The following is a 134,546-nucleotide window of genomic DNA, read 5'->3' on the forward strand; positions in this document are numbered from 1 at the left end:
AATGCTAAATATGTCTCTGTTCCTTGAATGTTGACTTGTGATGGTGTCATTTAAGTCTCTTCTTTTTCCCCTTGAGTCAGCAAAATATTCCATGTTACTTTGAGCAAAACTTGCTCACTAGTGTTATGGAGGGTATAAAAGCAAATGGAATAAGTTTCCTGCCTTCAGGAGGATTGAAATCTCAAAGTCGGTATGACAGCATGGATGGGAGTCAGCTCAGTTTGCAGCTTTTAAAATATGTTGGAATCTTTCCTCTGCCACTTTTGATGGTGAGACCCTGAGCAAATCATTTCCACAAGCATCAGGATCTCCATCTATGACATGGAAGTAAAAATAGCAATCTTGACAAAATTGTGATGACCACAGTCGTGTACCTAACCTCTTATTTACCACCTCCGGATAGAAGATATTATAACTCATCCCATTTGAGAGCTGATGGTGATCACCCCATCCTGTGAGATTCAAGTATCTGGAATCCCCCATCTTCAGGTGAAGAAGACCCAGCAGCCCTCACAATGTCTTCTGGAAACTGGATTTTGTTTGAAGGGTGAACTGACTCCAAGTTTCTTCTGTTTTCACGTATTGTCCTTCCTACGTGTCTCCTGGGGTTTTTCCCTTCCTCCCAATCTACATTAACCTGATGATAACAGCCAGCTATGTTTTCTAGAATTCCCCTAAATTGACTCATGCCAAATACTGAATACAGTAGATTGGGAGGGTTCATTAAATCACGATAGAGCATCCTAAAGAAGGAAAGTAGACACCTTTGTTCTTAAGGGGTCTTCAGCCATCCCACCCTGGAGAAGGTTGCTGATTGCCTCTTCTCCTCGGGCAGTCTTGTTACTATGCATCTCTTTTTTTTTTTTTTTCTGAGATGAAGTCTCGCTGTGTCACTCAGACTGGAGTGCAGTGTCATGATCTTGGCTCACTGCAACCTCCATCTCCTGGGTTCAAGTGATTCTCCTGCCTCAGCCTCCCGAGTAGCTGGACTACAGGTATGTGCCACCACACCCAGCTAATTTTTGTATTTTTGGTAGAGACAGGGTTTCACAATATTGGTCAGACTGGTCTTGAACTCTTGACCTCGTGATCCATCCATGTTGGCTTCCCAAAGTGCTGGGATTACAGGCATGAGTCACCGCACCCGACCTGCATCACTTTTTATGCCTCGTCTTCATCCTTACAGCTTCTCCTTCCTAGTGGCCTCAACTCCCAACCCCGGAGTAAGGGTCACAACTGTCCATTTTCATGCAACACAGCTTAGTTCCCCTTCTTCTCCTCCCCACCATGCCCTATGGGCTGCTTTTCTACAACTCGAATGGAGACCTAGGGAGATCTGCTAAACTAAGACAGTGCTCACCCCTGGGAGAAAAATCTACGTCCCAGTTCTCAGTCCTGCTAAACTATTGTTAAGATCAAGAAGGACCATGATAAGTCCTATTGGCTAAGAGAAGAAGATTCTCCAGGTTGCCATAGGACAAGAGAGGAGGTGACAGAATCTGCAGCCATTTGGTCAAGTATGTGAGTCATTTTGAGGAATACGTTAAAATTCTGTAGTCAGATCTTGGAAAATGATATTTCCAGCAGAGGGAATAATGTTACAAAAAACCCAGGCAGAAAACAAATGTGTGTGTGTGGAGAACAATAATGTGATGTGAATGATGGGTTCGGTGTCATGAGTGAGAAATGGCTGACCGAAAGTAGGGAGATGAGGGGAGGAAAATACCACAGGAAGACTGAACATCACATTAAGTGATTTAGGTGATTCTGCCTGCAGTGCAAATATTTTGGGCTCTGAAGTGAAGTCATCAAAAGGTTGACGTCTGTAATGGAGGATTGGTCTAGATAGCCTCTCAGATCCCACTCGGCTTTGAGATCCTTGATTCCAGGTCACACCTGCGGGTCTGGAGGGCAGTTCTGCAGGGTCATGAAGGAAGGATTCCTGGAGGCTGGAACACGAAGGACATTCAGGTGACCACATCAAGACATCAAGTGGGGTAACAAAAGCCTGAACTAAAAGGAATGCAGTAAATATGAAGGAGAAAGAGGAAATGGGAAACTTATTAGAAACGCTAAGTAGAGAAAAAGGGGAACGTGTGATTCCAAGGTTTAGAATAGTATTTGTAAGTTATAGTCCCACAACTTCTTGCATAAACAGTATCTAAGAGAGTCATTTTAAGAAGAATAGCAAACTTCCAAGTTCCACTGAAAGACATCAGCATCTCTGTGGAGTGAATTGGGGAAAGAGGATGAAGAGGTCTGTTCAACTTTAGACACACAAAATGTGAATTGAATTGCATGAGTGACAACAACAATGTGAAGATATTTAACAGGAGCTCTTTTTTCTCTTTTTGGCCTACGGTATTTAATCCTTCTATCATCATTATCGTCCTTTCTCTAATTTGATGTCTTTGAACCTTTATTCAAAAATCCACTACGTATATGTAACATGTTTGTCAGATTATTACTAGACCCTGTAGGAGGTTTCATTAACCCAGTTTTCTCTTATTATACCAATACCACACTATCTTGATAGTTCAGGTAAGTCCTCCACCGTTTTATTCCAAGTTGTCTTAGCTCTGTTGGGTTCTTTAAATTTCCGGACACATTTTGGAATCCACTAGTTCATTTCTACTGAAAAACAAAAATAAAATCATGCTGTGATTTTGATTGGAATTGCATTAAACCTCTGATCCACAAGCGCAGAACTGACATCTTAACAATATTGAGCCTGCTGATCCATGAACACATTATATCACTTCATTTATTTCTTTAATTTATCTCAACATCACTGCCTGCTTTTCAGTATATAGATCTTACACATCTTTTGCCAGATTTAGTCTGAAGTATTTCATGTTTTGATGTGCTATAAATATTGCTTTGTAAATTTCCATTTCCAATTATTTCTTTGCCAGTGTATAAAGAGATAAATATTGTTTATGTGTTTAGCTTGTATCTTGCAAACTTTCCAAACTCACTTATTAGTAATTTATTATTATTAGTTTTAGTGGCTTTTTGTGATTTCAGGAGATTTTCCACACAGGTGATCACGTCACCTGCAGATACAGATAGTTTTAAATCTTATTTTCTAATAAGGGTGCATTTTATGTATTTTAACTTGCCTTATTGTACTGACTAAATTCCAAAACAATGCTGAAAAGCAGTGAGAAAAAAGTCATCAGGTGGGATGGTAAATACAGCCCTTGTTCTTCCATTTTGACCTGAAGCACCCAGTGTGATCATTTTCTCATTTGATTTTTGTGAGGACTTTTTGTTTCCATTTTTTTCCCTTTATTTTTTAAAAATACACTATCTTTTGGGCAGTTTCACCTTCACAGAAAAATTGAGGGAAAGGTGCAGAGTCCTTCTACATGCCTTCCTTTTCCCCATGTGTACAGCCTCCCCCACTAACAACACTCCTGCCCAGAGGGAGCATTTGTAACAATTGAAGAACCTACGTTGACATATTGTCACCCAGAGTCCACAGTTTACATGAGGGCTCCGTCTTGGTGCTGGTTCTATGGGTTTGAACAAATGTGTCATGACATGTATCTACCATGATAGCATCGTACAGAGCAGGTGCACTAAAATCCTAAAAATCTCCGTGTTCCACCTCATCATCTCTCCCTCTTCCCAACACCTGGGAACCACAGATATTTTCACTCCATAGTCTGGCCTTTTTCGGAATGTCCTTTAGTTGGAAGCTTAGAGTATTTCAGAATGTCCTTTAGTTGGAAGCTTACAGTATTTAGTCTTTTCTGATGGGCCTCTTTTGTGTAACCGTGCATGTTTAAAGTTCTTACATGTCTTTTCATGGCTTGACAGCTCACTTCTTTTCAGTGCTAAAGAATATTCCATTGTTTGGATATATCACAGGTTATTTATCCACTCACCTAGTGAAGAACATTTTGGTTTCTTCGTTGCCTCCAAGTTTGAGCAATTATGATTAAAGCTGCAATAAAATTAGCAATTATGATTAAAGCTTCTATAAATGTCCATGTGCAGGTTTTTCTGTGAACACAAGTTTTCAACTCTTTGGATAAATACCGAAGAGTGCAATTGCTGGATCACATGTTAAGAGGTTATCTCGTGCCCATCAATGATACACTGGATACACAAAATGTGGCACATATATACCACGGAATACTATGCAGCCATAAAAAAGAACGGGTTCCTGTCCTTCTCAGGGACATGGAAGAAGCTGGAAGCCATCATTCTCAGCAAACTAAAAGAGGAACAGAAAACCAAACCCCACATGTTCTCACTCATAAGTGGGAGTTGAACAATGAGATCACATGGACTACGGGGAGGGGAACGACACACACGGGGGCCTGTTGGGGGGTGGGGGCAAGAGGAGGGAGAGCATTAGGACAAATACTTCATGCATGCAGGGCTTAAAACCTAGATGATGGGTTGACAGGTGCAACAAACCACCATGGCACATGTGTTACCTATGTAACAGACCTGCACATGTATCCAAGAACTTAAAAATTTAAAAATGAACAATAGGGAGTATAGTTTGGTAAGACAATGTGATAATTTTACAAACACAAAACATGTCATACCCACTTCCCCACCTCCCTCAAGTGCTTTCAACAGCATCCTATTGCTGTTAAGAGAATAAAGCATCTACCATCATTTCCTAGCTCGCCCGCCTTCATTCTTGTCTTGTGCCACTTTCTCCCATGCTTACTTCCTTGCACGTGCCTGTTTCCTGCTGCAAGAGGCATTCTGCACGCACCCCCATCTCTGTTTAGACCGTGGTGTCCCTACACTCCACCCCCCCTCAACAATCAACCTCTACTTCTCTCCAGACTGCAAGGGGATCATACCTTCCAGAATGCATCGGTTTTCTACCTCTCATCCCAAGATACGCCAGATTCTTTTACAGCATAAATTTAGAGAACCCCACTTCCCTTTCTTTGGTGCGCTTTCCTCAGTTCTTCATCACAAACCCATTAGAATGAATGTCATATTAGTGCCCATTCTCCCCATCAGGCCGCAGGTTCGTGAGAGCAGGGGCCACGGTCATGTTGGTGAACCATGGTATTCTCAGTGACTATCCATGTGCTTAGAAAGTATTTGCTGAATGAGTAAATGGGTCTGCAGTTCCAACCAAAGCTAGAAGCTTGACTTTGGAAGAATGAAAGTGGATAACATCTCCAAAGCAGACCCCATAGCATGAGAAAAGAAGGGAAGAACGGAGGCAGAGCTGAAGGATGAATATCGGCACAGGAGTAGGTGAGAGTTCCAGAAATGCTGGGTTTTCACGTGTTTTTATTTACCTCATATCTGTGTTTCCATCTCTGTATAGCGTAACTCTCATATCCCTCTCTATTTCTACATTTCTTTACTGACCAGGACAGAGGTGGTGCATTGGACACACTACTAACCAGCATACTCTCTCGGACGTGCAAGAAAATGTAGAGAAAACAATCTAGAAATGGTATCTCAGAAGAAAAAAAAAATAAAAAATATGAGAATAAATGTGGGAAAAAAAAAATCAATGTTTAAAGACAACTTCTCAACATATTTAGGTATCTCTGGGACCTAAAATTTCATCAGGACTCCCCACACTTCTTTCTTTTTACATTGCTGTGTGTATATCTGTGTGTGTGTATTCAAAAGAAATCTACAAAAAAAAAATGGTATTGCTAGAATTTTACATTGCTGTGTGTATATGTGTGTGTGTGTGTGTATTCAAAAGAAATCAAAAAATAAAAGAATGCTATTGCTAGAATAATGCTACTACAGGGGAGAAAAATGTAATCTTTTCTTCCACCCATCTTAGCTTCATTGGCTGGGGTTCCTATAACAAAAGACAGATGAACTCCCAAAAAAGCAAACGGAGGCTTATTAGCATGTATATTTCATATATACATGGGAGATACACAGGGCATGAGGGAATCTCAAAGAGACAGCTCAGACCTTTCTTTTATATAACATTTTCAACAAGGATAATAAATGTTTATAGAAGTGCCAAGACAAAGTAAAAGGACTTTGGGTCATTGGGGGCAACAAATTGTGGGAAGGCCAATAAATGAGAGATGTGTAAATTCCTCTGGTGCTGTTTCCTGAATGATAAGGGTCTGAAGTTGTCTGCAGAGATTGACCTGCGTCCTTTCTGGCAGAGAGGGGAGAAAGGGCACTTTTGTTTTTGTATAATATGATTATGTTGTGTGCTTTTCAGAAACTAGAGGGAAGGCCAGAGTGCTTCTTAATTGCCTTCAGCTCAAAATATGTTAGCATGGTGTGTTTTATTCTCTGCACTGTTCCTGCTGCAGATATCTCTAAAGGCATCAGTCGCATCCACAGCACTACTTGTGGGGAAATATTGAGTAGAACTGAATCAAATGTATAATTCAGCCCCACAGAATCTCTGAGCCACAGGACAGAGAGAACTGCCCGGGAGTCAAAGCAGACACTGAGCAGCTGACATTCTAAGAGTCTTCTTCCAGTAGATCAGCACATAAACTCAAGTTCTTTTCACAGATTTGTCTGTGTTTCTTTTGTGGAAGAAAACATAACCCTGTAGCTAAAATGTCTACTTCACAGTGCACAAAAACATCTGGAGCCTTAGCCAGAAGCAGCACAGACCCAGGCAGCCTGGTGATGTCCGACGGGGAGAGCCCACAAGATCCATCAGCATGTGGCCCTGCGAGCCACCACCAGTAACATATGTTTACATGCTAATGAATGTCAGGCTCATTTAGAACAAATTTGCATCCATCAAAGTCAAACAGCGAGCAGAGCAGCACATTTTCCTGTGTGTCAGTGGCCCCTGAGATACTGGGGAGAACTTGAATTGCCTGACCCCTTCAACTTCCAAGCATCCCAGAGGGAAAATGCAGACCCCAGGAAAGGACTGTGCTGGAAACCATTTGTTCTTACAGATATCCGGAGTAGTCTTTTGACTGACCCAAAGACTCCCCTCTGAGGGTGGGGGAGACCTAGGTTAGGGGAAGGTGAACCGTGCTGCCTTCAAAGACCTTCCTTCTAAGGGAGGGTGGGGGAAACCCAGAGTAGGTGGAGGTGAGCCATGCTGGCAGGAGCTTCCCTCTAAGGGAGGGTGGGGGAGACCTAGGGTAGGTGGAGGTGAACCGTGCGGGCAGGATCTTCTAAGGGAGGACGAAGTGTGCTTTGCTAGACTCCGCGCTTGAGTCTCAGCGTGGCCGACCCAGATGGGAACAAGTCACTTCTATGATTCTGGGTGTCCTCATCTGTCATGGAAGGTTTGGTTAGATGAGCTTAAAGTCACTCCAGTTGCAAAGCTGTGTGACTTGTAGATACATGCCAGTGTGAATGACTCACTTCACTTCTATGAGTTGCACAGATAGCCAGGCTTCTCCTTGTATCAGTCAGGAGGTCCCAGAAGACTTTGTCACAGGCAAAGAGGTGATTAAAAGGAGTCACTGATGGGATTCTTTGGAGATCGGTGGGCGGGGCCCAAGGGAAGTGAGAATAGCACTCCCCAGATCATGGGCAAGGGATGCCTGGGGAGAGGCTGCTAACGTGGACAGGCATGAGTAAGAGAGGACTGAGGACAGCTCCTCTCCCTCCTCCACCTTCTACCTGCTGCCAGCAATGAATCCAACCAGCAGCCCTAGGCCAGGCCAGGCTCCCAGAGTCAGAGGCAGGAAGAAGCCAGGCACATGGAGAAGCCACAGGTCCCCACCAACACCAAGGGTGCAGTAAGAATTTTGATGGAAATATTTAAAAACTCATTCGACAACTTCCTATCTCTCCAACCAGCCTCTACATATGATTCCACCTTTTCCAACTCCTGAGCCATCCTCAGGGGTATCACAGGGGTGGGGCTGCCTGCTCTGCCGAGGTCCCGAGACCCTCCAACCTTCGGAGGTCTGGGGTCCCCTCTCCCCTCCCTGGCAGCAATTGTCTTCTCTGCTGTCAAATGATCACTTCCATCCTCCCACAACACATGAGAATTTAAGACAGGATTTTGGTGGGGACACAGCTAAACCATATCAAAGGGGGGACCTGGGGCTACCTCATGGGGCTCTGGCATGAGCTTGGGTGACACAAGTTATAAGATCCCATCTGCTTCAGGTTTAATTGCATATCCCAAGATTCCCAGGTTGTAGTCCTAACCAAGGACCTCAGAATGTGTCTGTATGTGGAGACAGACCTTTTAAAGAGGTGATTAAGGTAACGAAGTCATTAGAACTGATGCCCTTGTAAGAAGAAGATATCAGCACAGACATCTATAGAGGGACACCGCATGAGAACACAAGAGAAGATGCCATCTGACAGTCAAGGAGAGATGCCTTAGGAGGAGCCAGTCCTGAACTCACCTTGACCTTGGAGCTCCAGACTCCAGGACTATGAGAAATACATCTCTGTCTTTTCACAAAACTGCCTGTGGCAGCCCAACCAGAGCCATGCGCCATCTTTGGTTCTCAGAAATTCCACTTGTTTGTATGCTCCTGGATTTTAGGAGGCCCCTGGATGACCAGCATGTGGCTAAAGTTAGAGAAGGAGTTACTTGTGAAAGAGAGCCCCACACATCTCTGAGCGGACACCGTACAGCCCATGAGATATTGGGTGTAGTATCATCCTCTCTTCCTTAGGATATTAAGAACAATATCACAGGAGGGGTGTACAGCCACAGCCCCTGCGTTACTGGGAGTAATAGCATCTTCTCCCCCTCTCAATATAAGGAACAATATCCCAGGGTGAGTGTACATCCCCTGTGATATTGGGCATAATGTCATCGTCTCCCAATGCGGATATTGGGCATAGTGTCACAGGGGGGTGTATACCTTCTTCCTTATCGGGAATAATATCCTGTCCCCTCAGGATTGTAGGCAAAATATCGAAAGGGTTTTACAACTCGTGCGATATGGGCAGTAATATCATCCTCTCCCCACCTAGATGTTAGGAACTCTATCACAGGCGGCCGTACATTTCTTGCGATATTGGGAGTCATATCATCCTCTCCCATCATGGATATTAAGAACAATATTACAAAGGAGGTGTACACCCCCTGCCATATTGAGAGTAATATGCTCTCCCCTTCGGGATATTAGGAACAATATCGCAGGAGGTGTGTACAACCCCTGCGATATTGGGAGTAATATCATCCTCTCCCCCTGAATGTAAGAAACAATATCACAGGAGGATGTACACACCCTGTGATATTGGGAGTCACATCATTTTCTCTCCCTCTGGATATTCAGAACAATATCACAGTGGATATGTACACCCTCTGCGATATTGCCACTAGTATCATCGTCTCCCTCCCAGGATAGAGGGAACCATATCACAAGGAGGTGTACACCCCCTGCGATATTGGGAGTGATATCGTCCTCTGCCTCCCAGGATATTAGGAACAATATCACTAGGGAGTGTACACCTCCTGCAATATGGAGACTAAAATCATCCTCTCGCCCCCTGGATATTAGGAACCATATCATAGGGGTGGTGTACACCCCCTGTGAAATCAGAAGAAATATCATTCTCTCCACCTTTGGATGTTAGGGACAATATCACGGGGGAGGTCTATGCCCCCTGCGATACTGGGAGTCGTATCATCCTCTCCCACCCAGGATATAAGGAACAAGACGACTGAAGGGATGTATACCCACTGCCATGGTTTCAATAATGTCATCCTCTACCCCCTGGCTGTCAGGAATCACATCATAGAGGGGTGTACACTTTCTTCTATATTGGGAGTGATATCATCCTCTCCCCGCCGGATATCAGTTACAAGTCTATTATTAATATTAATAAATATAAGAAAAATTAAGAGTAATCAATATTAATAATCACAGTAAAGATAGTAAAATACTTTTTGAAAATGTTAACGATAAGCATTAATAATCAATAGTAATATCACTATTAATAAAATAATGATATCAGCAATTAATGTTACTTAAATCAATACTAAGTGATGCTGGTAATATAACAATATTAACAATTATTTTAAGCATGCATAATCATATATTTAAAATAATTATCCATAATAACGGTATCCTATTAATAGTATCATTGATAATTGTTAATATCGATCATGGATGTTTAATAATTAATTATATTACTCCTAATACCGCAGGGGGTGTACAGCTACCTGTGATGTTGGTCCTAATATCCACGGAAGGAGAGCATGGGATGTTGTTCCTAATTATCAAGGAACGGAGAGTGTAATATTACTCCCAATATGGCAGGGTGTGTACATCCCCCCCCAAGGCATTGTTCTTGCCATTCAAAACAAGAGAGGATGACATGACTCCAGATATCGAAGAAAGTGCAAATCCATGTGTGATCTTCTTTCTAATATCCAGAAAGAAAGAGGAGGATAGTAATCCTCATGTGGCAGGAGGGGTACACTCACTCTGACGTTTCTCCAAATATGCCGGGGGGAAAGAGGATAATTGCATTCTCAATATCGCACCAAGGGTTGTACACCCCGTGTGAGATGGTCCTTCATAATGTTTCAAGGCGGGAGGGATGATATTATGACATATATGGCAGAAAGTGTACACTCCCCAGGGATATTGTTCCCATGAGCCTGGAGGGAAGGGGTTATTACTTTAAATATTACAGAAGGTGTACACACCCCCAGTGATATTGTTTCTAATTTCCACGTGGGAGAGGAAGATATGACACCCAATAATGCAGGGAGTAGAAACAATCCTGGGATATTCTTAACATTCAGGGAGGAAGAGGATGATATTACTCCCAGTACAGACTGGTGTACACCCTCTGACGGTGTACACACTGAGGGTATACACCCATCTGTGACAGAGTTCATAATTTCCAGAGGGGGAGATGATATTACTCACAATATCATAAACAGGCTGTGAGTCCACCATGGCCCCTAATAGCCAGCGGGAGGAGAAGGGGTGGCTATTAGTCCCCACCTTGTGGGGGGTGCCTCACCCCCCTGCGAGGTGACTCCTGGGACTCTTAATAGCCAGAGGGGGAGAGGGGGTGGCGATTAGTCCCCACCTCACGGGGGGTGCCTCACTGCCCTGCGATGTGGCTCTTAATATCCGGGGGGGAGAGGGGGTGGCTATTAGTCCTCACATCGTGGGGGCGGTCCTAAAATAAAATATATGTTAACTATTTAAAGGTGTGAATTTTATTACATATAGAAAAATGTGTGTTTAGCGTACAAATGTGTGCATTTATGTCAAATACACGAAAACACATAATCCAGGTGTTTCGGTTCATACCACTGTAGAGACTTTTCGGTTTCTTTTCATGCAACTGCCCAACTGGGGCCCAGAACCAACACCCACCAGCCGTGTCACTGTATCTGTTGTTTTACTGTCACGCACCGGCCCTACCCCACAAAAAAAAAAAAAAAAAGAAAAAAAAAGCCATGGCACTTAATAAAAAATTAATTTTACAACATTATTAGAGATGACTTGTAGTCCTCTTTGAAGAGATTGCAGCATGTGAAGGATTTCAAATACAACTATGTTCTGGCTCTCCTGATCTAAGGACCTGTCCACACTGGTGGCTTTAGCAGTGCTTCATGCAAACTTCCAGAAGGCATGTGTGTCATGTCTAAGAGCAAACTAGAGTTCACGCCTCAGCACTGTGTGCCTCTTCTTTCTTCCATCCCACGGGCACCGTCTTCTCCCAGGGAGCTGGTGCTGTGCTCTGAGGCTGTCCCACCAGTCCCTGCCAAGTCCCTGGTGCCATTGTGGAGAACCAGCTTCTGTCTGTAAAAGAGTGTTGTGCAGAAAACAACTCATCCAAATCTGTCTAAAAACCACACATTTGCAACGCCTATAGGCCTCAGAAGGTGGAGGCAGACAGGTAAAGGCAGCTGTCGTAGGGGCTGAAGATCAAACCCGTCTGTCTGGCAACTGATGGGCACTGTCGGCAGTGAGCCACTGCACATTTAGCGAGGCTGTCTGGCCCCTCACTTCTGCTAAGCCTCCACCCATCGAGTCTGGCCTGGATTCTCACACGCCTGCACAGCCTTCATCTGGTCCATAACTCAGCTCACAAAGGCCCCCATACAAAGGCCTCCGTGCCGCGGCAAGGACGGTGGTGGTCACACCTGTGGCCATTTATCCTCTCTGCATCTAGCTCCTGTTCCTGAGGCAACAGCACCTCTGAACTCACTGCCTGGCCTCCCAACTCTCCCCCGTCCTGGGCTTCTTGGCATGTTGCTCTGCTGCACACACCTCAGCAAATACTGTTGATTAGCCAGAATCACCCAAAAATCTCTTAACCTTGATTCTGACTGCTTTTATAATTTGTAATATTTGTACTTCTGGTGTGATTTGAGGAACAACAAATTTTAAAATTAGAGAAGATGTGGTTTTTATTCTCTCTTTTCTACTTGCAACCTTGAAAATTCAAGTAGCAGCAAGGTTTGTTGAAAGTAACTTCCACCAAATAGAACCTATTACAAAGGTACTACAGAGTGTCAAATAACCACATAGATGTAAAATAGAGATGCAGACACAGATATGAAATCCAATGGTTAAATCAAATTGAGAAATGCTTGCCAGTTTTATAGGACTTCTAAAACTTGACAAAAATGTTGGCTAAGGGATACAAGATGTTATGAGATGAGTGAGATGCTTGGCCTAGAACCACAGGCTCTCTCCTCTTTACAGCAGAAAATCCATGAGGAAGTCAAATCTGAAAGAACCAGGTACCATTGAACAGCATACTCAGCCATCCTTCCCCATTCCTGGGCCAGCTGCGGTGAGTGCAGCCAGTCGTTCACCAACATCCATCATCCATCCTCCAGGCCATGGCTACACTTTACCCCCAGGCTCCCTGCCATTATGTAGATTAGGTAAATCATGGCCACTCTCGCCTTAAGCCTACTGCCACCAGCGTGGCAATAACCCAGTCCCAACCACAGCAAGGACAGCCTTGTCCGTGGGAACACAGAACAGGAGTCTGAAAGGAACCTGGATCTCTGAATACCTCATGGAGCAGTCACCAGCCTGGAACATCCTCCCTGATGGGTTTGCAAGAGAGAAAAACTCCTTGGTTCCTCAAGCTACAGTACTGCAGAGTCTCAGGTCACAGCATCCTTACCTACCCTCATCAGGAACCGTTCATGCTCATCAAGACATGAGAACAAAACTGCAGTGGCACAGTCACACACACCCAGAACGCAGACCACTTGCTGCTCACATTCATCGTATTAACACCAAAAAGCCACCTTGGTGGATATCCTGGATGTGGACACTCGGCTTTTTGCTGGAGATGCGCTTTGTGCATTTATCACACGACCATCTTGGCATCAGGAGCTGCTGCGCAGATGGCAGCTGTGCACGTCACAGGGAGTCTTACTCGCTGGAATCTCAGCCTGCTCACAGTATCCTGTGGATCCACACAACTGCGCTGTCCTCCCTGGCCACTGTGTCTGCCTGTCCACTGTGTCCACACAGGCCTCCCTGTCCACTGTGCTTGTCGCGGCTCCGATAGTCCTCCCTGTCTACCTGTTGGGGCTCGGATAGGCCTCCTTGTCCGCCTGCAAGTCCCGTGCACTGCAAGATTACACCATTCCAAGGCTGCTCAATGAGGCTTCACACGGGGGCATTGTATTTCATTCACTGCTAGGTTCTACACTGACTTTTATGACCCCGGGGAAGGACTAAGACTTAAATAGAACAGGGGCTAGGTGATACAAACCGCCGCTGTAATCAGAACATACCAAGACCAGGCCACAGGAAGAAGAAGCCCTCGGCCGTAGCCTGTTACCAAGTCGCTGACATCTCTGTCCAACATGGATAAAAAGACCCTCTTTCCTCTGAAGTCTAAAGCAACAGATCAGCCCATCTGACAGTAATTCTGTTGTACATTTAACTTCATCTTGCTCTTCTAAGTGACTGTTCACGGTCTTAACACCTGAACAAGAATTTCTCAGTTGCTGAACCACTGTTACTCACTCAGCAGATAAAATGGCAGCAGATTGTATCCCAGGAAGAAACACACCCAGTCACAGTCACAGAACAGGACATCAGCACAAACCGTTTCCCAGAAAAAAACGCATCTCTGCTTTGGGACTTACCATCCCCGGTCTCCATGAGCTCGGCGTTTCAGTACTTGGGCGCTGTCCGGGACCCCGTGGAACCCTGTGGTCGCTCCATCTGTATGGAGTGCTCTGAGGTGTACATAGTTACGTCAGGAGGTGCAGAATGATTTTCTGTAAAGAAGCACATCATGAGTGTTTCTGGTGGTTTGTTCTGCAGGTTGAGCAAGCCATAGCTCAGGAAGAGACCGGAGCGCGGGCGTTCACCTTGAGGGTGCCAAGAGAAGCCAAAGCCGATCTCAGCCATGTCTGCCACACACATCCGGCACAAAGGGGGACCCCAGCATAACTCATGTTGCCGAAAATGGAGCAGAGTTCGGTGAAACCTCAATTTCCTAATAGGAGCCACGTCAGCGGCATTTTAACTAGAATAACGTTAGAACGGCAATGGCAGGGCGCCAGGAAGCCTGTGTGTGTTCATGGAAGGGTCCCATTTCCTGTCGGCCACCTTCCACACAGCCCAGGGCTTTACTCGCGCTTTGGAGCCCAGGGCCTGGAATTGGAAACCCAGCTCTGGAAACTTCTGGGGATTTGGGGATGTCCCTTAAGCTCTCTGTGCCTCAGTTTCTTCATCAAATGGGAATAGTAATGGCTATGACTATGTAGGGTCTGGGGGGGGGGTTGGCTAGTGTGACTATGTTGTGACTGGACTCCTTAGAACACTCACACACACACGCACACACGATCACAGATGCTAAGTTCTCGTTCACAGGCTTCTGATGATCTCAGAAGGTCAAATGCACATCTGACTTTTTACTTCTCTTGTTTTGCCACACGAAATATTTCTCCTCTTCAAGTTTCATTATTTTGTCACGGCTTTTCCAAAAAATTTCCAAATTTATAGAAAATTTCCAGATAGTCTAGGAGGATTATCTTTGTGCCCAATTAGAAATTACCGGAACGCGATCACCCGAGAGTTACATTTGGGTCATTCTGAGCCGTGATGTACATGAGTTAGGAGCCCCTCATAGTTTGGATAAATTAATTCTTTGTACGAAAACTTCCTCCAGTATTGAAAGGGTAAACCCACAAAGGGAGGTCCAAGTGCAGTGATTCATTTATTCAAAAATATGTGTTTTCCTTGGTAAGATTCTGTGCATTTTCTTAAAATTGAATAAAATCCGAGGATGCAAATGCTTCCACCAAGTGACAGAGGTGGTGTCTGGCCTCCCCGTTCACGTCTGGCAGAGCCTCGGCCACTATCCTGCGATCCAATATACACATGGAATTTTATTATGGAAAAATATGTAACAGTCACACATTTCTGTTCAATGTTTAGCCTACTGTGATTTCAAGTAGGGTTATTAATTCACATAAACGAGTGTACATGTTCCTGAAACTGTGTCAAACTGAAGTTTAATACTGCTTTGCATTTGAGTACTACTTTGCAAACTTTAGAGAGTATTTCTGTTTTCTCCTTTATACTCACAACAGTTGAGAGAGAAAAATTATTTTTTTCAATTTTTTTTCCCTCACTCAAAGCCTGAAGCAGGAGAAGGGACTTCAAGATCTCAGCAGCAGTTATTGGGAAAAGTGAGACAGACCCAGCTCTCCTGACAGCAAACTCCTGTTCCAGACAGAAAACAGCTGACGCTTTCAGTGTCAGTGAGCACCGAAGGGGCTGGGACCCAAGTCAATCTGAAATGCCTCTGGGTGTCAAGGAGTCAGTGATCTAGAAGTGAACATTCTGGGGTTCTGGGGTGTCTGTGAGCTATCTGATCACACATGACGTCCACCTGCTTCCCACTGAGGGTTTTGCAGAGATCAGGCTTTCCTGTGGTAGCTGGTGCCGGGAGGGTCTGAGCCTGTGGCTCGTGCTCCGTTATCGGCGACGTGGAACACAGTCGTCTCCGGTTACTGCTTTAATAGAGACACACACCAAATCCTATTCAACCCAAGTCCCATACTTGATGGAAAACATTTACTCCTGAACCATTCAGAGGCAGAGCAACGCGAGACTCATCACCGCTCCCCCACGCGCAGGCTCTCCCTCTAGTAATTCTCACTTCACTCCTTTTCCACGGCATCTTCAAACGTTGTGGGGCAGTGATCCTAACTTCGTTCTTTTTCTAACACAGAGGATCTCCCTTGTCATAGAACCTACACAAAACAGTGCGCCACGCCCAAGAAATCTGAACACCTGTGGCAGACAGCAGCGTAAAGCGGCCGTGCTTAAAGCCCTCGTTTCCTTAAATGACTCCCGTGGTCAGGAGGAGCACACTTTAAAACCCTATCCTGTTGACTGGGACTGTTAAGGTTTCACGCAGGAGCATAAGTGAGAAGAAAAGATGGAAGCGGATATGGCTGCAGGATTCCCCAGGAACATGAAAGTACTTATAAACAGAAGGCCCCTGGAATTCGGATATGGCTGCGGGATTCCCCAGGAACACGAAAGGACTTATAAACAGAAGGCCCCTGGAATTCGGATATGGCTGCGGGATTCCCCAGTAACAAGGCCCCTGGAATTCCAGCTGTGGGAGGAACCTGGGCATGAGAAGCAGTAAAGCAGCTTCCAGAAACAATCCAACCAAAGCACCCCAGGGGCCAGAGGGGCTCTGCACTCTTTCCACTAAGGGATTCCACAACCACGATGCAAACAGAGGAAAACGTGCACACACAAAGGGGTTTAGACAACAGGCACAGAAAGACACTGTGAAGCGTGCTCACCCATGTGGGTCTGGGCCATGACATCCGCCAGCCTGTGGGCAGCTCTGCTGCCCCCGCTCTGCGTGGAGGACGAGGAAGTGGTGGACGTGGTGGAGCCGTGGAAGGCCTGACTGATCCAGTACTCCACGTTGATGCTGCCCTGGCTGGAGGTCGGGGTGCCCTGGGAGTCCCCCTGCACTGAGCCTTCATCTTCTGAGCCAGAAGAGGTATCTGTGTAAGAAGCAAGGCGATTTGCTACATATTGCAGCAAAAACAGTCACCACAATCTCAGTCCCTCAAACACAGATTTACTTCACGCAAGTCTGAACAGTTGTTTAATGACTTTTTGCCGTAGACACTCTTGAGAACTTAAACCACTTTTCAGATAATGAACCATTTATTTTAGCATAATGAATTTTGCTTCCAAAGCACCTTATACAAACATGCTATAAGATGTTTGATTCAGGAAACAACAGGTGCTGGAGAGGATGTGGAGATATAGGAACACTTTTACACTGTTGGTGGGATTGTAAACTAGTTCAACCATTATGGAAAACATAATGTATGGCGATTCCTCAAGGACCTAGAACTAGATGTACCATATGACCCAGCCATCCCATTACTGGGTATATACCCAAAGGATTATAAATTATGCTGCTATAAAGACATATGCACACGTATGTTTATCGCAGCACTATTCACAATAGCAAAGACTTGGAATCAATCCAAATGTCCATCAGTGACAGATTGGATTAAGAAAATGTGGCACATATACACCATGGAATACTATGCAGCCATAAAAAATGATGAGTTTCTGTCCTTTGTAGGGACATGGATGCAGCTGGAAACCATCATTCTTAGCAAACTATCACAAGAACAGAAAACCAAACACCGCATGTTCTCACTCATAGGTGGGAACTGAACAATGAGATCACTTGGACTCGGGAAGGGGAACATCACACACCGGGGCCTATCATGGGGAGGGGGGAGGGGGGAGGGATTGCATGGGGAGTTATACCTGATGTAAATGACGAGTTGATGGGTGCAGCACACCAACATGGCACAAATATACATATGTAACAAACCTGCACGTTATGCACATGTACCATACAACTTAAAGTATAATAATAATAAACAAATTAAAAAAAAAATGTTTGATACTGTCATCTCAAAGATGCACTGACACATTTCCTCTACACAGCAGTTTGGGAAGAAACCAAGTGTTTTCTTGTGTCAGTCAGAAAGTGAGAGGGCAAGGGGAGGCGGAGGGCCTGTGCGGCTCTCAGGAGTCTCAGTGTGACTATGTTTAACCCTGGTTAGTCCTGAGATGCTCTTCTGGGCTCTGATTTATTTCTACGTTGGTTTGTGTGTTAGATACCCATGCAGGTGATTTTTGCATCTGTGTGTTAGATACCCATGCAGCTGATTTATTTCTACATCAGTGTGTTAGATACCCATGCAGGTGATTTCTGCGTCGGTGTGTTTGATACCCATGAGGGTGATGGATTTCTACGTCGGTGTGTTCGATACCCATGCAGCTCTCTAAGGATCAAGACGCTGATGATGGTAACAGGAGAGAAAGCAGAATGTGCCTCACATGGAGCGGCCTCTCCACCTCCCCGTTTTTCTCCGGGGCACACGACAAACCCTCATGTTACATTTTGCACTCAAATCTATTCACCTTTACAGCATTCGTTTCTTATATATTGACATTATTGATTTTTCTATCTGTACAAATTGGATATCTTGGATTATGATAAAATACATCCCTTTTTTCACTATAATTCGCGAGAACATTTTTCATTTAATAACTTTTCATGCAGTACCAAGGTTTTTGTGAATAAATTGCTGGTATATTTGTTAAACTTCAATGTAAGGATGACACTCAGAATTCTACCTACAAGTGAGTGATGGGAGGCACTGGCTCAGGTGAGCAGCTACAGATCATTGGGTGAGAGGAGGAGTCACAGCAAATAATCTTAAGACACAGGTTTGCTTCTTAAAAGACAGTAAGAGCAAACAATATTCACACTTATTACCACTGTCACATGACTTACGCTATCTGGGAATTTTTTTAAAAGTTTACTTGTTAGACAAGCAATAATATTAGGAGCCTGAAAATTCTCTATCATCTTGCTTTTTTTTCTTTTGAGACAGAGTCTTGCTCTGTTGCCCAGGGTGGGGTGCAGTGGCGTGATCTCTGCTCACAGTAACCTGGCGCAAGCGATTCTCTTGCCTCAGCCTCCCAAGTACCTGAGATTATAGGCACGTGCCACCATGCCTGGCTCATTTTTGTATTTTTAGCAGAAACGGGGTTTCACACCATATTGGCCAGGCTGGTCTCGATCTCCTGACCTCGTGACCTCATGATCCGCCTGCCTTGGTCTCCCAAAGTGCTGGGATTACAGGCGTGGGCCACTGTGCCTGGCCGACCCTGCCTTTTAAGAAAACTTACACAATTTACATAAAAGTAAAAGTAAAACTGACAAAGCCTTGAGACTTTTGAGAAAGGTACACAAGCAGGTGTCCATATGGAGCACAACCATCTCCCCAGAACGTCTTCTCACAACCCTTTCCAATCTTTCATTCCTCACTCCCACCTACCTTTTCCAAGAAACCTGCAGAATAATGTGATATAGACACTCGACAGAATAGCAGCAAACCAAGCAAGCAGCATATGAAATGGATGATACAGCATGACCAGTGGTGACTAGAATTACACACCATGGGGACAGGAAGTCAGGTTGATTTAACATTCAAAACTGAATTAATGTCATACACGGTATAGAATTACGGAGTGGAACCGCATGTTAACCTTAGGAGACATAGAAAAATACTGACAAATTCAAGAGAACGAAACTCAAGAAACCAGGAATAAAAGGCAATTTCCTCAACCTGTTAAAGTACATTCGTGAAAAGCCACAGCTAACATTGTATTTAATGGTAAACAATAGAATGCGTTTTCCCTAAGATGGAGAACAAGACAAAGATGTCCCCTCTTGCCACTTTTATTCAACGTTACCTGGCAGGTTCTAGCTGGTAAAATAAATTAACAAGTTTAGTAATAAAGACATCCAGATTAGAAAGGAATAAAAGTGTCTTTATTCACAGATGACCTCACCTTGACATGTAGAAAATGGCAAGAAGTACACCAAAAATTACTAAAACAAAGTTTGATGGGATCACAGGACACAAGACAAAGATATACATATACTAGCAATAAACAACCTGAAAATAAAATTAAGAAAATCGTTCCATTCACAGTAGCATCAAAAGCAGAAGACACTCAGCTGAACTTCTAACAAAAAGGTGCAAAATGTGTACAATGGCAACTATAAAACATTACTGAGAGACATTAAGGATCCCAATAAATGGAAACTAAATAAATGGAGATAGATTCATGATCGTGAATTGGAAAACTCAGCATTATCAAGACAATTCTTCCAAAACCGTTCCATTAATTCAAGGCACTGCCTAATAAAATCCCAGAAGGCTGTGTGTGAAATGGAAAGCTTATTCTCAATTTTATCTGGAAATACAAAGGACGTACAATAGCCAAAATAAATTTGAAAAAGGGAAACAATGTTGGAAGACTTCACTATCTGATTTCAAAACTTTACATAAAGTCATAGTTTTTCAGGCAGTGGTATTAGCACAAAAATAGACACATACATCAAAGGAACAGAATTAAATTGAGAAATAAAGCCTTGTATTTATGGTTAATTTATTTTTGACAAAGGTCTCAAGACAATTCAGTAAGAGAAAGGTAGTTTGTTTTTTCAACAAATGTTGCTGCGGCAACTGGGTACCCACACACCAAAAAGAAAAACTGTGGGGGGAAAAGTCCCCCAAACCAAACCCAAACAAACAAAAATCCCACTTAGATCCCTACTGCACACACAAAAATTCACTCCAAATGAATCACAGACATAAATGAAAGAACAGTAAGACCATGAGACTTCTAAAACTCCCAAAAACACAACCCATAAAAATTAGTGAAGTGGACTTCATTAAAATAGTAAACTAGTAAGTTTTAAAAGATGATTATCTCCCTATAGCTAATGTAGCAAATTACTTTGATCTTAGTGGCTTATAACAAGACACGAATCTATTATCCTATTGATGGAGAAGTCAGAAGTGTAAAATCTAAGTGTCGGCAGAACTACGTTCCTTCTGGAGGCTTCAAAGGAGAATCCATTTCTTTACCTTTCCCAACTTCTAGAGGCCACCTGTGTCCCTGACTCATGGCCCCTCTTCATCTTTAAAGGGCATCACTGCAGTCTCTAGTTCTTTTCTCTTGTAAGGACCTTCTTGATTACAGTGGGTCTACCCACTTAAACCAGGGTAAAGGTCCCATCTCAAGATCTTAAATTAATCGAATTAATCAGCTGCAAAATCCCTTTTAACCACTTCAGACAACAGGTTCATAAGTTCTGAAGAATAGGACCTGAGTATCTTGGAGGAAGGGCTTTGTTCTGTCTGCTACATAATAGATTGTTCTTTCACTGAGAAACGTTACATCTGTAAAACTCTTATATTCAGATTGCATAAGGCACCTGTAACCCATAAGACGACAACCAACCCATTTAAAACATGAGCAAGAAATCTGAACATTTTGCCAAAATATACAAATGGCTATGAATAGGAATTAGCACATTAAAAGCTAATAAGCACGTTAAAAATGCTTAGCATCATTCATTGTTGCAAAGTAAATACACAATGATATACCATTTCACATCAATTAGAATGGCACAAATAAAAATAACAGTAACTATTGCTGGTGATGATGTGGAGAAACTGGGATGCGCATATGCTGCTGGTGGAAGTGTGAAATGGTGCAGTTATTTTGTAAATAATTTGGCAGTTTTTAAAAAGCTAAACCTAAACTTACAATAAGACTCAATCATGCTACTTGGCATCCACTTAAGATAAAGGAAATTATATGCATACACAAAGATATATACATAAATGTCGATGGCAGCTTAATACTGGAAACAACCAACTGGTAAATGAATAAACAGAATGTGTCATATCTATCAAATAGAATATAAATAAATAATAAGGAATAAACTACTGGTACATGGTACAGCAAGGACTTCAAAACAGATAAAGGAGGCATAGAGAATTGTGTACATTGTATGATTTTATATCATAAAATTATAAGATCATAAAAAAACCAAAAACCATAAAATCATAGAGTAAAATATTCTATGATTTTATATTCTAGAAAATTTAGAGCGCACTGTTATGATTTCTAGGGTTCTTTTTCGTAGAGCTAACCTTTCATCTGATATCCTTTGCAATCAGCCAAGTACATTCTTTAGCACGTTTATAGTGTGGTTCTGCTGATAACACATTCTCTCAGCTTTCATATTTGGGAATGTGTTGTTTCACCCCTGTTTATAAAGGAGATTTTCCCTGGATATGAGTTGACAGGTCTTTCTCCTGCTTTTAGTGCTTTAAAAATTGTCTTTCCATGGTCTTCTGGTCTCCACTGTATCTTCAAAGAAGTCACGCATTGTTCAAATGCTTCTCTGGTGTGTAACGTGTCTTTTTCTTCTGAGTCCTTTCAGGATCTCCTCTTAATCTTGGGATTTCAGTACTTTGGCTATCATGAACTTGGATGTGATTCTTGTTATACTTGTTCTGCTTAGAGTTCACTGAACTTCTCAGGGCCGGACACAGGTGTTTGACATCAAACTGAGAAAACTTTGACTCCTTTTTTCAAAGGTTCCTGCTCTTCTCTCTCTTTTCCTTCTTGTATTACAAGTATATTGACATATCACAGGATCTTGAGGTTCTGTTGGCTTTCCTTTCATTTTGTTTCTCTGGGCTTCACTTTGGTTCATTCCTTTTCATCTCCCTTCGAGCCCACAGACTTCATCTTCCTTCTCCAACCTGTTAAGCCTATCAGCGCAATTTCATCTCAGTGTTATATTTTCCAGCTTTACAGTGATGTCTCATGTATACCCTATATATGCACAGCGTCTCCTATCATCGACATTGCCTACCAGACTTGTACATTTGTCAAAACTGATACTTCTACAGCGAAACATCATTACCACTCCAACTCCATCATTCACATCAGGGTTCAATCTTGGTGTTGTACAATATATGGCTCTGGACAAATGCATAACATGTATCCACCATTACAGTATCATACAGAGATCACATGATACTAAAAATTCTCCTGCTCTGCCTATTCATCCCTGCCTCCCCCTGGCCCCTGGAAACCACTGATCTTCTTACAGTCTCCATAGTCTTGCCTTTTCTAGGATGTTGTAAAGCTGGAATCATACAACAACCTTTTCAGATTGCTTCTTTCACTTAGCGATATGCCCTTTAAGTTTCCTCCGTGTCTTTTTATGGATAGCTCATTTATTTTCAGCCTCAAATAATATCCCATTGTCTGAATGTACCACAACTCACTTATACATTCACCTACTGAGGAGCATTTTGGTTGCTTCCAAGTTTTGGCAACTATGAATAAGGCTGCTCTAAATATCTACTTGCAGGCTTTGTGTGTAGACATAAGGTTTCAACTCCTTCGCGCAAATGCCAAGGAGTGTAATTGCTTTATCATATGGTAAGAGTATATTTAGTTTTGTGAGAAACCACCAATCTGTCTTCCTAAAGGCTGTTCTATTTTGCATTAAGACCCACAATGAATGAGAGAGAATTCCCACAGCTCCACATCTTCACAGGCTTTGGTGTTGATAGTGTTCTGGATTCTGGTGTAGTGATATCTTAGTGTTGCTTTAATCTGCATTTCTCTATGACACATAATGTGAAGCATCATTTCATACGTCGATTTGCCATCTCTATATCTTCTTAGATGAGGCATCTGTTAGTCTTTGACCCATTAATGTGGTGAATTACGTTAATTGGCTTTTCAATGTTAAACCAGCTTGGATATGTGAAATTCCATGTGGTTTTGGTGCACAATTTTGTTAGATTTAATTTGCTAATATTTTATTGAAGATTACTGCATCTATGTTCATGAGAGATGTTTTGTAGTTTTCTTGTAATATTTTGTTATTAAAATGGTATTTGGTATTAAAATGATGCTGGCGCTATAGAATGAGTTAAGAAGTATTCCTCAGCCTCTATGTTCTGAAAGAGATTGTAGATAATTGGTAGAATTTCTTCTTAGATATTTGGTAGAATTCAACAGTGAACCCATCTGGGCCTGGCACTTCCTGTTTTGAAAGGTTATTAACCACTGATTCAATTTAACAGATATAGGCCTATACAGATCGTTTCTTCCTGTTCAAATTTTGGCAGATTCTGTCTTTAAAGAAATTGATTCATTTCATCCACGTTATCAAATTTGTGGCCATAGAGTTGTTCATAATTTTTATTATCCTTTTAATGTCCATGGGATCTGTAGTTTTGTCTCTTATTTCATTTCTGATATTGATAATTTATCTGCTGTATTTCTTTTTCTTGTTAGAGGCTTACAGATTTTCTCTCAAAGAACCAGCTTTTGGTTTCATTGAATTTTCTCTACTGATATTCTGTTTTCAACGTATTGATTTCTGCTCTTTCATTATTTGTCTCCTGCTTAGAATTTAATTTGATGTTCTTTTTCTAGTTTTCGAAGGTGGAAGCTGATTGATTTTAGATCTTGTTTTTTTTTTTTTTTTTTTTTTTTTTTACGTATGCATTTAAATCTATAAATTTCCCTATAAACATTACTGTCATTGCAGCTCACAAATTTTAACAAGTTTTCATTTTCATTTACTTGAAAAATTCGAAGAAATCTTCAGATTTCTTCCTTAAACAATGTATTATGTAGAAGTGTACTGTTTAATATCCTAATATATTTTCCAGTCGTCCATTATTGATTTCTACTTTACTGTGGTTGAGAACATACTTGTTTGATTCCTACTCTTTTAAATTTGTTAAGGTGTGTTTTATGGACCACAACATGGTATGTCTTGGTGAATGTTCTGTATTCTGTTGTTGTTGGAGGAAATAGTCTATAAACGTCAGTTATATACAGTTGACTGAGGATGCTGATTTCAATTTTGTCCTTACTGATTTTCTGGCTACTGAATTGGTCCATTTCTGATAAAGGGGTGTTAACGTCTCCAACTATAATAGTGGGTTAATTATTTCTCCTTGAAGTTTATCAGTTTTTGCTTTGGAATTCTGATGCTTTGTTAGCAAAAGTACATTTCAGGATTGTTACATCTTCTTGGAGAATTGACCCCTTTATTACGTAATAGTCATCTCTGGTAACTTTCCTTTATGTAAAGCCAACTCTGTCTGAAATTAATATCACCACTTCCACTTTTCAAAATGAGTGTTGGCCGGGTACGGTGGCTCATGCTTGTAATCCCAGCACTTTAGAAGGCCAAGGCAGAATGATCACCTGAGGTCAGGAGTTCAAGACCAGCCTGGCCAACATGGTGAAATCCCATCTGTACAAAAATAGAAAAAAAAAAATAAGTTACCCGGGCATGACCACAAATGCCTGTAATCCCAGCTACTCAGGAGGCTGAGGGAGAATCACTTGAACCTGGAAGGCAGAGGTTGCAGTGAGATGAGATGAGGCCATTGCACACCAAAAAATTAGTGTTAACATTTATATCTTTTTCCATCCCTTTACCGTTGATCTATATGTATGTCTTTAAATCTAAAGTGGATTTCTTATAGACAATATATAGTTCGGTGCATTTGGATTGACATTGAAAGTAATGATATACAGTTGAATTAACATCTACCATATTTGTTACTATTTTCTATTTATTGCCCTTGTTCTTTGTTTATGTCTTTCACTCTTTTTTCCTTGTGGTCTTAATTGAGCATTTTCTATGATTTATTTTCTTTCTTTTTAGCATATCAGTTACTCCTTTTTTTTAATAGTGGCTGCCTTAGAATTTGCAATATAAATTTACAAGTAACCCAAGTCCACTTTCAAACGACACTACACTGGTTTCTTGATAATGCAAGCACACTATAATAACAAAATAATCCTAATTCCTAATTGCTCTCTCTCATCCCTTGGTTATCACTGCTCTAATTCATTTCACTTATATTTAAGTGTGTGTATATGACATATACATAAGCATATAATATACTGTCGCTATTATGAATGAACTGTTATGTTAGATCTATTAAGAAAAATGAAAGATTTTCTTCTACCTTCACTATTTCTTCTTTGATGCTTTTTGGTTTTCTATTTATTTTTTTAAACAGACAAGGTCTTTCTCTGTTGCCCAGGCTGGAGTGGAGTAGCATCATTATAGCTCACCACAGCCTTGAACGGGATCCTGGGCTCAAGAAGTGACCCATCTCAGCCTCTCAAAGTAGCTGGCACTATAGGTGTCGGCCACCACGTTTGGCTTTTTAACGAGACAGAGTCTCACTATGATGCCCAGGCTGGTCTCAACTAAGCGGCCTCCAGCTGTTCTCCCATCTTTGCCTCCCAGAGTGTTAGGATGACAGGTGTGAGCCCCTGTAAACCGACTGTGCTCTTCCTTTCTTTATGCACAGCTGAGTTACTGACCTCTACTCTTTTCTCTAAAGAACTTTGAACATTTTTTGCAAGGCAGGTCTACCGGCAACAAATTTTGCAATTTTTGCCGGAGAAGGTCTTTACTTTTTCTTCACTTTTGAAAGATAATTTCACAGAGTATAGGCTTCTAGGTTAATGGAATCTTTTTTCTCTCAATAGTTTAAATACTTCACTCCACTTCTTGTTTTCATGGTTTTTGAGGGGAAGTTGAATATAATTCTTATCTTTGATCCTCCATAGGGAAGGAGATTACTCTGGTTTCTTTGCTTTTTAATCTTTGATTCACCATAGTTTGAATATTTTATGCCCAAGTAGAGTTTATTTTTGTTTTGTTTTTGTCGTCGTCGTTTTTACATTTATCCTTCTTGGTGTTTCTTGAGCCTCCCGGATCTATGGTTTGGTGTATGGCATTAATCTGAGGAAATTCAGCTATTACTCTTACAAATATTTCTTCTGTTCCTCTTTCTTCCCCCTTGTATTACCGTTATGCATATTTTATGCCTCTGTGGACGTCCCATAGTGCTTGGATACTCTGTTCTTTTTTGCTTTTCAGTTCTGGAGGTTGGAGTTGGGTATTTCCCTTTCCCCCAGGTCAGAAGGCTCTGATAAAATCCCACCAGGTTAGTCCCTAGTTAACTAGCTTCTCTGGAAAGTAGACCTAGTAAAGAGTGCACCTACATATTGAAAAATGATTCCTATTCTCTTTCCCCTGTAGTAAGTATGAGGGGATTTTTCTGTGATATGTACTTCGAGAACCTGGTTGAGCTTCTGATGATACAACTCACAAAAGCATGAGACCCATATGCACAGGCCTCCTGGAGGTTTTAACTCTCAGACGTGGCCACACCTCACTGCAGGAATTTGTCAATTCCAGTTCAGGGTTTCCAATCCCAGCGTGGGTTCCTTGGAGCATTGTGCTCCAGTGTATGGTGATTCTCCGCTTTACCTGTCCAGCCAATCTGGGGACAGTGGCTTGCCTGTGACCTCAGGTTTCTTGCAGGTTTAAGAAGAGCTGCTGATTTTTCAGTTTGCTCAGCTTTTTACCTGTGAGGAGGGAGTGACAATTCTCAAGATTATCGTGTACGGAACCTGAAATTCCCCAACTCCATTATAGTAAAAAGTGTCTTCCCTTCCTCTGGCTCAAGAATTAAAATATTTTCACTCTTTGACACGTTGTACTTTGATTCTCTAAATATTTATAATTGTAGATTTTAAAACTCGGTCTTCTGCTGTATCAGACATCTAGACTGGCACTTTCCAACAGAATTATGAGAATCCTGGTAGAACTTGAAACCTTCCTTGTAGCCTCATATAAATAACAGGTACAATTAATTTTACTAATTTTAGTAATTAATAGTTTTAGTAATTTTAGTAATTAATAGTTTTAGTAATTTTACTAAAATTTAGTAATTTTAGTAATTAATAGTTTTAACTCAAAATGCTCATAGTATACTTTCAATAAGAAATACAAATAGGCCGGGTGAGGTGGTTCACATCTGTAATTCCAGCACTTTGGGAGGCCGAGGCAAGTGGATTGCGAGATCAGGAGATCGAGACCATCCTGGCTAACGCTGTGAAACCCCGACTCTACTAAAAATACAAAAAATTAGCCAGGCGTGGTGGCGGTTGCCTGTAATCCCACTTACTTGGGAGGCTGAGGCAGGAGAATGGCATCAACCCGGGAGGCAGAGCTTGCAGTGAGCCAAGATTGCGCCACTGCACTCCAACATGGGTGACAGAGCGAGACTCCATCTCCAAAAAAAAAAAAAAAAAAAAAATACAAATACAATATTTTCTATTTTTTATATTAACTGGTATGTCTTTCACGCAGCAAATCCACTTCAGACCGGATGCACTTCATGTGCTCAGCTGCCGCATGTGGTGAGTGACAGAGACCATCCTGCATGTGTGTGCACTTTTTACTGCCTTTTTCTTGACCACAGATTCTACTTCCTGTTTCTTTGTGTATGCAGTGATTATTTGCTGAGTATTACACATTGTAGGTAACATGTTGAGCACACTCAGGATCCCTAACCTTCCTCTGAAGCTTTCCAGCTCTTGTTTTAGCAGGTAGCACAGGCACTGCTGGGTCATCGTGACATGGGCAGGCTTGGATTGATTCGCTGCTGGTGTGGATCTGTGGAGAGCTCCAATCCTGCACCCACTCCGATCTCCCCCTCCTGGACGTGGTAGGGTGATCTGCTCCGCCCACACCTGAGCTCTCTCTGATCTCCCCCTCCCGGACATGGTAGGGTGATATGCTCTGCCCACACCTGATCTCTCTCTGATCTCACCCTCCTGGACGTGGTAGGGTGGCCATACTCCGCTCACACCTGAGCTCCTTCCGAGCTCTGCATTCTGGACGTGATAGGATGGCCCTGCTCCACCCACACCTGAGCTCTCGGCGCCACGGTCTGCAGGTGTTCTCCAGAGGGCAAGCATACTGTGGGCGTGTCTCATTCATTCTCCTGCCCTCGCCCTCAGGTTCTAGCTGGCACAGCTGTGGTCACAGACTAAAAACAGCCACCTCATTCATTTTGTGTAGTTTTACAGTTGTATACGGCAGATGTGTGATTTGCGTCACTGTTCTCTCATCATGGCTAGAAGTTTTGGCAAATTATTCTTATATCTTTACATTTGAAAACTAAAGGAAAGTTTCACCCAAAGAATATTAGCGTTGTGACAATCCTAATGAGTGTTTCTCCAGAAACTATGATCCAGGTCAGCAGCCAGTCATTTCATAGAAGATAAACTTCAAGAACATTCTCTGAAGGGCAATGAAACTCAGTAAGATCTAACCACTGTTACCAACAACCAAGAAAAATAGGTAGGAAATGCAGCTAAGATTTTGATCAAGTAAGTATGGTAATAAACATGCAAACTATCGCTAAGCACAAAATAGTGTGGGACTAAAAAATTTTTATGATATTGACATTTATGATTTTACAAAACTGCCCCATGTGATATCAAGAGACTCCTGATGAAAATTTACAAAGTATGCTTTACGGTTCATATAAAAATGTTAGTCAAATAAATCCAAATATTTCACAAAAATAACATTTCAAATAATATTCTTTTATATTTTGCAGACATCTGTACAGTGAGGTTATTCATCACACATGACCCAGTAACATTTCTCAGCAGTTGGATTCAATACGAGAAATAAGCAAATAACTGCACTGCTTCTTCCATTTCAAAGTAATTTCTCTTATAAAAAGTGCTCAAGAAAAATGCCCGTTGCCTTACATACTGGTTAGCGCCAAAAATTTGGTTTAAAATATTTCAAGTGGGTTATCCTTTTACGTCCATGTTGTTAGTTACACAAAGAACACATACAAATGCAATTTTTTTACCATAAGTTTTTGCAAATCATAACCATAAACTAAAGAAACAGGATTAAGCATATTATTTTTTGAGATAGGGTCTAGCTCTGTTGCCCAGGCTGGAGTGCAGTGGCATGATCATGGCTCACTGCAGCCTCAACTTCCCCTGGCCCAGGTGATTCTCCCACCCCAGCCTCCCGAGTAGCTGGGACCACAGGCACACACCACCATGCCCGGCTGATTTCTGTATTTTTTGTAGAGATAGGCTTTGGAATGTTGTTCAGGCTAGTCTCAAAGCCGGGACTCAAGCAATCTGCCTGCCTTGGCTTCCCAAAGTGCTGAGGTTAGAGGCGTGAGCCACCACGTCTGGCTTAATCCTTTCTAAAGAGTCTCTATTTCTTTTTCTTTTTTTTTTTTTTTTTGAGACGGAGTCTTGCTCTGTCGCCCAGGTTGGAGTGCAGTGGCCGGATCTCAGCTCACTGCAAGCTCCGCCTCCCGGGTTTACGCCATTCTCCTGCCTCAGCCTCCCATGTAGCTGAGACTACAGGCACCCACCACCTCGCCCAGCTAGTTTTTTGTATTTTTTAGTAGAGACAGGGTTTCACCGTGTTAGCCAGGATGGTCTCGATCTCCTGACCTCGTGATACACCCGTCTCGGCCTCCCAAAGTGCTAGGATTACAGGCTTGAGCCACCGCGCCCAGCCTTATCGTTATATTGTTCTAATTGAGATGGGAGTCTTGCTCTGTTGCCCCGGCTGGAGTGCAGTGGTGCCATCTCAGCTGACAGCAACCTCTGCTTCCCGGGCTCAAGTGATTCTCCCACCTCAGCCTCCCAAGTAGCTGGGAGTACAGGTGTACACCACCAGGCTCAGCTAATTTTTTGTACTTTTGGTGGAGGCAAGATGTACAAAAGGCATTTCTGTACATTTTGCCATGTTTTCCAGGCTGGTCTTGAACCCTTGGGCTCAAGCCATACACCTGCCCTGGACTCCCAAAGCGCTGGAGTTATAGGCATGAGCTACCGTGCCGAGCCCTTAATCATGTGCTGTGACTTAATATTAAAATAAAGAAAGGGAGGAGTCCAAGGGAGCACGTTGGCAAAAAGGGCTCCTTTGCCAACAACCTTGCTAGCACGGCATTCACTCCCTTGTCTGCTGGCATTGCGCTCTTTAGATGAAGAACACTTTATGTGTAAATGAAAAACAAAAACAACATAGGAAAACCCTGTCTCTACAAAAACTTAAAACTTAGCTGGGTGTGGTGGCGAGCACCTGTGGTCCCAGCTGCTTGAGGCTGAAGTGGGAGGACTGTGTGAGCCCAGGTGGTCACAGCTGCAGTGAGCCAAGAGCTGCCATCATGATGCTGAATTCCAACCTTGGTGACAGAGCAAGACCTTGTCTCAAAACAAAAAGCAACGAAAACCCAAAATGATGCACTCTAAGTTCTGTCCTATAAATTCCACTACCTTCATTTGTAAAGGTACATAAAGGTGAAACTCAGGAGCTGCTTGCAGTAATGTGGACATATGCTTGACCTCAGCTCTGATCTGAAGCACATCCTTCTGTCTCACTGCTTGCCAAGACTAAGCTAAACTTCAAAAGTAAAAATACTCCCCAAAGTGCTGTAAATTTTCGACTATTCATATTGTACCTTAAGTTTCTCTTGTATTGGAGGAAAAACACGGTGTCATTTAAAGTGATATGTAGCTTCAACGTGGGATGTAAGGTGATTCAGGTCCTTTGAGAAGACAAGCGTGCAACAACGGCATGAATAATGTTGGAATCAAAATCACAGAAACTAAGCACCAAATAGCATAGGTTCAATCCATGTCTCTAACAAGTATCTGGATAACTACACTTTCTGCTTTACTTGGGTGTGAAGATCATGAAATGTAGTTTATAATTATTTGGGTAGAGAAAATAGAGAATTTGGGTAGTTATGTAAAATTCAAGATTAAATAAAACCAGTATTATATAGCAGAAATATAAATTGGCTATTACTTTCAGTAATTTAGATCAGGGGTTGGCAGGTCTGTGCACCAAATCTGGTTCACTGTTCTTGTAAATAAAGTTTTATTGGTACACAGCCATACGTATTTGCTATCACCCATGGCTGAGGGCAGAGTCGAGTCGTTGTGAGAGACCTTATGGCCTTCAGGAACTAAAATACCAGCTGGCACCTTGCAGGCAAATTTTATGACCTGATTTGGGTAGCTGCCTAAACTGTCCAATTCGCTTGTTCTAAAACAATCCAACAATATAGCACACTTATCTGAAGATTTGAGAACACACATGCACCAGCCCAATCAGAAGAAAAGTCCAATTCCACCCAGAGGGCTACAACAAACTCTTCCCTTTTCCCTACAAGGAATTAAATGAATAAAACTGTGAGATTTTACTGGTATGTATCATATGTATGAGTCTTGATGAAAAGTTAAAAACGAGTATTTATACAGATACATGTTACTTTTCCTTCCACGTTTAACTCATACACTGTTTTTGGAATTCTGGTTCACATGATCTGCATTTCTGCACCATGATTTTGAAGGCAAAAACCCGAATGCTGAGCCAGTGGTCAATTCTGAGGGGCCCAGCATGTTCAGGAGGCAGCGTCGGGGAGCCTGTCCCTTACCTGGAGGGGTGTAGGCGTCCATGGAGGTCTGCACGACCAGGAACCTGCGTTTGGAAGGCATAGGCACCGCCATCTTCCACTCTTTGTGTTTGGCCAGAGCTGCCTGGACAGCTTCCGTGTGGATGTGTGAAACAGAGAGAGCTCTGTCACTCAGTGCTCAGCTGAGGTCCCAGAGGCCAAGCTGTACCCTTCTCTCTGTCCCCGCAGCACGGTTCATCCACCTTCTCAAACTCACCAACAGATGGGTAGGTGAGGAAAGAAAATCAGTGTTTACAATTCCAGTAAAGACATTAAAATTTATTCACAGACTTTTAATTATTCATTTTATTACTGCAGAATCCATATCCACAAGCAAACACTGACTGTAAACTGCGCTGAGATTTTTCTTTTTAGGGTGACTAGACCTTGATCTTTGGAGATTCTTTGTAGGTCACACTTTTTTTTTTTTTTTTTTTTTTTGAGACGGAGTTTTGCTCTGTCGCCCAGGCTGGAGTGCAGTGGCCGGATCTCAGCTCACTGCAAGCTCCGTCTCCCGGGTTTTCGCCATTCTCCTGCCTCAGCCTCCCGAGTAGCTGGGACTACAGGCGCCTGCCACCTCACCTGGCTAGTTTTTTATATTTTTAGTAGAGACGGGGTTTCACCGTGTTAGCTAGGATGGTCTCGATCTCCTGTGTAGGTCACACGTTTGAGCCTCCAAATCCTTTCGCTGTACCACTGAGAGGCGTGCACACACCTTGCACCCCAACTCACACAGCCACGATCGCAGCTCAGCTCCACACCAGCCATGGGCCAGGACTGTGTTGGCTATGGATAAGGTTTGGCTGTGTCCCCACCCAAATATCAACTTGAATTTTACGTCCCAGAATTCCCATGTGTTGTGGGAGGGACCTAGGGAGAGGTAATTGAATCACTGGGGCCCATCTTTCCTGTGCTATTCTTGTGATAGTGAATAAGTCTCATGAGATCTCATGGTTTATCAGGGGTTTCCGCTTTTGCTTCTACCTCATTTTCTCTTGCTGCTGACATGTAAGAAGTGCCTTTCACTTCTCACCATGATTCTGAGGCCTCCCCAGCCATGTGGAACTGCAAGGCCAACTAAATCTTTTTCTTCTCAGTCTCGGGTATGTCTTTATCAGCAGCGTGAAAAGGGACTAAAACAACCATTAACACATTTTGTGGCTATTAACCCATTACATTAATTCCACACATTCACTGAATGCCTTCTCTGTAAGTCTTTGCAGGCTGGGGTCGCAGTGGTGATAAGGCAGACAGTCTCATGGCATCTCACGCAGGCCACTTCTTAAGGGATGAGACAAGTGATAGATGGGCTAGAGAATTAAAGCAGAGACAGATGCTGCGGCAACTCCAAACTGTGAAGCCAGGGAAGAACCTTCTTAACACAAAATCAGAACAACAGGAATGAACCATACTGGCTGTCAAGAAGAGAATCTTTGAGACACAGGGGAAAACCCGTTCAAAGTCCCTAAACTGTGAGTGAGAACGGTGTTAGCAGAATAAAACCACCACCACCACCAAAAATGGCCAGCGTGAGAAAAGGCGGGTTGGGGCAGTTTTCTCTGAAGCTGCGAGAATAATCCCACTGAAAGGGAATCGGACGTGGCTTTCTGGCTTAAACCCCCCACACGCTGCCACCTGAGGCAGGACCCAGACCCTCAGCATCACACCCACAAGCAGCTCATCACACTGCTTGGTCTTGGTCAGCCTTTGTGCACACTTCTCTCCCTAACAACATAAAGACCCTGGTCATCTGGCCACTATTTCTAATTCCCAGGTCATAAGCCACTATGTGACTGACCTGGCTCATGGCCAAAAACTGAAGGGATCAATGAGGTGACAGTCCACTCACTTCCACAAATCGCTTTTTGTTTTGCATATTCTCCGTTTTAAACTTTTTGGATGTAATTTCAAATACACAGAAAATCTGCAAGACCAGCGTAGCGAATTCCCACATAACTTACCAGGCTCAACTTAGGCCCAACTTCTCCTACCTTACATCACTACTTTTCCCCCTCCCCCATGAATTTTCTAAATCAAATGAAAATAAATTTCAGATACTATGTCCCTCCATACCTAAATGTTTCAATGTATTTCCTAAACACAAGGATATGCTCTCACATTCATTTTCCTCAAGATCGGGAAATTTAACTGTCATATACAAAGTTCACTTTCAAATGGTGTCAAATGTCTCCATAATTTTCTTACTTTGTCTTCCTCTTTTACGATCCAATCTAGGATCATGAATTGATTTGTCATGTGATTTTTACCCATCCAGAATCCAAGTTTCTCAGCTTTTGTGTTTCTTGAAATTGGAAATGTTAAAGAATATAGGTCAGTTATTTTACAGCTTGTCCTTGATTTTGGTATCTTCCGGACTAGACTCAAGAGTATGCATTTTAGCAGGGACACCGCAGAAGTCTGTCCTGTGTGACAATGTTAACATCGGCAACTCAGTGAAGGTGGTGCTTACGTGCCTCCAAAGCAAAGATGCTACTTCTCGCGTTGAAATTAAGATTTGGGAGGAGACACCCTGACACTATGTGCATATTCTGTTTTCCATCAATTCTTCACTACCAGTTTTAGCATCCACTGATTTCCTGTCATTCCTTCTAAATCATTAGATCTTCCATATTCTCTGAAAAATAATTATTCTATCTTTCAGCGTTCATTTACCTATGTCCATATGTACTCATGGAGTCTGGCTTGGTGGGTTATGATTCATAGTTACAATGGTTTGTTCTGTTGCTCAACTGGTCCCAGATTTGACACCGGATTCCCCAGCCCTTAGACCAGGGCTCCTTCCAGTGAAGAACCGTGTTTGGAAGCTAAGAGTGGGCACTGGGTGCTGCTGGGCATTGCCGGCAAGTAGAACACACAACACGCATGTACATGCATATGCACCCACACCCATCCACAGGCACTTCTATCCCTGTCTACCTCTGTCGGGAGCCACCAGCTTATACTGGTACCTCCTGCTGCAACCGAATCCCACGTGATCCATTCCAGGCTTTGGCCTTTTCTTATTTCTACCTCTCTTACCAAGAAAGAAACCTGGCTCCTGTAACACTCAATATATTCACTAATTTATTAAGCTTATTTGCTTAAGTCTGGAGATACAGAAATGCTTTCAGAATTGCTATCTAATACCACTGTGAAAAATCTATTGAGTTCAGTGCTCATTTGTAATTATTTTTTCATTGTTTTTTTTGGAAGGGAGAGAGTACAAAGTATACACAGTGAAATGTTCAGATCTTGAGTACACTTGGCACATTTCGATAAATGGAAATTTATTACCCTAATCAAATCTTTTGCCTCAAAGTTCCCACAAGTTCCCTCCCAGTCAATCCCAGCCCTCAAGGGACAGCCACTGTTCATTCTCGAGGAGTGTTCTTGGTGCTCTTCTGTCACCCGAGACTCGCATAGATTCTCCATCATCACATGGACTCTACGGCATGGTGTTCATTCTCTGCTCAATTCAAGGCTCCTGGAACTCATCCCCGTTGTCTGTTTTGGTTTCAGTATTTTGTACGTTTTTCCTGATGGGAACTAGGACATTGTATGAATATATCAGAATTTGCTCATGTTTCTCCAGATGAGAGAGATTTATGTTGTTTCCAGTTCTTGGCTATGACAATTTACTCTGGAGATAATGTGCATTATTTTACAAGGACACACATTTTCAGCTCTCCTTGGTGAACGTCTACAGCATACCTGCTGGGCCATATGGTAAGTATACACATTTTAAAGAAACTGCCACAGTTTGCTGAAGTGGCTGTGCCATTTTAAGTCTCCATCAGTCTGAGATCCAGTCTGTCATATCTTCACCAGCACCTGCTACTGTCCTCCCTTCTCCAGTCTTGTGAAGGGGAACCTTGTGGGTTTAAGTTGTACTTACCCAATGACTCCCTGGTGAGCACCTTTCACCGGCCACTGGGCATCTGTATACATCTGTTGCGAAGTGTCCATCTTGCATGCTTGCAAAATTCACACCATTTCTGGTTGTTTGTACATTTCCTAAAATGTTCTAAATAAGGCCCTGTGTCTTCTGTACATCAAGCATCTCCCTGCTTCCAAGTCTTTATGCCTTTTAGTTCTCCTGACTCACTTCACGGACGAGGGCCCCAGTGCGCACCATGCGAACCTGAACCACGGAGAATGGCCATGCTCCCGACACCTCTGACTGTGGGCAGAGCTCCCCGGCTGCCACCACCGAGGAGGGGGGTCAGCTCTTGTTTTTCAGGAGTGGCCTTTATCAAATGGAGAAAGTTCCCTTCTGTTCCTGATGTGGTAGGAAATTCTCATAAGGACTATTAAATTTCAACAGATGTTTTTCAGTGTCTACCGAGAGGATAAAATGGGTTTTCTGCTTTATTTTTTGTTAATGTGGTGAATTACATTGATTTTTGAATGATGAGCCAAATGTGCAATGCAAAACTACAGATCATGAGAACAAACTCTAAGTGTTCGTGGTATTCTTATCCCTTTTACATATTTCTGGGTTTGATTTAGTAAGAATTTGTTCAAAGCTTTGGCATCTGTATGTCAACAAGAGTGAAAGGCGTGAGATTTTGCCTCGCATGCAAACTAACAAAGGGAAACAGCACCAGCCCAATGCACTGACGGAGCCGGGACATTTCCGGGCCAGAAACAAAGGGCTTGTCACACACAGTGGGGCAGCAGGACCCACTCACCCCTGTCGATATTCAGGATCACACAGTGGGGCAGCGGCACCCACTCGCCCCCGTCAATACTCAGCAACGTCCTGTATCCCTGTACAAAGACAAGATGTTATTTAGGCAAAACAAAACTAACGATCATGTAAAGAACCGCTTACATTTTTCTCTTCTGAGAAAATTTGTTTTTAGCAACCATGGCTCTCAAGGCACTCACTTGCACATTATACATAATACTGCTTGTGGCCAAAGTCATGGTACCTTCCTATTCTTAAATAATTTACCAAGAGTTCTGAAAGGCGAGTATTTTAAAGAGAAAAGTGGTATGTGGGTTACCCAGGCTAAGGAGTGAGTTAGCCGGACAATTCTTGTGAAATATGTGCTTTTTCTAATTAGAAAATCTGAGAACAAGGTATCAGTGTGAGTCTGTTATCTCCAGGAAGGAGTGAAATGGGTGCTGGGAAATTGAAGGAGCTTCAGAACGGGAATCTCACAACCTCAAATGGGGAGACCGGCAATAGGGAAAGCAGTCGCTCTGATTCATGGAGTTTTCGGAGATTCACGTCCGCTCCGTGCTGCGTTTGAGCGACTTTTCTTCTTGTGATGTGGACCTGACAGGAGAGAGGTCCCACGTAGACATTCGGCATTTGTGAGGGTCTGGCACCATGACTCACTTCCATAGATTTAACATGTTTATCTATAAATTACAGTGGCTCAACTGTATAAAAACTGATAGCAGTTATGGATCAATTCCCTCATTTCTCACTTGGGCCACACTTCCTGTTTCTGCAAGAACATATCGCTTGGTTAGAAGACAAGATGTTGACATTGAAAGGAAAAAGGACCTTGTATAAAAATGATGCAGAGAATTCTTCTCAAAGGTCACTGGGACACACATTTTGTTGGTGACCAGCTGTCTACCGGCATGGCAGCGAGACAGACAGAGCTCCACGCGTGAGAAGTCACAGCTCCCGTGACCCACACCAAGACCCCCAGGGTGACGACAGCCCACCAGCAGCCTTGGAAGGTACACTTCCTTCCCGAAATAGCTTCCCGAGAGACAACAAACAGTGATAATTGCAGGCATTTCTATGACTGGGAAGCAAGAAACCCTCCCAGTCCTGTTCCTTCTACACCACATCCAGAACAGGCGTACACCCGGTGTAGAAAGCTCCTAAGGCCTGAACAGATCATTTGAATCTACTTCAGACTGACCTAATCTCTGCAGTGCAGTCCTACAAACAGACTTTCAAAAAGTTACCAAACCACTACCTCAAACCTCATGCTTTCTCTTCTTCGAAAGAGGACATGCTGCTCGGTTTATACAGCCACCAGAACACACACAGGGTACTATCTTATTGCCCTTCAGTGCCAAGAAGAATCCTGTGGTCTCTCACGGTAAAAACAAAACCACAGCCACCACGACCCAGCTTTTCAAGTTACAGGGAGTTTTACAGCCTCTTTCTATGTCGTCTTCCTTTTTGCCCCAAACTGGATATTCTTTTTACTTTCTCCTTATTTCCTGAATATAATTTGATCAATATAATCAAAGTGCTTGTGTTAGAAGCAACTTTACTTAAAAAGAATTGAAAGAACTACATCAAAATATTAAGAGTAGCCATTTCAGGATGACAAGAGAACAATATATTGTTTTTGTTCATTCTTTTCAACATTTGCAAAGTTTTTTGCCTTGAGTGTAGTCACTTTTACAAGCAGAGGTTACAGCGCTTGATGGAATGAGGCCATGAAGCACACACACCACCGAGTTTCTAACACAGAGCAATCTATGAGGAAGGATGGAGACACAGGAAAGGCTCATCTTAAAGCAATGCAGGTGTTTTTTTCATAAAGGCAAAAGACATTTTTTAAAGTGTTTGCATCACACACAAGTCTGCTAAATTTGGTCAAAAAACAGAAAACAGTAACAGAAGAACACTTTAGCCCACAAGGAGACCAGCACACCCAGCTCGAGGCCACTCCAGATGAGGAGTGGAGAGTGGTTTCCTCACAGCTGACCCACAGGACCGGGTAACACAAGCAGAAGGGAAACATGGGGACCACAGAGACGTCAGACTGTGGACTTCATAGCAAGAGACAGCAACACAAACTAGCGGATCGTAAAAAGAGGTCCACATTCTATTTTAACCTGAAATCAGTGGCACGGGGACCACCACACCACCCTGCAGTTGCCTCCTCCCTCCCCCACACACAACAGCCTCCTGGGACAATATCCTACTTCCAACTTGCAGTTGCCTCCCGTCCCACCACCCCCCACCCCACAGTGGGCCCCTACAACATCATCCTACTTTCACCCTGCAGCTGCCTCCCATCCCCAACACACAGCAGCCTCCTGGGACAACCTCCTACTTGCCGGCCACAGCCTGGAGCCCCCAAAGCATGGAGGGGCTTAGCGAGCCACACAGCATTCCCCCTTCACACCTGGGAAGTCAGCCCCTCACTGAAGTGGGTCCTGTGCCCACCAGCTGTGCACGAACAGAGGTGTGAGGTTATGGACCTGGTCACCAACTGTGCAGAGAGGCATGAGGTCATGGACCTAGTCACCCGTTGTGCACGATCAGAGGTGTGCAAGGTTCCAGACCTGGTCACCCACTATGCACAATCAGAGGTCTGAGGTGATGGACCCGGTCACCCGCTGTGTATGAATAGAGGTGTGGGTGGTTAGTGACCTGGTCACCAGCCCTGCATAATCAGAGCCATGCGAAGTTACAGACCTGGTCACCAGCTGCACCCAATCAGAAGCTTTTCAGATTAGGGACCTGGTCACCTGCTGTGCACAGAAGTGTGAGGTTATGGACCTCGTCACCCCCTGTGCATGATCAGAGGTGGGCCAGGTTAGGGACCATGTGCGTGGTGATGGACCTGATCAGCAGCCAAGACACCTGACGTTTCCAGTGTCATCCCGGCTTCTTTCAAAACTGGAAAAGTCTTCAGATATTTCCCAAAAGCTCGTCCATCTTTGAAAACGATATGCGTGTGCACAGGTGATACCGATGACTGAAGATTGAAGGTTAGAGCATTCCAGCCCCATGCCCATGTCCCATCCCATCTGCGAAAACTTGAGCACAAACATCTCCCTCTCTGAAGCTCCCTGAACCCTGTGGCAGGCCTGAGACTCAGGTCCAGTGTCCTGTCAGTTACACTGAACAAAATGTAATTCAACACTGGCCATGGGCCCTGTGCTTTAAAAACCACATATAAATCTCCCAAAGAACTACAATCTATGAAAGCTTTCATGGCTAGTATTTTAGGAAGACTGATCAGTCTTGACCTAAATCAGAACCAACACTGCCCAAATTCACTCTGACCCCAGCTTCGTGCACAGGCAGCCATCGCCTGGCCGTCAGGGTGACCAGCAGTCTGGGCACAGACAGGACCAGCGCTGGTCCCTCCCTGCACCTTAAGGGGGCTTCTGAGCTGCTGTCCAAGATCAGTGATGGTGACGCCCAGAGCAGCTTTCTGGGAAAGCAGTAAACCTTTCAGGTCCTCACCTCACGAGGATGGCCATGTATAAATCAACCGCCTTTGTTACTGCCCTGCCATTCTCAAAGAGGGGATTGGTTAAACTTCTTTATCCACATGCCCAACACAAGGCACACCTGCCCCAGCACCAGGCTCATCTACTTAATCCCGGGAAACTCACATAACCCACAATCAGAGGCCGCACACAGAGGCCACGCACAATCCGAGACTGAGCACAATCAGAGACCACACACAATCAGAGGCCACACACAGAGACCCACACAATCAGAGGCCACAAAGAGGCCAGAGGCCACAATCAGAGACTATACACAATCACAGGATGTGCACAATCAGAGGCCATGCACAATCTCTGCAACCTCATCAGAAACTGTTTCTGACCATTCACCTGAGGCCACCAAGTTTAAGTGAGAGGCCCAGGTTTTAAAAGACAGCAGGAGTTCTCTGAGGGCAGACTCCGTGCATTCCACCATCAGCACCATTTGTGCCTGTCACGGTCAGGAAGAACCACAACCACGTCTCGGTGCCCTTGCAGTGCAGGGCGCTGCGTTTCTCCCCCTTTCCAAACCCGCGGCGGCTCCTGGCGACCCAGCGCCTCTGCTCAGCCACACGCCCCCAAGGCCTTCCTCCCTCACCCCGCAGGGGAGCTCCCACAGCCGAGCTATCTGGCTCATCACTCGGATTCAGTCACTTACACCCTCATTCCAGGCTGAAAATCTCTTCTGAAAATATCCAAATCTTACCCACGTCAGGCTCCATCTTTTCCCCAGAGCTCCTCATCCCCTCCAGAGCAGGATCTCTGGTGCCCGTGCAGCCGGGGCCTGTGGGCAGATCCGTGGGCTCAGAGAGCCCAGCCCCTCAGCCCCTCTGTGTGTCCCCTTAACTCCCTGCTCCCTGGCGTTAATGCCCTCCGTCTTCGATTTCCTGATAGGCAAAAGGGGGTTAATTCTAAGAGTGCTAACCGAACTGGATCACTTAACACCATGTCGGGCCCAGAATACCACTTGATCAATGACAGGTATTGCTGCTCTGTTACCATTGCGCTGGGTCCAGGTTTCCTGTGAGCCCTTTAGGCTCTTTGCTGTAAAGGCCACTCAATGGTCCTGTCCAAGCCTGTCTGTGGCAGATGGACAGGTGAGTGGCCGATGCACACGTGTGATGCTGAATGGGATCGTGCAAAGCTGGCCCTGCGTATTTTGGTCAACGTAAGAAAAAAGTCGCCCATACTTGCTTGCTGCCGTCCTGCGGTGTCCAGAAGGAGCCGCTTAAAGGCAACTGCACCGCACCTACATTCTTGGAAGGAGACGGCAAGACCAGATTGGCTGGAGCTGGGAAGTTGTGCGCTACAGATCAGGGCTGCGTAACCCAGGGAAGGCATCACTCGAAACACATGCTGGAGGGCGGCCAATCCGACCCGACCGTCCACCTCCAGGGTCAACCATGGGACTCCACTTGATGTGTCATCCTGATCACTCCTCACAGAGCAAATGAGCCTTTGACTTCAGCCTGTCCTAGGTACAACACCGACTCCCACCTCCCACGTCCTGAACCAGCCTGTTCCGGGGATTGCTATGGAGGTAGAGGAGCAGGCCCAAGACATCCAGTGGCATTTCCTGGCAAGGACACTCACCATGCTCGACCATAAAACTCAGGTCAACTGGTTTTTCGGAGGGACTGTAATTTACTTGTGGCACGCATGGATACTGATTGACCCAGGGAGGGGCACGGAGGAGGCTGAAGGAAAACCCATGGTGACTGCGCCAGGCATTCCCGCACACACCGACATCTTCAGACTGGGGCAGCGTCCTAGTCTTACAATCAAACCGAAAGCCCAGAGAAACTAGGGACCTTGTCCAAGACCAGCAACAGGTATGTGGGCAGCTGGGATTCAACTAAGTCCTTTCCTGGATCCATCCGCGCTGCTCTCTGCCCCCACTCCCACCACCCCGCCATGGCCCCCGATAGACACAGCAGGTCTGAACATCAGGCACCCCGCACGCAGAGTACGGAGCAGAGCTGGCTTCCGCAGTGGGAACTCACACACATCCCATTCCCCTTCTTGCCGAATGCCTCGGGACTCTGTGCGGTAAAGTCTGCAGATGTGGCCTCACTCTGCGCTAGGAGATCTGGGTGGCTGGCAGCGTTTTGCAGAGTGCTCCTCCAGACAGGGCTCGTCGGCTGATCCATGAGACACAGGACACCTGAGAGAAGGGCCGACAAACCCCACAAAGTCGCTCCCAACATGGAGAGGACAGGACCACAGCGGGGCTCTCGCAGTCCACGCTTTGGACAGGTCTTGCTGCAAGCTGTGCTCGTCAGGCCCGAGGAAGTTTCCCAGGGCAGGAGCTCTAAGTTACACAGCAAAAGTGACACAGGCGATGCAGCAGGATGTACTTCAGCTCAGGGCTCAGGAACCACGGGGTGCAGCGTGGCCTGCAGCGAACCAGACACATCAGAAGCCAATGTCCCACCTTTTACATTCAGTGACATTGAACGGAGGGAGTTATCTGTAGCAATCATCTTCCTGGGGGACCCGTACAGCACGCATGACCACCGACACTGACCACGAGTCCTTCCTAGGTCCTGAGGGCTACCCCACTTTACACGCACGGTTTCACGCACAAATCTACACGTGGCAGTTGTTAGCCCCAGCTTAGAGATGAGGAAAACGCTGCTGGAAAAGCTAAGTGAGAAAATCAAACTTCAGCACACCTGTCATCTCCAAGACCACTACTACTCTATGTGCTAGGGTCTCAAGGGTTGGGTGTGTGGCATTTTAAGTGACTAATCATAGGTGGTTTTCTTCTCTCCTACACCTGTTTAGCCTGAACGTGCACGTACCTGCTCTGCTCGGGTTCTCATTACTGCCTTCCGGAAAATCTCACCTGCTTTACAGCCAAGCCAGGTAGGCCTGGTGAGCCGCACAGTGAAACTCCTGCAGTGTCAGAGCTAAGTGCTGGCTGAGACTTTAACAGCGAAGACAGCGGAGTAATGGGGATAAACTGAACACAACTGTATTGTAACGCAGATGAACGTCTAGAAGCAAAAGAAGCTGACACCCCTAAGAGAGCAGGCGACTGTCTCTCACTATGATGTTAATAGCAGCTTGCTGTTTCCAGTGCCTCCGTGTGCCAGGGTTTCCAGTCAGCGTTTGTGTTTAACTGCTCTTGGGATACCTGATCAAACCTCTGCAGAGATCAGGGATATCTAAATTGACCCAGTATCTGCAGGCTGGCTGCTCAGAGGCCGTGGTGTGGAACGGCCAGGATATCGCTTAGTCATACGGGGCACAAGCACGTCACTTGCCACTCCTGTCTTTCTATTTCATCAAACGCTCTTTTCTCCTGAATATTGACGATAGCAAAGTCATTAGCCTTTGAGATGAATTTGAAACATCAACTTGCTTTGTTCAAGTGGTTAAAGACACACGTAAGTCTTTCTTGCCATGCTCAGCACACGCAGCCGGCCGTTTCTGAAGTCAGTGTTTCTGGAACAAAAGCCTTGGCCTGCCCCAGTGAACATTCACACTGAGCACACTGTCGCAAGGCTGCTTCGCCAACCAGCAGAGGGCAGGAGAGAGCTGCAGGGGCCACGTGTGGTTCCTGCAAAAGCGCCTCACTCCCTCAATCAAGAGGGAGCCTCCTGCCAGTCCAGCGGCTTCCTCCAAGGGGAAGAGGCCTCTTCAGCTGCTACTGCACTGATTTCAGAGGGCTCAGCCAATGGGGCAACAGATTCAACAGAGTTCTATGTTGTTTAAGGAAAACTTCTGTTACCAGGCAACCTTAGTACCATATTCAACCCAAAACAACCAACAACATTGTTTCCAAAACAACATGCTACTAGTGCCTTATCCTTCAATGCTGCTTAAACACGAAAAAGTATGAGGAAAAAAGAGCATGGCACTTACTTCTTAAAAAATAACACCTCTTCCAGGTTCATTTTACCCCTATCATAAAGACTTAGAACTGTGGATTCCCTACAGGAACGTGGAGTGGGGGTGGATCCCCACGCTGACCCAGCCTCACCCCAGGTCACTCATCCCCCCACCACGGGGTTCACACCTCTCCAGGCCCTGTCACCTCATCAAGGAAAGGTGGCATCTCTGAGCTCTCTTCGCAGGAAGCACCCGAACCGGAGCTAGAGACACAGACACACCCACAACTACTTTGAAATCCTAAACATTTGTAAGGACTTCATTATTAGTTTTTTAAAACTGTAAGAACAAAGTGACCCTGGTTTTAACCTCTCTGCCACAATAACACCGTGTACATCCGTCTTTTGCTATTTGTTCCTTCTCCAGCAGCTGCTGCCTGGCTGGCCGACTGCAGAAGAACAGCCTCTGGTACTCCCGGGAAGCCCTCGGTAAAAGCGTGAACACCACGATCACGTCTCAGGACCCCGCACATGTTAGGGTCGCCCACAGACCGCCATTCCCAGTGCCTAAAAGGCACTGAACGGGCGTCCTGCTCTTTGTAAATGTCAACTTTCCTAAGCTAAGTTGTGTTGAAAATTTTTAACTGCAGTCCACACGTACTTCTTTGTGTCTTGTTTTTATCCTAGAGGAATATTTTTATGGAAAATTAAGCTTGCAAGGTTGAAGGATTTTCTGAAAGTTGACTCCTAATCCTGGAAGAAAAAAAAAAAAATGGGCGAAATGTGGTGCTCACGCCTGTAATCCCAGCAGTTTCGGAGGTTGAGGCCAGGAGATTGCTTGAGCCCAGGAGCTCGAGACCAGCCTGGAAAATATGGCAAAACCCTGTCTCTACTAAAAATACCAATAATAATAATAATAATAATAATAAAGCTGGGCATGGTGACGTGTGTCTAGTCACAGCTACTCAGGAAGCTGAGGTGGGAGGATCACCTGAGCCCAAGAGGTGAAGGCTGCAGTCAGCCAAGATTTGCATCACTGCACTCCAGCTTGGGCGACAGAGTGAGACACCGTCTCAAAAAAACAAAAAGCAAAAACAACTGTATAAATCATTATAGAAGGGAGCTGGCCAGGCACAGTGGCTCACGCCTGTAATCCCAGCAATTTGGGAGGTCGAGGTGGGCAGATCACCTGAGGTCAGGAGTTTGAGACCAGCCTGGACACTATGGCAAAACCCCATCTCTAATAAAAATACAAAAATTAGCGGGGCATGGTGGTGGGTGCCTGTAATCCCAACTACTGGGGAGGCTGAGGCAGGAGAATCACTTCAACCCCGGAGGCGGAAGTCGCAGTGGGCCGAGATTGCGTCACTGCACTCCAGCCTGGGCAACAAGAGCGAGAGTCCACTTCAAAAAATAAAATAAAAATGAAGGGAGCTAATGTTTTTCATTTAAGGGAAGGGAGAAGAACATTCAGTATTTATACCTCTCAAGCACACATCTCCAGTGGTGTCCTAAAGTATTCAAGATACACATTCCTACAAATATAACTCAAAACTACTCACCAAGTTACATGCTAAAAGCACATGCATTGTAAGAATGCTACATTATATTTTTTGAGCATCTGTATCCAATATTTTAGCATACTGGCAGTTTTCCCTTCAGGTGCTGTATGCCTAAATTATTACATGTTTAGTCATTCATTTTAGAATTTATGACTTGCTTTAGGCAATAAACATGAGCTACTAAATTAATGACTTAGGGGAAAAGTTACTAAGTTAACTTGGAAGTTAAACTTTGCAATCTGAATTTGTTGGACCTCATTCAAGCTAGATGATCAGTTTTTAAAATTGTTTCTTGTGTGTTTCCCTCGAGGATGGAAATAGCTTCACTCTCATCCACTGTGCACACTGCAGCCCGCACCTCTCGTCCACCGCGCCACACTGTAGCCTGCAATTCACCCTGTACCAGGCTTTCCACACCTTACCTGAAAGTCACTAAGTATAACCAAGAAGGAAATGAAAAGCAGATAAATGACCTCCACCCCCACATCCAGCATGCAAATGTTAAACATTCATCAAAGTAAAACCAAAAACCCATGTTAGCTCACGATTGTAACTGGTAGAGTTATGTGCATGGCAATTTGAAAAGTCTAGTTAAGTAAAAACCTAATTGAGACTCTCAAGAAAGACATCTGCAAAGATTGACAGTGAGGAGAGGACTTCACTCTGCATCCAGCCTGTCCTGGAAGCCACGGCCAAATGCCAGGTTGTATGGATCCGAAAAGCAGGATAAAACAAGTGTTGAAAGGTGTACAGTCTCAGCAATGTACAAATTCGATGTAGGATGCTCAGAAACCTTGAATTTCCAATCAGAAAACAGCAACGTGAGCAAGTTTCCCAGCAGTGCCCAGTTTCTACCTACAGCACGTGTAACAGTTACGCTGGCCACCTCCGGGGGGACAGAGGCTTCCTGGTCACATTTGCTCTGGCAGCCGCACAGCTGGCCCCGCCACAAACACCTGTCTAATACTGAGGAACCACTCTCTCCCTGGGCTTTGCTCACTCTAGCCAGGAGAGCGTATTTACAGAGTACTTTACTGACTGAGTCCTCGTTCAATGCGTCAAACTTGTTGAAGGCAGGGCAACCCCATTCCTGGCCCAATTAAGTGAACTGAGCAGAGCAAATGCCTCCAGTTGGACGGCACTCAGTCACGACAGCAGTGGCCGCTGTTCACAGGATGCTGACTTCATGCAGAGAACAGTTACAAGTGTCTTCTCTCTGTCCGAGGAATGTGCACTGCAACCCTGTGGGGCCGTTTGCAACGTCCACCAGAGTTCTGAGGCAGCCAACTCCAGGCTGTCCGTGGGCCTCGCCATGTGGCCGTCCACGTCCCCTGCAGATCAGACCTCACTGCAGGGACCGCGGGTTCCAGGGCTGCCTTGAGGCACATGCTCCCTTCACCACCTCCCTCCTGGCCCCTGACATCAACCCTCACCACTGCTGCCAACACTTGATTTTCTCATGGCTCCTGAGGGGCCTGTTCTGCCCTTCCCTGCTGCCTGCGTCTGGCTTGGAAGGTGCCCACATCAATGCCAACGCTCACGTAACCACCAACCCTTCCACGGGGCTTGATGCCTAGAAGTCTCGATATCAGAAAGTCAGATTCCTGTGCTTGTTGGAGAATTTCTTCCCATTGTACAAGTGAAGGAGATAAAATTCTAGGTGCCTGCAATAACCTCATTTCCACAACAAAGCAACTTCAGTAGTAGCACAAAACAAAACAAGCTTTTTTTTTTTTTAAAACTTCTTTTATACAAGCTAAATACAATTTAATTTTTACATCCACGTTCTCATCAGCTTCCACTTGGTGAGCAGGCAAATAGTAATTTTCAAAGAAACAAATTGCTGCATAATTTTAACACTTAGCATTATCACTATTAAGCAAGAATTATCCCAAAAATACATGATGATCTTGTTCTCACGTTCAAAAATTGATTATCACACAGTGAAATAACACTTAATGCAAAGGAAAGTTTCTTTTCAGGTATCTGTTCTGGAAAAGGAAAAAAAAAAGATTTCTGGCAAAGAGATAAACATTAATTATGTAACAATCCAAAATGCCTCTGGGAAAAATGATGTCATCCAATTAGTTCTTTGAAGTGTTACAAATGCAGCTGAGTTTTAATAGTAATTTGTCCACAATTATCAAAAGAATCTTTACAAATCTTAGTACTGAAATAACTATAAATGGATATAATACGCAAAGCAGAAGAGTTAACATTTGGGGTAGATTTTGGCCCATATTTTTAACAAATGCATAGTTATTCACCTAGTTGAAGCTTATCCCTCTCCTCCTAGGCTCTTCAAGACTGATTTTCAAACCTAGACTGGCTTTTGGTACATGAAGGCAGCTTTAAAAGATGTCAGGATCAGGCCGGGCACAGTGGCTCAAGCCTGTAATCCCAGTATTTTAGGAGGCCAAGGTGGGCCGATCATTTGAGGCAAGGAGTTCGAGACCAGCCTGACCAATATGGCAAAACCCAGCCTATATTAAACATTTTTGTAATTAGCCAAGCGTGGTGGCACACACCTATAATCCCAGCTACTTGGGAGGCTGAGGCAGGGAGAACTGCTTGAAACCAGGAGGCGGAGGTTGCAGTGAGCCAAGATCGCACCACTGCACTCCAGCTTGGGCGACAAAGAGAGACGGTCTCAAACAAGAACTTAGCCCTCAGGAAAAGCACTGAGCACCCCCCACCCAAACCAACCCAAGGAATCACATGGCAATGGTTATCATCTGATTTCGACACAATAAAGTTCTGTTCTCCTCTCTAAACACAATAGTAAACACCTGCCATCAGCCCACAGAAACTCCCAGGACCCAGTAACACTGGACTAGCAAGATTAATGGGCCACGTATGCAGGGTTCAGCTGCAGAAAGTGATGGCACCAAGAATGGTGTGTGCTTAAACCAGATTCCTTGCTTTCGGGGTGGAGGGGCTTCCCGGGAAAATCTAGTCCAGTGGGATGGTTTCCACTTCCACCATGAGGAAGAAATGGAGGGTTCCCTGAGGGCACTGACAGGACCTCGGTCTCTGCCCCTTTGTCCTCTGTCCTGTTATGGGATGAGGGTGGGCTGAAGGCAGGTTTTCCCTACATCTTCCGGGCAGGAGAGATGGAGCTGACAAGTGGACGACGCTTTTTCCAAAACGTTCCCATGTTTATAACCTGTTATCAACCTGTTTTCCCTGGAGATCAGTGAAGCAGCATCATTGATTCTCTTCCATTAGGGACAACCCGGTGTTATGGGAGGCAGGAGACGACACGCGAGCTAGGTCAGCCTCTGTGCCGGTCTGAGTCAGTCACTTGTGTCTGGTCCCCAGCGTGCTCGTCTATCAAATGGGCAGCCCCACAGACTAGTGACTTTGAACCAGAGTTCCATGGAGGTTGCCCAAGGACAGGGAGGGGGAAGAGGGGGAAGAGGAGGAAGAGGAGGAAGAGGAGAGAGGAGGAAGAGGAGGGAGGAGGAAAGTGAGGAAGAAAGGAAGAAGGGGAGGAAGGGGAGGAAGGGAGGAAGGAAGGAAGAAGGGAACGGGAAGGAAGAAGGGGAGGGGGCGGAAGAGGAGTGTGGAGGGAGGAGTGTGGAGGGAGGAGAAGTGTGGAAGGAGGAGGAGTGTGGAGGGAGAAGTGTGGAAGGAGGAGGAGTGTGGAGGGAGGAGTGTGGAGGGAGGAGTGTGGAGGGAGGAGTGTGGAGGAGGAGTGTGGAGGGAGGAGTGTGGAGGGAGGAGTGTGGAGGGAGGAGGAGTGTGGAGGAGGAGTGTGGAGGGAGGAGTGTGGAGGGAGGAGTGTGGAGGGAGGAGGAGTGTGGAGGGAGGAGTGTGGAGGGAGGAGTATGGAGGGAGGAGTGTGGGAGGAGGAGCAGAAGGGGGGTTCTCTGAGGAGGAGGACCAAGTTTCTGAGGTGTCTTGGAGTCAGAGTTGGCAGTGGCTTGGGCTCCAGGCCCTCTGTTGCATAGTTTTAGGCTTTAACTATTTATATTTGTGGACTCTTTAAAAGATTTAATTTGAAGAAAACCGGAGTTGGGGATACCTTGTTTCTAAAACACAATTTCTCAAGCCTGAGACTAAGTGCTAGGCATTGCTCATTCTGTTACGATCATTTCCTCCTATTTAAAATCAGCCGCACACCCCCAATCTCCCTTCAATGCAAACACCTTTTCCGAGGATCTCAAACAGCAGAGCGAGCGGCCCGTGACCCCAGCCGTGGGCACAAGGAGCGAAGAGCAGACGTGTGGAGAGGGATGTGCATGACACGAGAGGTAGAGGCCCAGCACCTCCCTGCAGGGGCTGTGCTCCTCCAGGCCTAAAGGACATCCTCGCCTCTGGGGTGAACAAGCAGCACAAACTATCAACACTTATTCCAAAAGAACAGGAAGAAAATTCAAACGAAGTTAACACAGTTATCCCAACACAACACTGCAGCAGCCCAGAAACAGGAGGGCCAGTGAGCCTGAGGTGGGCGGTTCCAATAGCGGGACAGCGACGCTGGCATCAGGGCTTTTCGGCAAAAAAAAAAAAAGAAAAAAAAGACACAAAAGGTAACATGGGCCGCCCATTATTTCCTGCCAGTGGAAAGATACCCACAGGCCCCCAGATGCCAACGGCCCCTTGAGAACGAGCTCACGCAGCGCTTCAGGTCTTCACATGAGCAGGCACGTGGTGTCCTCAGTACCCCCGCCCGTGACACACACACCACACTTGACTCCCATACCTGAGGGTCCAGGGGAACGGCAGGAAGTTCTCGGAGGACCGGGCATCCTGTGAGGGCACTGCATGACTATGTACCTCAGAGGAGTCCCCAGGCAGGTGCTCTCTCTCCAAAGGATGAACTGGATCCTGACCACACCCAGATCGCCCTGGCCTCCAAGCTGAGCGCCAACATCTCACATCCAAAGGGATGCACAGGTGTCTGCTGCATGTGGAGCCCAAGCCCCTCGCAGAGCTCAGGATGAACCCAGTGTCCAGGCCTAGGGCCGTCACCAGGCAGGAGAGGTGTTCGGGTCACTTTCCAGCGATGGCCACAAGAAGAAACAACTCAGGACAAAGCCAGTGTCCAGGCCCAGGGCCGTCACCAGCCAGGAGAGGCGTCCGGGGCATTTCCCAGCGATGGCCATGGGAAGTAACAACTCAGGCCCATCAGGGGCTTCCTTACTATGCGGGTGTTAGAAGTAGAGACAGAGATTCAGGTCTAGTGGCACAAACAGCGACGGACCACATGGAAATGCGGGCGTGGCCCCTTCATCCCAACAGCCTGCATGGCTACTCCATTCTGCTCCCATCACACACATCCCCACCCAACCCAGCCCCTTCTCCTTTCCCCCACTGGATTCATCAAAGCAAACCTCGCTGTCCTTGGCAAATGTACCATTAATTTACTTACTGCCCAGTAAAAAAGCACACTTCCAGTTAACATGACACCCCTGCTACGATAGAACAGCCTTAATTCAGACGTGACTCAGAGGAACAGAGGGAGGAGGGGTCGAGGGCCATCCTAGAATCAGCAGCTGTTTTCTGGGGAAAGTCTCCCTCCCACCCGAGCCTGACACTCGTGCCACACTATCTCCATGGTGTCTGAAAACTCCACGAAGACAGGGTCACTCTGACCCCTTCACACCCGCAACGCCAAAGAGGAGCAGGTGTTCAGGAAAAGTCTCCTGCTAGTGCTGAAGACAGGAATAATTCCTCGTTGTGCACAGAATGTCAGGAGAAAACAAAGCACCATATGGACACCTTCCAGGTGAATTTTGGAATGACTCTACCGAATGCCAGTCATCCTTTTTCAGAACAAAACCAATACTGGAAAACGTGTCACCAGCAGAGAGATGGTCCTTTTGACGGCTTACAAACACACCTACGTTACCCTGAATTTGTCTCAAGCCACCCTCTCTGTGCTAATGTAAAAAGTCTCCTTTATTAACCGGTAGCCTTTTTCATCTGGTGCTTTTTAACAAGCAAGACGGTCCTGTAACACTCAGGCATTGTTGAAAACATCAAATGGAAGCCTAGAAACCTCTTCCGTGCAGCTTTACTGCAAAGTATTTTGATGTGAGCCAAATCGTGCTATTCCTACATCTCCATAGGAAACTCAAGGCTTCATCAAGGAAACGCAGCATGATTTCTGCTAGGCACAGAAATTGGTGGTGGGGCATGGGGTTGAGGGAACATTACATAGAAAGAACACTGCGATAATCACCTGTATGAGAGCCACACTGGCCGGCAAGCCCCGGTCGGCTCGGTCTCTGCACAGTCACAGACGTGAGGCCTGGAGGGCAGACACCTGGCACTGCTGACCACCCCAAGGTCGTGGCCTCTGCCCCTTCTCTGCTGCCCATCAGTTCCAAGCTTCTGGCAACACCGCCTGCTGCCCCCACTGCCTGATTGACTCTTCGTGAAAAGCAAATGTTGCCAGGATAGCTTATGAGTACATTTGCCGGGAAAGCAGCTCCGATTGACGCTGAAACCCCGTTCTCACACCCCTGGCAGCTCCCTTGCCCCCGATGTGTACATGCTTGCAGCTCTGACCTTGTTCAGTGTCCACACAGGCTCTGCTTCCTGGAGAGCCGAATGCACTCAATGTTGAGTCAGAAATACACAAAGAGGGTGACGGTTACAAACTGCCTGCCTGCCCCCCAAAACACAGGTTGAAATCCTCACTCTCAATGTGATGCTGTCAGGTGGTCTTTGGGAGGTGATGAGTTCCCAAGGCTGGAGACCCTTGAATGGGATTTGTGCCTCAGAAAGGGGCCCAGCAAATCCCTCACCCTCCCATTGTGTCAGGGCCAGAGAGAAGGTGTGTGCCAACCAGGAAGGAGCCCACACTAGAATCCACCCGTGCGGCACCCTGATCCTGCCTTCCAGCCTCTAGAACTGTGAGAAACAAATTCCTGTTGTTCATAAGCCACTCAGTCAATGGCGTTTCGTTACAGCAGCCTGAGCTGCCTGAGATGACGATGCTTACCGCCCTACAGAAACGGCTACCCCCCTCTCCCAGAAAGAGGGGTTTAATTAAAATCCCTGTCTCTCCTCGCGGCCACCACAGATCTCACTCCCCCACCCTGTAAGCCAGCAATTGCTAGGATTAAAGGAAAATGAGGATCGTTTTAGACCAGCCCCTCCATATCGGTCTGAAGCCTGTAACTTTGCCCACTTCCACGGTGGCTGTGTCACTGCATTGCCCGTGTCAGCTCTGTGTCTGCACTGGGTCCCAGGCTCTGCACAGACTCCTCTAGCTGCCCATCCAGCACAGCCATTTCCCCTTCTGCTTTGCAGGTTGTCCTTCAATATCCAACCCCCACCCCTCTGCAACCCAAGGCCTTCCGATCCAGGCATTCGGGGTGGGCTCAGCCATGTACTGCAGTCCTTGACTCAAGTAAACCAGGCCCAAGGTGTTGGCACCAACGGTCTACTGGCTGTGGGGTCTGCACAGCCACTAGCTGCCCCAACCACACCAGGGCCCGGGAGCGGAGGCAGAGGAACCTGTGAAGCTGCCAACAGCCATATGGGAACAGGGGCCCCTGGGATGAGGAGGATGCCATGGAAGGAAATTCAGAGAAAGAAAGCGCCCCAAGGCTGGATGGGTCATGCCCAAAGCCTACATTGCTGAATTTTCCAGGTTTCTGAACTCAATCGCTGACCCACACAGCACGTGTTTCCTGAGTGCTGACCCCGTGTGGCATTGGATACGACAATAAAGTAGGACCCCCACCTCCCCCTTTCCCGACACATACACAGGGCCTCCGTCCTGGCGGGAAATCAGGCCTGGGGGCCCAGTTGGCACTGCGAGCCAGGGAAGGGGGCCATTTCAGACGGACAGTGGGTGCAGCCTTGCCAAAGCCCAGCAGTCACCTGCACTGCCACAGCCAGGCTGAGTGCAGATCAGCCGCATAGAAACCTGACCCTCTCAAGGGCATGCCTAAGCTCATTAGGGACAGACACCGTCTCCTGCTTATCTCCAACACTTTCTCTGCATGTCTAGTTACACACGGACAACGCAGTCTCAGAAGCACAGCTGTGACTCTGGAGACAGATCCCAGGCCTCCCCCTGCTCCTCTCCGTGGTGCCATTGATGGGGAGGGGCTGGTATGGCCGCGAGGTCGCACACCCACAGCCATCCTGCCACGGAGACACGGGCCTTCGACGGTAACTTCTGCCCAAGAACCCTGCTGCGTTTTGGAGCACACCATGGTGGGCGGGAAGCTCCACCCGGAGAAACAGCGATGCTTCTCCCCAGAGCCAACGGAGGGCACTCCTCACCCTGCATTCAGCAGATTACTTACATTCTGGAAAACATCTGAGTTAATGGGGAACAGTAAAATGAAAAGGTCACGCTAGAAAGTTTAGAAGGTTGTGTGGAGTCTCAGGAGGTCCAAAGATTTCTGAACCAAGACTGCTGCAGTCAACCAGCTTACAGGGAAAGTTTCCACACGGGCCTTCAACAAGCAACGCTCAGCAGGGAGGAGCCACGTTCTGGGCAGAACCTCAGAACCAGAACATCGGACACCACAAAGTCACATCAGAGCCAACAGCAACTGAAATACAGCGCTCTCCTAAGATGTGTGCGTCACCGGCAGAAAGTCACCACACATTAAGAAGGAAGAAGAAAAGGATAAGGTTAGAAACAAATTTGAAATAATTTCTGCATACGTAAAATTTCTACATCCACTGGCTTTCTTTCTGGGAGTCACAACTTTTACATGAGATGCACATCCCAGTTGGAAGGAGTTTGGGTTTTCCGTGGGCAGAGACAGACTCTCCAAGAAATGTGAACCTTTTCTCAATCACTGAGCCGCGTGCCCTGAGGCCGTCCTCGCCTGCCTGAGTACCTCCCTGCTCTGCCTCCAGCCAGCTCCTTCCAGCACTCACCCCACTGCTCCCAGAGCCTGCACTGGCCCAGGATCTCCTCTTCTGCTGCTGTCAATCTTCCACTTTAGGGCAAATAAGTTGGACACTAGAAAGTTATAAGACCCCTTGGCTTTTTAAAAATTTGTCTTCTCAGAAAACAAAGAATACTAATTCTGCTTTCATGGTTTAATATGTTGCCCCCATCTGCATGTTCATGGATGTGTGTTTTTATATATTTTTTAATCAGTACTTATAAAAGCATGCACTGTTGGCTACATTCAGTTCAATTACGTTTGATGGAAGAAGTTTTAATTTCAGTGAATTCAGACACTCAAAATTTAAGCCCTCTGACATCTATTAATCAAATGGAAAAATGACAGGTAGATATTACAAAAATCAAGAGAGGTGTTTAATATAAATCCTGGACTTTTAGATATTTCCACAAATGTAATGTATACATTAGTACACGACCTTGAGCATTTTCACAACTCTTTGAACTGAAATTCTATTCTTAACTTTTATAGGTAAATTGACATCCATATGTGATTTTAAGCAGCTCAAACATCAGCTCTTAAAAACAACCAGCAGCAAATCCCACCGAGCAGCAAATAACGGAACTGCACCCAACAACCCAGGTACCTCCCCTGAGGCATCTGGAACTTGAGGATTACAAGCAGCCTTTGGTTTCTGAGGCACCCGAGAGTGGGGACTCCAACTCCACTGGTCAAAAAGTCATCCCTGCCGGCTCCCTGCCACGGGCTCCTCCCTGCCTACCCTCAGCCACTTGCTTACAGATCTCACTTCCTCTCTGTCCCGCAAAGCCTGACTCCTGATTCCAGCCCTGCCGCTTACTGGGATGTGGCCATGGACGTCAACTGCACCTGTAAGGGGACAAAGCTGGTCAGGATACAGGATCCTGGCCATCCTGGCAGCACTCAAGCTAATACTGTAACTTTGTAGTGAGTTACTTAATGCAAAGGTTTAACTTTGAAAAATTTAGATGTGTGTATTCTAACGGAAATTCTGAACGTAGAACACAGGCCACACCCTCACACAGATGTTGTCTGGCCAACACTCTTTTGTTTGTCTTTTCAATAGACATTTTTAAAAGCAGTTTTTGGTTCATAGCAAAATCAAGAGGAAAGTACAGAGAGTCCTCACGTATCTCCTTTCCCAGCACAGGCTCAGCCTCCATCATTCTCCTGCCCTCACCAGACCAGCATGTCTGTACGACCGACAGACCCGCATCAACACGGCACCACCACCCACAGTCCACAGCTCACACGAGGACTCGGGCTGCTGCTGCTCACTCTGTGGGTTTCACAGACGTGGAACGGCATTGATCTCCCATGAAAGCCCCACCTGGAGTTGTTTCCCACCTTACATATCCCCTATGCTCCTCCCATTCATCTCTCCCCTCCCCAACCCCTGGCAGCTGCTGACTGTTTGACTGTCTGCACAGCTTTGCCTTTTCCAGACTGTGCTATGGTTGGACTCAGACAGCAGGCAGCCTTTCCAGATTGGAGTCTCACTTAGCAACATGCGTTTAAGATCCTTCCTTGTCTTCATGGCTTAGGGGTCCAGTTCTTTATAGTGCTGAATAATATCCCAGTATCTGACATACCACAGTTTATCCATTCATCTACTGAAGGGCATCTTGGTTGCTTTCTAGTTTTGGCAATTATAAAGCTGCTGTCAACGTCTGTGTGCACATTTCCGCATGGAAGTAAACTTTCAGCTCCTCCGAGTAAACGTCCAGGACTGTGATTGCTGATGAGTGAGGGTCCTGATGCCCACACACCCACCAGCACGCTGTGGTGTCGGAGTTTGGGTTTTGGTCAGGCCGATGGGTGCACAGTGACGCCTCGCCCTATGACATAAGACGCGGGCCATCTTTCCACGTGTAGATTTGCCACCTGTGTATCTTCTTTGTTGGGGTATCTGTCCAGGTCTTTGGTCAATTTTTAACCAGGTTGTTCATTTTCTTGTTGAGTTTTGAGAGTTCCTTGCACGGTTTGGATAACAGCCTTTATCAGATGAGTCTTTTACAGATGGGTTCTCCCCATCTGTGGCCTGCCCTCTCATGCTCCTGAGACACTATGTTTTTTATTTTGAAAAACACTTTGGACAGAAGATGGACCTCCCAGCCCGCCACGGTTCTCAGTTTGGCCGTGGTCACCACCCTCCCAGCCCTGGTTCCCACCTTTCCACGATCTGCTGGTCCTATGGGCATCAACCCATACTAAGTCCCTAACATATCTCCAATGATGGCAACGTCAAAGCAGGCAGTTTTCAGGTAGAAAGGAGCTGATGGAGGCCGGAGCAGAGGGTGAAGGCCAGCGAATTCATCCCTCGGGGACCGGCAGGCCTCTCAGACATCCTCCCGAGTCACCTCCCAAATGAAGTACCTGCTTTGGCTGTGGGCAGGAAGCAGGACCTGGCCCAGATCTCAGCATATTTGACCTGGCACGGCATTTACAGGTGAGCCTTCATAACCAGAAACTCTACTCTCTGGGGAGAATGCACTTTCATTATCAAGGCTTTTAGGCTTTTAATTAAGAAACCAAAGAGCAGTGCCTGGAGTGAGGATGCAGGGACTCTGGGTGACCCACACGCTCATTTCCACTTGGCACAAAGGACCCTGGAGTGAGGGTGCAGTGCCTGCTCTGAGTCACCAGCACACTCATTTCTACATAAAGAACCCTGTGAGTCTGTCCCAGGACTTTTTAGCCTAGACCTAAAAATTCACAGCTCAGGAAACCTTAATCATTTTAGGAACCTGAGGTGTGGGCCAGGGGGATCTCACAGAGTGTGGTGCTGTCTATGGGGTCAGCAAAGTGCACCTGGGGCTTCCCGCAAGCACTTCAGGGAGGCCGAGCACTGGCCCGAGGCTGGTTCTGCCTCCTATCCTCGGTTCTCATGCCCAGCCGTGAGGGGAGCCCCCTGCTTCAGGAGCGGTCCCTGCTCCAGGCCCTAACGTCCATGTCCAGGCCCCTGGTGGGGCAGCTTCTACCCCAGGGAGGCTGGAACTGGAGACAGCCTGGAGCTCTAGGCAATCCTGGCAACCACATGCTTCCCGAAGTGGCTGCAGACAAACTCCTGCTTCCAAAACCTGGCTCGGGCTGTGTGAGGCCTGGTATGCGGGAGGCGCGTTTCGAAGGGTCCCTGCTCACATACAAAAGCAAGGCTAAGAGCAGATAAATTATTTAATTACCCTCTCATGGTTATCAAGTCAAGTCACAGTCTCTTAGACCTATGTGTGACTAGAAGTATACACATTATGGAAGTGTATATAGATGTGAATACAGACACGCTTATTTTCCTTTTGTATACCTTACATATATGTGTATACGTGCATATGTATAAAACATGGAAGAAAAAACCATACTTAAGATTTCAAATCTCACTCACAAAGATCTCAGAAGCAAATTATTATTCTTAAATTCTAAACAAAGATGTAACATTTTACATTCTTACAAACAAAACGTTCTCTATTAGCATTTTATTTTAAAAACTAAGAATGCATTGCACTCTCTCAATTTCTATTTTTAACTCAGCTCACAAAGGTCCCTGTACAAAGGACTCCATACCACGGCAAGGATGGCGGTGGTCACACCTGTGGCCATTTATCCTCTCTACATCTAGCTCCTCTCCCTGAGGCAACAGCACCTCCGAAGTCACAGCCTGGCCTCCCAACTCTCCCCGTCCTGGGCTTCTTGGCATGTTGCTCTGCTGCACACACCTCAGCAAATACTACTGATTAGCCAGAATCACCCAAAAATCTCTTAACCTTGATTCTGGCTGCTCTTGTAATTTGTAATATCTGGACTTCTGGTGTGATTTGAGGAACAACACATTTTAAAATTAGAGAAGATGTGGTTTTTATTCTTTCCTTTCTACTTTCAACCTTGAAAATTCAAGTAGCAGCAAGGGTTTGTTGAAAGTAACTTCCACCAAATAGAACCTATTACAAAGGTACTAAAGAGTGTCAAATAACCACATAGATGTAAAATAGAGATGCAGACACAGATATAAAATCCAATGGTTAAACCAAATTGAGAAATGCTTGCCAGTTTTATAGGACTTCTAAAACTTGACAAAAATGTTGGCTAAGGGATACAAGATGTTATGAGATGAGTGAGATGCTTGGCCTAGAACCACAGGCTCTCTCCTCTTTACAGCAGAAAATCCATAAGGAAGTCAAATCTGAAAGAACCAGGTACCATTGAACGGCATACTCAGCCATCCTTCCCCATTCCTGGGCCAGCTGCGGTGAGTGCAGCCAGTCGTTCACCAACATCCATCATCCATCCTCCAGGCCATGGCTACACTTTACTCCCAGCTCCCTGCCATTATGCAGATTAGGTAAATCATGGCCACTCTCGCCTTAAGCCTACCCCCGCCAGTGTGGCCATCACCCAGTCCCAACCACAACAAGGACAGCCTTGTCCGTGGGAACACAGAGCAGGAGTCTGAAAGGAACCTGGATCTCTGAATACCTCATGGAGCAGTCACCAGCCTGGAACATCCTCCCTGACGGGTTTGCAAGGCAGAAAAACCCCTTGGTTCCTCAAGCTACAATACTGCAGAGTCTCAGGTCACAGCATCCTTACCTACCCTCGTCAGGAACCGTTCATGCTCATCAAGACATGAGAACAAAACTGCAGTGACACAGTCACACACACCCAGAATGCAGACCACCTGCTGCTCACATTCATCGTATTAACACCAAAAAGCCACCTTGGTGGATATCCTGGGTGTAGACACTCGGCGGCTTTTTGCTGGAGACGCGCTTTGTGCATTTATCGCACGACCATCTCGGCGTCAGGAGGGGCTGTGCAGATGGCAGCTGTGCACGTCACAGGGAGTCTCACTCACTGGACTCTCAGCCAGCTCCCACTATCAGTGCCCGCAGAATCCTCTCCTCCGGGAGCACGTGCTTGGACGCCACAGTGGCCTGTGGATCCACACAACAGCACTGTGTGCCCCAGGAGCTTAGAAAGTACCACTGCATCAATGCTTCCACAGGTGAGGCCGGGGGCAGAAGCCAACCCCAAGCAGTTACGGTCCTCCGTGGGGCTGGCGTCCAGGCAGGAAGGCGGCTCAGCGGCTCTCCTCTCACTGTGGAACTCCCTAGGTCCCCACATGAACAGAACCTAAATAACACGCAATAAACAACAGGAACGAGAACACGACCAGCAGCTTCTGAGATGAGCAAGCTGGGCTCATGAGACAGGAGTGGGCAGATCCATTCAATCCCACAGTCTGAACCTTCCAGGCCGTGTCTCATGGCCCTCATCTCACATATGGGAACCCGGACACTGCACCATAGACGCGGCCCCAAGCCCTCGTTCCTTCTTCAACACCACACACCAGTACAGTGAACACTTAGGATCTAGGCATTCACATATAATACTGCTTAACTAAAACGTCTGATTTAGAACATGTTGAATTCCTACTCACAGAGCTGAAAGTGTTCTGTCCTAGGAGGCGGTAGCTGTAACTAAGCATGAGAGAAGAAGGGATCAGAGTGGTGCCAAGTATTAAATATTCCTCTACATCTATTTACCAGGTCGCCATGCTATTGTCACCTGCTTCATTTTCTGTCCTTAAAAGACAAAATAGTTACTTTTCAAAATAGACAACCTGTTTTACTGATGCTTAGCTGTAAAGTAGCGAGCTACGTATCCAAAAGGGAGATAATGGAAAAACAGAAAATGTCCACAAGCGATTGGGTGGGAGGGCAGCTGCAGCAGCACCTGGCTCTGTTGCGTTGTGAGCCAGCCACGTGGGCTGGACAGCTCACTTAGCCACAGAAATTACGTCATCTAAGATTTTGTTGCAGTTACTTTGATAAATTCTCCCTCTTGCTATGAAGAGTAAGGTTTGTTTTGTTTTTTTGTTTTTTTTTTTGTTTTTTTTTTTTTTTTTTTTGAGTTGGAGTCTCGCTGTGTCACCCAGGCCAGAGTGCAGTATTACAATCATGGCTCATCGCGGCCTTGACCTTCTGGCTCAAGCAATCCTCCCGCCTCAGCCTTCCAAGCAGCTGGGACCCAAAGGCGAGTTTGATTTCTTTGCTAACGAATTCCTAATTCACATCGCAGTGGGCCTATCAAGGCCATATGCCCGGACGTCCACCTTGCTGACCGTCCATGTGGTCTCTAAGGTGGATGCACTCCGGTTGCCCGGGCTCTGCATGCGATGCTGAGTCTCCAAGTCTGCCGCTGTATAAGGGACTGACAGCCCCGAGCGTCTCGACGCGCCACCTTGAGCCGGGCTTTATTCCACAGGGCGACTCTGCTTCCCATGACGAGATGCAGCACATGAGCACAGATCAAAGGGTATCAGCAAGTAACCCATACCCCAGGTACTAGGCAGAGGACCAAGAGTTTAGTTCCTTATTTACTTGCTACTGGCTTGATTCAAAACAGCTTTCTGGGATCCCGGAGACAAACATCTCTAAGTGGTGAGAATTCTGGCTTTAGTAACGGAAGAATCACCTAACGCCCATTTTGTAACTGCTGTTCTCATCTGAATTTGAGGCCAAAGGGAAAAATAAAAGGGGGGCCAAGATCGTGACCCCCAGTTTGCACAAGGCCAACCAGCCTGCTTGAGGGGGTGAAAGGAGTAGGATTTTTAAACTGTTGAGTTTTAAAAGCATGACTGCAGGCTGGGCACACTGGCTCATGTCTGTAAGCCCAGCACTTTAGGAGGCCGAGGTGGGAGGATTGCTTGAGGCCAGGAGTTCAAGACTAGCTTGAGTAACACAGCAATACCCTATCTCTTTAAAAAGAAAGAAAAAGGTTATTAAAATAGTAATAAAAAGTTTAATACAATAAATTACTATGTCAACATGGCACCCCCTGCTGTCAGACGAGGTGCACTCTCTGTGTCTACGATGAGGTCCGGAGAGAAATGTAACCGGCATCATAGGGAAGGTGGACCCCAAAGCCCCACAACATTACTCCTGTGCAGTGTGTTAACCAGCATGAAGTCTCCTCCACAATCAGAAGCCTGGTTTAGAGGAACGCTGCCCACGGGACCTGGGTGGACTCCAGACGCCGGCCGACCAGACAGCCCCACCGTGGGACCCTGCCGGCAGCCCCGACTGGACAGAATGGCCTCATGAGTGTCCTTTCCTGCCACAGGCTGCAGACCCTGAGCCAGTCCTGGCTGTGACTGAGGCTGCGCATAAACCTCGGCGCCCAACAGCTCACCTTTGTACATGACATCCCCAGTCCACCTCATTTCAAATGTTACGCTCGCCCCAAGGCAAAAATGGATGTTACAGGTTAACTCACTGCATGTGTGCTAGACTTTCCCTGTAAGTGTTGAGACATTGCACGAACCGGATGAACAAACCCCACTTTCCCTGTAAACGTTCAGACATTCCTTGAGCACGATGAACACACACAGCCAACAAACCCCGGAACGTGTAACGCCGCGGCCTCCTCCCTTCCTGAGGGGCGTGTGCTTACAGCTTCCCCAAGACCACATTTCCCAAAACACAGAGTGTTACTCTGAAAAGAAAACCTCCTTTTTCCTTCCTCTGTACATCTCGTGGTCATGTTAACAACTATTGCTAAAAATACAGAGAAACGGGATGTCATCCATGCTGGTCACTGAATTCCTAGTACCAAAGCTTCAGGGCCCCCCAGTCTGAAGGAAGCTTCTATCACCCTAAAGCTGACTCTGGAGACGAAGGCCGAGCTGGGGAAAAGCTGTGTCACTGCAATTCCACGCCACGCGGCCCTCTGCAGTTATGTGTCAGGAACTCTTGGCCTGTCCTGGGGTTTGGGGAAATCAGGATGCAAGCAGATACCGTACGCTCTGCCACAGGACCATGAAGTCTGCGGAACCTCAGAGGAACACGGAGACAATTGGCTGCACGACTCCCACAGGCCGAGCCTCGATGGGCGCCCGTGTCAAGAACACAGACACGCCGGGAGGGACAGCCGATGCAGTCAATGCCTGCAGCCCCAGCACACGGCAGCGTCCAAGTGTGGGGCTCTCTGGCCAGGCTCCACCACAACTGCCATATTCTGTGGCAAAATTTTAAAAATAGGTTTTAACTAGTTATAACTCTAACTTGTTTTACACATAAACAGAACACAGGGTACCAACAGGCTCCAAAATACTTCACCTAGAACCAAGTCTAGAATGCAGATGGCTGCTGCTCCGAGTGTGACGAGTCCCCTTGTAGTGTCATAAATCCTAGATCTAGGTGACTAAGTGCTCTTCCTAAACCAGACGGCACCCTGAGGCTCTGAGGGCACCCTCTGTCCCCAGGCCAGTCCATCAGCCCCGGCAGAAGCTTCTAGAGTAAGAGCCTGTGGATTTGTATTGGACGGATGTAAACCAGGCAAAGTCACAGGGGCTCGTCCTGGAAGCCCATCCATTTACCCACTCATGCCCTGGAGAGCCCTGCCCCCAACTCCACACCCGCAATCACGCTGAACCACAAGAACCGGCTTCTAGGCCCTCAAGCTACTCCCTCTCGACCCTGGACAGACGTTTCTCAAACCATGAGGCCCAGAGTAGTCTTAACAGGTGGTCCCAGCAGAACTGGCCACTGGAAGAATTGATACTTTGTGTGTGGGGGGGTGGTGGTTCTTGTTCTGTCACTCAGGAACAATGCACCGTAAGTACAGTGGTGTTATCATGGTTCACTGCAGCCTCAACCTGCCAGGCTTGGGTGATCCTCCAGCCTCAGCTTCCTGAGTAGCTGGGCCCACAGGTATACATCACCACTCCTATTTAATTTTTTGTAGAGTCAGGGTCTTGCTATGTTGCCCAGGCTGGTCTCGAATTCCTGGGCTCAAAAGTGAACTGCCCACCTCAGCCTCCCAAGGTGCTGGGATGACAGGTGTGAGTCACTATGCCCAGCCTAGAATTGGTTTTTCTTAAACCTGAGTTTGACACATGAACCCCACTTACATAGATATCAGCACACTCTCACAGCTCGAGCGTTTTTCTGAATCTCGATTCTGTCCATTCAAGGTCAATATCTAAGAAAGGGTCAGAACTGACCCTCCCTCAGTGAAGCCTAAGAGCAAGTGCAGCAGCATCTCAGTGTATGAAGAGACAAAGTAAGAAGGGTGAAAAATACACACTGAAATTCTAGTGCTAGAATCATAATCACCAACACTTTAAGAGGCAATCTGCTTTCCAAAACATGTAGCTGCTGGATTAACTTCAAAGTCACCAGATTCCACAGGCAGGAGCTCAGAGGGGCACAGCTTTCTAAGGCTGAACAGCCAGGGGCAGCGTAACAGCCTCAGGGCAAAGCAAACTAAACAAAGGCTTGGTTCTCTCAAGGACGAAGGTGCTCAAGTCTTTCCAAATAGATTCTTCTTCTAAGTAAGTTAGATGCCTCCTACAACACTGTTTAGAGTGCCAGTGTGTTCAGAAACATGAAATTGAAAATACATCTCAGGACCCCAAAATCACTAAGCTAAAGGGACGTCAAGGTGAGGAAGAGCTTAGGGCAAACCTGCCTCCCATGCTCTTCCTAACAGAGACAGCTACTGGGGGTGGGGGGAAAAAGTCACGTACCTTCCTCACAACCGATCCACAAGGAAATTCCTCATGGACAGAGGACAGAACTCAAAGTCACCATCTGCACACGGAGATAAATTCGGATCTGACTGCTTCCTCTGGAAAGGTGCACCAGAAATGCATTTGTCTGATCTACCTGTGACCTAGAAATCCCTCCCCTCTTTGAGCCGTCCATCCTTCCTAGACCGAACCAACATATGTCTCACATGTATTGATGTCTCACGTCTCCCTAAAATGTGTAAGACCAAGTTGTGCCCCAAACACCTTGGACACATGTCCAGGACCTCCTGAGGCTGTTGCAGTGTGTCCTCAACCCCGCCTGAGGCTGTGTCTTTAACCTTGGGAAAATGAACTCTCTATGGGCCGAGAACCGTCTCAGAGATCCTTCTGGTTTACAGGAAGCATTCTCTCCTGCGAGTATAACGATGAAATCATGTGGAATTACAAAATGCCACTTTAGTAAAAGCCAAAGGAATTAGGGTTCTATGTGCTTCAAAAACAAAAAAAAAAAGTAACGTTCTATTTGTCAATGGACAATGAAGCCCACACCCCCTTTTGCAGTGAAGATGTCAAATGGGACGAGAGGCCTCTCCTGCGGATGCTACCCTCTGACCCCACTTCCCAGAGTCCAGGTTCCTGCTGCTCAGGGAACAGCAACCCCAGCTTCACGGGGCTCAGGCCTCCAAACCCAACTCCCACCCATGCTGGAGAATCACCCCAGGGACTAGCTAAGTGGCAGGTGCAACTCTCGCCTCATCCCCTTAAAGGGGAAAAGGCACCTTCCCGCTCCTCTTCCTGCTGGTGGGAACAGGGGCAGGAGCTGGAGGGTCAGGAGTCGGGCGGCAGAAGGGAAGCAGCCTGGGTCCCTCCTAGTCACAGTTGGCAAATGCCAACCATCCCCGACATTCACTTTGCAAATAAATCCTTCTCTTTTGTCAGGTCCCTGGTTAGAAGTTTGCACCCATAACTTAAAAAGAAAAAAAAAAAAAAACTCAGATAAAAAATCGGTGTTTGGCTGACAATATTTCAATTATCTTGGGGCCTTGGGTCAAATGATGGCAAAACAGGAAACTGAATGCTGTTATTCAGAAAACTACATTCCAGCCCCATCTACCCTCCCAGGCTGTCACCTTATGGTGTTTGTCTGCTAGATGATTAACAATAACTGCTCTGAAAACCTAGGTGTACAGAACAGACAAGAAATCAGCTCGGGTTGAGGGGAAGCAGGATAAGACCCCCTTCCCCGCAGGACAGTGGAGGAGGAAGCTTCAGCACCTGGGTTTTCAGGATGCTGGGTCTCTGAGAGCATCTCTCACAGCTCAAGTACGGCCAGACCCTCCTCTGACACAGCCTGTTCAAGTGAAGGTGGCACCTGCCCTGGAGACCCACAGCCCTGTGCAGGGCTCAGCTGGAGCTGAACTTTCCTCCTTTGGTAAGAGTCAGGGCCAGGGGTGGGGAGAGGAGAGAAGCAACAGGCCTGAGGGCCACTGTGGTAACTCCTTGCCATGCTAACTCTCGTCTGATGTGATCCGGCCAAAGCCACGCTTCTCGGAGGGCATTTCCCTTCACACATCCGGAAATCATCAACGTCTAGTCTCCCCACAGAACAGATCCTTCCCTAGGAGGCAGACGCTTGGCTGTAACACGGGGTAATGAGGGGCGCGCCTTCGTGCCCATTCTGTAGTGTTTCCTATTACCTATTTTACCTTAAGCTACAAATGATTCCCGTTTACACAGGACACAGTGACACAGACAGCAAAACACATGAGATTCAGTGTGATCCCACACCTGTCACTGCTGACCTCAAGTTCTTTGTTTTGCTTCTAGAGTTTGTACTCTCTCCCGGGGTTCCAGACCTGTGGATTCAACCAACCGTAGATCAAGATTTTTTTAAATGTGTTTATACTAAGCATTCAGACTTTATTATTCATTAAACAACTACTCGCATGGCATGTGCATGGTATAGCCATTACGAGCAACCCTGACATGACTGTCTGCAGGAGGATGTGCATATGTCATATGCAAACACGATGCCATTTTATAGCAGGGACCTCAATGCCCACAGACCTTGGATTCCATAGGCAGTCCTGCAGCCCACCCCCATGGGCACTGTGGAATGGCTAGAATAGAAAATATGGAGGTTTTAAACAGTTATGTACTAAATCTAATCTTTTGTTAAGAAATTACTGTGTATCACTTGTATTATTTGGAAGTCCTTCCTGGCCAGAGACTTGACATGTTATCTTTTTGTCCATGGATCTAGCCATTCCAGTAAGCTTATTGAACACAAATCTATTTTACAATTAAATTCTTACAAGAATCACACTCAATCTGTAAGCTGCGTTGGTTTTTAAAGTGAAATAACCAACAGTTTTGCCAACCTGCTGTATCATAGAATAACAGGATAAAGCAGCCCCATGACATGCAAAAACATGGGGTTCAAAGCTAACCAGCATAAAACACGTTACAAAACCCTAAATATGAAAACGTTTTACACCAAAACAGATATTCCAGAAAAAAATAAGATGTTCAAAAAAGCCCTTTGCAGAAAAGCACTTTCCCCTTCATTTTTCACACGGTTTCCAGAAGCTTGTGTTTGGTGATGACCATGAACCACAAGTAGCGTCCGCTGCAATTACTGCTACGGCAACACAGAATATTAAGGCAAAAAAAAAGAAAAAAAAAATGACACAGCATATTTCCTATTGTTGAGAACAGGTAGAGTGTTATAAAATGAGTGTGTCCTAAAGTCAACAATGTTCAAATTCTAGGTCTCCCGCAGACACTAGACGATAACCGCCAAAGCTTATGTACTTGGCAACGTTCAAGGAGACCAAGTTCAGAGCTGTCACAATGCAGCACCATCCTCACGCGATTATCTCAGGTGGGTTTGAGGGCAAGTGCCCCCGTCACAGCGGGAAAGCTGCCAAGCCCAGCACTTCCTGAGATCACAGACCTTCGCCTTCCCACGTCTTCAATAGTTCCTTTACACCGGGAACCAGACAGCAAAACCTAAAACACTTCCTCAAATCTCAAGACAGTCTTTAGAGCTCTTTTCCTTGCCCTTTCTCTTACTGAAAAAGTCTATTTTGTAAGCAACCTGTAGTGCTTACCAGAGCTGGGGCAGGAGGAGAGCTAGTGTCTCATAGACCGACTTTCAAGCGTGGGGAGACCAGGAAGTTCTGGAGATGGATGGCGGTGATCGCGGCAGGACAGTGTGAACACACTTAATGCCACCAAACCATACACTTAAAAATAGAGTGCTGTGTACTTTACCACAATCAAAACACTGAGAAAACTCATCGATAATTACTGTCTCCAATATCTTACATCCTGTAAGTTGCATTTGCTTTCGGAAATCGTCAGAGCAATCATGAAAAACTAATACCCTGTCGTCTCTGAAACCCAAAGTCGTTCAAGGGCTTTGATTATAGGAAAGTAGCTGGAAAGCAAAGCGTCCGTTAGACACAGCAGCCGTGATAGGACAAACACATGGCAGGAAGGTGGTGGTCATGCTACACACAGATGGGAAGGGTGTGGGGAGCCACAACACATGATGCTTGGGAGGCACCTGGGCAGGAGCTGAGAATGTACCAAACACGTTTGATCATGCAACATTCACGGACCCCGAGTCCAGCCACCGCAGCTGACATCCACTGTGGCTGGGGTGTCCTCCCAGCCTGTGATGGCTCGATCCTTCAATTACCCGCCTTGAATCTACTGGTTCCTCTCCTCATGGGCCTCTTTTCTGTCGTCTTCGTGTCATTTTTCTGTCAGCAAACACATTTCCTGTCATTTTCCTGAACTGACATGACATTTCTTGTCATTTTCCTGAAATGACATGTCATTTCCTGTCATTTTCCTGTCAGCAAGCACATGTGTCCAGCCTGACCTTGCTGATGTGCTCCAGCGGCCCTGGACTCGAGCCGCACTGCTGCGGCTTTCCATCAGTTTGGCATTCGCGAGTTACCTCCTGGGAAATGCCAGGTGATGGTAACATCAACCAGGAGGCACAGCTGAGAAACAGAACGCATGGTGTGGTGCCCAGAAAGTCATGTCCTTGAGCAGACGCTCCGTGTCTTCTCCTCTCCTGGCAGAGCTTCGCTGTAGGAAGGTGGCCATTCTTCCAGTGCTGCTACTTCCAACACCGGGGAAAGCAAGCTTCAGAAATGAACGGTGTCAAAGAGGGAGGACCCACCAGCAGGGCTACCGGCAGCCGGACAACGACAGCCCCAGCATTCCCCAGCCACCATGGCTGACAACCCAGGCTCCAGAAATGCACAGCTTCAACCTTAGGAGTAAAAACCCTCCCAATCCAACTATTATTTTCAACAATGGGATTGAGGAGTGAGGTGTTCTAACCCTGCCTCTCTCGACAGCACAGATCATCAGATCCCAGTTCTTATAGGATTGGGGAGTGTGGTGGGGTGGTTCCTAACCCTGCCCGCCTTCATAGAAAAGAACTGGGATATGATGACCTGTGCTAGGTTATCACTTTGCTTCTGCCACATGCAGTCACCCTCAGCACCAGGAAAAGTCAGAACCGTTGAGTGATGACACCAATACCAACACACGCCGTACTGCGGCTCTGGTAACTGGCTGCACAGATACAACCCGATAGCGGTGAGGTCTACAGACATCACCAGTCTTCCCAAGGATTGTGTTCCTGAATCTTCTGCGTTTGGAATAACGGTCTTCTTTGCCAGGGCTGAGCCATGCTTCCCTCTCGCCTGTCCTCTGCCTTCACCAGCTTCGTGCGCGTTTCCGGGCAAGTGTTTGTGCAGGTGCTATCACTTATTTCCACAGCGAGAATATACACAGACACCACACAGCAATGGGCAACCCCGTTAGGAGCTGTGCAGGGAGATCTAACTCATCCGATGTGCCAAATTCCTGTTGCCATGGAAATTAAACTAACTAAACTAACGTTGCTATGACCTCATCTCTTACTGCACCACTAAAGATCATCCGGGTAAGAGGAATGTGCCTCTGCATAGCATTCAGCTCACGTTTACGTGTCGGTTTTCCCTGAATATGGTTATGTGAGATAGAAATCAGTAAGATGGGGTGTAACATCTCGTATAGGATCGTTGTGTCTCCTAGGCTCAAACACTTCAAGATCCTCAGAAAATGAAGTTTAACTCTGGGGACGTGAGTTACATAGTAACTTGTTTTGGATACTATCATATCAACACCAAAGAACTTCTTGAATTCCTTTTTAAATTGAAAAGCAATTTACAAAGCATAAAAGCCCCAATATTAAAGAATACAATTCAGTCTTTTTAGCATATTCTAAAAGCTGCACATCAACCACTAGTATGTAATTCCGGGACTTTTTCAGCACAGGCCAAAGAAGCCTTGAACCCATTAAGAGTCAGCACCTGCTCCTTCCTTCCACCAGCCCCTGGCAATCACCAGCCAACTTCCCTTTCTCAGGATTTGCCCATTCTGGACACCTGTTGTGAGGAGAATCGTACAGTGCATGAGCTTTGGTGTGACCTTCGGTGCTGACATCTTTCACGTCTAAGGTGAGTGGAATCTCAGTGAGTGACCGGTTGACAGACACCTGGACTGTTTCTACTACTACAAATAATGCTGCTATGAAGATTCAGGCATGACATACTTTTTGGAAAAATATTTTCAATTTTCTTGAGCATATGCCTGGGAGTGAAATTGCTGGGTCGTACGGTGCTTTCATGTTTTTCTGAGGAACTGTCAGACTTTTCCAAATCAACAGCACCATTTTACTTCCCCTGCCACTAGCAATATATCAAGATTTCAGTTTTCCCCAATTCACCACCATGTCACTGTCCAATACTGGGGTTTTACCCATCCCAGTGGTTGTGAAGTGGTATCTCGGGGTGGTTTTGATTTCCATTTCTAAGATGACGAATTCTGCTAAACATCTCATGTGCTTTTTAAGGAATTTATATGTCTTTCTTTGGAGAATGTCTATTAAAATCCTTTGTCCATTTTTAAACTGGATTTTTATTAAGAGCTTTTAAATATATTCTTGATATCAGGTCCTTATCATGATAATGTATCCTGTTCTGTGGGTTGTCATTTTACTTTAATAGTATCCTCTGAATTGAACATTTTAAATTTTGATACTGTCTTTTTCCCTTCAGTTGCTTGTTATAGCTTTAGACGTCTCAGCCAAGGAAACATTGCCTAATCCAACCTAACAGTTTCTCCAGGATTCTCCCCTAAAGGTGTTATGAGCTGAACGGTCCCCCTCCCCCAAGATTCCATGTTAAAGTCACAACCCCAGAAACCCAAAATGTCACTGTATTTACATACAGGGCCTTTAACTTGGCAACTTTGGTCCCATAAGATCTTAAGAGTAGGCCCTGATCCAGTATGACTGGTGTTCTTTTAAGAGAATTTAGACACAGTCCTCAGTGCTGCATACACATAAGAGAAACCTGTGAGGACACAGAGAAGATGCCGTCTACACAGCATGGGGTGAGGCCCCAGAGAATCCAACCCTGCCCGCACCTTGATCCCAGGCTTCCAGTCTCCAGAAAAAAAGGAAATAAGATGCTGTTGTTTAAGCCACACAGTCTGTGGTGTCCGTTATGGTACCCAGCAGACTGACAGAATGGGTCTCAGTCAGCTCCTTACATTGGAACCATGTTGAGCTTTGCGTGTAGGGTAAGGAAGGGTCCAGTCCATCCTTTTCCATGTGGATATCCCAGTTGTCCCAGCACCATTAAGTTGTGAAAGGAAAAAAGTAAAGCAACCCTTACTGTCCTCTCTCCATCAACAGATTAGAAGATACACTGAAGAATCATGGACAATTTTGTCAGTTTAAGCCAGTGGTTTTCAAACTTTTGGGTCTCAGGAACCCTTTGCACTTTATTAAAGAGCACAAAAAAGCTTTCTCATCAGGCCGGGAGTGGTGGCTGCTCATGCCTGTAATCCCAGCACTTTGGGAGGCAGAGGCAGGTGGATCACTTGAGGTCAGGAGTTCGAGACCGGCCTGGCCAACATGGTGAAAACCCGTCTCTACTAAAATACAAAAATTAGCCTGGCATGGTGCCGAACACCTGTAGTACCAGCTACTATGGAGGCTGAGGCAGGAGAATCGCTTGAACTCAGGAGGCAGAGGTTGAAGTGAGCTGAGGTCACACCACTGCACTCCAGCCTGGCTGGCAGAGCAAGACTCTGTCTCAAAAAAAAAAAAAAAAAAAAAAAAAAAAAAAAAAAAAAGAACATAATTTAGTTTCTTTTACAAGGATAAAGTCATTACATCTTAACATAGTCTTAAAGAAGAAACCATTTTCCAAAATAAGCAGCAGTATGGTAACAGTTTGTGCTGCTGTGAAAACACCTAACATCTCTGCACCTCAGACAGCAGGATTCTCATGCCTGCATCTGCGTTCAGTGGGCTGCAGAGCCGTGGCTGAAGTTTATGAAGAAAGTCCGACCCCATGCTGATATACAATTAGGAAGCAGTATTTTCACTGTGTTTTCAGATAATTTTAGGTATTCTCCGCTGCCAAATGTAACAAGTGGCACTTCCATACAGGCTGTCTGCAACGCAGAGTCTGTGCTCTGGTCGATGGGCCTTTCTGCCCCAATTCCTTCTAAGTCAACTGGACCGTCTTGCACTTGAATGGCTTTTACCAGCACACGATTTTGTAATCACACATTGGTTAGAAAACACTGGTTCAGAGTTATGAGCGGCTTCCACATTTCATTATATGTCCAAAAAAAAAAAAAAAAAAAAACCCCACATCAATATCACCATGGATCACATGAGAAAGTGGTGGACACAAGATTTTTATAATTTAATATTCACTGGAAAGCTCAAATGTCTATCGTTGGGAAAAATGTAAGGTACTTTCCTTGAAAGTCATTTTGTTCATTTTTCAGGCCACACCTGCAAATACCTCCGTCTGAAGTGACAGCGTTTTTAAGTCATTCTTTATATAAAGGCGGCCGTTAGTGGAAGAAGTGGTTCTGCAGGTTCATAGCTCAGAGGCACCAGTGCTCTCCCAAGAGATAACCATAAAATCCACAGAAGACGCACCTGTGCACACTTCCTGTTTCTCACTCAAAACGTTCCAGAAGGAACCGTGAATCCCAATGCCACAGCGGGACTGAAGTTTGCTCTCACCCACACAATAAAGCCAGGGAGCTCCCCCAGCCCGCACCCCGAGGCCATAGCCTTGGTCCTCTGTCTGGTCTAGGGGGGCTCCTGCAGCTCCAGCCTAATAGCGAAAAGCAGGCACCCACATGTCAGAAAGCCCTCCCAAGGCCCGGTGAGCACTTCTGCTTATGTGCCAGCCAAGTGCGTTTGACAATTCTACAGCCAGCTGTACGGCAGGCAGCGAGGTACCCAGCAAATATTCAGGGCTCACGTTACTGAGGAAGGAAGGTGGACAGTGAGGTACCCAGCAAGTACTCAGGGCTCACGTTATGGAGGAGGAAGCCAGGAAGATAGTGAGGTACCCAGCAGGGTTCACGTTACTGAGGAGGAAAGGAGGGTGGAGACAAGGGGGCTGGAACAGTCCATCATAACCTTTAGCATTTACAAGGCTCACTGAAGATTATCCGATTTGATCTTAACAGCTCACAAGATAGGCAGAGGCATGACTATTTTCACTTCATAAAATGAGATCCCAAGAACTGATGATGACCACGTGCTCTTCCCACAGGCTCCCAGAAATCATCCTCAAATCATCTCTCAGTTGTATACATGTGATAATATCTCAGTCACGTCCCCTCTCTGCAGAGAGATTTTAATGCCGCCCTGCTGCTCCTTCGCACCCCTGCCCTCTCCTGCATTTCAGCCAAGCCCACCATCCATGGGGACTCTGCACCACCCCACCCCCGCTGCTGCTGATGGCTTGGGTCACCCTTATCTTTCATTTCCACCTACAGGGACCTGTTCTTCCTTCAAATGCAGCTCAAACTCACTCATTGTGTGAAGCCTTTCTGTCATGTGTAAAATCAGTGTGTGGAATGCTTCATTTAGGAGGTGCTTATGTTGTCTCATTGGCTGTGATCAGGACCCAATTCTGAGCAAACCAGGTGGTCCCCTCTTCTCCCCATCTCTGCTCCAGTGCACTTAAAACAAGGATTCCTGGAAGCATCTTTTTAGTCCAATTCATGCATGAGTCTGCCCCACACGCTGCAGAAAAGCCCTGGTGGTCGGCGGTCAGGGTTTGGGGCCCCCAGGTTGGTAAGGAGAGCTTAGTGCCCTCTCTGGACTTGTCGCTCAGAGACCCAAGGCTGGAAGGGAAGAAACTTGCATCCTATGACACATCTAGGCCCGGAGACCCACGCAGGAGCGGAAAACGGGGAAGGAGCCTTGAAGAGACCCTCAGGAGGGCAGACAGCGGGAGTCACAGAGGCTACCAGGGAGGGAGGGAGGCAGGGAGGGAGGCAGGCAGTGAGGCCAGAGGTGATGTGGCCAGGAGGGAGGTGATGTGACCAGAGGTGAGGTGGTGGGGGGATGACACAGCGTGGTGTGGGGAGGAGATGTGGCCAGGGGCAACGTGGCCAGGGAAGGAGACACAGCTGGAAGGAAGTGACAAGAGGAGTCTCCAGACCCCAGACTGTGCCTGAATTATAGATGACATTTTAATTAAGATGCTATATCTAACTTTAACGAAAAGTAGCAATTTAGAACCACTGTGTACATTTAAAGCACGGTACAAATTGAGCACATTTCCCAAACCAAAGAACAGTACATTGAAGGAAAAAGTAGCAGCTCACCAAAACAAAACAAAACAAAAAAAGTGAATAAAGAAAAAATTCATTTAAGATCAGAAATAAAGAGATCCTACAGCTCTTCTAGTCCAATCCCCACCCTAACGTGAATGGGGGGAAAAGAAAGTAGATTCTAGTCAGAATTAAAGGCAAAACCGATCCACTTTACTTTCTACTTGACAGAAAACAAGAAGCTCATCAAGGAATCCCTACAAACAGTAGCTTTAGTGGTTCCCAAAATGCAAAATTCACCTACAAATTAAATCAACTGCTAAGTGTATATAGAGTAATTTTTTTCATTATTGCCTTCCTCATCCCCAGGGGCTTTTTTAGACCTTCTTTCCCCTTAATTGCCTCCAACACTCAGGAAATTTAAACCCCACAAGAAAACCATGTCTCGATCCATGCACAGCGTCCTTTGGAGCAGACAGTCCGTTGCTCTAAGACGTTCTTGTCACCTAAGCACCGAGTACAGCCTGAGAACGCACAACACGCACTCGCACGAACTCAGACAGACAACAGGTGAGATGCGGCACGTGAGGAGGAAGACAAGATAAATGAGCTTCACCGACACCCCAGATCCGACAAGAAATGACACACACAGCCGGCTCGGGTACAGATGACTCCTGGAAAACAGCCAAGGGCAGCATTTGGAGAAGCAGCACCGCAGGCCAGGAAGGTCTGGGGGCTTTAGAAGGAAGGGGCGCCCCACAAGGTACTGGGGGATTCAGAAGGGAGGGGCTCCCCGACCAGGTACTGGGGGATTCAGAAGGGAGGGGTGCCCCGACCAGGTGCTGGGGCTTCAGAGGGGAGTGGTGCCCCGATCACTTCCTGGGGGGTTCCGAGGGGAGGGGTACCCTGACCACGTGCTGGGACTTCAGACGAGAAGGTGCCCGACCGGGTCCTGGGGGCAGCAGGACAAGCCCAGTGTTCCGTCGTCACTTTTTACTCCCTACTCCCGAATCTTGCCCTGAAGTTGCAGCCAGTCCAGGTATTCATTTACCCATAAAATTAAGTATCTGTGAGTAACACAAGTCACTAATCCACACAGATCTGAGTCCACAGATACCTCCCAGAGATGCCACCATCCCTTCTGGTAGAAGAGCAGCCCAGGGTCCCACGCTGCTAGGAAGGGAGACTGTCTCCAGCCTGACGCTGCAGAGTCCTCAACACAAAGTCTACCTTCTGGAACCATGCCGTCTCCTACAGAAGCAACCAGGGGCATGTAGGGTTTTTTAAAATCTTTTTTTTTCTTAAGACAGGGTCTCCCTCTGTCACCCAGGCTGGAGTGCAGTGGCTCGATCTCGGCTTGCTGCAACCTCTGCCTCTCGAGTTCAAGTGATTCTTCTGCCTCGGCCTTCCGAGTAGCTGGGATTACAGGCGCCTATCACCATGCCCGACTAATTTTTTATATTTTTAAGTACAGATGGGATTTCACCTTGTTGGCCAGGCTGGTCTTGAACACCTAACTTCACATGATCCACCCGTCTTGACCTCCCAAACTACTGGGAATACACGCATGAGCCACGGTGCCCAGCCCATATAGCTATTTAAATTTGACTAAAATTAAATAAAATTAGAAGGTCAGTTTCTCATTTACACTTCAAGCATTCAGTTACCCACAGGCGGCCACTGACTAGAGGCTGGTAGAGATGTCACACTCCACACTGTAGAAGGATCTAGGGACGAAATGGCTGTAAGATCATCTCAGCATTTTTATGTTGAAGCTACTGAAGTTTTACTCTGATTATTATAGACATCAGCATTTTCCCACTTAAAAATGTCAGTGCTATTGCAAGGATCAGATCTGTGACTTCCCAGCAGCTCCTCTCTTCCTGGACAGAGAACTGTAGAGCATCTGCACTCTGTCTCCACACTAAGGGATAGTAAAAGCCTCCGTGTAAAATCAGGGGGAGAAAAATAAATGAATCCCTAGTCTGCCTCTCCCCCTATGATTTTGTGAAACTCCTCTTAATATGCAGAATAACTGCCAGAGTTGCAATAAAGAAGCATCCCTTGACCAGGAAGCAGCAGGGGAGCAAGAGGAGGGAGATGTGAAGACCCTCCATTCCCTCTGGGATCCCAGGCCCAGCCAGGACTGAGAAGGGCAGCACAGCCCGGCAGACCTGCACACCTGATGCGAACCATACACACGGATTCCCTGGGCCTCGGTCCCCTGCTCTGCCCTCACTGGCCACTGTGGCTCTGGGTAGAGGCAGCTCCCTGAGCCCCAACACCCACAGCCAGTCCCCTCCTTGCAGGTCTCAGCTGTGCTCTCACTGCCTCCGTGATGCGTCTCATCATCATCCGCGTACCGTGTCCCCTCTACCCCACAGCCCTTGCTACCGCCCACACCACCACGGAGCCTAGCACACAGCAGGTGCCCGAGACGCCCCAACGGGCAAGCATGCCAGGGTAGGGCTGGGAGTTTCAAGGGCCATGTCCCGCATACCACCACAAGCGCCACGGAGGCTATGGAAGGGGTCCAGGATTCAGGCCTGCACTCAGCTTCTCGTGGCCCTCGAGACCAAGAACCTAGCAAGGGAGCGCAGCTGGAAGCTGGGTCCCAAACCCCCTTCCTGCTCCTCAAGAGGAAGGGGGCCTCGGGGCACAATCCCACGAGCGTCTTCCTCCTGCCAGGCTGCCTGTCACAGCACCAACACCTTCACAGCAGGGAAGCCCACCTCTGTGAGGAGAAAACCAAGTACCACAGGAGCCACGTCCCCCACAGCGTCTGCTGAGCCCAATAGCGACAGCAGCAGCCGGACCCCCACTCAGCACGCACGACTCCGAACCCGCCACGCACACCACAACACCGACCATCTTGAAGCTCAGCTTGGACTCATCAGGGCCCTCTTCCAGGAGAGCTCGGCATGTCTATCTTCCCTGGGCTCACAGAAAGGAGCGTGACTCAGCCCCGAGTGTGTACAGAGTTAACCTCCCACTAGCTGTGCAGACAACCTCCCTTGCCCTGTCCTGGGAAGGGGCCAAGCGCAAATAGCCATCTTTTGCCCGCACAGGTACAGAATTCAGTCAGCTCTCTCAATGGAGTTGTGACAGGTCAGCTCCAGGCTCCTCAGTGCTCTGGGGTTCACCTCGGGCCACTGCACATTTGAAACATGGCTGTAGACTCCTCTAGGGTGCTCACTGTCACGGCCTATTTCATTCAGACACTGCAGGCCCCTACCGTGGTGTCAATACCCAGGACACCCCTGCTGGCATCCTCTGAGATGCTGCTGCAGCTGCTGTGATCTCAGAACAGCCATGCACAGGCATCAAAAGGAGGGCTTCTCAAATCTTTTCCAGGAGCAGTGGCTACAGTCTGAGATGCGGACTTACATATTCATCATGACTGAAGGCAGCACGTATTTTTATGTTCCTTCTGTAACGGTAATAGTCATGGCAACATTTCCTCGATCCTTAAAAAAGCCTCCTAACAGCAGTTGCATTCCACCCCCTTCCTTAAAATTAATAGAATTTACCAAACTAGGTGAAATCAGTCTTCATGAGAAAGTGACAAATCAGTGTTCACACAATGGCATAGTAGCTGGGCATAGAGTGTATGTCAACATCCCAAACTAAGCACCCATCACAGTTATTCCCAACTCACAGGAAAGCTAGAAAAATTAGAAGGCTTAAAACATAATTATAAATGAAAATAACAAGAAACCAAAGTTTCTGAGGAGCTTTTGTTAGCCAAACAAGGAAAGCCATTAACCAGTGCTGATTACATTGCATTTGATTACAGCAGCCAAAGACATGTCCAGAGGAAGAGACTTTTAAAGATTCATCTTTCAGTAAGAATGGTTGCTTAACAAGTTCAGACTACTGGGCTACACCAATCGTCAATTAAAAAGCAAGGCAAACGAGTGAGTGTCATTTTCCTTAATTCTTAATGTGTCAAAAATTACCACGCCGGCCAAGCTGGTCTTCAACTCCTGACCTCAGGTGATCTGCCCGCCCCGGCCTCCCAAAGCGCTGGGATTACAGGCATAAGCCCCCACGCCTGGCTGAAAAGTGTTTGACAGAGGCTGAGGGGAGGCTCCTGTCCCTTCCTGGGACATCCACGTCCCACCCAGCTTCCCACACCGACTATGACACTTGAAGCATCACAGCAAGGGCAGCTGCATTCCCGCAGTTTTCTGCACTTACAGAGTAGCCACAGCCCTGGAGCTGCCACTCAGCCTTATCGTGCTGGCACAAGTACAGCAGAAACTACCACGCCCCCAAGAGGGAGGAGTGGGGATCCAGGGGAGTGAACCAGGAGGGAGGAATGCGGCCCAGGGGAGTAGGGAGGAGTGGTGGCCCTGCGGAGTGAACTATGAGGGAGGTGTGGGGGCCCAGGGGAGTGAACAAGGAGGGAGGTGTGGGGACACAGGAGAGTAATCCAGGAGGGAGGAGGGTGGAGTTTGGCCCAGGGAGTGAACCAGGAGGGAGGAGCATGGTCCATGGAGCAAACCAGGAGGGAGGAGTGTGGTCCAGGGAGTGAACTAGGAGGGAGGAGTGTGGTCCAAGGGAGTTAACCAGGAGGGAGGTGTGTGCTCCAGGGGACTAGGGAGGAGTACGGTCCAGGGGAGTGAGCAAGGAGTCTCTGGGGGTAGCAAGTTCACACACCACAAATACCTCCCAATCCATCCACGTGCAGGGAGGGGACGGAAACCACGCAGGACCTGCAGCGCTTTCTCCTTGCAGATGAGGAGTGAGGATACCGACTCATGCATGAAATCAGAGCTAAAGTTCTACCACGGTGGGGAGACGCTTCACAGACCCAAATGGGTGCAAAAAGAAACCAATCATACAAGATCAGTGGATGGAAAGGGATCAGAAATTTAAGCCTGTAACAGGCTTTCAGAAAAAACTTCACTTGATCTGCAAGATGACTGCAGCTCTGCTTGATCATTTCTGCAAATGTCTAAACTCGCGATGAGCCATCTCAGAGCCTTTCAAGAGGAGTAACAAAATCAAAATGCCAAGGCATGCTCCGTATTTTAGATGGCCAGCAACAGTATGGAAATGAGCAGCGGTGCCAGAGCTTTCAAGTTTGTTTGAAGTAAATTCCATCATGAGGGCAGCATCTTCCTTGCTGAAGCAATGAGGTAGGCTCCTGCTCACCGCATGGGAGACCAGCTTTCAGCTAAGGTGCTGAAATCTAAGCAACATTATAAGAAAAATTATTCTGCCCGAGGCACTAAGGGTGTTTTCCTCTCTGAAAGGAGCCCCCGTCGGGGACTTGGGATTGAATGACAGCCTTCAATTACGGTTATCCTAGTGGTAACAGGGAACTCCTCAGCCTGCCGGGAGCTGGGGCCCTCGACAGCCTCACGGCTCCACACGCCAGTGTTCTAAGGATCACACGTGTGCAGATAGCAAAGCTTGCTGCACAGACGATAGGTGCTAACAAGCCCCAAACGTCTCACTCATATTTGCTAACCACATCTCTACTCCCAGCCTCCACGGTGTTTCACCCTCTGCCTTTATATAGAGAAGAACCGTGCATCCTGACTGCCACAAAGATTCAACTCCTTCCAGGCAGAGGGGTGCATCTTTCCGTCACGGGGTCCTCACTCCAGCCGGCACAGGATTTGCAGAGTGGGTGAGTCTAATGTTGATGACACTTTCTCAATATTCCCTTCACACCCCTCCAAAAACAAGAGTAGTGTCAGCTTCTTACCGAGGTTGTCATGAGGAAAATATTTTTCTCTTATTTTTCACTTTTTAACATAATAGTTGTGAAGAATGTGACTCTGCATGTCCACTGTAGGCACCCACATCATGAACATTCTGCTCTCCCGTGACTGTATTCACAGGTCCCAGGGACAAAACTTCTCCATAGTAGCCAAATATATATATATATTTTTTTTTAACATGACTTCCACTCATCTGAAAGTCACAGATGTGGCTTTTCCTTCATAAAAAGATCCAAAGGATACACAAGCCAGGTTTAATAAACACGTTGGTCCAGGTGGGAAAATGACCCCTCAGTCTCCCTCCCCTCAAAGACCAGGGCAGACAGGAAACTGCGCTCTCCAGTAAATGACAACCGGCAGGATTCCCTAAATAAGCAGCCGGAAGATTCCTATCTCGCAGAGCGCGCCTTTCAAGACTCAAGATGTCCCCGCTCCCTGAATGTCCTACAAAGAACAGACTACCCAACTGAGGACTGAGGCAGTCAAGAAACATGCTTTCGGCCGGGTGTGGCAGCTCACGCTTGCAACCCCAGCACTTTGGGAGGACGAGGCAGGCGGATCACAAGGTCAGGCGATAGAGACCATCCTGACTAACACAGTGAAACCCTCATCTCTACCAAAAATACAAAAAATTACCCAGGCGTGGTAGCGGGCACCTGTATTCCCAGTTACTCGGGAGGCTGAGGCAGGAGAATGGCATGAAGCTGGGAGGCAGAGTTTGCAGTGAGCCGAAATCGTGCCACTGTACTCCAGTCTGGGTGACAGAGAAAGAGTCTGTCTCAAAAAATTAAAATAAATAAAATTTAAAATGTTTTCAGCAAATAGCATCGGCGACCCACAAATGAGAGGCACTGTTTTCATTCTAGGAGGGAAACAACACAAAGCACGTACATTTTAGCCCCGTAAGTGAATTCTTTGGGCGTTCCTGTGTCCGCTATCAAATGCAGCACATCACCTCAAAAGGCAAAGTTCTATAAGTCACATCCAAGGAGGGGAAAAATCATTCTAAGTTTTAGCAATCCAGTAAGAACCTGATCCAGAGAAGCCTACTTGTTCCAGACTCTCAGCAGCAATATATTGCTACAATGTAATGAAAACAAAGGGATGATTAAGAAAATTTCAATGCTAATAAAAGACAACAATGTAATTGGATTTACTCTACTCTAGACAGAGCAGCCGGGCAGTTCACCCATACGTTATTATCGTTGCTGTTTTTCAGGCGGGGTTCAAACGCTGTCAACAAGGCTTGACAGCAAGGGCGTGATCTCCACTCACTGCAAGGTCCGCCTCCCAGGCTCAAGTCATTCTCTTCAGCCTCTGGAGTAGCTGGGACTACAGGTGTGCAGTCATCACGCCCAGCTAATTTGTGTGTTTTCAGTAGAGGCGGGATTTAACCAGGTTGCCCAGGCTGGTTCCCTGGGTCTCAATCTCCCAGGCTCAAGCAATCCGCCCACCTCGGCCTCCCAAAGGGCTGGGATTACTAAGCGTGAGCCATCACGCCAGGCCCTTTTTTTTTCTTTTCAAGTGATTAATGTGCTTCAGAGTCTTGTAGGCATTTAAAAAAAAAAAAAAAAAAAAAAAGAACAAGCAAATTCTGTAAGGGAAAGAAAGCATTAACACGTTTTACACTTCTCAAAACTCCAAACTGAAATGCTAAGAATAAATGTATTTTATTCACAGAAGCAGCACTCTTAAAGTTCTGTAAAGTGATACCATGGACACCACCACATCACAGACGAGCGTGGCAGGACTGCTCAGATTCAGAACACATTCTGAGTGTCCTCCTGCCACTTTCCTTAATGAGAACAGTTTATTCTGTCTTTTATTCAAATTAAGTATCTTGCAAGGGAGTTGAAGAAAAGTGCATAGCAGATTTTAAAACTTCAATGCTTTTCTCAATTTTCGTCACATTCTGATGCATTTTACCGACTACACGGCCAATAAGTTTAAAGCTTTTTGCATCGATAAAGAAAATGCTCCTTTTAGCAATAGGCTTTTTCTTTTCTATACAAAGATCTATAACTTAAGCTAGTAAACTGGGCATTTCACAAAGATTTTGCACAATTCCTAGTACAGATTTTAGCAAAATAAAACCGTTATCTTTCTGCAATTTTATAACCAAGCATAGGAAACTGCACAGTGAAAATAATCATTCCATTATTTTATATAAACAAATGAGAAAGTAGAGTATGCTTTGGAAAACAGTATTTCCATATGCCAACGATGAAGCAGAAGACAGTTCCTCAGCCTCATATGACATTTGACTACCAAAGTCCTCTGGCCCAAGCCCAGCCCGGTTAAACGGAAATGAAGTAAACGTGTGAGTGACCGTGGTGGGGCACTCTGATAGCCACAGTCCAGGAAAGAACAGCTAACATCTTTCTTCTTCATGGGAAAACCTAAACATACTCGAGAGACCTTGATTCTTTAAAACACAGTCTGCCCCAGTACTAACCTTAAGCTCCCATTGATCAAGATTGCTATAACCACAGAGGTGTTTTTCCAGGCCCTCGAAAATCACGGACATGGCACATACACAACGTTTTCAAACACTCAATGCTACCAATTTGTTAAATGCGCTGTGATACCGGAGGTCTTGTGCAGGACCAGAAGTGTCACAGCCTGGTTACCTGTCCTGGTGTTCAATGTTTTGTATGTGCAAAACCTGCTGTTACAATTTACTGGGCTTAATGTGATTCAGTTCGTCACAGAAGAGAGCTATGACATTTACTTAATTCCACGCACAGATTCTCAGGTTCACCTTCCACGAGTGACTGCTCTGTCCACGAGACAGCGGAGGGAAGACCCAGAAAAGGCCTGGGAGATGCCAGGTGCTCACAAACTGGTATCCGTCTGCTGGTTCTGGATTAAAGGAAAACAGACATAGAAGAAACTAAAAGCATTCACTACACCTCATATCACAATGTTCTCAACTTTACCACAGCAAAAAATAAAAGCGGAAAAGCAAAACTACTCCAGGGCATGATTCCAGTGCTAATCTGAAACATGGACTATTCAGAAGACAAAGCTTTTTGTGAGTGCAATTAATATACACATAAAACACTGGTTTCACAAAAGCCAGTCTTTGTGATTGGTTTTATAAAAAGTAAAATTCTCATGAGGATCGCATACATTAACTGATTTTCAAATGAAGGGACTGGTAAATTTCAGGGCATATGATATCTGCCACACACGAGGGGAGCAGTGACAGAGAAGAGCTAGGATCAAGTGTCCTGAAGCTGTCTTAGGACTGAAATTCAGTTTCTGCCAAAACAAAAACACAGGAGGCTGTCAACTTCGATAGCAAGCTCTGCTTGAGAGCGTCAAGGTGTTAAAATTGCAAAGGGGCTTCTCCCTGCTATGGGAACGTGTGATCCTTGCAAAAACGCAGCTCAGCATTATCAAAAACCAGGAAAGAACACAAGCCTTCCAGACATGAAATCCAAGAGCAGAAGGGAGCAGAGTCCAAGCTTGCTCGGTAGAACTGTTCCCGGAGAAGAACAGCACAGAGGGCGTCACAGGGAGGGCAGGGCAAGCAACAGCAGCTTCCATCTCGCCACAAGCTGGGCCTCAGCCAGGGGCGCAGTCTCTTCCAACGTGACAAGGAGGCGCGAGGAGCCACAGAGAAGTCAATGCAGGGTCCCTTTCAGAAAGGGGCAACAAAGAGAAAATCTGGTCTCACCCACCCCATACCCCCTACGGTAACAGCTGAACTCGCATGTGCGTCTGTCACATTCCCCACCCCCTCTTGCAGATGCTCTTCCTGCACCCGGGTGCCCGTCTCTGTGCTGCTCCTGAGGCCACACCTGTTGCCATCCAGTAGTGACCAGGAATTCACCTTTGTCCGGGAGAAGCAAATGCTGCGTTCACACACTCCTGTACAGGTTTGTTGGCCGAGAATCTCACTGCACTGTCCGATTCCAGATGTGCTGGTACCAAGGAGAACGTTCGATGTCTAGCATTTATAAACCGTATCAGTGGGTTCTCCTGGGACTCCCAGGCAGCCACACGAGGGACGGAGCTGTTGCCCTGTTACCCCGAGCCAAAGCAAGGCTGAGAGGCATACACCACAGGCCACATCACACTCGAGCACTGACTCTTGACACTTGCTCGTTCGTGTGTTAAGAAGAGTTCGGGGTACAGGCATCAGACAGGCCTGATCTCCGCCATGGGACAACAGTGACTGCCCACAAGTCCCGTATCTAAGCCCCGACTTGCCCATCCAGCCTTCCTTCAGGAACAATGCCCACCTCACAGTGCAGCCATGAACGCTAAGTCAGCACGTACATACACAACCAAGTTCATTTCAATTGTGCTTTCTACAACAAGTTAATACAACCAGGCACTATCATTGAGACTGAATAACCAATATTAGAACAGAAGATCAGGCCAGCGATGGTGGCTCAGACCTGTAATCCCAGCACTTTGGGAAGCTGAGGTGGGTGGATCACTTGAGGTCAGCAGTTGGAGACCAGCTTGGCCAACATGGCAAAACCCCATCTCTACTAAAAATAAATTATCCGGACATGGTGGCACACACCCTGTAACCCCAGCTACTAGGGAGGCTGAGGCATAAGAATCGCTTGAACCTGGGAGGTAGAGGTTGCAGTGAATGGACATCGTACTACTGTGCTCCACCCTTCCAGCCTGGGTGACGGACCAAGATTCTAGTAGAAATACAAAAGGTCAAGATGAAAACTGATTGCCAAGATCCATGTTCCATATACTTCAAACATAAAGTTCATTAGCTGGTACTTGATCAAGTTGTTGATTTCTTCATTACAATCTTGTATATCCTTCTAACACAGCTCAAAATGTTTACATTTGAGCACACCCTCGAGTATAACAAAAAATAAAGTGCCTATATTTCATAAATGAGCAAGTTCCAGTAAGACTGCATCCTGCTCTAGTTAATCCTTTGACAACGTAAAACTGAACCATCCTGACATAGCACTGACACATGGTACAAGAATAATGACCTCCAATGAAATCGCTAGATTTAGAGAATACATAAATATAGCTTATCACTAATCCACCAGCGATTAGCAAGATTTTAAAGGAAGAAAAAGTATCGGGACTATAACTAGGAATAGAGGAAAAACAAACACGAGAAATTAGTCACGTTTAAATCAATACCCTTTCTGTGGGGCCGTAAGAAACTATACACAACAGGTGTGCAAGCTGTCATGCTAAGCTGTCACCAAGCTCTCTATGAAGGTGGTAAGAGCGTCCCAAGTCGCAGAGCCTCGTATTCCTATTTAAACCCTAAACAGCCAACACCACACTCAGCACGCAGTGACAACTCTGAAAGCTCAGAGGAACGCATGATGGGATGAAGGGCCCCAGCCCTGCCATCACCCTGCTGCTTATTAAAAATATAAAACAAAGTCCTGCCTTCAAGGTGCTCAGATCTAACTAGTACAAGGTTTTGCTTTTAACAAGTTAACTACAAATGATGAAGACTCTCAATAGCTGTGCGAAATGTAAGGCAACCTAATAAGAGGAACTTGGCTGAGACTAAACCCAGAGATGGTTTTTTAACCACAGAAGAGGAAAGAACTGAAGAACCTTACAGAAAGTTGACAGCAATTTCTATTTCTCTATGGTAGAACCTGGAATTTACCTTTGAGACAGACTGTCCTTCTGTTCTGAAAAATCAGATTATTCTTGCAATCCTCCATCAGGAGTGAAATTCCCAAAGGCATGGAAAACCAAGTACTAATTTTAAAACCCCCCCAAAAAACTACCTATGATCTTAGATGTGAGATTTAGTATTCTCAAATTCGGAAATGTTTTGCACAAAGTCCTTATTTTCCCTGTTTACTTGAAAGCTGTCTATCCTTTTATCCTAAACATCTTTCTCTTCCTTCCAGACAGTATCTGAAGATGAACTTACATAACGTTTTCAATGTTAACAAAGAAGATACTATATTTGTCATGAACTTTTTATATTCACAACTCTAGGAGGGATTTCGCTACATCGTGAGGAATAACACGAGGCAGGAAATACGCCACGAATAAAGAACAGTATAAAGTGGACACATTTCCTGATGAGTGCCGATTACTCATTGAGTTGCTGACCAAGTTATAATACGGAAAGCTAGACAGCTGCTCTGTTCGTTCTATCTCACTTAAGTGACCGAGTCATTGTTGTTTCGGTTCCCTCTCTCGTCTGGGGATGAGACACACCTCACAGAGCTGTTTATGATTTCAGGAACACACACATCAATGAAGTGACTATTCCTAAATCATTGCAAAGAGTAGAGTAACCTGCCAAATTTCAACTAGGTTGCAACAAACAGCTGTTTTCATCCTACACTCTCCTATGCCAACGAGATGATGCATTCTTAGATCCCTGCGGGAGCCCTTTTCCTGGTGACATAGAGCACACACACATTTACATCCACTTAGTGTACGTGTATGATACACTGTAACACACGTACCTTCATAGAGCGTACACACATCTGAATATGTATAGTGTACATAAGTGCACTACATGTGTACAGAGTGCACACACATCCAGATCCATGTAGTGTACATGTATAGAGTGTACATCCAAATATATACAGTGTACAAACAAGTTCACTACGTGTGTACAAACATAGAGCATACACTAGTCCATATAGCAAATGTACACAGGTACGCTAACGTGTATGCACACGCATAGCATGTACACCCATCTATATGCACACAGTGTACACAGGTATACTATAACCTGTATGTACATGCACATGGCATACACATGCACATCCGTATGTACACACGTATGCTATTTGCTATATGTATACACATGCATATAGCATACATTCTTATCCAATGTACGTAGGTGCACTACAGCATTCATACACATGCGCAGTGTACACATAGGCACATGTATACAACGTACATCAGTACACTAACGTATACAGCATATACACATATGCAATAGTGTACATACATATGCAGCATGTATATGTATCAGTGTGTACATATCCAGAAGTTTATTCAGTGTGCATAGTGTACATGCATGCTTGTGTGCACATATGTATATATACATCTGCAGAAATAATGTGCACATACCCACATGGTGTATGTACACAGGTATGAATATGGCATTAAATACATGCATGTATGTACACATGCAGAACAGATAGGTGTCCAAGTAGTGTGCATATAACCATAGTGCCCATAGATACACATATACACGTGTACATGCATGCCTACAGCATGCATGTGTGTAGGACACATATGAAGTGTACATACCTATACATTGTAAATACATGCACAGTGGAAATGCACGTAGTATAGGTACACCACATACAAACATGTACATTTATACAGTACACATATACTGAGACCCAGAACAGGTCATGAGTATTAACACTGCGGAAAGACTTCCAGTTCTACCTAAGTGAATTTTTTTTCAAATAAAAACAATGGGAAGGGCACAACCACTTTCCCTCAGAGTTCTGGGCCTGACCGTGGAAGTTCAGAGGTTTCCTAATGCAATACACATCAGGACTGACTCACGATGAAGAGCTCCTTAAAAATTAAAAATGTGTCCTCATGTTTTGGCCTTTGAGACAAAACCTCTTAATCGATTTCTGACTGAATTTGACTCACAGTGCTCTGGCAGATTCTTCATTTTCTGGTGAGACAGATGAATGTCCCATGGTGAGGGCAATGCCAGCCCTTTCAGGGTCAGCTTCTCGAGGACCGATGTCTGGCAGAACACAATCCAACACCATAGTAGGATCCTCCACCCAGCCACTTAGACGCTTTCGGGTACTTACTCTGTCTGCTCGTTTCCCTTTTTTGAATTCAGCTGGAGGGGAAAAAAAAACAAAAAATCAAAACCAAAAACAAACAGCCCAAGTGTTTGTGTGTCTGAAAAGTGAATACATCCACATCCAACTTTCTAAATGAGACACGGCAGGTATGATGGTCACCGAACAGTGGCCACTGTTGACAAAATACAAAGTCTTCTGCGAACAAGAACGAGTTTCTAGGAATACAAAAGTCAAGGAAATTTACTTCACGTATTAAAGCTGTCAAGGGTGCTCATCAAAAGTGTACTTAGAGGTTTTCCTTTCAAGTTATTTTGGAAGATTTTTAAGTTGCAATACTTAAAAGCCTCTGGGAAAAGAAAGGATACAGGTATCTGGAAGATTTATACTAAATGATTTTCATGTCTTTTTGATAAAGTTAAATAAGGTCAGCCTTGAAGTAATGGGTTCCACTACTCTGAGGCTGTGGATGGAATCCACAACACCACGAGACAATTGAATAAACAGCAAGGCTGCACACACAGGACACAGGCAGTGAGTCAGCCTAACTAGTTGTCAGCTTCTGGGTCAGTTCTACCCAGTTCTGCCCAGGCCCCACTGGAGATGAAAACCTGCCCTTTAGAAGCCTTCAATCCCCACCTTTCAAAATCTAATCCTCTTCAACTGAGGCCCGAGTCCAAAAATCTACTGACATCTTAGCCCGCGATAGGCCAGCTGTCCCCTAGCCTTTTTGACACCAGGGATGGGTTTCATGAAAGACAATTTTTCTGGGTGGTGGTTTTGAATTGCAACTGTTCCACCTCATGTCAGTCATAGGATTCTCATAAGGAGCACCTCCGAGATCCCTCACATGCAGTTTGATAGGGTCCCAGCGCCTAGGAGAACACACAGCTTATGATAGGACCCCAGAACCCAGGAGAACATGTGGCTTATGAGAGGGTCCCCGTGCCTAGGAGAACAGGTTTTAAATGAGTTGGCAAAGCCAAAATCCAACGGATCTACCACTCCAAAACAAACATACACCACTGTCCAATATTGATGGGAGCCAAAAACATGGAAGTCCTGAGGGCCCACACTGACCACAGCCAGATGCCACTTTGGCAAGAACCAAGCACGCGCCTAAAGATCACCCGTGATGACCCAGGAGAGCAGCTTTGAGCAGAGACAAAGGTGAAGGAGAGGCACATGGGCCAGGGTGCTGGGTGTGCCCGTCTTTGTGACCTCACTGAGACTGCTGACCTCTGGCCCTTGGTGTCCGTCCTATGGAGGAGGTAGCCCCCAAATCCCTGCCTCCCTTCAGCACTGACTGAGGCGGTCCTGAAGTCTCCCCAGGGCTAAGGCTGCTTCTAAATCCTGTTAGCTGCATACCCACATAAAAAACAAAAAACAAAATATCAAGTATGCAGACAGGAAAAGAAGAATATGTGAATCCTCCCTTATTCAACAGGCATTTAAAAAGTAACAGGGAAATTGTGATAGGCTTTAAACAACCACCAGCTATCACGTCGTGTTGAAATGTTTTAGCTAATCAGGAACACCTTTACCAAGCGCCTGTGTGTTCAGGAAATCAGTTGACAGGTCCCAAATAACCTCGGAGCTTACGACCTGACCCCCACTCACGCGCATCACCTCTCCAGAGGAATGAGCTCTGGACACCTTTCAAATGGTGAGGAACAGGAACAAGGGTAGCTTTCCCTCAACCCCACAAAACAAGCTCGACCCCGAGAAGCCTGGAGAACAGCAACGTTTGTTTAGATGCTTTCCCACTGTCCTTGTCAGAGCAAACATTCCCATCCCACACCACCCAGTGTTTAACTCTCCCTGGGATACCAGCAGCCGTCAACCCTCAACAAGCTGGAAACAGAGGCCAAGCTGACAGGAGGCCTCTCTCCATTCCCTACTGAATTTGCTCAGGACACGGAGGTTCCCGCACACACACGGCCCCGAGTATCCCACACCTGGAGAACATTCTAACAACAGACGCTGCAAAGACGCTCCCCTAAAGAGAAACTCAGTTTCTAACTTCCCTTAGGGAAAAATATGAGACCCCGAACTTTCCAGAAAATCAAGTGTGGGAGGAAGCCACTCACCTCTGGCACTTCCTAAACCTGCCTTCCCGCGGGTGCTCAGGGATGTCCCCGCGATAGCCCCGTCCACCCAGGATGGCAGCAGGGCTCAGGCAGCCAGCACCTGGGCAGCTGGCGAAGCAACCCCAGGGTGAAAACGCCATCCCAGGCACCATTTCCTGGAGCCCCTCAGCAAGAAAAACAGAGGTGGGACAGAACCGAGGGCTGATTTGAGGCTAGGGAGCCACAGACCCGCACAGCTGAATCATCAGACATGCTCTTCTCTGGACAGAGCCCAGCCCATGGAGAGGCCAGCACAGAGACCCTCGTGCCGGCTCCACGAGCCAGCGTCCCCCAGGGCTGCAAGTTTGTGATCACAGCTTCAGAATTTGGTTCCAGAATCGTCCGGAATCAAAGACACACCAAACTGTAAAGCTGCCAGGACAGCAGGGCCCAGGAACAGGCTCAGGGGAGGACCACGTAGAAACCCCACACAGCATACACGTGTGTATGCTTACTCCACACATGCCACCGCTTCACCCAATACTATACATACAAATGCATGTATGTACTCCATACACACCCTCAAATACACTCACCAAATATGATGCGTGTACACACTCCACACACCCTCAAATACATACGACACACATGAACATGCTCACTGCAGCCACACCTGCTAAATACACTCACCACACACGCACAAATGTGACACACGTGCACACTCATTCCAGGCATCACACCCCTCACCAAGTACACAGGTGCACACACCCCCAAGTCCAGAACCTGCAGACTCCACGAGCTTTGGTTTCCCCCACTGTTTCTCTCATCACATGAGATCCACACACAGGTGTCATTTACTGACATCTAACACCCGGGGAGGCCCTTAGACAGAACTGCAGTCACAAGTCGGCTTCATTCAGGCATTCATCACCAGCCTCCTGAAGCCACCTCCTGTCCCCACGGGGAGCAGGGGCCGAGACCAGAGACGTCACTGGGCTTACAGATCCCCAGGCGGGCAACCCAGCGAAATCAGGAGGGCTCGGCCACGGCCTTGGAGGGAGATGGGTACTGGCTCAAGTATGCGGAACATAAGTCCTCATTTCCATACAGTGTCACCTACGACAGCGTCAGGTGAAAGCCAGTGGTTTGGCATTCCTGGGATAGACAGTTCTGTAAATACAAGGGAAGCTTTTTACTCCTCTCCTCTGAACACATGAGGTCCATGGTCCCCCCTCACATCTAACACTGGGAATCGGAATCGCTGACTCCTTGTCCACCTGAGGACCACCCAAGAGGATCCACACACCTGCTACAACAGCAGCAGCACACCTGGTCTGCAGGGGAGCAAAGCAAATCCCACCTTTATGACTAAAACTGGATTACCCTGACACTGGCAGCCTGCAGTGTGTATATCGTCGAGCCCCCACATCTGTGCCACCTGCAAGAGGAACATAAGCCCTTAGTCCCAGGTTCTCAGGACGGCCTGTGAGGTGGATGCTGGCACCCTTCTCATCTCCCAGTGGAGAGGAGAGAAGGCCAGGGTCAGGGCTGGTGTATCAGGAGGGTCGGGATTCAAACCCCATCTGCCTCACAAAGCAGCCCTTACCATTCAAGTGACTTCTATCATCAGCCTTAAAATGTACCACAGTTACCAGCAATTCTGAGTGCTGTTCTTTGGGACGTCATAAGCAAACATTTTGTTAGAAAGATTTTGCCAAATTTGCTTTCAAAATCCTGTGGTATGAAATGACTAATGAAAATTTGAGCTATGAAATAAAGCACATAGTTAAATGAATCCCAAAATGACTATCGCAAAGGAGGCTTTAACTTGAAGTGAAAAATATCCTCTAAATGACATCAGCCAGAATTATCTTCAATCATTACTGATCCCATACGCTTCAGGAATTACACAGCATCATCTCAGATATGAACTTAAAACCATTAGCTGAATGCACATTTCAGCACAAACAAAGTTCTGCTATAATAAGCAGCACAGGCGTCTCTGGAGAGGATTTTAATTGGGACTACAAACGGTGTGCACGATCGTGGTAAGAGGTTTCATGCTGGCTGTTCTCCAAGGTGCGACACAGAGAAACACCACTAACCTCGAAGACACCTGTGACTTTGTAATGACATGAGAGAAGATGTGGACGGACTACTGTAAATATTTGAAAAGGAGAAACAATGCAAGGAAAGAATCGTGTCAGTTACCCTTTACATTCTTAGAAAAAACGATTTTTCCTTTGGGATGATTTAAAAGGAAAATGACATTTCTGAATTTTTTTTTAACTTTTCTTTCTGAGACAGGGTCTTGGCTCTGTCGCCAAGATTGGAGTACAGTGGAGCAATGGCAGCTCACTGTAGCCTTAAGTGATCTTCCCACCTCAGCCTCCAGAGTAGCAGGGACCACAGGCACGCACCACCACACTCAGCTAATTTTTCTGTTATACAGATGGGGTCTTGCTATGTTGTCCAGGCTGGTCTTCAACCCCTTGGCCTCAAGTGATCCTCCTGTCTTATCGGAAAACAGACATTAGAGCAAATACATTTCTATAAGATTTTCTACCTCTTTTCACTGGGGAAAAAGGTAACTTGCCTCCAAGGGTCGGAGACAAAGACATTACTGCAGACAAGAGCGCTGTGCATCCCGGGAATCGCTACCCCACGAGGCATGGCTGTGCACACCGGACGCAGGAGTAACACACGAGGCTAGCACAGGCCGATGCTGGCCCTCTCCAGAAGCAGGCCTATCCTTCCTCCTCTCCTCAGCCCCCTCTCCCTTCAGGCCTCAGTGGCTGCTGACAGGGGAGAGGCCACAACTAGAGGAGGCTCTCAAATCCACCAGGGACAGGAGTCCCAGACGCTGGGAACTCAACTGCTGCCCTCCGCATCCACCTCCTTCTGGTCCAGCCTTCTCAAGAGCCAGGCGTGGCCACTTTGACCCTCTTTCCCTTCTGTGGCTCCTACAAAAAACCAGTTCAGTGAGCCGAGGCTGCCTCGCACTCCAGGGATACCTGGCACAGGCCCCCTCCATGTCCTTATCCAAGCTCCTGGGGCCAGAAAGGTCTTGCAAAATTTCACTTTCCAGTTGAGCATCCCCAGGCTCAAATCCAAAGTGCTCTAAAGAGCATTTCCTTCAAGTGTCATGAGGAAGCTCAGAATGTTTCAGGTTTCGGAGCATTTTGGAGTAGGGACTCTCAGCCTTAATTTGAACCTCTTCAAGGAAGCCACACATTGAAGCCCCTGATGTACACCCTACACAATCCCAGCACACCCTCTGAAGTCCTCAGTAGCAGATTTTCTTTCTTCAAAAATAACCACAAGTCACAAACTCACAAGAAATCACAGAAGGGGGTTGTGGACACCCGCACAGATGATGAAATTTAACTGTCACATTTTTACCTGGGTAATTTCAAGTCATTCCTCAAAACATACCTATTATACTGAGTTGCATTTTAAGGTGAACACACACAAATCATTTCGGGGAAACAAATGTCACTTTGGGCTGTGTGTGGTTTCTTGACTCCCGTGAATAACTCAGCGTTCACCCTCATTTCTGGATAAGGGAGAAGATGCAAAGAAATCTGTTAAAACAAAGACATGAAAACAAGTTTAAGAAGGGTTTGAAAGGTTCCTCCTGTCCCCCTGGAGGGGAGAGGAGGACGCCTGGAAAGCTCACAGGGGACAGGAGCACAGCCTCCTCGGTATGTCATGGACGCTGCCGCGCCAAGGGCAGAGGATGATGCCTGGAAGGCTCACAGGGGTGGGAGCACAGCCTCCTCAGTACTTTCTACACTCAGCAGCTTCAGAAATTCCCGTAGAAGCAGAACACATGAGAACTGAGACTGGAACACCCCAAAGAAAGGGACGAGGGGTCAAAAAAACCATTCGATTGTTACCAAGGAGCGCGGGCATGACGCCGCTTCAAAGACCCTGTGAGAAGTCACTCATAGGCGTTTCAGAAAATAAGGGTAGCGCGAGATTGCTCGATCAGCTCAAACAGGCTGCCGTCCCTCAGGCCATGAAGTCCCTGAGATGAGCCTCTCACTGAGCAGAAGTCACTCGCATCTCTGCCAGAGAAAGGACTACAAGCCGACACATAACCTCATGAAACCTGGGCTTCAGCCCGTCGACAACAGTGAGTCTGACACGGTCCATCCTTCCACATGATTAAACACCAAAGGGGTTCATCAGACAACCTCGAAGGGCTGTGTCTGTCCAGCTCCTTTACCAAGTTCTGGATTTTTCCTAATGCACTATAAGCAGCATGTTCCAGTAGAGACGTCATTAACTGACTCTGGGTCCTCTTAATTTTGAAATTAGAAACACACTTGGCCAGGCACGGTGGCTCATGCCTGTGATCTCAGTACTTTGGGAGGCTGAGGCAGCTGGACCGCTTAAGTCCAGGAGTTTGAGTCCAGCCTGGGCAACATTGTAAAACTCCATCTCTACAAAAAATACAAAAATAAGTCAGGCATGGGGACACGTGGAACATGTGCCTGTGGGTCCTGGCTACTCAGGAGACTGAGGCAGGAGGATCACTTGAGCCTGGGAGGTTGAGGCTGTAGTAAGCTGTGCTCACACCACTGCCTGGGCAACAAAAAGGTATTTTTTGCCTGTCTCAAAAAAACCAAAGAGAAAAAGAATTTTATACCTGAGTAGGCCAAAATAAAAGAGGCCTTGTGGAACGACCTGAAACACAGCTGCAAATTCTGGCAGGGCCTCCCCTGGCTTGTTTTGTGGTAAGTGTAGGACCTCTCTGAAGAATAGAACCCCAGGCACCTTCCGAGACTAGACCTTACAGTACAACTTCCCTTCGCTGGACAGAACACTGGCCTTGGAGGCTGGGACACCCTGGGGCAGTGCCACCATTAAGAGGCTGCCATGGCACAAACAGGCCCTACCATCATGAAGCCTGGGACGTCCATCAGAGCAGTGCCACCCACCTGAGGCCGCCATGCCAGAGGAGCCTGGACATCATGAAGCCTGGGACATCCTGGGGCAGTGCCACCAACCCGAGACAGCTGTGACACAAGGGGACCCTAGTGCCACTGAGAGGCTGCACAGCAGGTCCAAGCCCAGGTCAGGAGTGAAGAGGCTCCACATCCTTTCCATCCCTCCAGCTGAGTCCACAGATGTCTTGGGGCAGAAATGCATCACCCTCAATGTCCACGGGTGAGTTTTTGGACACAGAATCTGGAAGCATAAAAGATGGTCCTGGGCTGGTTGGTTGCCAGCTCGGATCTGTCCTCTTTCCACACAAAACCTGGCTCACACCAAGCAGCGTCTAAGTCCTGGAAGACCTGCTAAACACAAGTGCAGTTACAAAGCGGAGAAACTAGAAGGGGCTGGGCTATGCTCCAGTGGCACCAGCGTTTCTCAGGAAGACCCCGGGTATGACAGGGTCCAGGGCAAGGGCTTTCTGGGATCCAGGACATGGAACAAGAACCCATTTCCCGGTCCTGTTGAATATGAATCGGCTAAGGGCCGATTCCCTCCCTCGGAGGACTGAGCACCGCCCCACAACACCTTGGTATGGGTATGTTATTGCATACGTTGGTATGGGTATGTTATTACATACGTTGGTATGGGTATGTTATTACCCATACCAAGGAAATAACAAGCCCGTTACCAGCAGGAGGCTGGTGATGAAGACATGAGGACCAGATGAGCACGAGGGATCCTCACAGATCATCCCTGGCACCGAGCAAGGAGCAGACAGTACCCCCTGTTCCTGACCCATCAGCCCTGGCACTGAGCGAGGGGTGGCAGCACGGCCTGTGCCCCTGCAGATGCAGAGGGATGTGAGGGGGGCGCAGGCTGGGCTTGGAGGCTAACTCAACCACCTGCGCTTGCACTTCCATTCCTCATGGCAGGGAGGCGAGGCACAGGCAGCATTAGGGCTCACCTTGGCCCCGGGCTGCACTTTTTTCTGCTTATGAGTCGTGCTCGCTTTACATGGACAGGCATAGCTATAATAACGATTCCCTGATTATTTCGCTGCCTACATAAAGGGCTTTCAGAATTCACTTCCATCCTTAGGAAAGCTGGCCAACACCAGGCTGTCTCCCTTAAGTTGCTGTGTCTCATATAGGGAAAAAAAATCAAGAGAAATCAAATAAAGGCCATAAAATACATCAGTTTCAACACTAAAATTTAATAGTACGCTTAAATTGAAGATGAGTTAAGTCACATTTCAAAACCTCTGAAAGTACAGTTACTGGGAGGGAATGGTTTGCGACACACAAACACAGCTCTGTAGAAGGGCCCAGGCTGGATGAAGGCTCAAACATCAGTGCAAGGAGAAAGTCTGAACAAACTCTCTCCTGCCCTGCTGCTGTCCTCTTCCAAAACACACTGGTTATCTGTGAGTTAAAACAAGGCCTAGGGAGGTGGGAGGCAGGCCTGGGAGGGTCACCTAGCATCCAAGCTCCTCACCCACACAACTGCACCAGGCTGAGCTGAGCAGCACACACAAACACACCTAATTCTCCCCAAAAAGAAGACGGAAGGCAGCACACTGCCACACCAGGTGTCCCGCAGATGAGAAGATTGAGGGGAGCCAGAGGTACCATTAATCTTGCTTGCATGGTGGAGGGAGAGGAATAATGCCACTCACTTGAGTGTTGCACAATTCTTTCTAGCACTGAGTGGCAGAAAACAAAAATTATAGATGCTTCCTCAGATAAATGTTTCTGAAGAACTGAACATAAATTATGTTCAGGAAATAGCATTATGAATGCCTCAAGTGCTTCTGTTTTCAATAATCCCAGAGTAATTCTATAAACCTGGGAATCAGTCTCACCCAACTCCAGGATCATGGCCCAGGTGACGTGGGCACACATATCCTGAAGCTCCAATGCTCAACTAAAGTGGGGCGAGTGAAAATGATCCTGGGTATAATTTACACGGACCCAGGAAGGTAGCTGAGCCCCAAACCCCTAAACTAGGAAGACCAGCGTCCTTCAGGGGCCTCACCTCTGTCCTTTCCCAGCCTCTGGGAACCACCACTCTGCTCTCTACTGACACAAACGCCCCTCCAAGGTACAACCAGGAAGATCATCATTCAAAACTGAGGAACGTGGCAGAACAAAGCTGTCAGGAGATTTTAATCACCGACACCACTTGTTACATGACCCAAAGATGATTAAAATCCCAGGCCCTTCAAGACTGAATGTTATCTATACTTAAATGCATTTCATCACCATATTGGGGGGTTATTCCTTTGTTTTGCTGCAAATATATCCAACTGCTGTAAAAGGAAAAGGCAATTTGTTAATGAAGCTTCTTGGAGTGTCTCAACAGGCCTCGAGGCAGGATAAAAGGCAGGACCTCCTGGCAGAAACGCTCAGCTCTGAGGTCAGGTGGAGTTCTTGAGCACCAACCAAGGCAAAATAAGGTCGAAGACCACACCACACTTTCCTCAATCACATCTTCATTCCACCTTTCCTTCTATTTCTCACGATCACTGGGAGAAATTGTGCTGAAAGAAAATGGAAACACACACATACATAGGAGACCCTACAGATGCTGAGAATCGGTGCAGCCATCACAGTCCGAATGTTCTTTCAGGGCCATCTGACCTGGCTGGGATCCAAGTATCCAAGTGCAGGATTGTATGTCAGACCCGTGAAGCCAGGATTAAAGCCACTGAACGGCAGTTTTCCATCCCACGGAAACCGGCCTTGCTAGAGGCTTCCTCGGGGACCACTGTCCTCACGCCACCACCCCTCAACTACTTCAACTAACCTACATCATGGCAGAGGCCTCCCTAGGCAGACCAGCCCTGCCCAAGTCCTGCTTCATGGCAAACCCTCCAGGCAAACGTCCTTGGCCTCCTCTGGGAGGCTGTGCTCAGAAGGTGCCCTCATTTACTTCTGTGGCTCTGAGACATTTAACTAGAGCCCAACACATTTCTTCCTGTTCACATAGTATTGAGTTAAAAGATTTTTAGGAGTAAACTTTCACTGGGAAAAATACCATTTCAGGAGCCCCAGTGACCACAATGAAAATGTTTTTACCTTCCCTTACGTGACATCGGCAATGACAGGTCCAAGAAACGTTCTGGATCTCAGATAATGGCATATCCACTCATAGTAAGTCTTGGTCTTGTTTCACAAGCTATCAAATGCTGCCCCGAAGCAGGAAAAACCCCACAATGTGGCAGGGAGGAGCGACCAGCGTGAGTTCTAAGGCCAGACCACCCGGTCTGCTGACAGCGTGGTGAGGGGCAAACAGTGCAGGGTCTAAGGCCAGACCACCTGGGTCCTGCTGACAGTGTGGCTTCAGGAGTTTCCTAAACCCTCTCCTCTCCAAGTTTCATGTCAGAAAAATGTGGTAATAACCGTGTCCACCTCGCGGGATGACGGGAACACACACAGTAACAGTGTCAGCAGGTGGCTTGCTGAGCACCTGGCGAGGCCACACTGCTGTAGGTTGCCCCACGTGAAATCCAATTCATTAAAAAATATATATACATATATATACCCCAAACCTACAACCGTATAAAGGTCATTAATCCTAGTTATCCTCAAGGCATTGAGCGATCAATAATGAGCCATCCCCCTGCTGCTGACCTGCCTCAGCCCCACCCTCCGGAAACCCCACATCCACACCAGCCACACAGGATGAGGCCCGGGAAGGAGCAGGACTGTGTCTTGAGAACTTAAACTCTGGAAGCTGAGTTAAATCAGTGTCGCTCAAATCTTGTCACCAACTATCTTGTTAAATTGGGAGATTCCGTCTCTGGGGATCTTGAAGGAACCTGAGGCTCTGCATTGAGTGAGGTGAGCACTCGTGCTGGAATGAGATGGCAGAGAAAGCAACAGAATCTGGGGTCGCAGCTGCCTGAGACTTGGGTCCCACCGGGAAAGTGGCATCAGGGCCCTCAGGACAGTGGCAGAGATCCCAGGAGGCAAGTCCCTGCGCAGAGACTCATAGACCTAAACTTTGCTCCAGGGCCAGGAGGGGCTGTTGCACTGACAACCACGAGGCAGGCAGCCTTCGAGCTCCTCCAGCTGCCGTCCGGCAGGCAGGGAGGACAGTGCCCAGACCACCCCGGGGCTTCCCCAGCCTACCAGGCTGGTACTCTTACTCCAGCCACTGACAAGAGTCCCCATGTTTCAATCTAGGTTGAAACAGTGCCTCAGGCCTCGGGGCACATGCACCCCCCTGCAGGGCCACTCCTACCCAACACCTGGGGATGGCTATTCCCACACATCCCCAACTCACAGCAAAACTTAAAAATGAAAGTCGGAAGATACAGCCAGGAAACCAATGCTCAAGAAGTAACTCTAGGGTGACTCTTCCTAGAGCTATTGCTACTGAACATCTTTAAAAACATTTCCAGGCTGACTTCCTAGAGCTATTGTTGTTAAAAATCTTTCTAATTCTTCATTTCAAAATTAGCTTTTATTACACTGTCTTCCCTATTCTACCAAGACTCTAGAAAACAAAACCATTATAAATTCCAATTCTATCTTATAGGAAGTTAGAAATACACATGTTTCTTCAAAGGATTCTACATGTTTCCTTGGCGATATCCTTTTCATGCCCCATGCTACTGCCCACAATAGGAAATGCTTTTCCAACCCCACAAAACTCAACCCAACCCAACCCAACCCAACCCAACCCAACCCAAGGGCCCTGAGACAGGCCCCTAACGAATCGTCTACCAACTCCTGAGACAGGCTTGCCCTAATGAATCATCTGCAAACTCCATCTTCCATTAAAAACAGTACTGAAAATGAGCATATTACTGCTTTTTAAAAATTGCTGTAGAGCGGACAGTGTTCAGTTCTGTGAATTTCGGCACAAATATTCCCATAATCATCATCACACAAGCAGAACAGTCCAACAGCCCCAAACCCACTGATGGGGCCTCATAAGCATACCCTCCCATTCCCAGCAACCACCGTCTCCGTGTTCCCCCATCCTCCGGGTCTGTCTTTTGCGAGTGTTGTGGCAAAACACTCGCAAAATCATGATTTCCTAGGCATCGTGCTTGGAGGTGCACCCAGGGTGTCCTGTGATCAACAGCCAGGTCTCGGGGCTGCTGGGTGTTTATTATTTCACGTATGGCTGTGGCACATTGTAACCTGTTTTGGACAACTATAGACAGCGCTATTAACATCTGGGCACAGTTTTTCTTTTCTTTTTTTTTTTTTTTTTTTTTATAAGCAATGGGTATCCTTCATCCATTGGAGAAGAATCTTTTAATACAATCAGCAAGACTGGATTCACGGACATGTTACTACACAGGGCTTCAAGCTTGGGTTTTATTTATTTATTTATTTTTTAAATTTATTTATTATTATTACACTTCAAGTTGTAGGGTACATGTGCACAACGTGCAGGTTTGCTACATATGTATACTAGTGCCATGTTGGTGTGCTGCACCCATCAACTCGTCATTTACATCAGGTATAACTCCCAATGCAATCCCTCCCCCCTCCCCCCTCCCCATGATAGGCCCCGGTGTGTGATGTTCCCCTTCCTGAGTCCAAGTGATCTCATTGTTCAGTTCCCGCCTATGAGTGAGAACATGCGGTGTTTGGTTTTCTGTTCTTGTGATAGTTTGCTGAGAATGATGGTTTCCAGCTGCATCCATGTCCCTACAAAGGACACAAATTCATCCTTTTTTATGGCTGCATAGTATTCCATGGTGTATATGTGCCACATTTTCTTAATCCAATCTGTCACTGATGGACATTTGGGTTGATTCCAAGTCTTTGCTATTGTGAATAGTGCTGCAATAAACATACGTGTGCATGTGTCTTTATAGCAGCATAATTTATAATCCTTTGGGTATATACCTAGTAATGGGATGGCTGGGTCATATGGTACATCTAGTTCTAGATCCTTGAGGAATCGCCATACTGTTTTCCATAATGGTTGAACTAGTTTACAATCCCACCAACAGTGTAAAAGTGTTCCTATATCTCCACATCCTCTCCAGCACCTGTTGTTTCCTGACTTTTGAATGATCGCCATTCTAACTGGTGTGAGATGGTATCTCATTGTGGTTTTGATTTGCATTTCTCTGATGGCCAGTGATGATGAGCATTTTTTCATGTGTCTGTTGGCTGTATGAATGTCTTCTTTTGAGAAATGTCTGTTCATATCCTTTGCCCACTTTTTGATGGGGTTGTTTGTTTTTTTCTTGTAAATTTGTTTGAGTTCTTTGTAGGTTCTGGATATTAGTCCTTTATCAGATGAGTAGATTGCAAAAATTTTCTCCCATTCTGTAGGTTGCCTGTTCACTCTGATGGTAGTTTCTTTTGCTGTGCAGAAGCTCTTTAGTTTAATTAGATCCCATTTGTCAATTTTGGCTTTTGCTGCCATTGCTTTTGGTGTTTTAGACATGAAGTCTTTGCCCATGCCTATGTCCTGAATGGTACTACCTAGGTTTTCCTCTAGGATTTTTATGGTATTAGGTCTAACATTTAAGTCTCTAATCCATCTTGAATTAATTTTCGTATAAGGAGTAAGGAAAGGATCCAGTTTCAGCTTTCTACTTATGGCTAGCCAATTTTCCCAGCACCATTTATTAAATAGGGAATCCTTTCCCCATTTCTTGTTTCTCTCAGGTTTGTCAAAGATCAGATGGCTGTAGATGTGTGGTATTATTTCTGAGGACTCTGTTCTGTTCCATTGGTCTATATCTCTGTTTTGGTACCAGTACCATGCTGTTTTGGTTACTGTAGCCTTGTAGTATAGTTTGAAGTCGGGTAGCGTGATGCCTCCAGCTTTGTTCTTTTGACTTAGAATTGTCTTGGAGATGCGGGCTCTTTTTTGGTTCCATATGAACTTTAAAGCAGTTTTTTCCAATTCTGTGAAGAAGCTCATTGGTAGCTTGATGGGGATGGCATTGAATCTATAAATTACCTTGGGCAGTATGGCCATTTTCACGATATTGATTCTTCCTATCCATGAGCATGGTATGTTCTTCCATTTGTTTGTGTCCTCTTTTATTTCACTGAGCAGTGGTTTGTAGTTCTCCTTGAAGAGGTCCTTTACATCCCTTGTAAGTTGGATTCCTAGGTATTTTATTCTCTTTGAAGCAGCTGTGAATGGAAGTTCATTCCTGATTTGGCTCTCTGTTTGACTGTCTCTGGTGTATAAGAATGCTTGTGATTTCTGCACATTAATTTTGTATCCGGAGACTTTGCTGAAGTTGCTTATCAGCTTAAGGAGATTTTGGGCTGAGACAATGGGGTTTTCTAAATATACAATCATGTCGTCTGCAAACAGGGACAATTTGACTTCTTCTTTTCCTAACTGAATTCCCTTGATTTCTTTCTCTTGCCTGATTGCCCTAGCCAGAACTTCCAACACTATGTTGAATAGGAGTGGTGAGAGAGGGCATCCCTGTCTTGTGCCAGTTTTCAAAGGGAATTTTTCCAGTTTTTGCCCATTCAGTATGATATTGGCTGTGGGTTTGTCATAAATAGCTCTTATGATTTTGAGGTACGTTCCATCAATACCGAATTTATTGAGCGTTTTTAGCATGAAGGGCTGTTGAATTTTGTCAAAAGCCTTTTCTGCATCTATTGAGATAATGATGTGGTTCTTGTCTTTGGTTCTGTTTATATGCTGGATTATCTTTATTGATTTGCGAATGTTGAACCAGCCTTGCATCCCAGAGATGAAGCCCACTTGATCATGGTGGATAAGCTTTTTGATGTGCTGCTGAATCCGGTTTGCCAGTATTTTATTGAGGATTTTTGCATCGATGTTCATCAGGGATATTGGTCTAAAATTCTCTTTTTTTGTTGTGTCTCTGCCAGGCTTTGGTATCAGGATGATGTTGGCCTCATAAAATGAGTTAGGGAGGATTCCCTCTTTTTCTATTGATTGGAATAGTTTCAGAAGGAATGGTACCAGCTCCTCCTTGTACCTCTGGTAGAATTCAGCTGTGAATCCATCTGGTCCTGGACTTTTTTTGGTTGGTAGGCTATTAATTATTGCCTCAATTTCAGAGCCTACTATTGGTCTATTCAGGGATTCAACTTCTTCCTGGTTTAGTCTTGGAAGAGTGTAAGTGTCCAGGAAATTATCCATTTCTTCTAGATTTTCCAGTTTATTTGCGTAGAGGTGTTTATAGTATTCTCTGATGGTAGTTTGTATTTCTGTGGGGTCGGTGGTGATATCCCCTTTATCATTTTTAATTGCGTCGATTTGATTCTTCTCTCTTTTCTTCTTTATTAGTCTTGCTAGTGGTCTGTCAATTTTGTTGATCTTTTCAAGAAACCAACTCCTGGATTCATTGATTTTTTGGAGGGTTTTTTGTGTCTCTATCTCCTTCAGTTCTGCTCTGGTCTTAGTTATTTCTTGCCTTCTGCCAGCTTTCGAATGTGTTTGCTTTTGCTTCTCTAGTTCTTTTAATTGTGATGTTAGAGTGTCAATTTTAGATCTTTCCTGCTTTCTCTTGTGGGCATTTAGTGCTATAAATTTCCCTCTACACACTGCTTTCAATGTGTCCCAGAGATTCTGGTATGTTGTATCTTTGTTCTCATTGGTTTCAAAGAACATCTTTATTTCTGCCTTCATTTCGTTATGTACCCAGTAGTCATTCAGGAGCAGGTTGTTCAGTTTCCATGTAGTTGAGCGGTTTTGATTGAGTTTCTTAGTCCTGAGTTCTAATTTGATTGCACTGTGGTCTGAGAGACAGTTTGTTATAATTTCTGTTCTTGTACATTTGCTGAGGAGTGCTTTACTTCCAATTACGTGGTCAATTTTGGAGTAAGTACGATGTGGTGCTGAGAAGAATGTATATTCTGTTGATTTGGGGTGGAGAGTTCTATAGATGTCTATTAGGTCTGCTTGCTGCAGAGATGAGTTCAATTCCTGGATATCCTTGTTAACTTTCTGTCTCGTTGATCTGTCTAATGTTGACAGTGGAGTGTTGAAGTCTCCCATGATTATTGTATGGGAGTCTAAGTCTCTTTGTAAGTCTCTAAGGACTTGCTTTATGAATCTGGGTGCTCCTGTATTGGGTGCATATATATTTAGGATAGTTAGCTCTTCCTGTTGAATTGATCCCTTACCATTATGTAATGGCCTTCTTTGTCTCTTTTGATCTTTGATGGTTTAAAGTCTGTTTTATCAGAGACTAGGATTGCAACCCCCGCTTTTTTGTGTTCTCCATTTGCTTGGTAAATCTTCCTCCATCCCTTTATTTTGAGCCTATGTATGTCTCTGCGTGTGAGATGGGTCTCCTGAATACAGCAGACTGATGGGTCTTGACTCTTTATCCAATTTGCCAGTCTGTGTCTTTTAATTGGAGCATTTAGTCCATTTACATTTAAGTTTAAGATTGTTATGTGTGAACTTGATCCTGCCATTATGATATTAACTGGTTATTTTGCTCGTTAGTTGATGCAGTTTCTTCCTAGCCTCGATGGTCTTTACATTTTGGCATGTTTTTGCAATGGCTGGTACCGGTTGTTCCTTTCCATGTTTAGTGCTTCCTTCAGGGTCTCTTGTAAGGCAGGCCTAGTGGTGACAAAATCTCTAAGCATTTGCTTATCTGTAAAGGATTTTATTTCTCCTTCACTTATGAAACTTAGTTTGGCTGGATATAAAATTCTGGGTTTAAAATTCTTTTCTTTAAGAATGTTGAATATTGGCCCCCACTCTCTTCTGGCTTGAAGAGTTTCTGCCGAGAGATCTGCTGTTAGTCTGATGGGCTTCCCTTTGTGGGTAACCCGACCTTTCTCTCTGGCTGCCCTTAAGATTTTTTCCTTCATTTCAACTTTGGTGAATCTGGCAATTATGTGTCTTGGAGTTGCTCTTCTCGAGGAGTATCTTTGTGGCGTTCTCTGTATTTCCTGGATTTGAATGTTGGCCTGCCCTACTAGGTTGGGGAAGTTCTCCTGGATGATATCCTGAAGAGTGTTTTCCAACTTGGTTCCATTTTCCCCCTCACTTTCAGGCACCCCAATCAGACGTAGATTTGGTCTTTTTACATAATCCCATACTTCTTGCAGGCTTTGTTCATTTCTTTTTCTTCTTTTTTCTTTTGGTTTCTCTTCTCGCTTCATTTCATTCATTTGATCCTCCATCGCTGACATTCTTTCTTCCAGTTGATCGAGTCGGTTACTGAAGCTTGTGCATTTGTCACGTATTTCTCGTGCCATGGTTTTCGTCTCTTTCATTTCGTTTGTGAGCTTCTCTGCATTAATTACTCTAGCCATCAATTCTTCCACTTTTTTTTCAAGATTTTTAGTTTCTTTGCGCTGGGTACATAATTCCTCCTTTAGCTCTGAGAAATTTGATGGACTGAAGCCTTCTTCTCTCATCTCGTCGAAGTCATTCTCCGTCCAGCTTTGATCTGTTGCTGGCGATGAGCTGCGCTCCTTTGCCGGGGGAGATGCGCTCTTATTTTTTGAATATCCAGCTTTTCTGCCCTGCTTTTTCCCCATCTTTGTGGTTTTATCTGCCTCTGGTCTTTGATGATGGTGATGTACTGATGGGGTTTTGGTGTAGGTGTCCTTCCTGTTTGATAGCTTTCCTTCTAACAGTCAGGATCCTCAGCTGTAGGTTGTAGCTGTAGGAGATTGCTTGAGGTCCACTCCAGACCCTGTTTGCCTGGGTATCAGCAGCAGAGGCTGCAGAAGATAGAATATTGCTGAACAGCGAGTGTACCTGTCTGATTCTTGCTTTGGAAGCTTCCTCTCAGGGGTGTACTCCACCCTGTGAGGTGTGGGGTGTCAGACTGCCCCTAGTGGGGGATGTCTCCCAGTTAGGCTACTCAGGGGTCAGGGACCCACTTGAGTAGGGAGTCTGTCCCTTCTCAGATCTCAACCTCCGTGTTGGGAGATCCACTGCTCTCTTCAAAGCTGTCAGACAGAGTCGTTTGCGTCTGCAGAGCTGCTGCATTTGTTATTGTTTACGGTGCCCTGTCCCCAGAGGTGGAGTGTACAGAGACAGGCAGGTTTCCTTGAGCTGCTGTGAGCTCCACCCAGTTCGAGCTTCCCAGCAGCTTTGTTTACCTACTTAAGCCTCAGCAATGGCGGGCGCCCCTCCCCCAGCCTCGCTGCTGCCTTGCCGGTAGATCACAGACTGCTGTGCTAGCAATGAGGGAGGCTCCGTGAGTGTGGGACCCTCCCAGCCAGGTGTGGGATATGATCTCCTGGTGTGCCTGTCTGCTTAAAGCGCAGTATTGGGGTGGCAGTTACCCGATTTTCCAGGTGTTGTGTGTCTCAGTTCCCCTGGCTAGGAAAAGGGATTCCCTTCCCCCTTGCGCTTTCCAGGTGAGGCAATGCCTCGCCCTGCTTCAGCTCTCGCTGGTCGGGCTGCAGCAGCTGACCAGCACCGATCGTCTGGCACTCCCCAGTGAGATGAACCCAGTACCTCAGTTGAAAATGCAGAAATCACCGGTCTTCTGTGTCGCTCGCGCTGGGAGTTGGAGACTGGAGCTGTTCCTATTCGGCCATCTTGCTCTGCCCCCTCTTTTTCATTTTATTTTAATCTATCTCAACACTGTCACCTATTGACCAGTCTGGGAATGAGAATATGTACTCTCTTTTCATAAACAACTTGTGGAGGGAAGTATTTTTGTATTATGAGTGTCTTGCTCTTTTCTTCCACTTCATATTTTATTCTGTGTGTTTTCTGCATCCTATTTATCAGCAGCAAGCATCTCTTTAAAATCTATTTTGCTTTATCCTCAAGTTTTGCTTTCCTCAAAAGGAAATAAGTTTTAAATTATAGTTATTATTTGTTTATCTACAAATGTTCTAATAATGCAACATTAGCATAATATTATGTAGGATTTCTTACATTGAATTTACCAGAAATTGTGTTACATGACTTTCGTACTTTAATTTAATTCTTAATAGATTCCTGGGAAAAGTATTATTATTGAACTTTGTATTAATAGGCTCAACTCTCTTTGTCACATGCCACTATGGGCCTTTAATCAGCTTGTCAATGTAAGAAACAAAATAAATTACACAAGTGTGGTTGAGATCATAGACCTGAACACCACAAGCAGATTTTCCATATTGATTTCCTGTAAACGATTACAAAGAATACTATATATTTAATGATTTTATTTATACATTTTACCTACCAATATTTCAGCCATGATGTTTATTGCAGTTATTTAATATTTACATATTAGTATTTTGGAAACTTACCGGTTAGCCAAATATTTATATGTTTCTATTAAAAAAAGAGAAATTTTAAATTCCAGACTACTCAGCTATAACCAAACCTTTGGAACATTCTCACATTAGGTTGAGCATGATCTGAAGACACTTAAATCAAATTATAACCCCATTTACTAATACAAACATAAATATCTAAATAAATTATTATAATTAAAATCAAATAATGATCAAATGAATTATTATAACATCACCAAAGCTATGTCACACTCATTTTACCTAGGTGCAAGAATTTCTTGGGATATCTTCTAGTATTTTTAATTTATGTGAAATATTACAAACTGAAAAAATAGTTTTAAGCACTTAACTGCCTATAGTCTCACTACCTAATACAGAACATTAAAGTATATTACCATGTTGTCAGTACATATCCTTTAAAAGTGATACGTGGTGTGTAGGTGGAGGGATATTGATGTTGGTGGAATAGGAAACCCATGTTCCTTTTTTCCTCACAGAGAAATGGACTTAACAAATATATATATGTATACACACACACACACACACACACACACACATATATATAGAGAGAGAGACCAAATTACCCTTATGAAAACTCCAGAAACAAGTTAAAACATCGCAACGTCCCAGGCAAGAGCAAAGCCAAGAAGAACTTCACTGAAATTGCTAAGAAATTTCACAGAATTGTCTCACTATAGAGAACAGCCAGTACAACATGGCACAGTTAGGAGAAAATTCCCTAGCCATACCTTCCCACACAAGAAAGAAAGAGAAGAGTAAAGGATGCTTTAATGTTCTAGTTTTTGGAGGGGCTGCACAAGGGGCTAGTTTCTCTGACCTAACTCAAAGAAACCCTAGGAACTAGCAGAATTCGGATGCCTGTGAGCTACTGAGAAAAAACCGCGTTTGGCATGTTAAAAAGTCTGCCCTACAACAGAATGACAGCAGAGGGAGCAATAGACTACAAACTCCTAAAGAAGAAGTAGGGAAATAAAAAATCTTTAGCTGGTAATTATATACAAAAGCTGAAAGAAGACACAATCCCAGAAAAGGTTTGAGAGACCCGCAGAATATCTAGCTGGTGTGACTAGTGACCATAGTCTTTTATACCAAGTTAGGTGGTAAATAATGGGAGATGCAGCTATTTTTCAAATACCCAAATTGTAGCAAAAGAACACAAGGCATACACACACACACACACACACACACCACAAAACCATGGCCCAATGAAGGGAACAAAATAAACTTCTAAAAAATAACCCCAAGGAAATGATGATCTATGAATTACTTGTCAAATAATTCATAATTATCACTTTAAAGATAATTAACTAAGAGAGAACACAAAAAACTATATAAAATAATAAAAATAGTTCATATAAAAATGAAAATATTAACGAAAAGGTAAAACTCTATAGAAAAGAGTTGAACAAAAATTCAGGAGCAGAAGAATACAATAACTGAATTTTAATATTCACTAGAGGAGCACATGAGAAGATATTATCAAACAGATGAAAAACATACACACTTAAGAACATAGGTTATTTGAAATTATTCAGGCAGGGGAGCAAAAATGTAAAGAAAAAAATACAGCTCATCACCAGCAACGGAACAAAGCTAGATGGAGAATGACTTTGATGAGTTGAGAGAAGAAGGCTTCAGTTGATCAAACTTCTTAGAGCTAAAGAAAGAACTACGTAACCAGCGGAAAGAAACTAAAAACCTTGAAAAAAGAATGGATGAATGGATAACTAGAATAATCAATGCAGAGAAGACGTTAAAAGAACTGATACAGATGAAAACCATAACACGAGAAGTACATGACAAATACACAAGCTTCAGAAACTGACTCGATCAACTGGAAGAAAGAGTATCAGCGATTGAAGATCAAATGAATGAAATGAAGAGAAAAGAGAAGTGTGGAGAAAAAAGAGTAAAAAGAAGTGAACAAAGCCTCCAGGAAGTATGGGATTAAGGAAAAAGACCAAATCTATGTCTGATTGGTGTCTCTGAAAGTGACGGGGAAAATGGAACCAGTTGGAAAACATTCTGCAGCATATCATCCAGGAGAACTTCCCCAACCTAATAAGGCAGGCCAATATTCAAATTCAGGAAATACAGAGAATGCCACAAAGATACTCCTGGAGAAGAGCAACTCCAAGACACATAATTGCCAGATTCACCAAAGTTGAAATGAAGGAAAAAATGTTAAGGGCAGCCAGAGAGAAAGGTCGGGTTACCCACAAAGGGAAGCTCATCAGACTAACAGCAGATCTCTTGGCAGAAACTCTACAAGCCAGAAGAGAGTGGGGGCCAATATTCAACATTCTTAAAGAAAAGAATTTTCAACCCAGAATTTCCTATCCAGCCAAACTAAGTTTCATAAGTGAAGAAGAAATAAAATCCTTTACAGATAAGCAAATGCTTAGAGATTTTCTCACAACCAGACCTGCCTTACAGAGACCGTGAAGGAAGCACTGAACATGGAAAGGAAAAACAGGTAGCAACCATTGCAAAAACATGTCAAAATGTAAAGTCCATCAATGCTAGGAAGAAACTGTATCAACTAGCAAGCAAAATAACCAGCTAATATCATAATGACAGGATCAAGTTCACACATAACAATGTTGACCTTAAATGTAAATGGACTAAATGGTCCATTTAAAAGACACAGAGTAGCAAATTGGATAAAGAGTCAAGACCCATCAGTTTGCTGTATTCAGGAGACCCATCTCACATGCAGAGACACACATAGGCTAAAAATAAAGGGATGGAGGAAGATCTACCAAGCAAATGGAAAACAAAAAGAAGCAGGATTTGCAATCCTAGTCTCTGATAAAACAGACTTTAAACCATCAAAGATCAAAAGAGACAAAGAAGGCCATTACATAATGGTAAAGGGATCAATTCATCAGGAAGAACTAACTATCCTAAATTTATATGCATCCAATGCAGGAGCACCCAGATTCATAAAGCAAGTCCTTAGAGACTTACAAAGAGACTTAGACTCCCATACAATAACAATGGGAGACTTTAACACTCCACTGTCAACATTAGACAGATCAACGAGACAGAAAGTTAACAAGGATATCCAGGAATTGAACTCAAATCTGCACCAAGTGGACCTAATAGATATCTACAGAACTCTCCACCCAAATCAACAGAATATATATTATTCTCAGCTCAACATCACACTTATTCCAAAATTGATCACATAGTTGGAAGTAAAGCACTACTCAGCCAATGTAAAAGAACAGAAATTGTAACAAACTGTTTCTCAGACCACAGTGCAATTAAACTAGGACTCAGGACTAAGAAACTCAATCAAAACCACTCAACTACATGGAAACTGAACAACCTGCTCCTGAATGACTACTGGATATATAATGAAATGAAGGCAGAAATAGATATGTTCTTTAAAACCAATGAGAACAAAGATACAACATACCAGATTCTCTGTGACACAATTAAATCAGTGTGTAGAGGGAAATTTATAGCACTAAATGCCCACAAGACAAAGCAGGAAAGATCTAAAATTGACACCCTAACATCACAATTAAAAGAACTAGAGAAGCAAGAGCAAACACATTCAAAAGCCAGCAGAAGGCAAGAAATATCTAAGATCAGAGCAGAACTGAAAGAGATAGAGACACAAAAAACCCGCCAAAAAAATCAATGAATCCAGGAGCTGGTTTTTTGAAAAGATAAACAAAATTGATAGACTGCTAACAAGACTAACAAAGAAGAAAAGAGAGAAGAATCAAATAAATGCAATAAAAAATGATAAAGGGGATATCACCACTGACCCCACAGAAATACAAACTACCATCAGAGAATACTATTAACACCTCTATGCAAATACCCTAGAAAATCTAGAAGAAATGAATAATTTCCTGGACACTTACACTCTCCCAAGACTAAATCAGGAAGTTGACTCCCTGAATAGACCAATAGCAGGCTCTGAAATTGAGGCAATAATTAATAGCCCACCAACCAAAAAAAGTCCAGGACCAGATGGATTCACAGTCGAATTCTACCAGAGGTACAAGGAAGAGTTCGTACCATTCCTTCTGAAACTATTCCAGCCAATAGAAAAAGAGGGAATCCTCCCTAACTATTTTACGAGCCCAACATCATCCTGATACTAAAGCATGACAGAGATACAACAAAAAAAGAGAATTTTAGACCAATATCCCTGATGAACATTGATGCAAAAACCCTCAATAAAATACTGACAAACCGAATCCAGCAGCATATCAAAAAGCTTATCCACCTTGATCAAGTGGACTTCATCCCTGGGATGCAAGGCTGGTTCAACATACGCAAATCAATAAATGTAATCCAGCATGCAAACAGAATCAAAGACAAAAACCACATGATTATCTCAATAGATGCAGAAAAGAAGAAGAAAAGAGAGAAGAATCAAATAAATGCAATAAAAAATGATAAAGGGGATATCACCACTGACCCCACAGAAATACAAACTACCATCAGAGAATACTATTAACACCTCTATGCAAATACCCTAGAAAATCTAGACAAAATTCAACAGCCCTTCATGCTAAAAACTTTCAAAAATTCGATATTGATGGAACATATCTCAAAATCATAAGAGCTATTTATGACAAACCCACAGACAATATCATACTGAATGGGCAAAAACTGGAAAAATTCCCTTTGAAAAGTAGTGCAAGACAGTTATGCCCTCTCTCACCACTCCTATTCAACATAGTTTTGGAAGTTCTGGCTAGGACAATCAGGCAAGAGAAAGAAATAAAGGGTATTCAGTTAGGAAAAGAAGAAGTCAAATTGTCACTGTTTACAGATGGCATGACTGTATATTTAGAAAACCTGATTGTCTCAGCCCAAAATCTCCTTAAGCTGAAAAGCAACTTCAGCAAAGACTCAGGATACAAAATCAATGTGCAAAAATCACAAACATTCTTATACACCAGTAACAGACAAACAGAGAGGCAAATCATGAATGAACTTCCATTCACAATGGCTTCAAAAAGAATAAAATACCTAGGAATCCAACTTAAAAGGCATGTAAAGGACCTCTTCAAGGAGAACTACAAACCACTGCTCAGTGAAATAAAAGAGGACACAAACAAATGGAAGAACATACCACGCTCATGGATAGGAAGAATCAATATTGTGAAAATGTACATACTGCCCAAGGTCATTTATAGATTTAATGCCATCCCCATTAAGCTACCAATGACTTTCTTCACAGAATTGGAAATAACTGCTTTAAAGTTCATATGGAACCAAAAAAGACCCTGCATTGCCAAGACAATCCTAAGCCAAAAGAACAAAGCCAGAGGCATCACGCTACCTGACTTCAAACTATACTACAAGGCTACAGTAACCAAAACAGCATGGTGCTGGTAGGAGAGCAGAGATATAGACCAATGGAACAGAACAGAGCCCTCAGAAATAATACCAAACATCTACAGCCATCTGATCTTTGACAAACCTGACGAAAGCAAGAAATGGGGAAAGGATTCCCTATTAGTAAATGGTGTTGGGAAAATAGGGTAGCCATAAGTAGAAAGCTGAAACTGGATCCTTTCGTTACGCTTTATACGAAAATTAATTCAGGATGGATTAGAGACTTAAATGTTAGACCTAATACCATAAAAACCCTAGAAGAAAACCTAGATAATACCATTCAGGACATAGGCATGGGCAAGGACTTCATGTCTAAAACACCGAAAGCAATGACAACAAAAGCCAAAATTGACAAATGGGATCTAATTAAACTCAAGAGCTTCTTCACAGCAAAAGAAACTACCACCAGAGTGAACAGGCAACCTACAGAATAGGAGAAAACTTTTGCAATCTCCTCATCTGACAAAGGACTAATGTCCAGAACCTATAAAGAACTCAATCAAAATTACAAGAAAAAAACAAACAACCCCATCAAAAAGTGGGCAAAGGATATGAACAGACACTTCTCAAAAGAAGACATTCATACAGCCATCAGACACATGAAAAAATGCTCATCATGACTCACCATCAGAGAAATGCAAATCAAAAGCATGTTGAGATACCATCTCATACCAGTTAGAATGGCAATCATTAAAAAATCAGGCAACAACAGGTGCTGGAGAGGATGTGGAGAAATAGGAAAACTTTCAAACTGTTGGTGGGACTGTAAACTAGTTCAACCATTGTGGAAGATAGTGTGGCAATTCCTCAAGGATCTAGAACTAGAAATACCATTCGACCCAGCCATCTCATTACTGGGGATATACCCAAGGGATTATAAGTCATGCTGCTATAAAGACACATGCACATGTATGTTTACTGTGGCACTATTCACAATAGCAAAGACTTGGAATCTACCCAAATGTCCATCAGTGACAGACTGGATTAAGAAAATGTGGCACATACATACCATGGAATACTATGCAGCCATAAAAAAGGATGAGTTTGTGTCCTTTGTATGGACATGGATGCAGTTGGAAACCATTGTTCTCAGCAAACTATCGCAAGAACAGAAAACCAAATACCGCATGTTCTCACTCATAGGTGAGAATTGAACAATGAGATCACTTGGACACAGGAAGGGGAGCATCACACACTGGGTCCTATTATGGGGAGGGGATAATGGGGAGGGATAGCATTAGGAGATATACCTAATGTAAATGACGAGTCAATGGGTGCAGTACACCAACACGGCACATGTATACATATGTAACAAACTTGCATGTTGTGCACATGTACCCTAGAACTTAAAGTAAAAAAAAAAAAAAAAAAAAAAAAAAAGAGTCCCAGTAAACAAAGAGTAAAAGATAGAGGCAGAGATTATATTTGAGAGAAATAATGACCAAAGAATTACCAGTTTTGCAGAGAGTAATAGATATACAAATTCAAGAACAACTGAATGCAGTTCAAATGTGAATAATCCAAAGAAGTCTGCAACAATGCACAAGGTAATTAAAGTTTCAGAAGTCATTGACAAAAAGAAAATCTTGAAAGCAGCAAGAAAAAAGGGACTTACATCATATAAAGAAACTCTATAAGATTATCAATAAGATTCTCACCAAAAATCACACAAACCAAAAGTAAGTGAGATAATATATTCAAAGTGCTGAAAGGAAATTTAAAAAAAAAGACAATTTTTTCAAGTGAGAATATCATGTGGCAAACTTGTCCTTCAAAAATCATAGAGGAGTGAATGTTTCCCAGATTTAGGAAAAAAAAAAAAAAAAAAAAATGGTGAGGGTTATAATCAACACCAGACTTAGAAGAAATGTTTAAAGGAGTCCTTCACATTGAAATGGAAGTATGCAAGGCGTGGCAGGCATGGTAGCTGATGCCTGTAATTCCAGCAGTTCAGAGGCTGAGGTGGGCAGATCACCTGAGGTCAGGAGTTCAAGACCATCATGACCAACATAGTGTAACACTGTTTCTACTAAAAAAAAAACAAAATTAGCTGGGCATGGTGGCAAGTGCATGTAATCCCAGCTACTTGGGATGCTGAGGCAGGAGAATCACTTCAACCTGGGAGTTGGAGGTTACAGTGAGCCAAGCTTGTGCCATTGCATTTTAGCCTGGGCCAAAAAAAAGAGTGAAACTCCATCTCAAAAAATTTAAAAAACGTGAAATAAAAAAAATATGCTAGGCAAAAGCACAAAAATAAAAATCTCACTAGTAAAGGTAAATATATAATCAAATATAGAGTTCTGTAGTAATGCTTGTGCATAAATTACTTTTAGTTCTGATATGCACCTTGAAAAACAAAAGCATAAAACAGCTATAAGTATACATAAATTAATAACAATATAAGAAGATATCTTTAGTGCTATTAAGAATATTAAGTGGGGATGGGTGATGTAAATGAGCAAAGTTTTAAATGTTACTGAAGTAAGATTTTAATCTTTAATGTTTTTTATTTCATTTAAAAATTGATTCTTATAATTTTAAATGTTTTATGTAATCCTCATGCTAGACACAAAAAAAATACGTATAAAAGATACACAAAAGGATGTGAAGGAGGAATCAAAACTTATGGAGACAGCAAAAACTTGTAGTATGAGAGAATTTTATAGCAACAAATAACCATATTAGAAATGATAAAATATCTCAAACAAGCAACCTAACTTTACACATCAAGTTACTAAGAAAAGGAAAACTAAGTCTAAAGTAAGCATAAGAAAGCTACGTTTTCCATAAAACAGAAAATAACGAACGTTAAAGAGAATGTAGACAAATAGTAAGTCTTGTGCACTGTCTATAGGAATAAAAAAAAGGGTGAAGCTTCTAAGGAGAAGAGTATGAAGGTTCCTGAAATAAATTAAAAGAGAATTAGCATATTGTCCAACAATGTCACTTCTGGGTATTTTCCAAAAAAAAAAAAAAAAAAATTAAAATCAGGATCTTGAAAATGTATTGACACACCCATGTTGTGGGCAGCATTATTCATGATAGTCAATACTGGGTTTCCTAATCCTTCTTCATATGTATCTGGCAGCACATCAGGACTGAGAGACAACAGGTTTTTTTTGTAGAGATGCTGCAGAAATATCCAAAAAATTTTAAAAATCCTAAACAAAAATATAATCTGATTTCATAGTCCATTAAAAAAATCAATGTATGATTTTCAACAAAAATCATGAAGTATATGAAGAAACATGAAACTATAACCCATTAAAAGTAACAAAATAAACTTACAAAAACAATTTCTAAGAAAGCACAGACACTGGAATTTCTACACAAATGATTCTAAAATAACTGTCTTTAATGTGTCTAAATAACTAAAGGAATAAATTGACAAAGATAAGAAAACCATGCATGAACAACATGATATTAATCAAGAAAAATAAATTAAAGAGGAAACCAAAAGGAAACTTTGGAGTTGAAAAGTACAATAATGGAAGTGAAAATTTTACTGGAGGGTTTCAAAAGCAGATATTAGCAGATAGAAGAAAGAATTGGCAAACATGAAGAAAGAGTCATTGAAATTACTGAGTCAGTTAAAAAAAAAAAAGAAAAGAAAGATAAAGAAGAGAATTAGAGCCTAAGAAGGTGTACGGTATTTTCACATAAACCAAGATATGCACTGTGGGAGTCCGAGAATGAGGAGTAAGAAAAGGACATAAAGAGTATTTGAAAAACATATTGCAGAAAATAACAAAAATGTAGTAAAGTACATACATCTACAAATCCAAGAAGTTCAACCAACCCCAAATGGGATTAAGTTAGAAATATCCACACTAAGGTACATTATAATCTAGATGCTCACCGTCAAAAGAGTAAAAGAAACTTGAAAACAGCAAGAGAGAAGTGATTCATCATAAATAAGTCATTCTTGGTATTCTTGGTAAGATTATCAGCCAATTTCTTATCTGAAACATTGGAGCCAAAAAGCAGTGGGTTGACATATTTGAAGTAATGAAAAAATGTTAATAAATAATTGTATGTCCAGAAAAACTGTCCTTCAAAAACTAGGTAGAAATTAAGACTTCATCAGATTTTTAAAATGCAGAGAAAGTTACTTCTACCATACTTGCCCTGCAAAATACGCTAAAGAAAATATTTTAGTTTTAATAAAAGACTTCTAGGCAGCAACACGAACACATATAAAGGAATAAAGATTTGTAGTGAAGATAAATTCATAACAATTATAAAAGATAATATTTTTGTAAGTTTGGTTGTGATTCCACTTTTTATTTATTTATAATATAGAAGACAATTGCTTAAGAGACAATTAGTAATCTATATTATTAGGCACACAATATATAGAGATATAATTTGTCACATCAGTAACAGAAAAATAAGAGTGATGGAACTATATAGGAGCAGAGTTTTTATGCTATTAATGTGAACAACCAAAAAGTCAAAAAAGAAATCACAAGGGTAATTATAAAATACTTTAAAATCAATAAAACACAACATATCAAAACTTTAGAGATGCAGTGAAAGCAACGCTCAGAGGAAAACTTATACCTATAAATGCCCATGTTCTAAAATGATTAGGGAAAAAGAAAACTGATTTTCTATATATTAACTCACAACATAGAACTTCCAGGCACCAATATGTGGGTGTTTTACCTTCACAACAATCCAATTTAATTCTCAGCTGACAACAACTGTTTTTCCTACAATTTAATTCAAGTATGCTGCTAGATACATGACAATAGCATCAGATTCCACAAATGAAGGGCTTAATCTCACTGCTCTTCAATTCAGATGCCAGTTGCAAGTAGTGAGTCTCCAGGTTATCCGTTAACTACTGTCTGGCTTGGCTACAAATTATGACCCCATTCTCAGCATGAATAGTTTACTAGAGTGACTCACAGGATCTTTCCAGCAGCTAGGCTCTAGCATTATCCAATATTGTTTAGACTGTCTGACACTTTTCCCTAAAGCCTCAATATCTTTCCAGGCTGATTCTCATTTTTTGTTTATTTCTTGGAAGAAAATTTCCTGTAATTATATTTTCCCCGAATGCTGCTCCTCACTAAAACCAAATTCAGCCATTCTCAGGATAAATGAGATGGCTCTCATCTCTCCTAAGACACTTTTCCATTTCATGAACCTGTATTGTTCAATCCACCAAGCACGTTGTTTCCAGTGCATATTAATAACCTGAGTAAAGTTAGAATACATGTTTTGCACCCCAAAATGTTACATACCCTGCAACAAGTATAGATAAGTGGTACTCATACAAAAATGTAATTTCATTTCTATGCCAAAATGCCTCCCCTATCCTTCCTTATATTAGGGTGGAGCTGTTTCCCAGGGGAACTCAGATTCAGCATAAAATGCCCACTGCTTAATTCTGCCAGAAACCCATTGTTTTTTACATTCACATTTGTGGATAACTTTCTATCCATAAAGCAAAGGTGATGTGTTTGTGATTAGCACACTGTGGCATGTTGGGCATACTGACATTATATTTCATCCATTTTAAAGTTTCTAAGTATTTTGTGATCAAAATGTACAGGTATGCAGCCATCTGTCTTCTGAGAGCCATACAAAACACACACACACACACACACACACACACACACACAATTTAAAATTCTAGTAGAAAGCAAGTCCCTATATTTTCTTCCAGGAAATAAACAAAATATGACATCTTCTATAGTAGATAGAGCCTGAAAAATAGGTGTTAAAAATTGGCTATTTACTAGAGTTCGTTTTAGTTATTAACAGTTGATCTAGTTTATCAACATATGGTGCAACTAGAGTGTCTCCCAGAGTAATGTCATTCAGATAAATTCTGAAGTAAAATTTTAAGATAAAACTCAGAAGTTACTTCATAAAAAGCAATTACTTAATACAAAATAAGGCACATATAATATTTTAAATAATTCCCAAGAATAAGAGTTCCTGGTGGCAATATTGTTTTTAAATGAATGGAACTGAGGAGATTTTTAAGCAATAAATCTTCTTAGGTAAAAAGCATGAAATAAAATGCCTGGAGTGAAGCCGACTTGATTATGGTAGATAAACTTTTGATTTGCTGCTGGATTTGGTTGACTCATATTTTAATGAGGATTTTTGCATCAATGTCCATCATGAATATCGGCCTGAGGTTTTCTTTTTTTGTTTGTATCTCTACCAGGTTTTGGTATCAGGATGATGATGGCCTCAAAGAATGAGCGAAAGGAAAGTTTCTCTTTTTCACATTTTTGGGAATAGTTTCAGTAGAAATGGTAGTTAGATCTTCTTATTGAATTGAATTCTTTACCACTATGTAGTGTCCTTTTTTAATTAAATGTATTTTTTATTCCAATAGATTTTTAGGGAACAGGTGGTGTTTGATTAAATAAATAATTTAGTGGTGACTTCTGAGACTTTGGTGCACCCATCAGCAGAACAGTATACACTGTATCCAATTTGTAGTCTTTTTCACCTTACCCCTGCCCATCCTTTCCCCCAAGTCTCCAAAGTCCAATGTACCATTCTTAGGTGTTTTCATTCTCATAACTTAGCTCCCATTGTGAGTGAGAGCATATGATATTTGGTTTTCCATTCCTGAGTTACTTCACTTAGAATAAAATTCTTTAATTCTATCCAGGTTGCTGTTGTAAATGCCATTATTCTGTTCCTTTTTATGGCTGAAGAGTATTCATATATATATATGAATATATATAATAGATATATGTATATACACACACTGCATTTTCTTTATCTACCCATTGATTGATGGACATTTAGACTGGTTCCAGATGTTTGCAATTGTGAATTGTGCTGCTATAAACATGCATGTGCAAGTATCTTTTTTTATATAATGACCTGTTTTCCTCAATGTAGATAACCAGCACTGGGATTGCTGGATCAAAATGTAGATCTACTTTTAGTTTTTTAAGGAATCTCCACACTGTTTTCCATGGCAGTTGTACCAGTTTACATTCCCATGAACAGTGTAAGTGTTCTTTTTTCACCACATCCATGCCAATGTCAATTATTTTCTGATTTTTTTATTAAGGCCATTCTTGCAGGATAAGGTGGTATTGCATTGCGGTTTTGATTTGCATTTCCCTAATAATTAGTGATATTGAACATTTCTCCATATACTTGTTGGACTTTGTATATCTTCTTCTGAGAATTGTCTGTTAATCTCCTTAGCTCATTTTTGATGGGATTGTTTGTTTTTTCTTGCTGATTTGTTTAAGCTCTTTGTAAATTTTTGATATTAGTCCTTTCTTGGATGAATAGACTGTGAAGATTTCTTTCACTCTGTGGGTTATCTGTTAACTCTGCTATAATTTCTTTTGCTTTTCAGAAGCTTTTTAGTTTAATTAAGTTCCATCTATTTATCTTTTTTTTAATTGCATTTGCTTTTGGGTACTTGGTTCTTGACTGAGCCAATGTCAAAAAAGTTTTTCCTGATGTCTTCTAGAATTTTTATGGTTTTAGATCTTAGATTTAATTATTCTATTCATTTTGAGGTGATTTTTGTATAAGGTGAGAGATGATGGTTTTGTTTCATTCTTCTCTGTATGGGCTTGGCAATTATCCCAGCATCATTAGTTGAAAAGGGTGTCATTTATCCACTTCATGTTTTTGTTTGCTTTGTTAAAGATCAATTGGCTGTAAGTATTTGGATTTATTTCTGTGTTCTCTATTCACTTCCAATGGTCTATGTGCCTATATTTATACCAACCAGTACCATATTGCTTTTCTTGACTTTTGCTTTATGTTATAGTTTGAAGTCGAGTGATGTGATGCCTTCAGATTTGGTCTTTTGCTTAATCTTGCTTTGATTTTGTGGGATGTTTTCTGGTTCTACATGAATTTTAGAATTGTTTTTTCTAGTTATGTGAAGAATTATGGTAGCATTTTGATGGGAATTCCATTAAATTTGTAGATTGCTTTTGGGAGTATGATCTTTTTCACAATATTGATCCTACCCATACATGAGCATGGGATGTGTTTCCATTTGTTTGTGTCCTCTATAATTTCTTTTAGCATTGTGTTGTAGTTTTTCTCATAGACACCTTTCACCACCTTGGTCAGATATACTCCTAAGTATATTGTTTTATTTTCTATTTGTTGTAGCTATTGTAAAAGGGATTGTGTTCTTGATTTGATTCTCAACTTGGTTGCTATTGGTAAATAGCAGAGCAAATGATTTGTGTACATTGCTTTTATATCCTAAAACTTTGCTGAATCCATTTACCAGTTCGATAAGTTTTTCTGATGATTTTCTAAAGTTTTCTAGATATATGATTGTATCATGAGCAAACATCAATAGTTTGAATTCCTCTTTACCAATTTGGATGACCTTTATTTCTTTCTCTTGTCTAATTGCTCTGGCTGGGACTTCCAGTACAATGTTGAAGAGAAGTGGTAAAAGTCTTGTTTCAGTTTTGAGGGGGAATGTTTTTAACCTTTTTCCTTTTTAAGTTATGTCTTTTCTATGTCAATTTCTCTGAGTGTTTTAATCATAGAGGGATGCTGGATTTTGTCAAATGCTTTTTCTGTTTCTATTGAGATGATCATGTTGTTTTCGTTTTTAATTTTGTTTATGTGGCGCATTACACATGTTGATTTACATAAGCTAAACAATCCTTGCCTCTCTGATATAAAGCCCACTTGATCATGGTGGGTTATCTTTTTGGTATGTTGTTGGATTTGGCTTGTTAGTATTTTGTTGAGGATTTTTGCATCTATGTTCATCAGGGATCTTGGTCTGTAGTTTTTTTGTTGTTGTTATGTCCTTCCCTGCTTTTGGTATTAGCATGATACTGGCTTCATAGAGTGAATTAAAGAAGACCTCCTCTTTCTCTATCTTTTAGAATAGTGTCAATAGGGCTAGTGCCAGTTCTTCTTTGAATGTCTAAGGGAATTGAGCTGTGGATCTGTCTGACACTGGACTTGTTTTTGTTGGCAAATTTCTTAATTACCATTTAAATACAGTTCCTTGTTATTGGTCTGTTCAGAGTTCCTAAATCTTTCTGGTTTAATCTAGGAAAGATGTATATTTCCAGGAACTTATCCATCTCTTCTAGGTTTTCTAGTTTATGTTTGTAAAATTTTCTCAAGATCCTTAGAGAGTCACTTTGCCAGCCAGAGACTTCTGCGGCCAGTCTTCCCTCTGCTTGAGTTTTGCCTGAGCCCACAGGCTTACTCCACCCACTCAGCCTAGCAGGCTACTCTCAGCTCACGCTCAGATCCCATGTCTGCCAAGGGCAAGGAAGGCACAGAGCAGCAAGGGGTGTGATGACGAGCAAGTGCAGGGTCGAGTCACTGCACACAGCCAGGCACACCAGCTGCTGTGGCATGGTGGGCAGTTTCAGGTACTTGCACAGGCACCAGTGCCATACGAATCTGTGGCTGGACCGGACATAAAACAAGTGACTTCTGCTGCAGGCACCAGAGTCTGGACACAGGAAACGCGGTGGTGCCTGAAAGCTTGGAGACACAGAAACAGTAGAGCCCCAAAGAGGGGGTTACAGAACATCATAGCACTGATTCTATAAGTCCAGAGGTCTGGGGTCTGAAAAGGGCAACAGCTTATCTTTCCTTATTGCCTGCAGTGCAGCAAGTTGTGGGCTGTCTTTGGTGGAGGACTCGTTTCAGCCTATTTGTGTTACAACACTTTCTGTCTTGCAACCCTGCTCTGGCCCCACTGCTGCTTCTCATTGTGTGGGTCAGCCGTCAGGCACCAGCGGAGGGTGGGAGGGCTATTGTATTTATTGTGTTACAGCCCTTTTAGCTCCTGCCAGCAGCTTGGCAAGCTGGCCAGGGAAGTATTACAGCCCCAATAGCTCCCGCCCACAGTTCAGTGATGTGGCCAGGGAAATGGTACAGCTTCTTTTTCTCCTGCTGTTCAGCAGGTCCCAAGTTCCTTTCCTGCATCCAGGAAGATTTAGGTTACATAGACAACTGGATAGTGAACAAAGCAAAGATGAGCTTTATTGAGCAACAGAACAACTTTCAGAGGAGAGGAGACCTGAAGTGGGTGGCTCCTATCTGCACACAGGCAGGTTATTCCAACCGGTGTCTGAATATGATTGAGTCCAGGGTTTTATGGCCTCCGAATGGAGAAAGTGCATGCTGATTGGTCCATGGGCAGAAGAAAGTGCATGCTGATTGGTCTACGAGCAGTCATGGGCTGCCCTGTAAGAAGCACCATCTAATTGGCCAAAACGCATCAAGAAAGTTCTCACTCTGGGTTGCAGCCTTCACCCAAAAGTGGCAGCCTGACCTCAGACTTCAGGCCATCCCTGGCTTGAAGGTGGGGTTTCACAAAGAACTTGCGCCTTCCTGCCTAGGAACTTGTCTGCCTCCTGAAGCCATCAATTTCCCCTCTGAAGAGGTACACCTAACTGCCTTTAGGATAGGGATAATTATTATTCTTAACTGCTTCTTGCTGATCCCCTGTCAGCACAAATGCCTCCTGCATTGTTTTGGGGAAAGCAGAAGTCAGCTATTTCTCAGAGGCCTATTTAACGTTCCCAGTAAATAGGCAGCCATCATCCAAGGCTCCAGTTGCATGATCACTTGGAATTTGATGGCTTCATGGTGAGAAGAAACAAATTTTAAGAGGATGCTAAGTATGCATAGATCAAATATGAATATTATACAAAGAGGATCTAAAAGAAAAATATCTAGTGCCAAAGATAACAGAAATAAGAAGTAAAATAGACTAATTATTCTGAAAACAATATTGTGGCTAAAGGTGTTTTATACTAGTGAAATAAATTTTTTATGGAGGCAGTTAAACTTTCGAAATAAAAATAACTGTTTAGGGGGTGTAGATAATCCCTTGGGAGTTCAGGGTTAAGGGGTCTTTGTAAAAAATGCCTTACGGTGAGGAATAGAACAAAGGTGAAAACAGTAAGCAAGCGGTCTCCTCAATTAGAGCTAAGGGGTTGGGAAAAATATTGACTTAAAGGTTTTCCTGGGACACCCTCCCATAGTAGTGCTAAAAGAGGAAGAATGGGATTAGATTGGACGGGAGCAGCGAAAGACCTGCTCCAGTGACCAGAAAGAGATTCACCTTCCATCCTTCAACTTCTAGAAACACCCAGGCCAAGGAAGGAGGCGCAGGAACCCTCAGTCATGCTGGACCATTTGGATTAGACCTGGAAACCTATGCTTCTGGGGACAGTCCACCCTGCAGTATTTCCCATCACAAATTAGACAGGGTCACATTGGCTTCCTTATGTTGCTTGGACAGTTTTTCATAAAGTGACCTGGCTTGCCACATTTGTAGCAGTTAACAGGTGCATCTTGGAGACTCTGGATTTTGTTAGCCTGCAAGATGGCTATTACAGCCTCTGTCTTTGTTTGTGTATCTCCTCTCTCTCTCTCTTTGGCTTTGTCTCAATCTTTATTTAAAAGATCAAGTTGGCCACTTTCAGGAGGTTCTTTAAAATACTATCTGGTCCCATGGCCTGTTTCTTCAGCTTTCTCCTGATATCAGGGGCTACCTATAAAAAAAAACTTATCGTTTAGGATCAGTTGTCCCTCAACTGAATCAGGAGATAGAGAGGTTTGCTTTACCAGGACTCCTTGTAGCCTTTCCAGGAAGGCAGTGGGATTCTCATCTAATCCCTAGTTGATCAAGGATGGCTTGGAATAATTGAGAAGCTTAGTTTGGATTTTTTGTAAGCCCTCCAGTATGCACACCTGAAAGTGTTTCCTCCTCCCTTCTCCCATTTCATCAGCGGGGTCCCATCTAGCGTCCTCCAGTGGTATCTTTCCAATTAGATAAGACTCATCTCTAGCACTATGTAAAATGTAAAGTTCATCCCCCAAATTTTCTGCCACTTACCAGTCAACCAGCAGCAGTCAGCAATTGATTGGTTGCCGGTCTTCTGCAGCAGTCAAAGTTTGATTCAAAAGTAACATAATATCCTTTCAGGAGAGTTTACATATTTGGGTTAAATTCTGGAAAGCGTCTATATACCTGTCAAGGTCATCTGTAGACTTGCCAAGACCCCCCTTAATTTGCCTTAAGTCCTGTAGAGAAAAGGGGACCTGGAACTCAATGGAGCCATATAGACTAGGCATCTGTTTTAATGGCAGAAGCAAGACTTGGACCTGCCTAAAATAAATATTTCAAGGGTGGGGCAATCTTGACAGAAAACCTGGGTAGGGTGGAATGGAGGGACTTAACTCCCCCGCTAGAGGCACCTCTAGGGTTTTCTTCTCTAGTTCCTTGAAATTGCCCTTTGCAGTCTTTCCTGAGATGGCCACTAGGAGGGCTGAATCCATCCTGTAACATTGGTAAGGGTCCAGATTACCCTGTAAAGCAAAGAAAGCCTGCACATATGAGGCCTTGGACTATTTGCTCCCATGTTTACAGAAAAGATCCAGCTGCAGGATGATACTGAAATTAATCCTTCCTGAGGCCAATATTCTCTTTCCTGCAGAAGATTATCTGGCCACACCTTTGTACAAAGGAAATATGAGGTGCTTTTCTCCAGAATCTGAAGTTCAAAAAAGTCCTGGTGATTCAGGATACATTCCAGAGGAATGTAGGATGAAGATGATTGGTTATTAATCTAAAAGGGAGGGGAAAAGCTATCCCTTAGTCCCTCTGTCTCTTCCAGTGAAAACCCAGGGTGTGTGATGGAGAGAAAAAAAAAGTGTCCTCTTTTTTCTTCTGTTCTTATATCTCCGAGTCTGGTGACTCTTGCAGGTGCCACCCAAGAATGCGAGTGAAACCTCCACCCATGTAGCAGGCAGGCCTGGTGTGTAGGAATATTTTCACTTACCTATTTGCTATCCTCCCACTGTTGGTAACCTGAGGATTCCCTAGACCTCATCACAGATGCAAGCATAATCTACATCCAAGAAGTGGAAAGGCCTATCAGGAAGAGATAGTTCTAACCTTCCACTGTAACTGCCTTCAGGTCCCTTGATCTAGTTTTCCTGATTAAGTCTTCAAATCAAAGCTTGAAATAAAATTTGGTATAAAAAAGAGTGTCTCAGGGAGATGTATGAACCCATTTAATTAAGTCCCAGGGGGCCCTCGCCAAATTGTAGCCAGCACCCCGCAGTGCAGTTCTTCCACTCCTTCCCTGTCATAAGCAGAATTCTAAGGTGAAGCTGTAGAACCAGGTCCTCCTCAAACAAGGACATGCAAATTGGAGACCTGGTCCAACAAGATGGCTCCCAAGAGAAAAGGTCAATCTCTCTTATAGAAAAACTCCCTGTATTTGCAGGACTTTATTGACTCATGACAAGGTGGAGGAAATAGAAACAAACAAACAAACCAAAAAACCTGATGTTCAGGGGAGGGGAAAGTGCCTTGGGGAAAAAGCCTCTTGCCCTATGCAAATGGCTTCTTTCAATAGGGGAAAAAAGCCTCTCAATTGTTACATCTGCCTTGCTTCTAAGAATAGACAGATACCACATTATTCTGTTTTGCTGTCCTGGTGACAAAGCCAAATACTCGTTCTATGGAGTAATATTATCTCTGTGGTTTGCAACAACACCCTTTTCTTAGCATGTAAAGAAGAAAATATCAGCCACAGCAGTCTTTGAAAGAAAAAAAATAAAATAAAATGCAAAAGGAAAGCCTGGGGATCTTAATGCAGACACCCTAACAGGCAGCCAGGGACTGGAGTTATTCTAAAGGTCTTTGGATAACACCGATGTGTATAGCCTCAGCCAGATACCCTCAGTTGCCCCAGGACATCCTTCCACTCAGACATAATGGCTCAACCTCCATGAAGGGAAACTAGTTTCGAACAGAACCAGCATTCCCAAAACCCAAGGGAGATGGGGAATTGACAGTGTTCTCCCCAGCAAGCCTGTCCACTATGTGTTAAGTTTGAAAGCCATGCTAGTCACTTTTGACTGTTTGACAGAAGTCCGGTGTTTTACTTTCATTTTGGCTATTGTGGAGTTTAGGTACTCTGAAAAAAAAGAAGTATGATTTTACTCACTTTTTAAATATATTTTTAACTTTTTTAAAATTTTTATTTATTATTATTATTATACTTTAAGTTCTAGGGTACATGTGCATAACGTGCAGGTTTGTTACATATGTATATTTGTGCCATGTTGGTGTGCTGCACCCATCAACTCGTCAGCACCCATCAACTTGTCATTTGCATCAGGTATAACTCCCAATGCAATCCCTCCCCACTCCCCCATCCCCATGATAGGCCCCGGTGTGTGATGTTCCCCTTCCCGAGTCCAAGTGATCTCATTGTTCAGTTCCCACCTGTAAGTGAGAACATGCGGTGTTTGGTTTTCTGTTCTTATGATAGTTTGCTGAGAATGATGGTTTCCAGCTGCATCCATGTCCCTACAAAGGACACAAACTCATCCTTTTGTATGGCTGCATAGTATTCCATGGTGTTTATGCACCACATTTTCTTAATCCAGTCTGTCACTGATGGACATTTCGGTAGATGCCAAGTCTTTGCTATTGTGAATAGTGCTGCAATAAACATACGTGTGCATGTGTCTTTATCACAGCATGATTTATAATCCTTTGGGTATATACCCAGTAATGGGATGTCTGGGTCATATGGTACTTCTAGTCCTAGATCCTTGAGGAATCGCCATACAGTTTTCCATAATGGTTGAACTAGTTTACAATCCCACCAACAGTGTAAAAGTGTTCCTATTTCTCCACATCCTCTCCAGCACCTGTTGTTTCCTGACTTTTTAATGTTTGCCATTCTAACTGGTGTGAGATGGCATCTCATTGTGGTTTTGATTTGCATTTCACTGATGGCCAGTGATGATGAGCATTTTTTCATGTGTCTGTTGGCTGTATGAATGTCTTCTTTTGAAAAATGTCTGTTCACACCCTTTGCCCACTTTTTGATGTGGTTGTTTGTTTTGTTCTTGTAAATATGTTTGAGTTCTTTGTAGGTTCTGACTATTAACCCTTTGTCAGATGAGTAGATTGCAAAAATGTTCTCCCATTCTGTAGGTTGCCAATATCCCTGATGAACACCAATGCAAAAATCCTCAATAAAATACTGGCAAACAGGATCCAGCAGCACATCAAAAAGCTTATCCACCATGATCAAGTGGGCTTCATCCCTGGGATGCAAGGTTGATTCAACATACGCAAATCAATAAATGTAATCCAGCATATAAACAGAACCAAAGACAAAAACCACATGATTATCTCAATAGATGCAGAAAAGGCTTTTGACAAAATTCAACAGCCCTTCATGCTAAAAACTTTCAATAAATTCAGTATTGATGGAATGTATCTCAAAATCATAAGAGCTATTTATGACAAACCCACAGCCAATATCATACTGAATGGGCAAAAACTGGAAAAATTCCCTTTAAAAACTGGCACAAGACAGGGATGCCCTCTCTCACCACTCCTATTCAACATAGTGTTGGAAGTTCTGGCTAGGGCAATCAGGCAAGAGAAAGAAATCAAGGGTATTCAATTAGGAAAAGAAGAAATCAAATTGTCCCTGCTTGCAGATGACATGATTGTATATTTAGAAAACCCCATTGTCTCAGCCCAAAATCTCCTTAAGCTGATAAGCAACTTCAGCAAAGTCTCAGGATACAAAATTGATGTGCACAAATCACAAGCATTCTTATACACCAGTAACAGACAAACCGAGAGACAAATCAGGAATGAACTTCCATTCACAGCTGCTTCAAAGAGAATAAAATACCTAGGAATCCAACTTACAAGGAAGGTAAAGGACCTCTTCAAGGAGAACTACAAACCACTGCCTAGTGAAATAAAAGAGGACACAAAGAAATGGAAAAACATACCATGCTCATGGATAAGAAGAATCAATGTCATGAAAATGGCCATACTGCCCAAGGTAATGTATAGATTCAATGCCATCCCCATCAAGCTACCAATGACTTTCTTCACAGAATTGGAAAAAACTGCTTTAAAGTTCATATGGAACCACAAAAGAGCCTGCATCGCCAAGACAATTCTAAGACAAAAGAACAAAGCTGGAGGCATCACGCTACCTGACTTCAAACAATACTACAAGGCTACAGTAACCAAAACAACATGGTACTGGTACTAAAACAGAGATACAGACCAATGGAACAGTACAGAGTCCTCAGAAATAATACCACACAGCTACAGCCATCTGATCTTTGACAAACCTGAGAGAAACAAGAAATGGGGAAAGGATTCCCTATTTAATAAATGTTGCTGGGAAAATTGGCTAGCCATAAGTAGAAAGCTGAAACTGGATCCTTTCCTTACTCCTTATACAAAAATTAATTCAAGATGGATTAGAGACTTAAATGTTAGACCTAATACCATGGAAACCCTAGAAGAAAACCTAGGTGATACCATTCAGGACATAGGCATGGGCAAAGACTTCATGTCTAAAACATCAAAAGCAATGGCAACAAAAGCCAAAATTGGTAAATGGGATCTAATTAAACTCAAGAGATTCTGCACAGCAAAAGAAACTACCATCAGAGTGATTTTATTCACTTTTTAAAATTTTATCCATCCTACAATATTGGCAAAGGTTCAGGTTACCCTGTAAGGCAAAGCAAGCCTGCACATATGAGGCCTTGGACCATTTTCCCTCATAAATTCTGGATGAGCTCCCCAGAAATATCTCAGGATCCTTAGGGTACCGCCACAGCAGCTGGAAACCTCTGTGGCCAGCAGTGCCTCTGCTTGAGTTTGATTGCACCTGCTGGGCTCTTTCTGCCAAGTTGGCCTGGTAGGCTACACTCAGCTCATGCTCCCAGCCCAGATCCCACACCTGCCAAGGGCAAGCCAGATGTGGAACAGTGAGCAGTGTGTAAACAAGTGAGCATGGGTTTTGGCAACTGGGCACAGCCAGGCATGCCGGCTGCTGTGGTGAGGTGGGTAGCTCAAGGTACCAGCACAGGATCTGGCTTTATGTGATGCTGTGGCTGGACTAGACTTACTGTAAGTGGCAGAGAGAGGAAGGGCTATAGTGTTACATCCCCTTTAGCTCCTGCCCACAGCTTGGTGAGATGGACAGGAAAGTGATACAGCTCCTTTCACTCCCACTGTTCAGCAGGTCCCAAGTTCTTGTCTTGTGACCATGAAGAATGAAGTTACAGAGACAACAGGATGGTGAGTAAGGCTTTATTGAGTGACAGAACAACTCTCAGCAGAGAGGATACCTGATGTGGGTAACTCCTATCTTATAGGGAGTTTATCCCAATAAGCATCTGAGTCTGGCTGTGTCTGGAGTTTTTGTGGGCCCAGAATGGAGGAAGTTCATGCTAATTGGTCAATGGACAGCCATGGGTGGGCCTGGAAAATCCACCATCCAGTTGGCCAAAGGGCATTGAGGAAGTTCTCTCTTGATGGTGGGCTTCACCCAAAGCTGTCAGCCTATCCCCAAAGCTTCAATCTGTCCCTGGCTTAAAGGTGGAGTTTCACAAGGGACCCACAAATTTCCACCTAGGAACCTGTCTGCCTGCCACAAGTATCAAAGGTATACATAATAGCCTTGAAGAATCCTCTGTCTTTCTATGGCATCAGTTATCGTATCTCTTATTTTGTTCCTCATTGAGTTTATTTGGATCCTCTCTCTTATTTTCTTGGTTAATCTCACTAATGGTCTATCAATTTTATTTGTCTTTTCAAAGAACCAGCTTTTTGTTTCATTTTCTTTGGTATTTTTTTGTTTCAATTTCACTTAGTTTTGCTCTGATATTTGTTATTTATTTTATTCTGCTGGGTTTGGGTTTAAATTGTTCTTTGTTTCTCCAGATCTGCAATTGTCTATTTGTTCTCTTTCAAATTTTCTATTAAATTGTCTATTCTCTTTCAAATTTTTGATGTAGGCTAAGATTTCTTCTTAGCACCACTTTTCTTGTATTCTAGAGGTTTTGATAGGTTGTGTCACTATTATCATTCATTTCAATTTTTTTTTTAATTTTTACATTGATTTTATTCTTGACCCAATGATAATTCAGTTGTAGGTTATTTAATTTCCATATATTTACATAGTTTTGAAGGTTCCCTTTGGAGACGATTTCCAATTTTATTTTACTGTTTTCTGAGAGATTGTTTGATATAAGTTTGATTTTCTTAAATTTGCTGAGATTATGTTGTGGCTCATCACATGGTCTATGTTAGAGAATGTTCTATGTGCTGATAAGTATAATGTATATTCTGCAGTTCTTGGGTGGAATGTTTTGTAAATATCTGTTAAGTCCTTTTGTTGTATGGAATAATTTACATCTATTATTTCTTTGTCGACTTTCTGTCTTAATGACCTCTCTAGTTATGTCAGTGGAGTATCAAAGTTCCCTACTATTACTGTGTCGGCATCTATGTTGTTTCTTCCGTCTAATAGTGATTGTTTTATCAATTTGGGTCCTCCAGTGTTAGGTGCATATGTATTTATGATTTTGATATTTTCCTGTTGGACTAGTCCTTTTATCATTATATAATGTCCCTCTTTGTCTTTTTAAACCACTGTTACTTTAAAGTTTGTTTGGTCTGATATAAGAACAGCTATTTCTGTTTGCTTTTGGTGTCCATTTGCATGCAAAATCCTTTCCCATTCTTTTATATTAGGTTTATTTGAGTCCTTACGTGTTAGATGAGTCTCCTAAAGACAGCAGAAACTTGTTTGGTGAATTCTCATCCATTCTGCTATTCTTATCTTTTAAGTGGAGCTTTTAGGTCATTTATATTCAATGTTAATATTGAGATGTGAAATAATATTCTATTCATTATGCTATTTGTTACCTGAGTACCTTGGCATTTTTTCATTATCTTGTTGTTGTATAGATTCTTTGAGATTTATGCTTTAATGAAGTTCTATGTTGGTGTATTTTCAGGATTTGTTTCAAGATTAATAACTCCTTTCAGCAGTTCTTTAGTGCTGGCTAGGTAGTGTTGAATTCTCTCAGCATTTGTTAGTCTGGAAAAGACTATCTTTCTGTCATTTATGAAGCTTAGTTTCACTGAATACAAAATTCTTGGCTGATAATTGTTTTGTTTAAGGAAGCTAAGAACACAACTCCAATCCCTACTAGCTTGTAGGGTTTCTTCTGAGAAATCTGCTGTGAATCTGATAGGTTTTCCTTTTCAAGTTACCTGATGTTTTTGTCCCAGAGTTCTTAAGATTCCTTTTTTTTTTTTTTTTTTACTTGACTTTAGATAACCTGATGACTATGTGCCTAGGCAATGATCATTTATTAATAAATTTCCCAGATGTTCTTTGAGTTTCCTGTATTTGGATGTCTAGATCTCTAGTAGGGGCAGAGAAGTCTTTCTTGATCATTTTCTCAAATATGTTTCCCAGACTTTTACATTTCTCTTCTTCTTCAGAAACATCAATGATTTTTAGATTTGGACATTTAACACAGTCCCAACCCTGTTGGAAGCTTTGTTCCTTTTTTGAAGTTAATTTTTCTGTGTCTTTGATGGATTGAGTTGATTCAAAAACCTTGAATTTGAGCTTGTTCAATTCTACTGCTGAGAGTTTCCAGTGCATTTTGCATTTTTCTAAGTGTGATTTTGATTTCCAGAGACTTTTTAAATTTTAATTTGTGCTATTTTACTGAAGATTTTTCCTTTCATACCCTATATCATGTTTTTGATTTCTTTAAGTGGGAGTTTAGCTTTCTTTGGCTCCTTCTTGATTAGCTTAATAGTCCATCTTCTTATTTTTTTTTTTTTTCTGATAATTCAGAGCTATCATGGTTTGAATGCATTGTTGGTGAGCTGGCATTATTATTTAGGAGTGTCAAAGAACCTTGTTTTGTCATATTACCAAAATTGTTTTTCTGGTCCCTTCTCATTTCAGTAGACTGTGTCACAGGAAAGATATGGGATTCAAGATTCAGATTCTTTTGTCCCACAAGGTACTCCCTTGATGTAGTGTTTTTCCCCTTTCTTTATGTATGGGGCTTCCTGAGAGCTGAGCTGCAGTGATTGATTTTGCTCTTCTGGGTCTATCCACCCAGTGGAGTTATTGGACTCTGGCCTGTACTGGAAAGTGATTACAAAGAGTCCTGTGATGTGTTCCATCTTTAGCTCTTTCAGCAGTGGATATCAGCATGTGCTTTGGTGGAGGTGGCAGAAGAGTGAGGTAAACTCTGTACAGGTCCTTGGTTGTATTTTTGTTCAGTGCACTGGTTTTATGTTGGCTGACCTCCAGACAGAAGGTGGCACTTTCAAGAGCACATCACCTGCAGTACTATAGGAAGAATGCAAACTTTTCCTAGGGATGCCTGGTTAAGTATTAAGGTTTCTCAGGAGGTGAGCAAGGCAATAGAAATCCCAAGATATTATGACTGTTGTCTTTGGATATCTGAATGGGTAGAAAAAAATTTCCATATTGGGGCATGAATAGGTGTATCTGAGCTCAAACTCTCTTTTGGCAGGGCTTGCTGGAACTGCTGTGGTGGATGGAGGTGTGGTTCCAAGGCCGATAAAGTTATGTTCGCAGAGGGATTATGGATATCTCTACTGAGTCATACAGGTCACCAGGGAAGTGGGGAAATGCTGGCAGTAATAGGTCTCACCCTGCTGTCATGCAGCCTGCAGTCCTAAAGCCTGGTCTCACTCCCATCATGCCCCACCCCCCACCCCACCAACAGAATTGGGTCTATTTTTATGCAACCAGTGACCAAGGCTGAGAACTTGCCCAATACCACAAGCCTCCTCACCTAGAAAGCAAGTAGACTCAGTTTTTCAGCATCTCAGGGAACCTGCAATGGTGATCCATTTCCTTCAAAGTATCTGTGAATCTTCTCACCTTTCCTGATGTGTTCCTGCCGTAGTCCCTGGAGAAAAAGTTCATGACATGATTTCCAACACACTGCTCTGTCCATTTGAGTAGAAGCTGCAAACTGGTCCTGACTCATTTTCATCATCTTAATCCTATACATCTGTAGCATCCTTCTATGTCATTTATCTATCTTTGTTGGTTTAAAGTCTGTTTAGTAAGAAATTAGAATTGCAACCCCTGCTTTTTTCTGTTTTTTTTTTGTTTTGTTTTGTTTTCATTTTCTTGTTAGATTATTTTCCATTTGTTTATTTTGAGTCTATATATGTCACTGCAGGTGAGATGGGTCTCTTGAACACAGCATATCAATGGGTCTTGGTTCTTTAATCCGCTTGCCCCTCAGTGTCTTTTGATAGGGGCATTAAGTCCATATATATTTAAGGTTAATATTGATATATGTGGACTTGATCCTGCCCTAATGATGTTAGCAGGTAATTTTGCAGACTTGTTTATGTGCTTGCTTCACAGTGTCAATAGTATGTGTATTTCAGTACGCTTTTGTAAAGGCTGGTAACACTCTTCTCCCCCCCCCCCCCCCCCAAAGTCAGTGCTTCCTTCAGAAGTTTTTGCAAGACAGGTCTGGTGGTAACAAATTTCCTCAGCTGTTACTTGCATGGAAAGGTTCTTATTTTGCTTATTAAATTTTGTTAGTCTGGATATGAAATTCTAGATTGAAATTTATTTTCTTTAAGAATGTTGAATATTGGCCACTAATTTCTCCTGACTTCTGGGATTTCAGCTGAAAATCCATTGTTAGTCTGATTAGCTTCCCATTGTAGGTAATTTGGTCTTTCTCTCTAGTTGTCTTTTACATTTCTTTTTATTTTGACTTTGGAGAATCTGATAATTGTTTGTCTTGGGGATGATCTTCTCATAGATTATCTCACTGGGGTTTTCTGCATTTCTAAATTTGAATATTGGCCTCTCTAGCTAGATTGGAAAAATTCTCATGAATGATATCTTGAAATATGCTTTCCAAGTTGATTTCATTGTCCCCATCTGTTTCAGATATACTAATTACTCATAGATGCATTCTTTTCACATAATCTCATATTTCTCGGAGGTTTTGTTCATTCATTTGTATTCTTTTTTCTTTATTATTGCCTGTCTGTCTTATTTCAGAAAGTCTGTCATAAAGCTCTGATAATCTTTTTTTCAGTTGGTTTATTTTGCTATTATTTTTCCATTGATTTATTTGTGATTGCATTACGAAAGTCTTGTGGTGTTGTTTTCAACTCTGTCAGGTCAGTTACATTTTCTCTTTACAGGCTACTTTGTTAGCTCCTGCAATGTTTTGTTATTATTTTTAGCTTTCTTGCATTGGGATACAATATACTCCTTTAGCTCAGTAAACTTTGTTTATATCCCTATTTTGAATTTTACTTCTGATATTTCGGCCATCTTGGCCTCAGCCTAGTTCCAAACCCTTGCTGGAGAGGTGATGCTGTAATTTGGATGAAAGAATGCACTCTGTCTTTTTGAGTTTTCACTGTTCGTGCACTGATTCTTTCTTATATTTGTGGGCTTATCTGCCTTCAATTTTTGAGGTTGTTGGCCTTTGGATTTTTTTTCTTTTATTACATTTGATTTCCTTGAGGGTTTGTTTGTGATATAAGGTGGATTCAGCCAACTGGTTTTGTTTGTAGAGGGGGCAGTCTTCAGTTACCAGTTCCTGGACTGTATGCTTTAGCTCTAGTGGACTTGCATTGAGCCCCAGCTTTGTTCTCTTGCTTTTCAAGGCTTTAAGTCTACTGCACTGGGGTGATCAAGGTGCAACCATGCAGCAGAGTGCTAATGAGTGCAGGAGTATCTGCCTCTTTCTG

General features: G+C 44.3%; 1 protein-coding gene across 3 annotated transcripts; it reads right to left on the minus strand.

Annotated features, from left to right (window-relative positions):
- Window positions 1–1,319: 1,319 nt before the first annotated feature.
- Window positions 1,320–45,861, minus strand: LOC140711985 (disco-interacting protein 2 homolog C-like). Of its 3 annotated transcripts, none has more exons than XR_012093334.1 (5): window positions 32,156–45,861; window positions 16,700–16,909; window positions 14,012–14,146; window positions 3,894–3,952; window positions 1,320–2,631 (listed from the first exon to the last, which is right to left on the minus strand). XR_012093334.1 is itself a non-coding variant. In XM_073017317.1 (4 exons), the coding sequence occupies exons 1-3, from the start codon at window positions 32,226–32,228 to the stop codon at window positions 14,040–14,042; spliced, it is 390 nt and encodes a 129-aa protein (XP_072873418.1). In that variant the 5' UTR covers window positions 32,229–45,861; the 3' UTR covers window positions 10,861–11,690; window positions 14,012–14,039. The 3 variants fall into 3 exon arrangements, 1 of the variants encoding a protein (XP_072873418.1); XR_012093333.1 differs by having other exon boundaries at window positions 1,320–2,634; XM_073017317.1 differs by lacking the exons at window positions 1,320–2,631; window positions 3,894–3,952 and adding an exon at window positions 10,861–11,690.
- Window positions 45,862–134,546: the final 88,685 nt, after the last annotated feature.

The sequence above is a fragment of the Chlorocebus sabaeus genome, chromosome 7 (genome assembly GCF_047675955.1).
Source record: "Chlorocebus sabaeus isolate Y175 chromosome 7, mChlSab1.0.hap1, whole genome shotgun sequence".
In the NCBI taxonomy this organism is placed as follows: domain Eukaryota; kingdom Metazoa; phylum Chordata; class Mammalia; order Primates; family Cercopithecidae; genus Chlorocebus; species Chlorocebus sabaeus.

Bases quoted from the DNA above. Each gene is read 5' to 3' on its own strand.
- LOC140711985 (XM_073017317.1), bottom strand. From the start codon at position 32,228: ATGGCGGTGCCTATGCCTTCCAAACGCAGGTTCCTGGTCGTGCAGACC. The intron at 16,910-32,155 runs GTAAGGGACAGG...CTTCTTACACAG, and splicing joins GGACGCCTACACCCCTCCAG to ATACCTCTTCTGGCTCAGAA. The intron at 14,147-16,699 runs GTGAGCACGCTT...GCTTCTTTACAG, and splicing joins CATGGCCCAGACCCACATGG to AAAATCATTCTGCACCTCCT.